At 45.5% G+C, this 139,513-nt stretch overlaps 7 protein-coding genes and 1 non-coding gene across 9 annotated transcripts; 3 read left to right on the forward strand and 5 right to left on the reverse strand.

Moving 5' to 3' along the window:
• The first annotated feature begins 447 nt into the window (after positions 1-447).
• On the forward strand, positions 448-12,642 carry LOC140309337 (ras-related protein Rab-14-like). Of its 2 annotated transcripts, none has more exons than XM_072387165.1 (8): positions 448-577; positions 976-1,034; positions 5,298-5,351; positions 5,498-5,675; positions 5,844-5,910; positions 9,340-9,427; positions 9,511-9,541; positions 9,633-12,642. In XM_072387165.1, exons 2-8 carry the CDS (start codon positions 983-985, stop codon positions 9,808-9,810), a joined length of 648 nt encoding a protein of 215 aa, XP_072243266.1. In that variant the 5' UTR covers positions 448-577; positions 976-982; the 3' UTR covers positions 9,811-12,642. The 2 variants fall into 2 exon arrangements, with proteins under 2 accessions (XP_072243266.1, XP_072243267.1); XM_072387166.1 differs by having other exon boundaries at positions 448-552.
• A 1,670-nt stretch (positions 12,643-14,312) lies between these two features.
• Positions 14,313-19,949, reverse strand: mak16 (MAK16 homolog (S. cerevisiae)). Its single transcript, XM_072387167.1, has 10 exons — positions 19,907-19,949; positions 19,103-19,152; positions 18,667-18,776; positions 17,820-17,884; positions 16,876-17,027; positions 16,743-16,797; positions 16,001-16,075; positions 15,823-15,927; positions 15,685-15,750; positions 14,313-14,874 (listed from the first exon to the last, which is right to left on the reverse strand). The coding sequence occupies exons 1-10, from the start codon at positions 19,919-19,921 to the stop codon at positions 14,674-14,676; spliced, it is 894 nt and encodes a 297-aa protein (XP_072243268.1). The 5' UTR covers positions 19,922-19,949; the 3' UTR covers positions 14,313-14,673.
• Positions 19,950-20,722: 773 nt separating this feature from the next.
• LOC140310854 (small nucleolar RNA U13) lies at positions 20,723-20,822 on the reverse strand. Its single transcript, XR_011916884.1, has one exon. It is a non-coding gene; the product is annotated as a small nucleolar RNA U13 (small nucleolar RNA).
• A 1,556-nt stretch (positions 20,823-22,378) lies between these two features.
• On the reverse strand, positions 22,379-40,235 carry spinb (spindlin b). The gene is given in 8 exon segments (XM_072387168.1): positions 22,379-26,447; positions 26,521-26,754; positions 27,779-27,934; positions 28,054-28,148; positions 34,326-34,374; positions 34,453-34,477; positions 34,479-34,727; positions 40,146-40,235. Coding segments are annotated over 7 exon segments (789 nt in total). The 5' UTR covers positions 34,509-34,727; positions 40,146-40,235; the 3' UTR covers positions 22,379-26,247.
• Positions 40,236-44,882: 4,647 nt separating this feature from the next.
• Positions 44,883-82,450, forward strand: mfsd14bb (major facilitator superfamily domain containing 14Bb). Its single transcript, XM_072387169.1, has 12 exons — positions 44,883-45,334; positions 67,806-67,898; positions 68,069-68,131; positions 69,920-70,047; positions 72,109-72,223; positions 72,314-72,532; positions 73,136-73,249; positions 73,481-73,552; positions 73,904-74,016; positions 74,101-74,198; positions 79,757-79,899; positions 80,318-82,450. The coding sequence occupies exons 1-12, from the start codon at positions 45,317-45,319 to the stop codon at positions 80,546-80,548; spliced, it is 1,407 nt and encodes a 468-aa protein (XP_072243270.1). The 5' UTR covers positions 44,883-45,316; the 3' UTR covers positions 80,549-82,450.
• Positions 82,451-85,586: 3,136 nt separating this feature from the next.
• On the reverse strand, positions 85,587-90,720 carry lrrc2 (leucine rich repeat containing 2). Its single transcript, XM_072387170.1, has 9 exons — positions 90,579-90,720; positions 89,798-89,936; positions 88,376-88,465; positions 88,156-88,312; positions 87,957-88,093; positions 87,738-87,883; positions 87,508-87,660; positions 87,263-87,429; positions 85,587-86,112 (listed from the first exon to the last, which is right to left on the reverse strand). The coding sequence occupies exons 1-9, from the start codon at positions 90,713-90,715 to the stop codon at positions 86,063-86,065; spliced, it is 1,176 nt and encodes a 391-aa protein (XP_072243271.1). The 5' UTR covers positions 90,716-90,720; the 3' UTR covers positions 85,587-86,062.
• Positions 90,721-106,097: 15,377 nt separating this feature from the next.
• On the reverse strand, positions 106,098-117,137 carry LOC140309343 (uncharacterized). Its single transcript, XM_072387171.1, has 12 exons — positions 116,422-117,137; positions 115,756-115,866; positions 115,555-115,671; positions 115,262-115,369; positions 114,675-114,753; positions 114,307-114,514; positions 112,377-114,159; positions 111,913-112,086; positions 110,309-110,482; positions 109,994-110,167; positions 106,793-106,839; positions 106,098-106,666 (listed from the first exon to the last, which is right to left on the reverse strand). The coding sequence occupies exons 2-12, from the start codon at positions 115,821-115,823 to the stop codon at positions 106,113-106,115; spliced, it is 3,486 nt and encodes a 1,161-aa protein (XP_072243272.1). The 5' UTR covers positions 115,824-115,866; positions 116,422-117,137; the 3' UTR covers positions 106,098-106,112.
• A 2,071-nt stretch (positions 117,138-119,208) lies between these two features.
• Positions 119,209-129,659, forward strand: LOC140309344 (NACHT, LRR and PYD domains-containing protein 3-like). The gene is made up of 11 exons (XM_072387172.1): positions 119,209-119,328; positions 121,475-121,585; positions 121,670-121,789; positions 122,450-122,528; positions 122,691-122,898; positions 123,046-124,849; positions 125,142-125,315; positions 126,745-126,918; positions 127,060-127,233; positions 128,429-128,475; positions 128,600-129,659. Exons 2-11 carry the CDS (start codon positions 121,518-121,520, stop codon positions 129,139-129,141), a joined length of 3,390 nt encoding a protein of 1,129 aa, XP_072243273.1. The 5' UTR covers positions 119,209-119,328; positions 121,475-121,517; the 3' UTR covers positions 129,142-129,659.
• The last annotated feature ends 9,854 nt before the right edge of the window (positions 129,660-139,513 follow it).

The following is a 139,513-nucleotide window of genomic DNA, read 5'->3' on the forward strand; positions in this document are numbered from 1 at the left end:
CCCAAAGGTCATAGACTGGCTCTAAGTTGGGTCATGGCAAGTGTTGTGAGGATCAGATGTAAGGAAAAAGCCCAAAGACAATAGAAATCTGGGCCGTGTTTGGTAGATATGTGGCGGAGTTTAGACAGAGTCAAGGCCAAATGTAGGCCGTGTTTCAGCCAAACAATCTTTACGATCCGGGGGCACAAAAATCAGACTGAAACTTAATAAATAAATAAATAATGAGCACCAGTTCGTAGTATAAAGTTATTTTGTTATTCAAACTGCAAAACTTCAGGAACAGTTTCTGTCAGCAACACAATAACCCGGTGAATTCTTTATCGGTACATGAAAATACTACATTTAAAAGGCTAATTTGGATGGTCTCCTTCACGTTTCTGCGCCTCTTCTCCACTCAGTGGCAGTAGAAACCTCCAAGTCTCGCGATGTTACGTCTGTTCTCGGAGAAGAGGAAGAATCGCGGAAGAGGGGCACGGTTTCCCAACGGCTCAGCAGGCTAACCAGCTAACAGCAATAACTATCGGCTTAACCAGCTGTTAAACAAGTTTGCAAGTTTGGACAGACCGTCAGACTGAAGGTAAAACAACATAATTTACCGCACAGCATCTCTATCTAGTATTTTATTTAGCAGTTTTTGTTGCGAGGTTAGAGAAGAGCGGCTTCCTGCTGTTAGCAAGGCGGAGACAGCAGCTGTTAGCCGGTTAGCTCCAGCGCTAAGCTAACAGGAGTATTTCAGGTTTCCTCGGTAAAGGAAGTCAGCTGATCCGGTTCACTACTTCTGCTAAACACGACTACTTTCCCTCGGCATGACTGTCATGGTGCTGTGTGCTAAAGCTCAGTTCCGAGCTCAGCCCAGCTCCGTGTTAGCCGGTCAGCTGCCTGCTTTGTGTCAGACGGTTCGGGTTAAGGTGCCGTGGGACGGACCGTCACACAGGGTGTGGACTCAGACTGTTTCCCTGTTTGTCTCCTCCACAGAATCACGATGACAGCCGCACCTTACAACTACTCCTACATCTTCAAGTACATCATCATCGGTGAGTTTATTGATCACACACCAGGCTGGGGCAGAACTAACCGAACTTTCTTATGTTCCGTGGTGCAGTTTACGGAACTTTACCTGAGTACAGGAGCTTTTCAAGCTCCGCATAACAAAGTGCTCCTCCTATAAGGAAATAACCAAACAGAAATTCCTGACGAATAGGAACCAATCACAAAACCAGATACAGGACAGTGACACGCCCTGAGCTGAGAGAAACAGCTGCCTGAGAGGTCCAAAGGTTCTGATGGTACCAGAACACCCTGAGCTGAGAGAAACAGCTGCCTGAGAGGTCCAGAGGTTCTGATGGTACCAGCTGAGCTGAGAGAAACAGCTGCCTGAGAGGTCCAGAGGTTCTGATGGTACCAGAACACCCTGAACTGGCCTGATGGACTGTCACCTGCTTTCTGCTCCGGGTCAGTACCGCTGGGCTTCAGTCAGTGTGAAGCATCATGGGAAACCAGAACTGAGGCAGGTCCAGAGCCACCGACCGCCAACACAACTGGACCAACAGGGAGCCAAGGAGCCGATCCATGGTTCCTGCCCCAGTTCAGGAAATCAGCCCAAAAAAAACTCCATTATTTTGTTTCTTTCTTTAAAAAAAAAAAAAACTGCAAAGAAATGATTAAAAATTTCAGCAATAAACTCATCAAATAAAAGTGAGTCTCAGGAGGAGGTTCTAAGTTCACCGATTTTCCCTTTAAGTTTAAGGAGTTTAAACCTTTAAATGAATGTAAAGCGTCCCACGATGGTGGAATGAGCTACCGAGCGCTACCAGAACAGGGGCGTCCCTGTCTATCTTCAAGAAGCTCCTGAAAACCCAGCTCTTCAGAGAGCATCTCCTATCCCAGCACTTACCTTGTACTTCCCTCCCCCCTCTATCTCTGCTCTTTATCTTTCTGCACTTCCTTCTATGCCTGCACCCTATCTCTACTCTGTCCCCTCTGACAGAGTCGGACTCCTGGGTTCCTTCTATGGAGCTTATTGTTAGCTTTTTATAAAGCTGTTATATCTTCATTTGTAAGTCACTTTGGATAAAAGCGTCTGATAAAAACAGAAACAAAAAAAGATGGAAATTTATGTGAAAATGATTTCTGTGCGAGATTCAATTGTTATAATCGTTATAAGTTCACACTTTCTTGTTCCTGGTTAAAGATAAGAGGCTTTATTTTGTACTTTTTTATACTAAATGACCAAGAAACGACTGAGTTAAAGTCTCTTTGGATAAAAGCGTCTGATAAATACAGAAACAGAAACTCTATGCTTGACCGAATAGTTCATAACACATTTTCTGCAGTTATTTCAGTTTTACTCTGACTTTAAGGTCAATATTGAGAATCCTGGCACCCAAAAGAAAAGTAGGACCCGAAAATTAGCCAAAATTCTACAAGAAAAGGTCACATTTTGTCTAAAAATGGATTTGTCAACCAACATTTCACAATGATGTGGTTGATGATGCGCCTTTGTGACAACATCTGCACTTAAATGAACCAAATAACTGCTAAAAGGTGAATAATAAAGTCTTTCTGCACTTCCTTCTATGCCTGCACCCTATCTCTACTCTGTCACCTCTGACAGAGTCGGACTCCTGGGTTCCTTCTATGGAGCTTATTGTTAGCTTTTTATAAAGCTGTTATATCTTCATTTGGATAAAAGCGTCTGATAAATACAGAAACATCTGTATGTGCTTTGCCGGGTTTCTGATGCTCTGATGCCAGGAAACACAGAAGAAGAAGAAGTCAGCATCAACTGTTTACCTTCTGTAGCTCCGGTTTCTGTGGCTCTGACTGGGATTTTAGGTTAAAAACATGGATTTCTCAGATGTTGGAAAAGCTGTGAATCGATTTCATGACTTTTATAAGTCTGTTATAGCGGAGCCAATCGGAGCAGAGCTCGCCGCTCTCTTCGGGTTTCTGTGAATATTGTGTTTGTGCAGGTTGGACTGTGCACGGTTTCCCTGAACCAATGGATCTCAGTTTCCTGTGAGACGCTTCAGTGGTTCTTCTGTGACAAAAACACGAGCATGTGGCTCATTTCAGCCGGAGCTGTGACGGAAACAGGACAAAACACACTCTGATTTTAACTTTTAACTTTGTTTTTGGTGCTTCAGAATCAAGAGGAAGCAGGAGGAGTGAGTGCTGCTGATCTCAGATCTGTAAATCTGAGGAATGAGACCTCTCACAGCTCATTGGAATAATATAATAATGGAATAATAATAATAATAACCAGAGGAAATGCTGCCCCAGGTCAGAGGCCAAGGAAACCACCCAAAACCTTTCAGGCTGAGTTCATCCGTCACATTTTCAACAACAGCAGGGAGGACCCAGGAGGGCTCCGTTCTGACAGGAAAACACAAAAAGACAGACTTTAATTCACCAAAATGCACCTTGATAAGCCCCAAAGTTTCTGGGAGAAAGTCCTTCGGAAGACAAAACTGGAGCTTTGGCTGGTCCCAAAGAACAAGACTCCTCATGTGAAACATGGAGGGAGCCGCTTACCTGCACCCGGCAGAGGGAACCAACGAAGTCTGCAGGCTACGGAGGCGTCCTGGGGCGTCCTGGGGGCGTCCTGGAGCGTCCTGGGGCATCCTGGAGGCGTCCTGGAGCATCCTGGGGCATCCTGGAGGCGTCCTGGGGCGTCCTGGGGGCGTCCTGGAGCGTCCTGGGGCATCCTGGAGGCGTCCTGGAGCATCCTGGGGCATCCTGGAGGCGTCCTGGGGCGTCCTGGGGGCGTCCTGGAGCGTCCTGGGGCATCCTGGAGGCGTCCTGGAGCATCCTGGGGCATCCTGGAGGCGTCCTGGAGCATCCTGGAGGCGTCCTGGAGCATCCTGGAGTGTCCTGGAGCATCCTGGAGGCGTCCTGGGGCATCCTGGAGTGTCCTGGGTCATCCTGGAGTGTCCTGGGGCATCCTGGAGGCGTCCTGGGGCATCCTGGAGTGTCCTGGGGCATCCTGGAGGCGTCCTGGGGCATCCTGGAGCATCCTGGAGGCGTCCTGGAGCGTCCTGGGGCATCCTGGAGTGTCCTGGGGCATCCTGGAGTGTCCTGGGGCATCCTGGAGTGTCCTGGGGCATCCTGGAGTGTCCTGGGGCATCCTGGAGTGTCCTGGGGCATCCTGGAGCGTCCTGGGGCATCCTGGGGCATCCTGGAGCATCCTGGAGGCGTCCTGGGGCATCCTGGAGCATCCTGGGGCATCCTGGAGGCGTCCTGGAGCATCCTGGAGGCGTCCTGGAGCGTCCTGGGGCATCCTGGAGCATCCTGGAGGCGTCCTGGAGCGTCCTGGGGCATCCTGGAGCGTCCTGGGGCATCCTGGAGCGTCCTGGAGTGTCCTGGGGCATCCTGGAGCGTCCTGGAGGCGTCCTGGGGCGTCCTGGAGCGTCCTGGGGCATCCTGGAGCGTCCTGGGGCATCCTGGAGTGTCCTGGGGCATCCTGGAGGCGTCCTGGGGCATCCTGGAGTGTCCTGGGGCATCCTGGAGTGTCCTGGGGCATCCTGGAGGCGTCCTGGGGGCGTCCTGGAGGCGTCCTGGGGGCGTCCTGGAGGCGTCCTGGAGCGTCCTGGAGGCGTCCTGGAGCGTCCTGGGGCATCCTGGAGCGTCCTGGGGCATCCTGGAGCGTCCTGGAGTGTCCTGGGGCATCCTGGAGCGTCCTGGAGGCGTCCTGGGGCGTCCTGGAGCGTCCTGGGGCATCCTGGAGCGTCCTGGGGCATCCTGGAGTGTCCTGGGGCATCCTGGAGGCGTCCTGGGGCATCCTGGAGTGTCCTGGGGCATCCTGGAGTGTCCTGGGGCATCCTGGAGGCGTCCTGGGGGCGTCCTGGAGGCGTCCTGGGGGCGTCCTGGAGGCGTCCTGGAGCGTCCTGGAGGCGTCCTGGAGCGTCCTGGAGCGTCCTGGAGCATCCTGGAGCATCCTGGAGGCGTCCTGGGGCATCCTGGAGCATCCTGGAGCATCCTGGAGGCGTCCTGGAGTGTCCTGGGGCATCCTGGAGCGTCCTAAATGGCCCTTCATGAGCCCACATCAATGGAAAGACGGCAGCAGTTTGTTATAACGGCCATTTTGAATAGTTTAACTGTTAAATATTCGGCTGAATCAGGAATCAAAAAGTCTGATTTTTACAGAGCAGGAGGTAAATGTTGGTATTTAACGCTGCTTTAACTCCCTGTGAACACAGTGAAGGTGGATTTCTGCTGAATAATGAGTTCTTTTCCTCACTAAGAAGCAGGAGTCCTTCGGCAGCCTACAGAAAGCTCACCTGTGTCTCTGTCTGCAGGTGATATGGGCGTCGGGAAGTCCTGCCTGCTGCACCAGTTCACCGAGAAGAAATGTGAGTCTTTAGGCTCAGAGCTGCAGGGAATTTACTCTGGAAGCAAAACTGTAGCTTTGTCTGTTGCTTTATTGGTTCAATAATCACCTGAAAGACTAAACGCTTCCTGCATCTTTCTGTCCTTCCCTCCTGGCCTCTGTTTGCAGTCATGGCCGACTGTCCTCACACCATCGGGGTGGAGTTTGGGACCAGGATCATGGAGGTCCACGGCCAGAAGGTGAAGCTGCAGATCTGGGACACGGCTGGACAGGAGCGGTTCAGGGCCGTCACCAGGTCCTACTACAGGGGGGCCGCCGGGGCCCTCATGGTCTATGACATCACCAGGTACTGACGCTTAAAGCAGCCTTTTATGGTTTAGCTTTAAGCTAACGAAGAAACTCTGAAGCATCCTTTACTGTGGTTTATTACGGCTGCTTCCTGTGATGTAATGAAACCGGTTTAAACCTGCCAATCAGGACAACTCTGAGATGAGATCTCACCTTTTGTGTTCAGGAGAAGCACCTACAACCACCTGAGCAGCTGGCTAACGGACGCCAGGAACCTGACCAACCCCAACACGGTGAGTGCTGTTCCAGCTGGAGGCAAACTGAGTCACATTTTACCTGAGAAACGCTCTGTGGTTCAAAGACATAGGTCTGAATCTGCTTTCCTTAAAGCTCTGTTACCTGAGCGCCATCGGGTCGGATTAACGGCTAAATTACAGTAAAACTGAGTTATTCAGCTCATGTCGACGCCTTAATCTGAGAAGTGACAAAACTACGCTAACAAGAAGCTTCCAGAAGCTTGTTGAACAGCTTAAAATGAGACGATAATCTGCAGGACTGTGAGACACGGCTCATTACACTTGGTTTAAATGAATCTAAAAGGAAAACAGACTCCCCGGCTCACCCGTTATTCCCGTGGAACTCTCCGGTACTTTCCATTTCGGTGCTTGTTGTTTGTCTGTCATCACTTCAGACATAAAACCACAAACTCAGAGCGGCTATATGAGCGCCATCGGGTCGGATTAACGGCTAAATTACAGTAAAACTGAGTTATTCAGCTCATGGAGACGCCTTAATCGGACTAAAATCAGATCGGATCGGATTAAGACCTGAGATAACTGGATCCAAACGTGCACTAAACGTGCACGGAGGCGACAGCGGATCGGATCGAGCGTTCTGCTCCAGATCTTTTCACAAGATGTGAAGTTCTCCTTAAATCCATCCAGCAAACATGCATCAACCTGATGAAAAGTTAAGTTTAAAGCAGTAAACTTTTAGGTAACATATTTCATCTTAAGTTAATACAACAGTAACAGATGTGAGAAAACTATTTATTTATTTGGAACTTTTACTGCCTCAGTTACCTGCAGGAAATCAGGTCGGATTAAAGGCTAAATTACAATAAAACTGAGTTATTCAGCTCATGTAACAAGCTTAATCTGACAAGGGATCGGATCGGATCGGGTTTGAATCGAATTGCGATCAAATTAAGACCCGAGATCCTGGATCCAAAGTAGACGACAGCGGATCGGATCGAGCTCCAGATTTTTCCCCGGGGTCATCCCCCTGAAGTGGAAGGAGACGATATTCCTGCCGTCAGAAAGAAAGAAACAACATGATGGAGAATTTTACACTGATCAAAGTAGAATAACAGCTGATTTCAGGAAACCAGAGGATCTGTTCAAGCAGGTCCATTGCTTTAGACTAAAATATAAGTATGGATGGAGGTTTCAGTGTATGACTTAACTGTGGCTACGGTTTACCTTAACCAGGTATTCCCTCGCAAAATGTTACATTTAATTTAGAACAATCTTTTATAGGTGACAGATATGATGAAGAAATACATACATATACATATATTTTGATCAAATAGTACAGCCACAGACTGTATTTATGTAATTACAGTCGGATTAATGGCTAAATCATAATATAATTGAGTTATTCAGCTCATGTAACAAGCTTAATCCGACAAGAAAACGGATGGGATCGGGTTACTTTTGATTGAATTAAGACCCGAGATCCTGGATCCAAAGTAGACGACAGCGGATCGGATCGAGCGTTCTGCTCCAGTTTTTCACAAGATGTGAAGTTCTCCTTAAATCCATCCAGCAAACATGCATCAACCTGATGAAAAGTTAACTTTAAAGCAGTAAACTTTTAGGTAACATATTTAATCTTAAGTTATCTTAAGTTAATACAACAGTAACAGATGTGAGAAAACTATTTATTTATTTGGAACTTTTACTGCCTCAGTTACCTGCAGGAAATCAGGTCGGATTAAAGGCTAAATTACAATAAGACTGAGTTATTCAGCTCATGTAACAAGCTTAATCTGACTAAAGATCGGATCGGGTTTGAATCGAATTGCGATCGAATTAAGACCCGAGATCCTGGATCCAAAGTAGACGACAGTGGATCGGATCGAGCTCCAGATTTTTCCCCGCGATCGTCACCCGGAAGTGGAAGTAGACGATATTCCTGTCGTCAGAAAGAAAGAAACAAGCGATGGAGAATTTTACACTGATCAAAGTAGAATAACAGCTGATTTCAGGAAACCAGAGGATCTATTCAAGCAGGTCCATTGCTTTAGACTAAAATATAAGTATGGATGGAGGTTTCAGTGTATGACTAAACTGTGGCTACGGTTTACCTTAACCAGGTATTCCCTCGCAAAATGTTAGATTTTATTTAGAACAATCTTTTATGGGTGACAGATATGATGAAGAAATACATACATATATTTGTTTCGATCAAATAGTACAGCCACATGGTATTTATGCAATTACAGTTGGATTAATGGCTAAATCATAATAAAATGGAGTTATTCAGCTCATGTAACAAGCTTAATCCGACAAGAAAACGGATCGGATCGGGTTACTTTTGATTGGATTAAGACCAGAGATAACTCGATCCAAACGACAGCGGATCGGATCGAGCGTTCTGCGCCACATTTTTCCCGCGATCGTCCCCCTGAGGTGGAAGGAGACGATATTCCTGTCGTCAGAAAGAAAGAAACAACTCGATGGAGAATGCGCCGTTGTGCATCGTCTGTGCCATAACCAGCTCATCACAGATGGAGAGGGACGCAGCTTCATCTCGCTCTGCGTTCGCCATCTTTCTGAATGCCTGAGTTTGTTGTTGTTGGAGGTGAAGACGTCAACAGGAAGTGGCTCTATTAGCGATAGCTGAAATGGGGACAGCGCCACCTATGGTACCGGGGTATGACATGCTTTGTGCCAGTGATTCCATTCATTCACCGCCATATATCCAAGGATAATTACCCTCAGATAAGGAGCAGAACCCAACTGTAGCTGTAATCCAGTTAATCTCATCATGTAGACCCTCTGACTGAGTCATGAACATCTGTTGTGCTTCAGTTTATCAAATTAATATTTAAAACTCAGCTGTTTTAGATAAATTGATGCTTTCTGTGAGAGACTCTGACTTCATCCGAGTCAAACTTGACTTTCTTTGTCTTGATAAGAAAGTTATTTAGAAGTTTTTCGAGCTAAAGACGGGCTTCTGGTGAATTAACTAACTAACACTAATTAATTACATGAAATTAGTCTTTTTTTAATCTAATTTTAAGGTTTAATATGTTAAGCGGAACAGTCCGACATTGACTTCATTCAGTTTTTAGTCGCCATATTTAGATGTTTTCAACACAATCATCTTAAACGCAGAACATTTGGCCTTAAATTTAACTCGAATTTCTGCCTCTAAGCTTTTCACAGCAACCAGACGCGTTTCCAAACTGAAAAATATCCACCGATCAATATTTTTCAGAGGAGTTTTGGTTCATCTGAAGGCTGAACGCTTTAAGAGCCAGTAGCTGTGTTTCTAACTGAAACGAAGCTTTAAAAATGAGTTTATTAGCTGAAATTATTGTTTAATGATGCACTTCTACCATCTTTGCCATGAATCCAAGGATAATTCCCCTCAGATAAGGAGCAGAACCCAACTGTAGCTGTAATCCAGCTGATCTCGGCATGTTTCTGCTGCAGGTGATCATTCTGATCGGAAACAAGGCTGACCTGGAGGCTCAGAGAGACGTGACGTACGAGGAGGCTAAACAGTTTGCTGAGGAGAACGGTGAGAGGAAACGTCTGATTAAATGTGTCAGAAGTGCGGCGCCAGGCTGACGGTTTGTGTCTTTACTTCCTGTCTGTGAGCAGGTTTGCTGTTTCTGGAAGCCAGCGCCAAGACGTAAGTACTGTGCTCATCTCAGCTCATCGGGGGGGAGTGTTAGCTTTAATGTGTTCTTTCTGCATCTCTTTCTGCATCTGGCCTCCTGCAGAGGGGAAAATGTGGAGGAGGCCTTCCTGGAGGCAGCAAAGAGAATCTACCAGAACATCCAAGATGGCAGCCTGGACCTGAACGCGGCAGAATCCGGAGTCCAGCACAAACCGTCGGCGTCGCAGGGAGGCCGCCTCAACGCTGACAGCCAGCCGGCCAAAGAGGGCTGCAGCTGTTAACCCCGGACAGGAACCACAGATGGACCGAGACGGACCACCTTCACCGAGCTAAGCTGGATCACATCCAACACAGTCCAGACACCCAGATCATCCAATCAAGCGTTTACCACCTTAACGGCATCAGAACCTGCTCAAAATATAACTCAAACGTAGAGTCGTCCACTCCTGGGCCGGAGAACACAACTGTCCAGCCATCAGACCCATAACTAACCCGCCTGCATCCGATCTGAACCAATCTGAACCAATCTGACCCCAGAACAGGTCCAACGAGCTCGGCCAACTCTTCCAATTTGGGCAAAATATGAAACGATGAGACACGAATGAAGAAGTTCTACAAACCTCACATTCAGGTCCAATGAAAGCGAGACCAGCTCAGATCTGGAAGCTGATTGGACCGCAGTGAGAGTAGCTTCGGTTCAGAGCTTTTCTCAGCCTGATTTAGGAGAAGCTGCTCCACTTTTTCCACTTTTATCCCAAATCTAAAACCAATCTGGACGTTTCCTGCAGCTTTTACTGCTATAAATCCAGATAATTTACACGATGTGGACATTTAAAACTACCTTCATGTCTGCTGCGCCCTAATAAATCTCATTCCTTATCGTTCAGTCTTTAGAAACTTTCTTCAGTGATCATAAAAACTCGTTTTCTGCTCCTCGTCCAGAAGTATTCAAACCGATTTGGGCCCAAACGCGCTGCTCTTCCAGGCTCCTGCTGATGATTTATTTAGACTTAAGTGCAGTTCTGCTGCCATGGAAACGGTTGGTCCACTCTTGGTACCACCTGAGCGCTGAAAGGTGTTCGGAACAACTCATTCGTGCTCCCTGGTTGCTGCTGAAGGCTCAGGGACGTCAGTGTGGTGTTAGCTTCACTACTGTAGCATTTTCCAGCTTTTTCTTTGGGTTTTTTGGCCATGCGCCTCCATCCGGGTCCGAATGTGTTCGTTTTGTCGCGCTTTAGCGGCTAAAAAGTAGCAGCTGATTGTTCAAAGTGAGGCTTGAGAGAGTTTAGTGCATCCGAAAGATGAAAACCTTCCAAAGATGGAGCCAGAGCTCCAGCTGGAGCTGAAGATGCTTCTGGTACACTAAGGTCAGGTGTCTTTAAATTAAAGCTGACTGGCTTCGCTTTAGAAGAACAGTTACTGACATCTGGTGGTCAGGCAGGAGTTGGCAGCCATCCATCCGTGATCTGGCATCTTATTCCATCCATATCTGTGGGCTGTTCGCTGGAGACTTTCATCCTTTTCTGGTGATTTCCACCTGGAAAAAGACGGCGTTCATTCCTGTTTTCTGCTGTCATCTGTCCTCAGTTTGCTTCTTTGAGGTCGATTCACGAGCCGTCGCCTCTTCTTCTTCTTCTTCTACCGGCCCCTGAGCAGCATTCTTCTTCTGTTGTGCCTTCATGGTGGTCGATGGCTGCTTGAGATGCCATCAGAGCGGGAGCAGATCCCCGGAGTGTCGGTTTGACTCCAGGCAGAAACATCTGAAACAGTTTGGATCAGCGGTACAAAGCAGCGTTTCTGCTTCAGCTTTATTCTGTGGTTCTTTTAAATGAGGGCAGGTAGACCCTCCTCGGGTCAAACCTAAACTAACGGAGCCAGAATCTATCATTCTAAGACGGGTATTGATCTCTCTGTGGAGCGAGGAAGCAGCCAATCACAAGTTCAGGATTAATATTTGACTAAATTCTTCTGTTTTTCCCTTTTTAACCAGATCCAAGCTCACAGTCGCCCTTGTTTTCCTTCTGCTGGTTAAATCCATCGTAAAGGAGAAGAATTAATGCCTGTTTGGCTTTCTTTTCAACGCTAAGATGGAGATATTCTTTATTTTAAAGAGTGACTCTGGTTTCTGGAGCAGAACGGACACTACAGTGAATAGAATCTGGAGCCGTCCAAAAGTGCTTTAAAGCTGTTTCTGCTGGCACCAAATTTCATGAGAATGTAATCCCAGCACTACATGGGCCGGTTCTGTTGGGCCGACTGGTTCTGATGCAGATGTAGCTCCTTTAACGCTGCTAATATTCCACTTTTTAAATGTTTTACGGGGAGTTTTGTCTCTTTAAGGTAAAGAAGAACCAAACCGATTTAAGAAATGCATCTTTTGCACCCGATTCTTCTTCTTCTTCTTCTTCTCTGTAATCCGTCACATTTACACTAAATGAACCTTCTGTAGCCCTGCTTGAACACCAGGAAGACGGACGGGCTTTTGGCCTCCTTCTGGGCTCGATCTGGCGCTCCTCAGGTTCTGCTCTGAGGCCACATATCCAGTAAAAAGCGTCTCGAACAACCTCAGAATCTGCTTTGTGAGACTGATCGGTGTCTGTCCTCTGATTGGTGGACAGCGGCGCTCTTTAACTGCTCGGATCATTAACTTCCTCCGTTTCTTTGTAAAAACACAGAAAGAATCGACTCTTTCACAGCCCGACCGCTGACGGTCTGAAGGACCAAAGAGTCGGAGAGGTCAGCTCCTGCATTCCTTCCAGCTCTGCTGGGGCCGTCGCCTTAAGCTTCGCTCACCAAGGGAAAACAAAAGCATGTGATTCACACAAATGTTCCTTGGCTAGTTAAATGTGGAGTTGCTGCCTTCTCCCCGGGATGAACGGTGAGAGGAGCACCGACGCCACTCTGAGATACGGAGCGTTTCCTTTAAATCCAGTTTAATCCCTGCTCGCCGGCTGTAACATGCTCTGTTTTTCTCTACTTTACGCTAAAGCTTCAAGCTTTTTAAGATTCTTTGACTATTTATATTATGAAACTGTAATGATTTTCTTCAGCTGAAACTTTCATTGTACAACCATGAGAACTCAGTTATTTGTAAATAAAGTATATATACTGTACTACTTTGGTTCTGCATCAAGTTTGTTTGAAGAAAGCCTGGATTTAGTCTTAAAGCTTCTGTGAAATCTCTTCTTCCTGTTCCTGGGAGCAGATATCAGGGCAGATCAAACGTAAACTGAATGTAAAACATGCAGCTGCTCTTATAATAACCATCATTAGCTTTCAACTTGGACTGTTTAAGGTATATTCTAACTAAAAAAAAGACAGATTAATATCATAGTTCATTAACCCTTTGAAATATGCAGCTTGTTGCAACAAACAATTATTTAACTGTGCAGCAAACACACAAAAATAAATACTTATGGTTTTTTTTAGGTTTTTCTTCATTTGTCTCTGGCATCAATATATATATCAGCATATATATATATACATTCATTATAAACTAATATAGCTGCATTTAAATTAAATGAGGCACCTGAAACTCAGGAATTATTCAAATATAACACCAACATGTTCTGTTTGGACTCAGTCAGGACATTTGCTTGCTGAGGTGTGCTTGTAGCTTTGTAACAAAGCCGTTCATTGAAGATAAAGTACTTTTTTAGCTTTAGAAAACATTAGCGTTCCTATTCAAACTCATCACTGTTATAACGTTACAGAAAACACATGAAATATCTATGCTAAAGCTAATCCAACCGTCATCACTAATGTTAACGTTTACAGCTATCAGTATGAGTACGTAGCAAGCTAACTCTCTGTTTACGCTAATGTTAGCAGCTAACTAGCCAGTTAGCTTACCAAGATGAGGGTCCCTCTTCACAATCAGCCACAGCAACATGCTTCCTGTTCAGGGGCTCGTCGTTGTGCTGCTGTGGAAGGAAAGTTCTGCCTGACAGATAAAGCATCGCACTAATTTGTCTTCAGTTTTCTTAAAATGCTCCCACACCTTTGAGCCATGATACCAGAGCCCGTCTGGTTTAACTTCCTGTGACATCACGGCTGAGCCCCGGTAACCACGACAACGCATGTGTGTCGCGGACAGAAAGACAGAGCAGCAGCTTTAAGAGAAAAACAAAGTTTGAAAAACAAACAAAAAAAACAACGCATCGACTCTTAAATTAGTCGTCGATGGATTTAATTCGACTAATCATGGCAGCCCTAGTCCTTCCTGCTCCTGGGAGCAGATATCAGGGCGTCTGAGGTCACCAGCAGGTGTAAAACACAACCCTGGTGTTTATTTAGTTCCCTTTGTGTGATACGTCACTCCTTAAGTTGACTCCGCCTCCTCTGCTAAGCCCCGCCCCCTCACATTACATTATCGGCATGTTTCTGATAAAGATGTAGGTCTCCAGGTGCAACTGTTTAATGAGATTAATATATCCAGAAAGTTTAAACGCAGTAATTAACGGTTCACATGCATTACTACGAGTTATACTGTGCACATCTCCGGCTTGGTCCATCACTGCTGATGAGAAAGCATTGTTTGCTAGCATCTGCTGCTAACTTACAGCTAACAGCTAGCTCACAGCTAACTGCTAGCTTACAGCTAACTGCTAACTCACAGCTAACTGTTTCCCTCTGGGATCATCTCCATGAGACCTCAGATAAATTCTTCTGTATTTTACATCTTTTCCTGTGATTCTACATTTGCTGCCAGACTAGTTTTTTTTTTATTTTTAAGTTACCAGAAAACAGCTTTTAAATGAAAAAGTATTTTTTATTTGTGACATAAAACATGGATTTATTAATCTCATTCCTTTGTGTTGACGCAGTTTCATCAGAGCAGAAACAGACTTAAAGTCACTTTGGGTGGTGCATCATGGAGCTGGTTCCAGTTTGAACTGGTTCTCATTCTTCTGCGGCTGATCTTCCAGAACCAGAAGGTTCTGTGAGGTTCTGCCTGATGGCGCCAAGAGGTTCTAACTCAAGATTTCAGTTCAGATATTACACTGAAAAGTGTTGTTTTTGGACTTTTGGGAACCGAAGGGTGGAGCTTCGCTGCTGCTCGTCCTCAGCAGCGCCGTGGACAGCGCGTTGCCACGGTAACGCAGTGGGAGGGGACAGTCCTGGTTTGACTGACAGCTGTTGGGTCACTGCGTGGTTCTGCTTTTGGAGGCGGGCTCGGTCTCGTACTCGATCTCGACAAACGCTCGCTTCTTCTTCGCCACCGAGCCGTTGGCCGGAGATTTGCCTTTCGACCTCGAGGCCTTCGTCTCCGTCTCCATCTCCTCCTCCTCGCTGGACTCGTCCGGTTCCTCTTCATCGCTGCTCGTCTTCAGCTTGTTCATGTCCTGAGAGGAAAAACGTTATTTCTTCCAGTCATTCTAATTATTATTTAAATATTAATCGGTATGAGCTTCTCAGCTCGTTTGGTCAACAACACGATTAAAAAAAGGCAAGAAAGCAGAAAATTCAACCACCAAATCTACCGATTAACAGCTCCAAGGCTGCCGCCATGCAGTGATGTCATCAGTGATGTCATCACATGTAAATCAGGCGACTGAATTAACTCCCTTCGGTATTTTCCCCTTTTACAGTTTCACTTTTCCTCGGATGGTTTTTAATCTGCAGCCTGTTGGAAGCTGGAAGTTAAAATGTGGTTTTCTTTAGAAAAGGTTTAAGTCTGTTAACGGGTTGGCGTCTCTTTAGCCTCCCGGGCTCAACGCCGCCGTCTCAGAAGGTCGCTGAGGTCAGGTTCACTGCGAGGACCTCATTCACACTTTTCAGAACCCGTTTCAAAGCTAATTTTTCATGTTTTTATACCAAAAAAAGCAGCGAATTACTGAAAATACTTAAGATGTGTGGAAAAGTGAAGCAGCTGCAGGTCTACGGCGTTTATTTTCTGCTGTTTTTAATCATTTCAGCTGCAAAGAACAAATAAAACCGACTGGATTTGACATCGTTTCTATGATCTGTGCTCGTTTGTTGACCAATCAGAGTAAAGTCCGATTAAACTGGTGTTTTATGAGCGTTGGAGCCGCTCTTTGGGCTCTTTGACCGGTCGGTTCTGTCCAGTTAAACCACAGAAACGAAGACGTTTCCCTCCACATGGACCTGGAGGCGTTTGCTTTGTCTGTAAATCTGCTTCCTGTCTGATTTACCTCAAAGTCGCTCAGGTCGCTCTCTTCCACCTCTTCTTCTGCGACGAACTCTCGCCGCCCGGCGTCCTGCACAAACACAGATGCTGTCAGAATCAAACGTGCACACAGTGGAAGAGTCACAGCGGCGTCCTTCGTCACCTCGTCCTCCTCCTCTTCCTCCTCAGACTCAGACTCGCTCTCCTCGTCCTGCTTCTCCAGCGCTCTGTCGAAGGCGTGGACGGGGAAGTTGTAGATGTCTCCGTACTGAAAGCAGAACAAATCGAATGAGCCCAACACGCCGCTGGAATAAAACTCAGGCAGCAGGCGAGCGTCCTACCGTTCCCTGCTTCAGGCGCTCCAGCAGCTCCTTCTCGATGGCGTTTTCCAGCTGAGCGGCGATCAGAGCTTTCTCCTGCAAACAACAGCAGCAACAGTCAGAACTCCTTCACAGCCGCTGTGGCAGCCTTCAGCCTGCAGGAACCACAGCCTGCAGGAAGCACAGCCTGCAGCCTGCAGGAACCACAGCCTGCAGGAAGCACAGCCAGCAGCCTGCAGGAAGCACAGCCAGCAGCCTGCAGGAACCACAGCCTGCAGCCTTCAGCTGGAAGCCTTCAGCCTTCAGCCGTCAGCCGTCAGCCGTCAGCCTTCAGCCTTCAGCCGTCAGCCGTCAGCCTGCAGCCTACAGCCTGCAGCTGGAAGCCTTCAGCCTGCAGCCTTCAGCCTACAGCTGGAAGCCTGCAGCCGGAAGCCTGCAGCCTTCAGCCTGCAGCCTTCAGCCTGCAGCCTTCAGCCTGCAGCCTTCAGCCTGCAGCCTTCAGCCTGCAGCCTTCAGCCTGCAGCCTTCAGCCTGCAGCCTTCAGCCTGCAGCCTTCAGCCTGCAGCCTTCAGCCTGCAGCCTTCAGCCTGCAGCCTTCAGCCTGCAGGAAGCACAGCCTGCAGCCTTCAGCCTACAGCTGGAAGCCTTCAGCCTGCAGCCTTCAGCCTTCAGCCTGCAGGAAGCTCAGCCTTCAGCCTGCAGGAAGCACAGCCTGCAGCCTTCAGCCTGCAGCCTTCAGCCTACAGCTGGAAGCACAGCTCACCTCTTTCCTCTTCTCTCTGCTCTCCACCTTCCTGCTGAGAGGAACCAACTTCCTCCTGGAAAACAACGACACAAAGGTCAAACCGGACCGAGGAGGCAGGAGCACAAACCTCTGCTGTGTCTGCAGCTCTCACCGTCTCTTCAGCACCAGTTTGCGCATGCGGATCAGGTACTGCGTGATCTTGGTGAAGCGTTGTTTGCATTTGTGTCGAATGAATCGAGGCCAGTAGATCAAGTTCTCGTCAATCTGTTCCAGAGCTTTCTCGTAGTTCTTACTGAGCTTCACCTGCACACAAACCAGCACTTTAACGGGAGGAAAAGCTTCGACATCGTGCTTTAAAATGACAGAAAAACATTTAAAATGACAGAAAAACATTTAAAATGACAGGAAAAAACCTTTAAAATGACAGGAAAAAACCTTTAAAATGACAGGAAAAAACCTTTAAAATGACAGGAAAAAACCTTTAAAATGACAGAAAAAACCTTTAAAATGACAGAAAAAACCTTTAGAATGACAGAAAAAACCTTTAGAATGACAGAAAAACATTTAAAATGACAGAAAAACATTTAAAATGACAGAAAAACATTTAAAATGACAGGAAAAAACCTTTAAAATGACAGGAAAAAACCTTTAAAATGACAGGAAAAAACCTTTAAAATGACAGGAAAAAACCTTTAAAATGACAGAAAAAACCTTTAGAATGACAGAAAAAAACATTTAAAATTAACCTTCAAAATGACAGAAAAACATTTAAAATTAACCTTTAAAATGACAGAAAAACATTTAAAATTAACCTTTAAAATGACAGAAAAACATTTAAAATTAACCTTTAAAATGACAGAAAAATATGTAAAATGACAGAAAAATATGTAAAATTACAGAAAAACATTTAAAATGACATGAAAATATCAGTAAGACATTAAATTAAATAAATCCCAACAGCAACACAGAGTACATTTCAGAAAAAAAAACCATCTAATGTTCTTACTTTAGCATTAAAGGATCCAGAGTTTAGTTTTCTGACTCCGAATATCTACGGGCTGCTGCTGCAGAGTGAAATAAACCATGACAGCTCACCTTCTCCCACATCCTGGCTGGGAAAGCCGCCCTCTCAATCACCTTCATGTAGAGGAAACACTGGCCTGAAAAATAAGAGATGGACATCAAAGCCACTCTGGCCTGAAACATTAAAGCCACTCTGGCCTGAAACATTAAAGCCACTCTGGCCTGAAACATTAAAGCCACTCTGGCCTGAAACATCAAAGCCACTCTGGCCTGAAACATCAAAGCCACTCTGGCCTGAAACATTAAAGCCACTCTGGCCTGAAACATTAAAGCCACTCTGGCCTGAAACATCAAAGCCACTCTGGCCTGAAACATTAAAGCCACTCTGGCCTGAAACATTAAAGCCACTCTGGCCTGAAACATTAAAGCCACTCTGGCCTGAAACATCAAAGCCACTCTGGCCTGAAACATTAAAGCCACTCTGGCCTGAAACATTAAAGCCACTCTGGCCTGAAACATCAAAGCCACTCTGGCCTGAAACATCAAAGCCACTCTGGCCTGAAACATTAAAGCCACTCTGGCCTGAAACATTAAAGCCACTCTGGCCTGAAACATTAAAGCCACTCTGGCCTGAAACATTAAAGCCACTCTGGCCTGAAACATCAAAGCCACTCTGGCCTGAAACATCAAAGCCACTCTGGCCTGAAACATTAAAGCCACTCTGGCCTGAAACATCAAAGCCACTCTGGCCTGAAACATTAAAGCCACTCTGGCCTGAAACATTAAAGCCACTCTGGCCTGAAACATCAAAGCCACTCTGGCCTGAAACATCAAAGCCACTCTGGCCTGAAACATCAAAGCCACTCTGGCCTGAAACATCAAAGCCACTCTGGCCTCAGGATGGCGGAGGCGGCCTCACCTTTCTCCTCCCTGATGGTGGCGTACTGACTGTTGGACAGAGGACACGCCGAGCGGTTACACAACCCCGTGATGTTGTACTCATTTCTGCAGAAGTTCTGACTCTTCGTCCTGGACAGAAAAGATGAAGAAATCCAGTTAGTTTTGGTTTGTTCCTAAGCAACCTGTGAGCCATAAAATAAGCTTTAAAACCTGAAACATTCGGTTAGATTTAAGCTTTTAAGTGTTTTCTGTGAAATTTATCACCACAACAGAATCTAATCCAACAGAAACGGGTCGGAACCTCCCGCCGTTAAAGTACCGAAGCAAACGATCAGTTAGTTAATCGAGTATTCAATCGATTTATTCCATCAATTCATCGGATAAGAAACCAGTTAAAACCATTAGATGCAGAAAAAGGTTGATGAAAATAAGACAAAGTTCAGTTTCAGACTTACTTGACTTTGAAAGAACAGAACTGTTTGTTTCCTATAATGTCCCAGATGACCTGCAGGAAGCAGAATTTACACGTTACAGAGGAAGACTGCAACAGCAAACCAACAGTAATCATCACACACAACCCAAAGGTGTTGCATTAATTCTTTAATACAACCATCTGATTTAAGGGCCATTTTTAACATTTATCTTTAAAGGTTTGGAGGATTTTCAGGAAACACGGCTGCCCACAGCCGTATGAAACAGACATTTTCTCTTTTTTAAACGTATATTTTACGTTACAGACACTTTTAAATAAAAAAGGTCTGAGAAACTTTTAAGCTGGAAAGTCATTTAAAAGTAACACTTCTGTTAGAACCGTTTACAGTCTCCTGTCTAATAAGCAAATCTAAAAAACAAATGTAAATAAATCAGAGCTAATAACAATGATTGATGGGCAGTAATTAATCCCGAAATGAAGTTCAAACAGTCCTCTAACAGTCCGAGCTTTGTCCCGTGTTCCAACTATTGTTTACATCTGCGTTGAGTTCATTTAACCCCAAATAATACAATTTTTCAATGAAATTTGGTGACATGTGACTAAGTAAGCAGAGTGTAGCTAGCTTGACGAAACTCACGCGCTGTTTCAAAACGAATCATCTTTCCATACATAATAATTGAATGTAACCAGATTAACTTACCAGTTAACGGTTTTGGTTATCAAACAGACAAACTAATAGACTAAAACTCACAGTTTAACCTGTTAGCGGCGCGTTAGCTAACGTTAGCATGGGGACGGAGCAGTTAGGAGAATTTATCGGACTCACGTCATCGTGTTGCATTTTTAGATTCTCTCGCAGCTGCTCGCAGCTTCACTGCAGGGTCCGCCGGCTGTGTCAAGATATAGTTAACAAGTAAACTTAAAGATGAACGAGTTGTTTCAGTCTGCGGAGCCACATGGACGGTCAGGGAGACACCATCTTTGTTTAGGTGGAACTCTCGTTCAAGATCTGAGGTTCGCGAGATGAAGTATCGCGATACTTGTCAAGCATCGTCACAATGTTGTGCTTTTTCTGTCATTTTGGGCTCGAGGGTAAAAGTAAGATGCACAAAATTAAATTCAGATTAATTACACTGATTCAAATTAAGTTAGAAATTAAATTACATTTTTTTAAATACCATTAATTCATGTTTTACATTGAACTGTGATTTTTAACCTCTTATTTATAGTTTTATCTGAAGGTTTCTTTGTGCCATATAAAGTAAAACTGACGTGACACGAGGTCAAGCTCAAGGATAGATGATAAAAGAACATAATAACTTGATAAAGTCTCATCATCACACCAAGCAGAGGAAATATTGATAATATTTGTGGAAATATTAACTAGTTGAACAACTTAAGTGTCCCCGAATGTCCAATTTAATCAAATATGCGACAAAACAGCCGAGAAAAACAAAGATAAATCTCTTTTTAACAGGACAAAGTTGGGAAATTCTGAATTTGTTCCTCTACACAAACTCGATCAAATAGGTTTCGCGCAAACCTGAGGCTCGCTGTCACCTTTTTGCATTTTCATTCGTTATAATAACATTTTTTGTGTTATTTTTCTTATTCGACATTTTTAAAGTTGTTTCCGGTTCGGGATCAGATGGGCTGAGGCGCACTGCGTAACAAGAAAAAGGCAGCACCCATCACGGACAAACCGTGAAAGCTCCAATCATCATTTGGTTGAACCGAAGGATCAGAATAAACAACGATGCGCTGAATAGTTTTGTAGCTCCGCTTCCGGTTTGTAACTGACGGTTTCTCTGAGTCCACTTATTGCGGACTTGTTTTTCTCGATCACATAAAACTGACCCGTAAACCATGTAAAATCAAGTATTTTAGCTTTAAAAAAACCTGAACAATGAAGTTAGGAGAGCTGAGTTTTAAGCCAGCAGGAGAGGTGCATTGTGGGAGTTTGTATGATTGAAACAGCGCCACAGGGACGCCTGCGCTGAGTAGGGGAAATGCAGGGGAAGTTTTTTAGTGGCGTATTTCATGAAGAGTTTTCATAAAGTGTGTAAAGTACACTGCAAAAGTCCTCATTTCTTTATTTATTCCCATAAAATCAGGAAACAGCTGCAGAGATTCACTGAAACATGTTCAAACCTGAACATAAACCCAGAATCTGAGGCAGAAACAGAGTTTTTATCAGTTCTCAGCAGCTTTAAAGTGAATCTCTGGTCTGAGCTCCTTTATTCTCCAACACAGCCTGAACCCTCTGAGACAAGCTTTCTGTCATTTCTTTAAGGAGTCTTCAGGAATAGTTCTCCAGGCTTCTTGAAGGACATCCCAAAGCTCTTCTTTGGATGTGGGCTGCCTTTTGTTCCGTTCTCTGTCAGATGATCCCACACTGCTTCAATAATGTTGAGGTCCGGGCTCTGGGGAGGATTCATCCCTCCATAAGACCTGTTGCCACTGATTTTCAGTCCACTTCTTGTGTCATTTGGCACAGCTCAGCCTTTTCTCCCTGTTTCCCTTCCTTAAGAACGGCTTCTTGACAGCTGGGACGTCCATCACACTTTTTTATTTCTTATCATTTCAATCATCAATTTTTAAACATTTTTTCTGATCAAAATGTTTTTGTATTATTTTATTTTAGTATTAATGTAATTAACATTCTTTTTATGGGGAAACTGCTCTGACTCAAAGACTCTGACCTTGCAGAAGGGAGGAGTCCTTGTGCTCAGATAGCGTTAAGCTAAACTCATATCTGAAGCTGTGCTTTGTCTATTATGCACACAAGGACAGTTTATAAGGTGATCTGCTCATTCGTGGAAGCTTCCTGCTTTGTACGTCTCTGGAATAAAGAAACTTGGACCAAGAGCTCACTCACTGATTTATTCCATATAACTGATCCTCAGGCTGCTTTAGGACCAGGACATTATATATATATATATATATATATTATATATATATTTATAGGACTAGGTCCTAAAGCAGCTGTTCTATCAATTTTATATCCAGGTACATTATTTAAACTTCAATATTATCTTAAATATCCAACTTTTTTTGGAATGTGTTGCAAGCCTGAAATATAAAACTGGACGTGAAAAGAAGTTTAAATGAAATATCTCAGGTTTTCCTCTCATTCTCAATACGTTCTGTCATTCTTCTGTGGCCTTCATGACCTTCCTCCTGAACATCCTGATGAAGATCCAGTTTCCTGCTTCAGTTTATGTGAGAACTCGAGCAAAGAGGAACATCTGAAGCACAGAAATGAGTCCAGGCTGAAAACAAGTAAACGACTCGTGGATAAAAAAACAGACAAATTGTTTATTTTAGTAAATAGTGTGAGCTTTTCACTGCTGTACAACACTGGCATCTGTAGTTGGCACTCTGTAAATGAACAATCCATCCAAAAAACAGAATTCACCTCCAACATTAAGTTCCCCTGCGTCAGGATCATTTCTTCTTCTTCTTTTTTTATCTTTTTAAAGTTTTATTAGATCAAGAACTCAAAAGATTAGCGGCCTTTGGGACACAATGTACAAAGAAAACCAAAAAGTAAAACAAAAAGCACAAAGCAAAGCCACAACGGACAGCCGAACAACTGAAAACTACAGGAACATGCAACACACGGCGATTTACACGGAGTCTGCATGCAAAACAGCACTGAGCAGAGGCTCACATACACCCACAGACACAACACATCCACAGTTTCTGGAATAACAGCGCCTCCCGAACACCGGTCCGGGCAGGCGCCGCTTCACCCCCCTATCAGTGCAACCCAACTGATTCTAGAGCAGCCATGGGTGTGATTAAATGTCTCTAGAACCAGAGTGAGCCATTTCAATTTGGATCAAGGTTTTAGAAATTACAGCACGGACGCATACATGGAAAACAAGTGTTTTCTAGAGTAAAAACCACCATTTTCTAGACCTCGGTCCTTCACCAACATCCCTGGCGACGTATGTTCGAACAGAGCAACAGAATCTGGAGAATTTTCCACAATATTAGAGAAGAGATTCTAGACTCGGGACACTTTCTATAAAAACCTTGAAAGACAAAGAACAGAAAATGCATACATCCATACCGACGTTTTTCTAGGAATCTAAATTTTTTTGAGAGCGCGCTCTAGAGTCGGAGTGAGATAAAAACGCTCGTTCTAGAATGTGAAGCTTTAAATTTCTTAAATTTTGACAAAATCATTGTCAACATTATGGAATATTCTGGAATATTTAAGTCAGCATCTTCTGTATTTTGGAGCTGTTTTTTTTTATCTAAAAAAGAAAGGAATGTACTGGTATTGGATCCCGGCACTCAACGTGTCCAACTTCTAGAACCGTGTACAATTTGTTCAGGTTTCCAGAAGATTTTTCAAGAATCTGAACGTGATAAAGAAAAAAAAAAGAAAAGAAATATGCATATTTATTTGTAACACTCCAGAACACTCTTTCTAGAGGATTCTAGAGCTTATCCAAGAAATAAATGTGAGTCAGAGTCAGTTTCTAGAATCAGAGCTTAAAGTGAAATGTTCCCGTTAATTGAAAACGATCTCGAGTCTGAACAAGATGTTCCACATGTTCCGCTGTCTGGAATATTCTCAGATTCTAGAATGAGAAACACCTTCTCCAGCTATAGGAAAGCTGAAAGACACTCAAATGTGAAGTTCTATTCTCTTTCTAGAATTTCTTGCTAATCTTGTCAATCGGAAATTAGTTCTAGAATAAAAAGTAAAATTATGAAGTAATTGATAGAGTTTATGACCAGACTAGATTTGTTCTAAAATCCAAATGTTTGAGATCTAAGATCCCCAAACAGCTGGTTCTCATGTTCTCAAGAGACAAAGAACATGAGAATATTCCAGTTTTTATAACCTTAAATTAATTTTTGTGTCAATTTAGTCAATTGAAAAAAAAAAAGTATAATTTAGTCGTAACGAATTCAGTGAACTGGAACTTATAAAAACACAAATGAAAGCCAAATATGTTCTAGAATATGGATTCCACAGTAATCTTTGGTTCTAAAAACACATTCTGGAACATGGATTTAATACCAATAATATTCTGCATCATTAAATCCCAGCTTCTAGATTCAGAAATATGTGTAAAATGATCTAAAACTGACATTCGAACGAGCAGAGTGGAAACAAACAAAATAAACTCCGTTCTAGAGTTCGAGCGCCTGGATGCCAACACCAGTCCACAATCTGTCATTTAGGAGATCGTTTTGGGAAATCAAATCTAGAAAAAGAGAAAAGAAGAACACTTAGGCACTATACAGACAACTCTAGACTGATAACACAGAACAATGTTCACAAGGATTAGAAACAAAACACATCTGGAGAAGAGATGAAGATCCAGAATATCAACTGATTCCCGACAAATGAATTGGGTTCCAGAATAATAATAAGAATGAGGCGTAAACTCTGTCCACTGAAATCTTATTCTAGAACAGTAATGAAATAAATGGGCAGTTCTAGAGTCCCAGAATCAGTTCTAATGATCTAGAACATAAAATAAATTCAGATTTAGAAAATCTTTAATGAAACAAGCAACAAAATTCAACAAAATGTCTGAAACCGTCGCACCTGATCTGACCCTGAAAATCCAGAAAAACATTCCTGAAGAGCAGGTGATGAACAAAAGGACCCCCCCCCCCCTACACATTTCTTTGCCCCAGTCCAGATTTGCGCTCTAATAAAATTATGTTGGGTTCCCACTTCAGGAGTATTCAAGTCTAAAGTTCGTCTTCTGTATTTTGGGAACCTAAAAAGTTGGTTGTGGAACCGAGAGAAATCGCAGAACTAGACTCAGAAATCACACAAATGCAGCCCAGGTTTGTTCTAGAACTAGAAAGCATGGACTCAGACTCAGAGAAATCAGGTTTTTCACATGCAGCGCATCTTTTGATGGTAAAACTAACTCTGGGCGACACAGACTTCAGATTCTGGAATCAGCACAAAAACGACCTCGAAAACAAAGTGAGACGAAGGAGCAGAACGCTCTTGAACCCTCCCACCGGACTCAGAACGACAATGAAAACCTCGGTCTGTGATCCAGAATCAGGACGTGAAGGACTCTAATGCTCTAGATTTGATCCCTTAGAACGAAAATACTCATCTTTAAAAGATTCTGCTCCAGATCCGGTCACTCCAGACATGTGACTGGATCCGGAGCAGGACCTTAAGCTTCTCCAAACACCCTCAGACTGGACTCCATTTGACCGCGAAATGTTAAGATTGGCAGAAAACGGCCAGCAAACATAAATCCTCCCACACGCCTTCCAGGTCTGAAACAGCCAAGAGGGTCAGAAGCAGTTTCCAGAAAGCAAAGAACAGAACAAAGCGGATATCAACATATAGACAGAAAGGCGCCTGTACAGTGCAGAGATGTGAGGGCAGGAACACTGTACACCCGAACAGCAGCAGAGGGGCGGATCTCTATAAAAACAGGGCCTATGACATGTGAGGTGAAATATTCAGGCTGTCGTTTTACTTCCTCTGAGGGAAACCCAAAAAGAAAAGCTCTGATTTTGACCTCCCACAGTTAAATATCAGGGTTTCTAACACACTGCCGTGCAGCTGGAGGTGGAGTTAAAGACATTAGAGTCACATCCGTGAGCAGAAGCTGCCGTGGAAACGATATACGAGTGAAACAGCAGCAATAAATGTCACTTTATAGAAGCGAACGGATAAAAATGACCTTAGATGTGCTTACAACTACATTCTAACGTGTTTTAAAAGCTGAAGAAGTGGAATATCGTCAGCATCTCTTTTTTTGGCACAGATACGAACATGTTGAGTTTAGTCTGAACCACAAAGTGTTTGGATGCAGAGAAGCAGCTGAAGGTGGAGGGTCGGCACACCGAATGGCTCCCGTCCCGTCATTAACCCCGACGGACCCCGGCGGCGCCGCCCCGCCGGCTGCAGATCACGCAGGATCCGTCAGGGTTTCAGGAACCGTTTGTATTCCATCTACAGGATGCTTTCCAACCGTGAGAATCAGACGAAAACGATGGGCGATGGGTGAGCTGGAGCTGGTCTGTGGGGCTCTGTCTGGATATTTTCCCGTTTTAAGGCGTCTCATGAAGAAGAACGACTCTCCTCAGTCGGGCTGTTGAACCCTGGTTGTGTTTTGGGGTTTCGTGGTGGGTCAGTGCGTCTCTAAGTCTTCTCCGGCCTTAGGAGGTCTTCACCAGGTCGTAGACGTAGATGTGGAAGTCGTCGTCGAATTTGATGAAGTAGACGGAGGGCTTGGCTTCCACCTGGTGGATCACCATTCCCGAGCGCTTCCCGCCATCCTCCTTGGCGTACTCCACCTGTTTGCCCACCAGGCTGTCCACCACCTCGCCGGGCTCCCGCTCGGCCGCCACGTTGTCGTCTGCAAGCACAAGAAGAGAGAAACGGTCACGGCGTGGCTTCACACCTTCGGGCGGCGGTCCGGCGCCACTCACTGGAGTCGGGCATGATGCGCAGGTCTCCCTCCTTGTAGTCGTCCAGCAGCTGGTACATGTACAGAACCGGGTCCTTCTCGTAGGTGATGTAGAACCAGGACGTCATGATGGGCGCCCGGGCCAGCACCATCCCCCGCCACTCCTCCTTCGGCCCGTCCTCCGTCTCAAACATGTGCTCCACCGCCTTCCCGATCATCGTCTCCGCCAGCAGCGAGTCGCTCAAACGGGCCGGAGCTGGACCAATCAGAGAGAGAGGGGGGTTACATCATCAGACCGATTTCTGACCCACCCAGCTGTTTTTTGGCTGAAATAATCTAACTAACACAGCTGGAAATGACCCAACCATGAAGGTTGGTAACAAAGTGCCTAAAGATCCAGTTTAAAATGGCTTCTTTGCTAAGTTGTCTGTTCTGTGTCGACACAACACTGGTTCATCCCTTGAGTTAGGAGCCTTTTTTCTGCCTGAATGGGTCAAAGGTCAGAGTTAAGTGGCTGAACAAAGAAAAAACACTGAAAATGCTCAGGAACAAGGACTGAAGATGAGGGAAAAAGCAGAAAATGTCCAAAGAAAAACCGAAAGAGCTTCAGAAAGCTGCAGAACTATTGATCAGGACACTTTAAAGGTTTCAGAAAGCTGCAGAACTATTGATCAGGACACTTTAAAGGGTTCAGAAAGCTGCAGAACTGTTGATCAGGACACTTTAAAGGTTACTGAAAGCTGCAGAACTGTTGATCAGGACACTTTAAAGGTTTCAGAAAGCTGCAGAACTGTTGATCAGGACACTTTAAAGGTTCCAGAAAGCTGCAGAACTATTGATCAGGACACTTTAAAGGTTTCAGAAAGCTGCAGAACTGTTGATCAGGACACTTTAAAGGTTTCAGAAAGCTGCAGAACTATTGATCAGGACACTTTAAAGGTTTCAGAAAGCTGCAGAACTGTTGATCAGGACACTTTAAAGGTTACAGAAAGCTGCAGAACTGTTGATCAGGACACTTTAAAGGTTTCAGAAAGCTGCAGAACTGTTGATCAGGACACTTTAAAGGTTTCAGAAAGCTGCAGAACTATTGATCAGGACACTTTAAAGGTTTCAGAAAGCTGCAGAACTATTGATCAGGACACTTTAAAGGTTACAAAAAGCTGCAGAACTGTTGATCAGGACACTTTAAAGGTTATAAACTCGCTACAGCTAAACAACACGTAAATGATGCAGGACTCTTAAACGGAGCTCTGTGGTCAGGTCAGATGGCGGCTCCTCACCCACTTTGTCGGGCAGCACCTCCAACCCCACCACCCGCTCGTCGGTGTACAGCTCCAGGCCGTAGATGCAGTCGAAGCCGTCGTATTTGATCAGGTAGAGGGAGGGGTTAACAGGCACCTGGTCCAGGACCGTCCCCTTCCACTGAGATGACTTACCTGAGGAGGCAGAGACGCATTAACATCACAAACCCACTGAAGCATGCTCTGATAATCACTTAGTCAAAAAGGGGAGAAATAACCCCAAAACACCCCTGAAAAAAGAATCTCCAACTTACTGCCCTCCTTCCAGATGTGCTGAATCCTGCAGCCAACGATGTTTCTTCTGGGCTGAGCCAGAGTCTTACTGGGACCAACACTGGTCCTCTGTTTCCTGCAGGGATGGAGGGAAGAGAGGGAGTAAAAACTTTAATCTGACCAGATGTTTGGAAAGTGTTGAAGTGAATCTTTCCGAAGAGTCTTTGCTGCTAAACAGCGACACAAACAGAGCACTTTGCTCTCAGGCTGCAGGTTTCCTTGTGGTTCCCAGAGTTTCTAAAAGCAGAATGGGAGGCAGAGCCTTCAGTTATCAGGCCCCTAAAAGCAGAATGGGAGGCAGAGCCTTCAGTTATCAGGCCCCTAAAAGCAGAATGGGAGGCAGAGCCTTCAGTTATCAGGCCCCTAAAAGCAGAATGGGAGGCAGAGCCTTCAGTTATCAGGCCCCTAAAAGCAGAATGGGAGGCAGAGCCTTCAGTTATCAGGCCCCTAAAAGCAGAATGGGAGGCAGAGCCTTCAGTTATCAGGCCCCTAAAAGCAGAATGGGAGGCAGAGCCTTCAGTTATCAGGCCCCTAAAAGCAGAATGGGAGGCAGAGCCTTCAGTTATCAGGCCCCTAAAAGCAGAATGGGAGGCAGAGCCTTCAGTTATCAGGCCCCTCTCTGTGGAACCAGCTGCCAGTTTGGCTTCAGGAAGCAGACACCCTCTCTACCTTTAAGATCAGGATGGGAATTGGATCAGAGAGAAGTTTCAGTGCAACATATCGGTTTCCTTAGCGAGGAAACGCTTAATTGGCTCTGAATGAACTGAATATCTGGAAAATAATGTATTCGATTTGATTGTATTACAATGAACTGGACTCTATAATCTGCTTGAATCCGACCCTACGAGCGGCTTGAATCCGACCCTAAAAGCGGCTTGAATCCGACCCTACGAGCGGCTTGAATCCGACCCTAAGAGCGGCTTGAATCCGACTCTAAAAGCGGCTTGAATCCGACCCTAAAAGCGGATTGAATCCGACCCTAAGAGCGGCTTGAATCCGACCCTAAGAGCGGCTTGAATCCGACTCTAAAAGCGGATTGAATCCGACCCTAAAAGCGGATTGAATCCGACCCTAAGAGCGGCTTGAATCCGACCCTAAAAGCGGATTGAATCCGACCCTAAAAGCGGATTGAATCCGACCCTAAAAGCGGATTGAATCCGACCCTAAAAGCGGATTGAATCCGACTCTAAAAACGGATTGAATCCGACTCTAACAGCGGATTGAATCCGACTCTAACAGCGGATTGAATCCGACTCTAACAGCGGATTGAATCCGACTCTAACAGCGGATTGAATCCGACTCTAACAGCGGATTGAATCCGACTCTAACAGCGGATTGAATCCGACTCTAAAAGCGGATTGAATCCGACCCTAAAAGCGGATTGAATCCGACCCTAAAAGCGGATTGAATCCGACTCTAAGAGCGGCTTGAATCCGACCCTAAGAGCGGCTTGAATCCGACCCTAAGAGCGGCTTGAATCCGACCCTAAGAGCGGCTTGAATCCGACCCTAAGAGCGGCTTGAATCCGACCCTACGAGCGGCTTGAATCCGACCCTAAGAGCGGCTTGAATCCGACTCTAAAAGCGGCTTGAATCCGACCCTAAAAGCAGAATGGGAGGCAGAGCCTTCAGTTATCAGGCCCCTAAAAGCAGAATGGGAGGCAGAGCCTTCAGTTATCAGGCCCCTAAAAGCAGAATGGGAGGCAGAGCCTTCAGTTATCAGGCCCCTAAAAGCAGAATGGGAGGCAGAGCCTTCAGTTATCAGGCCCCTAAAAGCAGAATGGGAGGCAGAGCCTTCAGTTATCAGGCCCCTAAAAGCAGAATGGGAGGCAGAGCCTTCAGTTATCAGGCCCCTAAAAGCAGAATGGGAGGCAGAGCCTTCAGTTATCAGGCCCCTAAAAGCAGAATGGGAGGCAGAGCCTTCAGTTATCAGGCCCCTCTCTGTGGAACCAGCTGCCAGTTTGGCTTCAGGAAGCAGACACCCTCTCTACCTTTAAGATCAGGATGGGAATTGGATCAGAGAGAAGTTTCAGTGCAACATATCGGTTTCCTTAGCGAGGAAACGCTTAATTGGCTCTGAATGAACTGAATATCTGGAAAATAATGTATTCGATTTGATTGTATTACAATGAACTGGACTCTATAATCTGCTTGAATCCGACCCTACGAGCGGCTTGAATCCGACCCTAAAAGCGGCTTGAATCCGACCCTACGAGCGGCTTGAATCCGACCCTAAGAGCGGCTTGAATCCGACTCTAAAAGCGGCTTGAATCCGACCCTAAAAGCGGATTGAATCCGACCCTAAGAGCGGCTTGAATCCGACCCTAAAAGCGGATTGAATCCGACCCTAAAAGCGGATTGAATCCGACCCTAAAAGCGGATTGAATCCGACTCTAAAAACGGATTGAATCCGACTCTAACAGCGGATTGAATCCGACTCTAACAGCGGATTGAATCCGACTCTAACAGCGGATTGAATCCGACTCTAACAGCGGATTGAATCCGACTCTAACAGCGGATTGAATCCGACTCTAACAGCGGATTGAATCCGACTCTAACAGCGGATTGAATCCGACTCTAAAAGCGGATTGAATCCGACCCTAAAAGCGGATTGAATCCGACCCTAAAAGCGGATTGAATCCGACTCTAAGAGCGGCTTGAATCCGACCCTAAGAGCGGCTTGAATCCGACCCTAAGAGCGGCTTGAATCCGACCCTAAGAGCGGCTTGAATCCGACCCTAAGAGCGGCTTGAATCCGACCCTAAGAGCGGCTTGAATCCGACCCTACGAGCGGCTTGAATCCGACCCTAAGAGCGGCTTGAATCCGACTCTAAAAGCGGCTTGAATCCGACCCTAAAAGCAGAATGGGAGGCAGAGCCTTCAGTTATCAGGCCCCTAAAAGCAGAATGGGAGGCAGAGCCTTCAGTTATCAGGCCCCTAAAAGCAGAATGGGAGGCAGAGCCTTCAGTTATCAGGCCCCTAAAAGCAGAATGGGAGGCAGAGCCTTCAGTTATCAGGCCCCTAAAAGCAGAATGGGAGGCAGAGCCTTCAGTTATCAGGCCCCTAAAAGCAGAATGGGAGGCAGAGCCTTCAGTTATCAGGCCCCTAAAAGCAGAATGGGAGGCAGAGCCTTCAGTTATCAGGCCCCTAAAAGCAGAATGGGAGGCAGAGCCTTCAGTTATCAGGCCCCTAAAAGCAGAATGGGAGGCAGAGCCTTCAGTTATCAGGCCCCTCTCTGTGGAACCAGCTGCCAGTTTGGCTTCAGGAAGCAGACACCCTCTCTACCTTTAAGATCAGGATGGGAATTGGATCAGAGAGAAGTTTCAGTGCAACATATCGGTTTCCTTAGCGAGGAAACGCTTAATTGGCTCTGAATGAACTGAATATCTGGAAAATAATGTATTCGATTTGATTGTATTACAATGAACTGGACTCTATAATCTGCTTGAATCCGACCCTACGAGCGGCTTGAATCCGACCCTAAAAGCGGCTTGAATCCGACCCTACGAGCGGCTTGAATCCGACCCTAAGAGCGGCTTGAATCCGACTCTAAAAGCGGCTTGAATCCGACCCTAAAAGCGGATTGAATCCGACCCTAAGAGCGGCTTGAATCCGACCCTAAAAGCGGATTGAATCCGACCCTAAAAGCGGATTGAATCCGACTCTAAAAACGGATTGAATCCGACTCTAACAGCGGATTGAATCCGACTCTAACAGCGGATTGAATCCGACTCTAACAGCGGATTGAATCCGACTCTAACAGCGGATTGAATCCGACTCTAACAGCGGATTGAATCCGACTCTAACAGCGGATTGAATCCGACTCTAACAGCGGATTGAATCCGACTCTAAAAGCGGATTGAATCCGACCCTAAAAGCGGATTGAATCCGACCCTAAAAGCGGATTGAATCCGACCCTAAGAGCGGCTTGAATCCGACCCTAAGAGCGGCTTGAATCCGACCCTAAGAGCGGCTTGAATCCGACCCTAAGAGCGGCTTGAATCCGACCCTAAGAGCGGCTTGAATCCGACCCTAAGAGCGGCTTGAATCCGACCCTAAGAGCGGCTTGAATCCGACCCTAAGAGCGGCTTGAATCCGACCCTAAGAGCGGCTTGAATCCGACCCTAAGAGCGGCTTGAATCCGACCCTAAGAGCGGCTTGAATCCGACCCTACGAGCGGCTTGAATCCGACTCTAAGAGCGGCTTGAATCCGACCCTAAGAGCGGCTTGAATCCGACCCTAAGAGCGGCTTGAATCCGACCCTAAGAGCGGCTTGAATCCGACCCTAAGAGCGGATTGAATCCGACCCTAAGAGCGGATTGAATCCGACCCTAAGAGCGGATTGAATCCGACCCTAAGAGCGGATTGAATCCGACCCTAACAGCGGATTGAATCCGACTCTAAAAGCGGATTGAATCCGACCCTAAAAGCGGATTGAATCCGACCCTAAGAGCGGCTTGAATCCGACCCTAAAAGCGGATTGAATCCGACCCTAAAAGCGGATTGAATCCGACTCTAAAAGCGGATTGAATCCGACCCTAAAAGCGGATTGAATCCGACTCTAACAGCGGATTGAATCCGACTCTAACAGCGGATTGAATCCGACTCTAACAGCGGATTGAATCCGACTCTAACAGCGGATTGAATCCGACTCTAACAGCGGATTGAATCCGACTCTAACAGCGGATTGAATCCGACTCTAAAAGCGGATTGAATCCGACCCTAAAAGCGGATTGAATCCGACCCTAAAAGCGGATTGAATCCGACTCTAAGAGCGGCTTGAATCCGACCCTAAGAGCGGCTTGAATCCGACCCTAAGAGCGGCTTGAATCCGACCCTAAGAGCGGCTTGAATCCGACCCTAAGAGCGGCTTGAATCCGACCCTAAGAGCGGCTTGAATCCGACTCTAAGAGCGGCTTGAATCCGACCCTAAGAGCGGCTTGAATCCGACCCTAAGAGCGGCTTGAATCCGACCCTAAGAGCGGCTTGAATCCGACCCTAAGAGCGGCTTGAATCCGACCCTAAGAGCGGCTTGAATCCGACTCTAAAAGCGGATTGAATCCGACTCTAAAAGCGGATTGAATCCGACTCTAAAAGCGGCCTGAATCCGACTCTAAAAGCGGCCTGAATCCGACTCTAAAAGCGGCCTGAATCCGACTCTAAAAGCGGCCTGAATCCGACTCTAAAAGCCGCTTGAATCCGACTCTAAAAGCGGATTGAATCCGACCCTAAGAGCGGCTTGAATCCGACCCTAAGAGCGGCTTGAATCCGACTCTAAAAGCGGCTTGAATCCGACTCTAAAAGCGGCTTGAATCCGACTCTAGAAGCGGCTTGAATCTGATTCTAAGCGGCTTGAATCCGACTCTAAAAGCGGATTGAATCCGACTCTAAAAGCGGATTGAATCCGACTCTAAAAGCGGATTGAATCCGACTCTAAAAGCGGCTTGAATCCGACTCTAAAAGCGGCTTGAATCCGACTCTAAAAGCGGCTTGAATCCGACTCTAAAAGCGGCTTGAATCCGACTCTAAAAGCGGCTTGAATCCGACTCTAAAAGCGGCTTGAATCCGACTCTAAAAGCGGCTTGAATCCGACTCTAAAAGCGGCTTGAATCCGACTCTAAAAGCGGCTTGAATCCGACTCTAAAAGCGGCTTGAATCCGACTCTAAAAGCGGCTTGAATCCGACTCTAAAAGCGGCTTGAATCCGACTCTAGAAGCGGATTGAATCCGACTCTAAAAGCGGATTGAATCCGACTCTAAAAGCGGCTTGAATCCGACTCTAAAAGCGGCTTGAATCCGACTCTAAAAGCGGCTTGAATCCGACTCTAAGCGGCTTGAATCCTTTGAAGTGTCTTCAGAGGACATTTCTTGTGATTTGTTTTATGAATAAAACTAAAAGATAAAATTTCTTGGTGAGAAATGTTGGAGAAACTGAGCGGGGACGGCGCAGATGGCGTTGTTTCCAACCCGAGTCACTCGGTGCGCCCCCTGGTGGAATCCCCCGGTAACAGACACAGGAAGCAACATGGGACTAAGGAGCAGATGTGTCCGGGTCTGACCCACCTCCAGATGTTGGGACGGTTCATCTTCTGGAGACTTTTTACACAAAGCAAGTCATTCACACCTGACTGAGCCCGACTTCTGGGCCGGTTCTGCTTAGTTTCTGACTGGACTGAAGCTGGAAGTTGGTCCTCATTTGTGTCACTTTGGCTAAAATGGGTCAAATGTAAGAACAGAAAAGTGAGAAGAACTTACTTGTGCGAGTTCTTCTTCTTCATCATGTTTGCAGACACACCCGAATGTCCTGAAAGACACACAGCGGACCGGTTACATCCCGCCACACCTTCAGACTCCGTTTCAGCGCTCCTCGGCGGTAACTCACCCCCGTCTGCTCGGGGCCGCGGGGCCGCTGGGCTCTTGAATGGGGTCTTCATTCATCCACCTGTGGGGGGGCAGCCAGTGAGGCTGCCGGCCTGGTGAGGACGGAGGGGGGGGCAGGAGGGGGGAGGGTGGGGAAAGGAGGGAGGAGGAGGTGGGAGTGAAGGAACACCAGGAATTAGACTGGGTCCTGGAGGCGGCGCATGCAGGCCCGGGACAGACTAACGCCTGGAGCAGCGGCGGCAGCTTCTGACTCGATGAGGAAGCGGCGACTCGACTCTGGGGAGAGAAACAGCTTCATTGGTCATCGGCTCTTTTATCGCGATGATGTCATCACACATTTTCAGCTCTGAAACAGTCTAATTCCTGGCACCTGGAAACCTGAACCTCCTTCAGATACATCTGGAACACAAAAAGCTTTTCACACATCAGGGACAGAGCAAACTGCTGGGCTCCACATGCAGCCGCGTGACCTTTGACCCGCAGTAATCAGGCTGGTCTCACACTTCAGACTGAAGAATGACATCACAAAGGATGGATCACATGACCCGGCAGCGTCTGTCTCAGATTAGCTGCTTCTTTTACCACCTGTGCGACTGGTTTGGGTTCTTTTAGTTCTTTTAGTGCACGTGACCAAACACGCCCACGACCTTCATGCTCGTCTTCCATAAACATTTACCTGAGCCGAGGTCAGCCGGACCCAGATATGGCTTTTCAGTCCACTTCTTGTGTCATTTGGCACAGCTCAGCCTTTTCTCCCTGTTTCCCTTCCTTAAGAACGGCTTCTTGACAGCCACCCTTCCATGGAGCCCATTTCTGATGAGGCTTGGGCCAACAGTAGATGGATCAGCTGAAGGTCCAGATGCATCTCTCAGGTCCTGTCAGGTCACAGCTGGATTTTTTCCTCTTTCTTAAGGACATCACTTTCAGATCCTGTTCATCTGCTGGAGATAGTTTTTTAGGCCTGACACTTCTTCTTTTGTCCTCCACTTGTCCAGTTTCCTCAAATGTTTTAAGGACACACTGCACACCATGCTGAGATATGCCAAGTTTTCAGCTAATAGCTCTTTGGGAATCACCTTGTTGCTGCAGAAATCCTATTTTCTGTCTGTCAAACTGTGTTTTCTTTGCTGTTTTTCATAGATGCAGCTAAAGAAATGGGAACAAATGATGTGTCTTTGTGACAAAGTGCCTAAAGATCCAGTTTAAAATGGCTTCTTTGCTAAGTTGTCTGTTCTGTGTCGACACAACACTGGTTCATCCCTTGAGTTAGGAGCCTTTTTTCTGCCTGAATGGGTCAAAGGTCAGAGTTAAGTGGCTGAACAAAGAAAAAACACTGAAAAAGCTCAGGAACAAGGACTGAAGATGAGGGAAAAAGCAGAAAATGTCCAAAGAAAAACTGAAAGAGCTTCAGAAAGCTGCAGAACTGTTGATCAGGACACTTTAAAGGGTTCAGAAAGCTGCAGAACTATTGATCAGGACACTTTAAAGGTTACAGAAAGCTGCAGAACTGTTGATCAGGACACTTTAAAGGTTTCAGAAAGCTGCAGAACTGTTGATCAGGACACTTTAAAGGTTTCAGAAAGCTGCAGAACTGTTGATCAGGACACTTTAAAGGTCTCAGAAAGCTGCAGAACTATTGATCAGGACACTTTAAAGGTTTCAGAAAGCTGCAGAACTATTGATCAGGACACTTTAAAGGTTTCAGAAAGCTGCAGAACTGTTGATCAGGACACTTTAAAGGTTCCAGGAAGCTGCAGAACTATTGATCAGGACACTTTAAAGGTTACAGAAAGCTGCAGAACTGTTGATCAGGACACTTTAAAGGTTTCAGAAAGCCACAAAAGGATGAAATGTTCTTCTAATGTTCTTCTTCAGGTCCCAGCGGGCAGCAGAAAGAGGCTCATTTGAATAATAACTCAGGCGGCAGGAAGCAGAAGTTCTGTTTTAACCAGGCGGCAGTTGGCTGCAGAGACAGTTCCACTCCAGATGTTTGCAGCTGGAAGACAACAACCACAACTGCAACAGACCGCAGAGCTGCTGCAGCGCCGGGTCCGACCCGGTACCGCCACACACTTCCTGTTCAGGTGTCTGCTCTCTTTACCGTTCTGGAGAGACGGGAGGATGGATCTGATGGATCTGATGGATCTGATGGATCTGATGGATCTGATGGATCTGCAGGTGATCGGGTCAGACAGCCAGAGTTATGAGTAGAAAACTCCACGTTTTCAGCCTGAACTCAGCATCGATTGAACCCAAAGATGGATTTACAGCCACAGTCTGCAGATTCAACACATTCACATCATAACGTTCGGTTTCTTTGAGAAAGGAAACCGAAAGCAGATGAAAAATGTTTCCCTCTCACAGTAAACTGAGTCATTCCTCTGTCAGACACATTCAGCAGCACCACAGAAGTTTGTGAACCTTGAAACCATCTGTTTCTGCCTTCTTTTAAGGGACAATGACATTTTTTTTTTTACTTTTCAAGGCCTGCAGGGCTGAGATAGTCTTTGGTTTCCAGCCCTGCACGACATCCTTTTAAATCAAAGGCAACATATCATGTAAACTCCTTCTTCCTGCTCCTGGGAGCAGATATATCAGATATATATATTATATATAGATATATTAAACATATATCAGGGCGTCTGAGGTCACCAGCAGCTGTAAAACTCCCCAAAAACACAACCCTGGGATTTATTTAGTTCCTCTTTGTGTGAAAGTTCCTCATTTAATGAGCCGTTCTGATTTTAATTCCTAAAGTACGTCGCTCCTTAAGTTGGCTCCGCCTCCTCTGCTAAGCCCCGCCCCCTCACCTCCACCCTGCTGGACGGATGAAGCCAGCTTCTGGTGGAAATGTTCTGCTGTCAGCTGCACTGAGGAGCATGCATCTTCCATCCAGCAGCAGCCTCAGAGGATATAAGAGCCCAGTGGATAAACTATATCTGAGGCTAATGTTCCAGCAGAGTTAGCTAAAGACTGTGAATGTGCAGCAGACACTTTTCATCCCACTGTTTTAACAACTTGGTCCAGTTCAACGCTGGACTGAAGGAACTGAGCCACAAAGAGGATCAGTTCCAACTCTCAGAGCCTGAACTTCAGAGCAGGGAAATGGAAGCATCTGAGAAATAACTCCTCATGGTTTATTTACCGATTTATTTCTTCCTTTAGCAGCAGCTAATGCTAACAGCTCAGCTAATGAAATAACTCCTCATGGTTTATTTACTGATTTATTTCCTCCTTTAGCAGCAGCTAACGCTAACAGCTTAGCTAATGAAATAACTCCTCATGGTTTATTTACTGATTTATTTCTTCCTTTAGCAGCAGCTAACGCTAACAGCTAACGCTAACAGCTAAGCTAATGAAGATGACGTACACCAACTTCTAAGGAGTTACTGCTGTTCCTTTCTGAAAGATGAACATTATTGTTCCCACATTACTTTGTTAGCTGAAGCTTTCTAGCTGAACGGTTCCGTTCTGTAACTCAGACAACCTGCAGCTGTGTTTAAGGTGTGTTTCCAACCTGCAGCTGTGTCGACATTTGTTCTTATTTTCTAGCAGAAAGAAGCTGAAAAACAGTGAAAGTTTTTACTTTCTGTAATAAAACTTCTCTGACATTTTGAATCATTTCTTTAAAGTTTCACAAACCTGCGACAAACTCTATCAATTAATATGAAAATCAAACTGTGTGCACGTTTAACCCAGTTAGTTAATAATTAACCTCTTGAATCATCTGATCCTCTTTAGCATGAAAACCTTCCATCTGAATAAAGTGGAAACATTTTTGTCTCGGCCTTCAACTAAAGTATTTTTCTTGCTTTTTAAATGTTTTGGAGGTTTCATTTGGTGGTTTAATGTGGTTTAAACAAACATTTCTGTTGATTTTGACTTTATTTTGGTGAAACAACCCTGATAATTATTTCTAGAAAAGAGCTAATTCTGCTAATGGGGGAAGTTTTAAGGCTGCTGAGGTTAAATTCTGCAGGAAACTGCATCATCCAGGTGACCTTCACAGCTCAGCGAACAGATTTGTATCCAAGCACACCTAAAAACTGCTATTTTCCTCATGTTCACAGGCTGCTGCATGAGCCAGCTGAGGCAGGAAGGACCAAAACACGTCATTTTACCATGAAACTAAACAGAAAATACACGATTGAGAGGTCAAAGGCAACCAAGCAGAAGCCTGTTTAATTCGACTCTGAGAAGCTTCGTCTCACACAGGAACCCTGAAATCATGTCTAACTGGATCTTTGGACCCTTTAAACTTCAATTTAACCTTTTCAGGGAATCAGAGTAATTACCAGAAAGGAAAAACTATGTTTTTGTTGTCTCAGAACGGAGAATTTAAACCTCCAGAAGGAGCAGATCCTCTGAAAGAGGTGACCAGTGTTTCTACAGCAGCCCAGAAGGGACAAACCACACAGAGGCTCCAGAGGGTTTATGGTCAGTCTAAGAGATGCTTCAGATGCCAAATGTCTGACAATCGTGTTAAATTATCGTAAATACCAACAGATCAGGTAGTTACTCGTCCATGATGGACAGAAGAAGAAGTGTCAGGCCTAAAAAACTATCTCCAGCAGATGAACAGGATCTGAAAGTGATGTCCTTAAGAAAGAGGAAAAAATCCAGCTGTGACCTGACAGGACCTGAGAGATGCATCTGGACCTTCAGCTGATCCATCTACTGTTGGCCCAAGCCTCATCAGAAATGGTCTCCATGGAAGGGTGGCTGTCAAGAAGCCGTTCTTAAGGAAGGGAAACAGGGAGAAAAGGCTGAGCTGTGCCAAATGACACAAGAAGTGGACTGAAAATCAGTGGCAACAGGTCTTATGGAGGGATGAATCCTCCCCAGAGCCCGGACCTCAACATTATTGAAGCAGTGTGGGATCATCTGACAGAGAACGGAACAAAAGGCAGCCCACATCCAAAGAAGAGCTTTGGGATGTCCTTCAAGAAGCCTGGAGAACTATTCCTGAAGACTCCTTAAAGAAATGACAGAAAGCTTGTCTCAGAGGGTTCAGGCTGTGTTGGAGAATAAAGGAGCTCAGACCAGAGATTCACTTTAAAGCTGCTGAGAACTGATAAAAAACTCTGTTTCTGCCTCAGATTCTGGGTTTAAAGCTCAACTCCTCACCTTTCTGCTGCTGTATTTACTTCTCTGTTTGGATCAGGACCTTCGAACCATTTCATATTAAAACCAACTGAGGAGCGACACCAGTCAAAACTTTTAAGGCCCTTAAAGCTGCTTTAAGACTCTGGGGCCCAGAGGGTCTGGCCCCAGGGCCCAGTGTGAGGTGGAGCCGGCCCTGCTGCCCCCCCCAGCTGCATGTTTCCATTGTGCAGCCCAGCTGAGCAGGACTTGCTGCTTGTTTTGGTTGATGATGGTGATGATGAAGCTGCGCAGCCAGAGGTCACGCTCCTCTCCAGCCAGCCGTTACACAACCGGCCGCCGCTCACGCCAAATATGCAAATATGCGCACAGCTAATTGGTTTCCACCCGCAACGCGGCGGCCATGTTGCGCCAGTATTTACAAAAAGCCGCAGCGGTGCAAGAAAAGGCGCAAGCGAACAAAGGGAGAGGGGAGGTCTGCTGGGGGAGAAAACGCGGCGCACAGCCCGCTGCTCTGCGGGAAAACCTCGGCACGGACACACGGCCGGCAGCGGCCGCGCTTTGGGGGCCCCAGGGGCCGCACTTACTTACCGATACAGCGATCAGCGGCGCCGCATAATCCCGATCAGCCGCCGAAGCTCCAAATTGATCTGCTCTGCCTCCGTTTGGGTTTCCGCTGCGTCAAGTTAGCTGCGCAAATATGGAGGGAGGCGGGAAAGTGGGCGCGCCCTTCACAACAAGAGCTCCGCGCAAAACGCGACCTTTTCCTGGCTTTTTCTGCAAAAAGGAGGACTTTACTGGTTAAATACTGACTGGGAGACACGGGCCGTCGGGCTCAGACAGAAACCTCCAACTCCCCGTCGTGCAAACTCCCAGAAACACCGGTCAGTCAGAAATGTTTCATCCTGGTGGTCTTTTTCAGAGGCGGAAATGTGCAGGGGGGAGTGGGGGTGAAGGCTCCCCTCCTTTTGGAAGTACAACAGTGGTTCCCCTCATTAAATCATCGTTAACTTGACTATTTCACCTTATATAAGTGGGGAAAAGTGGGTGATTTTTAACCCTCAGCAGGAGTAAACAGGGCTGAGTTGGTTTGAACTGTTTCAACAATGTTCAAAGCATCTCTAAATGTCGGAATTAACACGTATTAACAATTAAAACCAAAAGGTTTGAGCGCTGAGATGTGCCCAGACTGGTGTTGGGGACATAAATGTCTCATTGTGGGGAAAAACCCAGCCAAGAGTTTTCAAAGAAAACCTTTAACAGCGAGATTTCAAACGCCTGCAGATTAAAGACAGTCAGAGATGAACTGAAACTGTAAATGGGACAAATGCTGAGTGTGGCCCAAAGTTCATGAAAGTAGTAAATTCAGTCGCCTGGTTTACATGCTGTGACGTCACTGATGACATCACTGGTGGCGCCTTGGATTCCACAAAATCTGCTGAACATTGGTTTCTGAACACATTTCCAGTTTTTTTTCTCTCATTTTTCCCTTTTTGATCCTTTTCTGAGTTCATGAACCCAACTATGAACAAATCTGCTCCAACTTCTGATCTTTTTCATGTTTTCCTGTCATTTTATCCACATAAAAACAACAGAAAATCAGTGAAATGAACGTCAGGAAGAATCAGTAAAAAGTCTTTAATCAGATCCGGATTCTTCAGTGTCTGATTGGCCAAGAACTGGTGTTTAAATCTGTCAGTTCATCTGTTCATATCTGTTAGTTCATCTGTTCATATCTGTTAGTTCATCTGTTCATATCTGTTAGTTCATCTGTTCATATCTGTTAGTTCATCTGTTCATATCTGTTAGTTCATCTGTTCATATCTGTCAGTTTCATCTTCTCTTGTTCAATATTTTTATTCATTTTCTTTGAATTTCTTCCAACTAAACACTTTCTATTTAAAACCAACAGCACTTTATAAAGAAATGAATAATAACAGAAAACAGAAAAGAGCTAATTCTCTCTCTGATTAAATAAAAGTTCATGTCAGAATGATTCTTTTGATTTTATCCACACTGTTTGGTGCCATAAATCCAGTCAGGGCTTCCTGGGCTTTACCTCTGAGAAGACGAGCCTTTTACACCATTTACTGTGTTTGTGAGTGTTTATCAAACCAGGTTCACACAACAGGATCTGAGGCCAGATTTTCACAGTGAAATGGTCCAGATCTGAGTCACCAAACACCGCTTCTCTCTTTTAACTCCATGTTCATCCTCCTTGTAATTCAGCCTCCAAAGGGAGGAGGCTCAGCGTCTCATCACTGCCGCCATCATGGGCGAATCTTTCACAACAGAAAGATTAATTACAAGCTAAACACACTGATTCACCTGGAGGCAGCGCTGCAGCTGAGCCCAGATCATTTAATTTATGGCCTTACTCTCCTTTCAGCAGCCTGTCTGGCAAAGGATGAACATCTTGTGTTATAAACAGTGATATGTGAGGGTTTGGGACATATTTATTGCTCTAAAAAAGGGCCCGTGGTCGTGGGTTGTCACATATATTCTTCTTCTTCGCATCAGGAAAGAAGAATCGGTTTGAAAATGATTCGTAAATCTAATCAATCCGTCAAATGAAGGCAACAAGATGGAATGAGGGGGAGCTCCCATGATGCACCTCTCCTCTCACTGACATTATCATCAGGTGAGCCTGAAACATCCCATAGTTCTGCTGCTATAGGCCCAGCCTGCTGGGGGAGCTCCCATGATGCACCTCTCCTCCCTCCATGTACAGATGACATCATTGCTGTCATTAACTTGTGTTTCTCTCTCTCAGCAGGTGTCTCTGGCCTGGTGTTACGCTGCTTGTTGTCCCCTCTTTCCTGTCCTCTCAGCAGGTATCTCTGGCCTGGTGTTACGCTGCTTGTTGTCCCCTCTTTCCTGTCCTCTCAGCCCCAGCTGGTCCAGGCAGATGGACCCTTCCTGGTTCTGGTTCTGATGGAGGTTTCTTCCTGGTTCTGGTTCTGATGGAGGTTTCTTCCTGTTAAAAGGGAGTTTTTTCTCTCCACAGTCGCCTCGTGCAGCTCCGGATCAGAGAGAAGATTCAGTTTCAGGTTCTGTATGAACTGGACTAATTTGGAATTTAATTTATTGGATTAATTGGATTCTAATTGGCTTCTTTTTTCACTTTTTATGACCTCGGAAAAAAACTAATTGTTTTGTTTATTGTTTATTGTTCATCACTGAAAGGATCCACATTAGCTGTAACTAAAAGTGGGACGAGCAAGTCTTCCTGGGGTCTACAAAACAAACAAAAAATATTTAAAAAATGACTTGACAATGATAATATAAAAGCAATAAAACATTATAAACATAATCCGAAATTATTCCAAAATAAGTCAATACATTCATGCAGTCTGTTCCCTACTCACAAAGTTAAATAGAGGATTCTCAAATGGTACTTTAAAGATATTTTGCTATTCAGTTACGTAACTGTTCTGGTGACATCATCGGCACCAAGTCAAATGAACCTGATCACATCCGAACATTTAATTTTAGAAGAAAACGAGTTGAGAAGAAAAGAGAAAAGAAGAAAATGTAGTCGTGTTGAAAGCCAGCCTGTTCCACAATCAACCACAGCCATCTTCTTCACTACGGTATCAATGTGTTGCCCATGACAACCGACTATCAATTATTGTGCCCAATAATTTCACTTTGTCTACCTGTTCTACAGGTTCAAGCTCATCTTTGGTGTCGATGACAGTTTGTGACTCGATCCCAAGATAATTGATTTGGTTTTCAAGATATTCAGTAAATTGGTACTAAATTTTGTTTTATCCAATCAAAAACCATATTTAACTCAGCTGATAAAACATAAAACATCGTCCAGTTCAATCACAGTTTTTGCAGCATTATACAATGTGGAATCATCAGCATACATTTGTACAGTTGCTTTGCACAAAACTGATGGTAAATCGTGAAGAAGGGATATAAGAGTGGTCCCAGGACGCTCCCCTGCGGTACCCCACGATCCAAGACCTTAGAATAAGACCAGCTGCCAGTGTAATAAACCTGTTGTGTCCTTTTTGTGAGACAACTCTTCATATATTGGATGGCGGTTGGACTAAACCCAAAGTATTCCAGTTTATCAATGAGTAGATCGTGATCTATGACATCGAGTGCCGCAGAAAAAGCACCAATCATCTCAGAGTTATCCATTTCCTTGAGCCGATCATCTGTCGTTACTGTAAGGGCGGAACAAGTTTAATGGTTATGTCTGAAAGCACTTTGGAAATCTGTGTTCAAGCCGTTACAGTCAAAGTATTCCTGTGTTTGTAGCTTTAGATGATTAGAATCAGTTGTTAAACTTTTAAAACACAAATCTGGGTTTGAATCCTCCTTCATGGAAACACTCAGCTGGACTCAGATGGTCCCGGCTGCTCTGTTCATGCCCCCAAAATCCCACCTTTTAGTAAAAACAGTAAAGTGTATATTGATCCAGCTGAATTCCCCATAAAGCTGCTCTCATTCACATGTTTTTCTGTTTCTTTTGTCAGAAACTCTCTCTCACAGCACAGCGTTGCAGCACCAGACAGTTCGAGCTGTAATCATTGTTTCATGGGGACATATTCACTGAAACTTCTGCTCATAATCATAAATAATTAGTGTGGTTTTCTGTATTTTTGTGGTAAATGTTGAGTTTGAGTCGTCTTTTCCATGAGGAAGTTAAATATTATGATGCCCACATGAATAAAAAAGAAGAAATTCACTCTTTTTATCTCACTATTGGGACCTGATACGGCTGTTAGCTTCTTTTTTTCTTCATTTGTGCGGCTTTAACTGACAAATGAAGCACAGATCCACGCGTGCGTCATCATTCATATAAATATCTGTCATCATGGTTATATGGTTAATTAAAACTGTAGTTCGCCCTTTACTTTGAAAAATAATAACAGGAAGCGCAGTTTTTACGTCAATTGCCTTGACACGTGCATATCGTGCAGGTTTTGCATTGGGAGCCAAAAAATTCTTCTTCCGAAGAGTCCCGCCTTTCTTCCTGTTGCTAAATAGTGATCAAAGAGAATCTCAGCGGCACGGCTCGGCGCCTGGTCTTCCTGCCAAATACTGAGTCCATGTTGACCTGCTTTTTCCCGCAGGTGGCGCGTTCACGGCGGGCGCGTTCACGGCGGGAGCGTTCACGCATAAACGCTGTTTGCTCGTGTTTTTTCACAGAAGGACACCATCTGTTTCAGACACTGCGAAGTTAATAAAACGGTGTCTGCAGCGTGTGGCGCGCACGGAGCCGCGGCAGGCGGCGCTGTTTCTCTGCTTAAAGACTGACTGGGAGTCAGTGTCAGCTGATCCAGAGTCAGATTAGTTGCGTTTGACTATAAGATGGAGAAGGCTCAGCTGATCCAGGACAGATTTGGTCGTGATAGAAAAGCGTTCGTTTTGAAATTTTAAACAGCTCAGCGGGGCGGCGATTGTCAGTCTTAGGAAAAACACAGTGAGGAAGCGGTGCCGCCCATCCGGCATACTCCGGTGATAAAACCAATGTGACAAACGATAAAGTTACAATCAGAGCAGAGAAAATTTTGGTAAAACCGAAACCCGACTGCTTCCTCTTCACTTTACACAACTCTTACCGAGCGGACCGAGGTGCATGTTAGCGCAGCGAAGACGGAGCTTCATCCACACGGCGGGACACCCTGGAAAAGACGGAGAACCCTCAGGAGGATGTCCAGCGCCGGGGACTGGAACTGACTATCGTTACGGAAAGATGTGAGACGAACCGGGAGAAACAAGCGACCGAGGCCAACGACATCATGTTGGTCCGGAGCTCGGTGAGTGTTGGCTGGGTCAGCACTGCTGGCTAATGTCGGTGTTGGCTTGTGTGTTGAATAAACTGTGGAACTGCAGGCTTCCTCTGTGAGTTGGGTCCGGTTAAACGCTCGTGGCTAACTCGGATGTTAGCTTACCGGTAAGTCGCCCACTAAGCTAGCAGCTAGCTGTTAGCTGTTAGCTGCTAGCTGCTAGCTCTCTGCACTTCAGGGAAACGTTGCTCCAAACAGCAGCTTTATGCCGGTTTATGCTCTGAAAATGTTACCTGGAGAGTCTCAGGACCTGAATGTGCATTTCTGAGATTATAACTAATATAACTGTGTCCCAACCTGGAGTTCAGTAACTCCAATAAACCGCGTCACTTATTGATAAGTGTCAAACTCACATTCTGCCTTCTGTTTGCTCAGTGTTAGACCAGGCCTCTGTTATTCATTTAAAAGGAAAAAGTGAACTGAAAGACAGTCTAATTTCTTCTATTTAACCAGTAAATATATAAGTTTAAATGCGAGCATCTTAATTCCTCCTTTTTATTAGATTTCACAGCTGAAAAAGGACCCAAAATGCATTAAAAGTACTTTAAGTCATTGCTGTTTTCTACTATAAAACCTCCCAGTTTTCTTGTTTAAACTTCTTTTTTCTTTCAACTTTACTGTTAAAAACTGTACTTGGACATGGCTAGTAATGGATGATCTAAAATAGTGATAATTGTTCCGAATAATCTGTAAAGTTGTCAGTAGGTCGTAGAAACCAAAAGGTAATATTCCCGCTAATTTGTGTGTTTGGTGCTATTTGCTTACTGAAAAATGTAAATTAAGTGTCTTTTCTGCAGCTTATTCAGCTTTGAACACTGTAGTTTGAGTTATTTCATTATTAAATAAGCCGATAAATGCAAAACGCAGAAGTATAAAGTTAAATGTTCACAGGAGATATTCAGATATTCAAATTCACAGGAGATAACGGAGCTGTTTGCTTCCTCTTTGTGGAGAAGCTTTGGTTTGTAATTTATTTGCATGTAAAACTACAATATTTGAGTAAATATCTGGCAGCACATGCATGGTCAGAATATCACATCTGTGGCTCATCTGCTTTTACACTTTAACGCCTTAATTAAGATTAATTAATTACACAAAAATTAACGAATTTTAATCCTAAACTTAATTCTGCACCGCGGAGCGTTTCTCACTGGATGAGTTTCATACCGATTATACTGGATAATCAACAACAAACCACAGCTTTGGCTGGGAAATGTTTTAAAGAACAGCCGGATGGTCGGTAAAGAGGCTGCAGTCCTGGTTCTGTCTCTTTTTATCTGTCCTGTCCATTAAAAGGCATAAAAAACCTTTAAAAACGGACGATAGATGGAAGATAAAAGCACGGTTGGTTAATGTTTTGTTGCTTAAGCTTTTGTATTCAGTCATTATTCAATGTTACTCTAAAATCCATGTTTAAAAAAAAATGCTTCTCACCGTTTTCAGGTCAAATATTTATGTGCGATTAATTTTGATTAATTACAAAACCTCTAATTAATTAGATTAATTGTTTCATCTTGTGTCCGACTTTACACACATATATGAACTTAAGTTCATCCCATTCTTAATCCAGAGGGTTTAATATGACCTCGGCCCATCCTGTGCAGCTGGAACAGCTTCAGCTCTTCTGGGGAAGCTTTCCACAAGGTTTACGACTGTTTTGAGGGAGTTTTTGACCTTTCTTCCAGAGGCTCATTTGTGAGGTCAGACACTGATGTTGGACAGAAGGCTCTCAGTCTCTGCTCTAATTCATCCCAAAGGTGTTCCATCGGGCTGAGGTCAGGTTCTTCCACACCAGACTGGCTCATCCATGTCTTTATGGACCTTGCTTTGTGCAGCCATGTTGGAGCAGGAAGGGTCCATCCCCAAACTGTTTCCACAGAGTTGGGAGCATGAAATGGTCCAAAATCTCTTGGTATCTGAAGCATTCAGAGTTCCTTTCACTGGAACTAAGGGGCCAAGCCCAGCTCCTGAAGAACAGCCCCACACCATAATCCCCCCTCCACCAAACTTTACACCTGGCCCAATGCAGTCAGATGAGTACCGTTCCCCTGGCAACCGCCAAACCCAGACTCCTCCATCAGGTTGTCAGGTGGAGAAGCGTGATTCGTCCCTCCAGAGGAGGCGTCTCCACTGCTGTAGAGTCCAGCGGCGGCAGCTTTACTCCACTGCATCCGACGCTTTGCATTGCCCCTGGTGATGTGTGGCTTGGATGCAGTTACCATGGAAACCCACTCCATGAAGCTCTCTACGCTCTGTTCTTGAGCTGATCTGAAGCCACGTGAAGGTTGGAGGTCTGAAGCGATCGACTCTGCAGAAAGTCGGCGACCTTTGACCCCGCTCTGTCATCTTACCTGTCCGACCACTTCCTGGCTGAGCTGCTGTCGTTCCCCATCTCTTCCACTCTGTTATAACACCACTGACAGCTGACTGGAATATTTAGCTGCGAGGAAAGTTCACGGCTGGACTTGTTGCACAGGTGGCATCCTGTCAGGGAACCAGGCTGGAGTTCACTGAGCTCCTGAGAGCCGTTCTTTCAGATGTTTGTGGAAGCGGTCTGCAGCTGAGGGGCTTTAATTTATACACCTGTGGAAGTGATGGAACACCTGAGTTCAATTATCTCACTGAGTGGATACTGGTTTCAGAACTAAATGTTTTTGTTGACCGATGTCCTCTGGACCTGTGATCAGACAACAAGACAAAATAAGATGATATTTCAGATCATGGAAAGCAGATTTAGGATGTTTGAACATCTTTAAAGAACTAAAACACCAGTAAATATCCGACTCTTCGAATATTTTTCCCCATAAAAGATGTATCTGGAGTCACTTTCTGAGCAACTGGAGACTGATTTAAAACTATAAAGGACTAAATTATTTAATTTATTATAAGAACAATGATCGATTTATCCTCAAAAAGCAGTAAATTCCCTTTGAAAAGCCCTCAGAAGCTGTTTAAAAGCAACTCGACTCAGGATTTGGTCGTTCCTGCTGTTGATGCCGGTTTTAAAGATGTTTTTGGATCTGACTGCAAACTGCTGCTGATTAACGGTAATAATTTAGCCTCATTATGCAGATGTCAAAGCACTAAATAGAGTTCAGACAGGATCATAAAACCTGGTTCTGAATGTGCTCCAAAACGTCCAAATTCACCCTTTTTCTTCTTCTTCGTCAGTTAGAAAATGTTCTGTGAAACATTTCTGTTAATAATGTGCTTTTTAAGGAGCTAAATAAAGACCCATAAAGGTGATAGTTTGACTTTAAGCAGCAGAAAGTCTCTCTGGGCCTGAAACTCTGCCTTTATGGGAACTTTACAGCAGAAAAATGTGCATGTGACCCATTTATAAACGTCTCTTTTTATGCTAGCTTTCGTAATGCAGCTGCGGAGATGAAAGGAAACCGTTGTTTCACTACTTTTCTCATCGGTTCGTTGGGCCTTACCTCTGAGGAGGAAACTGAGGATTCTGGGAAGTGATATAATCGCATCAGGATTTACTTTGTGGTTCTGACGCAGCAGCTGAGACTGGGCTGAGTTTCACCGGGTCACTGTTGATGAAACGCTCCGTCAGACTCGTGCACGGCTCTGCTGGCTCAGAGGTCCTAAACCCCCCCCCAGCAGCACATACCTGCAGCTGTAATCTGTTCCCAGGGCCTCCTGCTGCCGTACGGACCCTCTGAAAACTGCTCTTCAGCATCCGGCTGTGAGCCTCATTTCTGCTGCACCCAAAACTTTGTTGTTGCATAACTTTGGTGAACAAACTGCTCTAAAGTTGAACTGGATTTGTTTCATGTTGCTTTACTTTTGATCATCCATCGCAGCAGCAGCAGCAGCTGGATCTTATTCAGCGCCTCAGACTGTTCCTCCTCTTCAGATCAGAGTTTATTAGTAAAGTGACACTCAGTTGGTTTCTCCTCAGACTCCTAACTCTAAATAAGTCTCTTCAGCTGACGTCGTGTTGTTAGCTGTGGATAATAAACAGTCTGAGTGTTTCAGGCGTTTATCTGATGAAACGGACCCATCTGACGTGGTGCAGAAGCTTCATCTGACCCGGTTCTGCCATCTTAAAGCCTTGGACCAGAGTATGGACCACTTGTGATGCAGAGTATGAATGGATGCTGTCTGAGAACAAAGCATTAATCTGTTTTACTGATGCTTTGGGATAACAACGTGAGATCGGCTCCTTCTCTGCTCGCTGTTCTTCCTCAGTCTGCTGACGGGTCGCTGTGTTTAACGGCTGAGATGTGCTTTACTGCCACCTGGTGGCCTGGAGTGTCCATCCAGCCGACTCTGGATGGATCAGCTGGACAGCCAGATCGTCCTGAATCTAATCTTCTGAAAGTCTTGCCGCCTGCAGGCTCACTGGCTTCCTGTCGGGTCGATGCTGCTTAAAGCCGCTCTGTTTCAGACAGGAAGCTGACGCTGATGAATGCTCATCATCAGCATGTTTGCTGTTGATAGAAACGTCTCTGAAACCAGCCGGAGCTCAGAGCGACGGGGCCTTCCTCTGCGTCTGCCACCGAGGACACAGTCGTACTGTTTGAATAACCTTTATTGAACCGTCCGTGGACTTGTTTCTGTTGGGTGTGAGCTCAGCCAAGAGGCTCTTTGTGAGAGCTGAAAAGTCCTCTGAACCCAGAAGGAAGTCCTGCAGCTCTCTGGCACAGATCTGTGATGCACCCGCCGGCTTTTATTGTCTTATTGTAGAGATTTACTCTGGTCCGGCTGGGTTTTTGTCAGCAGCAGTTTCCACCGTGGCCCGGACACATAAAGTTGTAGAGATGGAGCAGGTTTGTGAGGAAACATGAGAAGAACGACTCGGTTTCCGTTTAAAAACAGCGGGTCGGAAGACAAAGAATAAAACCCGATTATCTGCTAAATATGCTGTAAACAGCAGCTGAATAAGTGTGTTTTCACCCCCTGAAAGACCACAAAACAAAGAGCCTCGAACTTTCCGAATAAAAGGTCAAACGAAGCCAAACGGCTTTCCCAAAGACGACCTGCTTACTGCTTATTCTTTATTCTCAGGATATTTTCACTGGAGCCATTTCTGCGTCGTGGGGTCAAACTTCCACATAACGTTTTTCTCTGAGCTGCAGCTTCTTTCCTCCGATGTTCCCGGCGTCTCACTCAAAGCTCGCCGCCTCGGTTCGAGCTTCCTGTTGAAACCTTCGGCTCAGACTCTGAAAGGAGTCCCGCTGAGAACCGTCCCCGTTTAACCTGGAACGCCCTGCAACAGCAGCCTGATCACATGCTGCACATCTGTCTGACTCACAGCCGCCTGTGGCGCTGTTCTCCATGATATGAAGCGATGGTCGGGCAACAGATGGCTGACTGAAAAGCAAAGGGAGTCATTTTTATGGTGAAACGGAGGATGAAGTAGCTTCAGAGCGCCTTTTATTTTTAAAGAGCAGCAGATGTTGGAGGAGTTAAAGGAAGCATCTCATGCAGCCAGTTAATGTTTGTTTCTGCTGCTGCAGCAGATGTTGGAGGAGTTAAAGGAAGCATCTCATGCAGCCGGTTAATGTTTGTTTCTGCAGCTGCAGCAGATGTTGGAGGAGTTAAAGGAAGCATCTCATGCAGCCGGTTAATGTTTGTTTCTGCTCTCTGCAGCAGATGTTGGAGGAGTTAAAGGAAGCATCTCATGCAGCCGGTTAATGTTTGTTTCTGCTGCTGCAGCAGATGTTGGAGGAGTTAAAGGAAGCATCTCATGCAGCAGGTTAATGTTTGTTTCTGCTGCTGCAGCAGATGTTGGAGGAGTTAAAGGAAGCATCTCATGCAGCAGGTTAATGTTTGTTTCTGCTGCTGCAGCAGATGTTGGAGGAGTTAAAGGAAGCATCTCATGCAGCCGGTTAATGTTTGTTTCTGCTGCTGCAGCAGATGTTGGAGGAGTTAAAGGAAGCATCTCATGCAGCAGGTTAATGTTTGTTTCTGCTCTCTGCAGCAGATGTTGGAGGAGTTAAAGGAAGCATCTCATGCAGCCGGTTAATGTTTGTTTCTGCTGCTGCAGCAGATGTTGGAGGAGTTAAAGGAAGCATCTCATGCAGCCGGTTAATGTTTGTTTCTGCAGCTGCAGCAGATGTTGGAGGAGTTAAAGGAAGCATCTCATGCAGCAGGTTAATGTTTGTTTCTGCTCTGCAGCAGATGTTGGAGGAGTTAAAGGAAGCATCTCATGCAGCCGGTTAATGTTTGTTTCTGCTGCTGCAGCAGATGTTGGAGGAGTTAAAGGAAGCATCTCATGCAGCAGGTTAATGTTTGTTTCTGCAGCTGCAGCAGATGTTGGAGGAGTTAAAGGAAGCATCTCATGCAGCCGGTTAATGTTTGTTTCTGCTCTCTGCAGCAGATGTTGGAGGAGTTAAAGGAAGCATCTCATGCAGCAGGTTAATGTTTGTTTCTGCAGCTGCAGCAGATGTTGGAGGAGTTAAAGGAAGCATCTCATGCAGCCGGTTAATGTTTGTTTCTGCTGCTGCAGCAGATGTTGGAGGAGTTAAAGGAAGCATCTCATGCAGCCGGTTAATGTTTGTTTCTGCTCTCTGCAGCAGATGTTGGAGGAGTTAAAGGAAGCATCTCATGCAGCCGGTTAATGTTTGTTTCTGCTGCTGCAGCAGATGTTGGAGGAGTTAAAGGAAGCATCTCATGCAGCCGGTTAATGTTTGTTTCTGCAGCTGCAGCAGATGTTGGAGGAGTTAAAGGAAGCATCTCATGCAGCAGGTTAATGTTTGTTTCTGCTCTGCAGCAGATGTTGGAGGAGTTAAAGGAAGCATCTCATGCAGCCGGTTAATGTTTGTTTCTGCTGCTGCAGCAGATGTTGGAGGAGTTAAAGGAAGCATCTCATGCAGCAGGTTAATGTTTGTTTCTGCAGCTGCAGCAGATGTTGGAGGAGTTAAAGGAAGCATCTCATGCAGCCGGTTAATGTTTGTTTCTGCTGCTGCAGCAGATGTTGGAGGAGTTAAAGGAAGCATCTCATGCAGCCGGTTAATGTTTGTTTCTGCTCTCTGCAGCAGATGTTGGAGGAGTTAAAGGAAGCATCTCATGCAGCCGGTTAATGTTTGTTTCTGCTCTCTGCAGCAGATGTTGGAGGAGTTAAAGGAAGCATCTCATGCAGCAGGTTAATGTTTGTTTCTGCTCTCTGCAGCAGATGTTGGAGGAGTTAAAGGAAGCATCTCATGCAGCCGGTTAATGTTTGTTTCTGCTGCTGCAGCAGATGTTGGAGGAGTTAAAGGAAGCATCTCATGCAGCCGGTTAATGTTTGTTTCTGCAGCTGCAGCAGATGTTGGAGGAGTTAAAGGAAGCATCTCATGCAGCCGGTTAATGTTTGTTTCTGCTGCTGCAGCAGATGTTGGAGGAGTTAAAGGAAGCATCTCATGCAGCCGGTTAATGTTTGTTTCTGCTCTCTGCAGCAGATGTTGGAGGAGTTAAAGGAAGCATCTCATGCAGCCGGTTAATGTTTGTTTCTGCAGCTGCAGCAGATGTTGGAGGAGTTAAAGGAAGCATCTCATGCAGCCGGTTAATGTTTGTTTCTGCTCTCTGCAGCAGATGTTGGAGGAGTTAAAGGAAGCATCTCATGCAGCCGGTTAATGTTTGTTTCTGCTGCTGCAGCAGATGTTGGAGGAGTTAAAGGAAGCATCTCATGCAGCAGGTTAATGTTTGTTTCTGCTCTGCAGCAGATGTTGGAGGAGTTAAAGGAAGCATCTCATGCAGCCGGTTAATGTTTGTTTCTGCTGCTGCAGCAGATGTTGGAGGAGTTAAAGGAAGCATCTCATGCAGCAGGTTAATGTTTGTTTCTGCTCTGCAGCAGATGTTGGAGGAGTTAAAGGAAGCATCTCATGCAGCCGGTTAATGTTTGTTTCTGCTGCTGCAGCAGATGTTGGAGGAGTTAAAGGAAGCATCTCATGCAGCAGGTTAATGTTTGTTTCTGCTCTCTGCAGCAGATGTTGGAGGAGTTAAAGGAAGCATCTCATGCAGCCGGTTAATGTTTGTTTCTGCTCTCTGCAGCAGATGTTGGAGGAGTTAAAGGAAGCATCTCATGCAGTCGGTTAATGTTTGTTTCTGCAGCTGCAGCAGATGTTGGAGGAGTTAAAGGAAGCATCTCATGCAGCCGGTTAATGTTTGTTTCTGCTCTCTGCAGCAGATGTTGGAGGAGTTAAAGGAAGCATCTCATGCAGCCGGTTAATGTTTGTTTCTGCTGCTGCAGCAGATGTTGGAGGAGTTAAAGGAAGCATCTCATGCAGCCGGTTAATGTTTGTTTCTGCAGCTGCAGCAGATGTTGGAGGAGTTAAAGGAAGCATCTCATGCAGCAGGTTAATGTTTGTTTCTGCTCTGCAGCAGATGTTGGAGGAGTTAAAGGAAGCATCTCATGCAGCCGGTTAATGTTTGTTTCTGCTCTCTGCAGCAGATGTTGGAGGAGTTAAAGGAAGCATCTCATGCAGCCGGTTAATGTTTGTTTCTGCTGCTGCAGCAGATGTTGGAGGAGTTAAAGGAAGCATCTCATGCAGCCGGTTAATGTTTGTTTCTGCTCTCTGCAGCAGATGTTGGAGGAGTTAAAGGAAGCATCTCATGCAGCAGGTTAATGTTTGTTTCTGCTGCTGCAGCAGATGTTGGAGGAGTTAAAGGAAGCATCTCATGCAGCAGGTTAATGTTTGTTTCTGCTCTGCAGCAGATGTTGGAGGAGTTAAAGGAAGCATCTCATGCAGCCGGTTAATGTTTGTTTCTGCAGCTGCAGCAGATGTTGGAGGAGTTAAAGGAAGCATCTCATGCAGCCGGTTAATGTTTGTTTCTGCTGCTGCAGCAGATGTTGGAGGAGTTAAAGGAAGCATCTCATGCAGCAGGTTAATGTTTGTTTCTGCTCTGCAGCAGATGTTGGAGGAGTTAAAGGAAGCATCTCATGCAGCAGGTTAATGTTTGTTTCTGCAGCTGCAGCAGATGTTGGAGGAGTTAAAGGAAGCATCTCATGCAGCAGGTTAATGTTTGTTTCTGCAGCTGCAGCAGATGTCGGAGGAGTTAAAGGAAGCATCTCATGCAGCCGGTTAATGTTTGTTTCTGCTCTCTGCAGCAGATGTTGGAGGAGTTAAAGGAAGCATCTCATGCAGCCGGTTAATGTTTGTTTCTGCTCTCTGCAGCAGATGTTGGAGGAGTTAAAGGAAGCATCTCATGCAGCCGGTTAATGTTTGTTTCTGCTGCTGCAGCAGATGTTGGAGGAGTTAAAGGAAGCATCTCATGCAGTCGGTTAATGTTTGTTTCTGCTCTCTGCAGCAGATGTTGGAGGAGTTAAAGGAAGCATCTCATGCAGCCGGTTAATGTTTGTTTCTGCTCTCTGCAGCAGATGTTGGAGGAGTTAAAGGAAGCATCTCATGCAGCAGGTTAATGTTTGTTTCTGCAGCTGCAGCAGATGTTGGAGGAGTTAAAGGAAGCATCTCATGCAGCCGGTTAATGTTTGTTTCTGCTCTCTGCAGCAGATGTTGGAGGAGTTAAAGGAAGCATCTCATGCAGCCGGTTAATGTTTGTTTCTGCAGCTGCAGCAGATGTTGGAGGAGTTAAAGGAAGCATCTCATGCAGCCGGTTAATGTTTGTTTCTGCAGCTGCAGCAGATGTTGGAGGAGTTAAAGGAAGCATCTCATGCAGCCGGTTAATGTTTGTTTCTGCAGCTGCAGCAGATGTTGGAGGAGTTAAAGGAAGCATCTCATGCAGCCGGTTAATGTTTGTTTCTGCAGCTGCAGCAGATGTTGGAGGAGTTAAAGGAAGCATCTCATGCAGCCGGTTAATGTTTGTTTCTGCAGCTGCAGCAGATGTTGGAGGAGTTAAAGGAAGCATCTCATGCAGCCGGTTAATGTTTGTTTCTGCTGCTGCAGCAGATGTTGGAGGAGTTAAAGGAAGCATCTCATGCAGCAGGTTAATGTTTGTTTCTGCTCTCTGCAGCAGATGTTGGAGGAGTTAAAGGAAGCATCTCATGCAGCCGGTTAATGTTTGTTTCTGCTCTCTGCAGCAGATGTTGGAGGAGTTAAAGGAAGCATCTCATGCAGCCGGTTAATGTTTGTTTCTGCAGCTGCAGCAGATGTTGGAGGAGTTAAAGGAAGCATCTCATGCAGCCGGTTAATGTTTGTTTCTGCTGCTGCAGCAGATGTTGGAGGAGTTAAAGGAAGCATCTCATGCAGCCGGTTAATGTTTGTTTCTGCTGCTGCAGCAGATGTTGGAGGAGTTAAAGGAAGCATCTCATGCAGCCGGTTAATGTTTGTTTCTGTAGCTGCAGCAGATGTTGGAGGAGTTAAAGGAAGCATCTCATGCAGCCGGTTAATGTTTGTTTCTGCTCTCTGCAGCAGATGTTGGAGGAGTTAAAGGAAGCATCTCATGCAGCCGGTTAATGTTTGTTTCTGCAGCTGCAGCAGATGTTGGAGGAGTTAAAGGAAGCATCTCATGCAGCCGGTTAATGTTTGTTTCTGCTGCTGCAGCAGATGTTGGAGGAGTTAAAGGAAGCATCTCATGCAGCCGGTTAATGTTTGTTTCTGCTCTCTGCAGCAGATGTTGGAGGAGTTAAAGGAAGCATCTCATGCAGCCGGTTAATGTTTGTTTCTGCTGCTGCAGCAGATGTTGGAGGAGTTAAAGGAAGCATCTCATGCAGCCGGTTAATGTTTGTTTCTGCTGCTGCAGCAGATGTTGGAGGAGTTAAAGGAAGCATCTCATGCAGCCAGTTAATGTTTGTTTCTGCTCTCTGCAGCAGATGTTGGAGGAGTTAAAGGAAGCATCTCATGCAGCCGGTTAATGTTTGTTTCTGCAGCTGCAGCAGATGTTGGAGGAGTTAAAGGAAGCATCTCATGCAGCCGGTTAATGTTTGTTTCTGCTGCTGCAGCAGATGTTGGAGGAGTTAAAGGAAGCATCTCATGCAGCCGGTTAATGTTTGTTTCTGCAGCTGCAGCAGATGTTGGAGGAGTTAAAGGAAGCATCTCATGCAGCCGGTTAATGTTTGTTTCTGCTCTCTGCAGCAGATGTTGGAGGAGTTAAAGGAAGCATCTCATGCAGCCGGTTAATGTTTGTTTCTGCAGCTGCAGCAGATGTTGGAGGAGTTAAAGGAAGCATCTCATGCAGCCGGTTAATGTTTGTTTCTGCAGCTGCAGCAGATGTTGGAGGAGTTAAAGGAAGCATCTCATGCAGCCGGTTAATGTTTGTTTCTGCTGCTGCAGCAGATGTTGGAGGAGTTAAAGGAAGCATCTCATGCAGCCGGTTAATGTTTGTTTCTGCAGCTGCAGCAGATGTTGGAGGAGTTAAAGGAAGCATCTCATGCAGTCGGTTAATGTTTGTTTCTGCAGCTGCAGCAGATGTTGGAGGAGTTAAAGGAAGCATCTCATGCAGTCGGTTAATGTTTGTTTCTGCAGCTGCAGCAGATGTTGGAGGAGTTAAAGGAAGCATCTCATGCAGCCGGTTAATGTTTGTTTCTGCTCTCTGCAGCAGATGTTGGAGGAGTTAAAGGAAGCATCTCATGCAGCCGGTTAATGTTTGTTTCTGCAGCTGCAGCAGATGTTGGAGGAGTTAAAGGAAGCATCTCATGCAGCCGGTTAATGTTTGTTTCTGCAGCTGCAGCAGATGTTGGAGGAGTTAAAGGAAGCATCTCATGCAGCTGGTTAATGTTTGTTTCTGCTCTCTGCAGCAGATGTTGGAGGAGTTAAAGGAAGCATCTCATGCAGCCGGTTAATGTTTGTTTCTGCTCTGCAGCAGATGTTGGAGGAGTTAAAGGAAGCATCTCATGCAGCCGGTTAATGTTTGTTTCTGCTCTCTGCAGCAGATGTTGGAGGAGTTAAAGGAAGCATCTCATGCAGCCGGTTAATGTTTGTTTCTGCTGCTGCAGCAGATGTTGGAGGAGTTAAAGGAAGCATCTCATGCAGCCGGTTAATGTTTGTTTCTGCTCTCTGCAGCAGATGTTGGAGGAGTTAAAGGAAGCATCTCATGCAGCCGGTTAATGTTTGTTTCTGCTCTCTGCAGCAGATGTTGGAGGAGTTAAAGGAAGCATCTCATGCAGCCGGTTAATGTTTGTTTCTGCTGCTGCAGCAGATGTTGGAGGAGTTAAAGGAAGCATCTCATGCAGCCGGTTAATGTTTGTTTCTGCTCTCTGCAGCAGATGTTGGAGGAGTTAAAGGAAGCATCTCATGCAGCCGGTTAATGTTTGTTTCTGCTGCTGCAGCAGATGTTGGAGGAGTTAAAGGAAGCATCTCATGCAGCCGGTTAATGTTTGTTTCTGCTGCTGCAGCAGATGTTGGAGGAGTTAAAGGAAGCATCTCATGCAGCCGGTTAATGTTTGTTTCTGCAGCTGCAGCAGATGTTGGAGGAGTTAAAGGAAGCATCTCATGCAGCCGGTTAATGTTTGTTTCTGCTCTCTGCAGCAGATGTTGGAGGAGTTAAAGGAAGCATCTCATGCAGCCGGTTAATGTTTGTTTCTGCTCTCTGCAGCAGATGTTGGAGGAGTTAAAGGAAGCATCTCATGCAGCCGGTTAATGTTTGTTTCTGCAGCTGCAGCAGATGTTGGAGGAGTTAAAGGAAGCATCTCATGCAGCAGGTTAATGTTTGTTTCTGCAGCTGCAGCAGATGTTGGAGGAGTTAAAGGAAGCATCTCATGCAGCCGGTTAATGTTTGTTTCTGCTCTCTGCAGCAGATGTTGGAGGAGTTAAAGGAAGCATCTCATGCAGCCGGTTAATGTTTGTTTCTGCTGCTGCAGCAGATGTTGGAGGAGTTAAAGGAAGCATCTCATGCAGCCGGTTAATGTTTGTTTCTGCTCTCTGCAGCAGATGTTGGAGGAGTTAAAGGAAGCATCTCATGCAGCCGGTTAATGTTTGTTTCTGCTCTCTGCAGCAGATGTTGGAGGAGTTAAAGGGAGCATCTCATGCAGCCGGTTAATGTTTGTTTCTGCTGCTGCAGCAGATGTTGGAGGAGTTAAAGGAAGCATCTCATGCAGCCGGTTAATGTTTGTTTCTGCTGCTGCAGCAGATGTTGGAGGAGTTAAAGGAAGCATCTCATGCAGCCGGTTAATGTTTGTTTCTGCTGCTGCAGCAGATGTTGGAGGAGTTAAAGGAAGCATCTCATGCAGCCGGTTAATGTTTGTTTCTGCAGCTGCAGCAGATGTTGGAGGAGTTAAAGGAAGCATCTCATGCAGCCGGTTAATGTTTGTTTCTGCTCTCTGCAGCAGATGTTGGAGGAGTTAAAGGAAGCATCTCATGCAGCCGGTTAATGTTTGTTTCTGCAGCTGCAGCAGATGTTGGAGGAGTTAAAGGAAGCATCTCATGCAGCCGGTTAATGTTTGTTTCTGCTCTCTGCAGCAGATGTTGGAGGAGTTAAAGGAAGCATCTCATGCAGCCGGTTAATGTTTGTTTCTGCAGCTGCAGCAGATGTTGGAGGAGTTAAAGGAAGCATCTCATGCAGCCGGTTAATGTTTGTTTCTGCAGCTGCAGCAGATGTTGGAGGAGTTAAAGGAAGCATCTCATGCAGCAGGTTAATGTTTGTTTCTGCAGCTGCAGCAGATGTTGGAGGAGTTAAAGGAAGCATCTCATGCAGCCGGTTAATGTTTGTTTCTGCTCTCTGCAGCAGATGTTGGAGGAGTTAAAGGAAGCATCTCATGCAGCAGGTTAATGTTTGTTTCTGCTCTCTGCAGCAGATGTTGGAGGAGTTAAAGGAAGCATCTCATGCAGCCGGTTAATGTTTGTTTCTGCTGCTGCAGCAGATGTTGGAGGAGTTAAAGGAAGCATCTCATGCAGCCGGTTAATGTTTGTTTCTGCTGCTGCAGCAGATGTTGGAGGAGTTAAAGGAAGCATCTCATGCAGCCGGTTAATGTTTGTTTCTGCAGCTGCAGCAGATGTTGGAGGAGTTAAAGGAAGCATCTCATGCAGCCGGTTAATGTTTGTTTCTGCTGCTGCAGCAGATGTTGGAGGAGTTAAAGGAAGCATCTCATGCAGCCGGTTAATGTTTGTTTCTGCAGCTGCAGCAGATGTTGGAGGAGTTAAAGGAAGCATCTCATGCAGCCGGTTAATGTTTGTTTCTGCAGCTGCAGCAGATGTTGGAGGAGTTAAAGGAAGCATCTCATGCAGCTGGTTAATGTTTGTTTCTGCTCTCTGCAGCAGATGTTGGAGGAGTTAAAGGAAGCATCTCATGCAGCCGGTTAATGTTTGTTTCTGCAGCTGCAGCAGATGTTGGAGGAGTTAAAGGAAGCATCTCATGCAGCCGGTTAATGTTTGTTTCTGCTGCTGCAGCAGATGTTGGAGGAGTTAAAGGAAGCATCTCATGCAGCAGGTTAATGTTTGTTTCTGCTCTCTGCAGCAGATGTTGGAGGAGTTAAAGGAAGCATCTCATGCAGCCGGTTAATGTTTGTTTCTGCAGCTGCAGCAGATGTTGGAGGAGTTAAAGGAAGCATCTCATGCAGCCGGTTAATGTTTGTTTCTGCTCTCTGCAGCAGATGTTGGAGGAGTTAAAGGAAGCATCTCATGCAGCCGGTTAATGTTTGTTTCTGCTGCTGCAGCAGATGTTGGAGGAGTTAAAGGAAGCATCTCATGCAGCAGGTTAATGTTTGTTTCTGCTCTCTGCAGCAGATGTTGGAGGAGTTAAAGGAAGCATCTCATGCAGCCGGTTAATGTTTGTTTCTGCTGCTGCAGCAGATGTTGGAGGAGTTAAAGGAAGCATCTCATGCAGCCGGTTAATGTTTGTTTCTGCAGCTGCAGCAGATGTTGGAGGAGTTAAAGGAAGCATCTCATGCAGCCGGTTAATGTTTGTTTCTGCTCTCTGCAGCAGATGTTGGAGGAGTTAAAGGAAGCATCTCATGCAGCCGGTTAATGTTTGTTTGTTGCTGCTGCAGCAGATGTTGGAGGAGTTAAAGGAAGCATCTCATGCAGCCGGTTAATGTTTGTTTCTGCAGCTGCAGCAGATGTTGGAGGAGTTAAAGGAAGCATCTCATGCAGCCGGTTAATGTTTGTTTCTGCTCTCTGCAGCAGATGTTGGAGGAGTTAAAGGAAGCATCTCATGCAGCAGGTTAATGTTTGTTTCTGCTCTCTGCAGCAGATGTTGGAGGAGTTAAAGGAAGCATCTCATGCAGCCGGTTAATGTTTGTTTCTGCTGCTGCAGCAGATGTTGGAGGAGTTAAAGGAAGCATCTCATGCAGCAGGTTAATGTTTGTTTCTGCTGCTGCAGCAGATGTTGGAGGAGTTAAAGGAAGCATCTCATGCAGCAGGTTAATGTTTGTTTCTGCAGCTGCAGCAGATGTTGGAGGAGTTAAAGGAAGCATCTCATGCAGCCGGTTAATGTTTGTTTCTGCTCTCTGCAGCAGATGTTGGAGGAGTTAAAGGAAGCATCTCATGCAGCCGGTTAATGTTTGTTTCTGCAGCTGCAGCAGATGTTGGAGGAGTTAAAGGAAGCATCTCATGCAGCCGGTTAATGTTTGTTTCTGCTCTCTGCAGCAGATGTTGGAGGAGTTAAAGGAAGCATCTCATGCAGCCGGTTAATGTTTGTTTCTGCAGCTGCAGCAGATGTTGGAGGAGTTAAAGGAAGCATCTCATGCAGCCGGTTAATGTTTGTTTCTGCAGCTGCAGCAGATGTTGGAGGAGTTAAAGGAAGCATCTCATGCAGCCGGTTAATGTTTGTTTCTGCTGCTGCAGCAGATGTTGGAGGAGTTAAAGGAAGCATCTCATGCAGCCGGTTAATGTTTGTTTCTGCTGCTGCAGCAGATGTTGGAGGAGTTAAAGGAAGCATCTCATGCAGCCGGTTAATGTTTGTTTCTGCTGCTGCAGCAGATGTTGGAGGAGTTAAAGGAAGCATCTCATGCAGCCGGTTAATGTTTGTTTCTGCTCTCTGCAGCAGATGTTGGAGGAGTTAAAGGAAGCATCTCATGCAGCCGGTTAATGTTTGTTTCTGCAGCTGCAGCAGATGTTGGAGGAGTTAAAGGAAGCATCTCATGCAGCAGGTTAATGTTTGTTTCTGCTGCTGCAGCAGATGTTGGAGGAGTTAAAGGAAGCATCTCATGCAGCCGGTTAATGTTTGTTTCTGCTGCTGCAGCAGATGTTGGAGGAGTTAAAGGAAGCATCTCATGCAGCAGGTTAATGTTTGTTTCTGCAGCTGCAGCAGATGTTGGAGGAGTTAAAGGAAGCATCTCATGCAGCCGGTTAATGTTTGTTTCTGCTCTCTGCAGCAGATGTTGGAGGAGTTAAAGGAAGCATCTCATGCAGCCGGTTAATGTTTGTTTCTGCTCTCTGCAGCAGATGTTGGAGGAGTTAAAGGAAGCATCTCATGCAGCCGGTTAATGTTTGTTTCTGCAGCTGCAGCAGATGTTGGAGGAGTTAAAGGAAGCATCTCATGCAGCTGGTTAATGTTTGTTTCTGCTCTCTGCAGCAGATGTTGGAGGAGTTAAAGGAAGCATCTCATGCAGCCGGTTAATGTTTGTTTCTGCTCTCTGCAGCAGATGTTGGAGGAGTTAAAGGAAGCATCTCATGCTGCAGGTTAATGTTTGTTTCTGCTCTCTGCAGCAGATGTTGGAGGAGTTAAAGGAAGCATCTCATGCAGTCGGTTAATGTTTGTTTCTGCTGCTGCAGCAGATGTTGGAGGAGTTAAAGGAAGCATCTCATGCAGCCGGTTAATGTTTGTTTCTGCAGCTGCAGCAGATGTTGGAGGAGTTAAAGGAAGCATCTCATGCAGCCGGTTAATGTTTGTTTCTGCTGCTGCAGCAGATGTTGGAGGAGTTAAAGGAAGCATCTCATGCAGCCGGTTAATGTTTGTTTCTGCTCTCTGCAGCAGATGTTGGAGGAGTTAAAGGAAGCATCTCATGCAGCCGGTTAATGTTTGTTTCTGCAGCTGCAGCAGATGTTGGAGGAGTTAAAGGAAGCATCTCATGCAGCCGGTTAATGTTTGTTTCTGCTCTCTGCAGCAGATGTTGGAGGAGTTAAAGGAAGCATCTCATGCAGCCGGTTAATGTTTGTTTCTGCTGCTGCAGCAGATGTTGGAGGAGTTAAAGGAAGCATCTCATGCAGCAGGTTAATGTTTGTTTCTGCTCTGCAGCAGATGTTGGAGGAGTTAAAGGAAGCATCTCATGCAGCCGGTTAATGTTTGTTTCTGCTGCTGCAGCAGATGTTGGAGGAGTTAAAGGAAGCATCTCATGCAGCAGGTTAATGTTTGTTTCTGCTCTGCAGCAGATGTTGGAGGAGTTAAAGGAAGCATCTCATGCAGTCGGTTAATGTTTGTTTCTGCAGCTGCAGCAGATGTTGGAGGAGTTAAAGGAAGCATCTCATGCAGCCGGTTAATGTTTGTTTCTGCTCTCTGCAGCAGATGTTGGAGGAGTTAAAGGAAGCATCTCATGCAGCCGGTTAATGTTTGTTTCTGCTCTCTGCAGCAGATGTTGGAGGAGTTAAAGGAAGCATCTCATGCAGTCGGTTAATGTTTGTTTCTGCAGCTGCAGCAGATGTTGGAGGAGTTAAAGGAAGCATCTCATGCAGCCGGTTAATGTTTGTTTCTGCTCTCTGCAGCAGATGTTGGAGGAGTTAAAGGAAGCATCTCATGCAGCCGGTTAATGTTTGTTTCTGCTGCTGCAGCAGATGTTGGAGGAGTTAAAGGAAGCATCTCATGCAGCCGGTTAATGTTTGTTTCTGCAGCTGCAGCAGATGTTGGAGGAGTTAAAGGAAGCATCTCATGCAGCCGGTTAATGTTTGTTTCTGCTGCTGCAGCAGATGTTGGAGGAGTTAAAGGAAGCATCTCATGCAGCAGGTTAATGTTTGTTTCTGCTCTGCAGCAGATGTTGGAGGAGTTAAAGGAAGCATCTCATGCAGCAGGTTAATGTTTGTTTCTGCAGCTGCAGCAGATGTTGGAGGAGTTAAAGGAAGCATCTCATGCAGCAGGTTAATGTTTGTTTCTGCAGCTGCAGCAGATGTTGGAGGAGTTAAAGGAAGCATCTCATGCAGCCGGTTAATGTTTGTTTCTGCTCTCTGCAGCAGATGTTGGAGGAGTTAAAGGAAGCATCTCATGCAGCCGGTTAATGTTTGTTTCTGCTCTCTGCAGCAGATGTTGGAGGAGTTAAAGGAAGCATCTCATGCAGCCGGTTAATGTTTGTTTCTGCTGCTGCAGCAGATGTTGGAGGAGTTAAAGGAAGCATCTCATGCAGTCGGTTAATGTTTGTTTCTGCTCTCTGCAGCAGATGTTGGAGGAGTTAAAGGAAGCATCTCATGCAGCCGGTTAATGTTTGTTTCTGCTCTCTGCAGCAGATGTTGGAGGAGTTAAAGGAAGCATCTCATGCAGCAGGTTAATGTTTGTTTCTGCAGCTGCAGCAGATGTTGGAGGAGTTAAAGGAAGCATCTCATGCAGCCGGTTAATGTTTGTTTCTGCAGCTGCAGCAGATGTTGGAGGAGTTAAAGGAAGCATCTCATGCAGCCGGTTAATGTTTGTTTCTGCAGCTGCAGCAGATGTTGGAGGAGTTAAAGGAAGCATCTCATGCAGCCGGTTAATGTTTGTTTCTGCAGCTGCAGCAGATGTTGGAGGAGTTAAAGGAAGCATCTCATGCAGCCGGTTAATGTTTGTTTCTGCAGCTGCAGCAGATGTTGGAGGAGTTAAAGGAAGCATCTCATGCAGCCGGTTAATGTTTGTTTCTGCAGCTGCAGCAGATGTTGGAGGAGTTAAAGGAAGCATCTCATGCAGCCGGTTAATGTTTGTTTCTGCAGCTGCAGCAGATGTTGGAGGAGTTAAAGGAAGCATCTCATGCAGCCGGTTAATGTTTGTTTCTGCTGCTGCAGCAGATGTTGGAGGAGTTAAAGGAAGCATCTCATGCAGCAGGTTAATGTTTGTTTCTGCTCTCTGCAGCAGATGTTGGAGGAGTTAAAGGAAGCATCTCATGCAGCCGGTTAATGTTTGTTTCTGCTCTCTGCAGCAGATGTTGGAGGAGTTAAAGGAAGCATCTCATGCAGCCGGTTAATGTTTGTTTCTGCAGCTGCAGCAGATGTTGGAGGAGTTAAAGGAAGCATCTCATGCAGCCGGTTAATGTTTGTTTCTGCTGCTGCAGCAGATGTTGGAGGAGTTAAAGGAAGCATCTCATGCAGCCGGTTAATGTTTGTTTCTGCTGCTGCAGCAGATGTTGGAGGAGTTAAAGGAAGCATCTCATGCAGCCGGTTAATGTTTGTTTCTGTAGCTGCAGCAGATGTTGGAGGAGTTAAAGGAAGCATCTCATGCAGCCGGTTAATGTTTGTTTCTGCTCTCTGCAGCAGATGTTGGAGGAGTTAAAGGAAGCATCTCATGCAGCCGGTTAATGTTTGTTTCTGCAGCTGCAGCAGATGTTGGAGGAGTTAAAGGAAGCATCTCATGCAGCCGGTTAATGTTTGTTTCTGCTGCTGCAGCAGATGTTGGAGGAGTTAAAGGAAGCATCTCATGCAGCCGGTTAATGTTTGTTTCTGCTCTCTGCAGCAGATGTTGGAGGAGTTAAAGGAAGCATCTCATGCAGCCGGTTAATGTTTGTTTCTGCTGCTGCAGCAGATGTTGGAGGAGTTAAAGGAAGCATCTCATGCAGCCGGTTAATGTTTGTTTCTGCTGCTGCAGCAGATGTTGGAGGAGTTAAAGGAAGCATCTCATGCAGCCGGTTAATGTTTGTTTCTGCTGCTGCAGCAGATGTTGGAGGAGTTAAAGGAAGCATCTCATGCAGCCGGTTAATGTTTGTTTCTGCAGCTGCAGCAGATGTTGGAGGAGTTAAAGGAAGCATCTCATGCAGCTGGTTAATGTTTGTTTCTGCAGCTGCAGCAGATGTTGGAGGAGTTAAAGGAAGCATCTCATGCAGCAGGTTAATGTTTGTTTCTGCAGCTGCAGCAGATGTTGGAGGAGTTAAAGGAAGCATCTCATGCAGCCGGTTAATGTTTGTTTCTGCTCTCTGCAGCAGATGTTGGAGGAGTTAAAGGAAGCATCTCATGCAGCTGGTTAATGTTTGTTTCTGCTCTCTGCAGCAGATGTTGGAGGAGTTAAAGGAAGCATCTCATGCAGCTGGTTAATGTTTGTTTCTGCAGCTGCAGCAGATGTTGGAGGAGTTAAAGGAAGCATCTCATGCAGCCGGTTAATGTTTGTTTCTGCTCTCTGCAGCAGATGTTGGAGGAGTTAAAGGAAGCATCTCATGCAGCCGGTTAATGTTTGTTTCTGCAGCTGCAGCAGATGTTGGAGGAGTTAAAGGAAGCATCTCATGCAGCCGGTTAATGTTTGTTTCTGCAGCTGCAGCAGATGTTGGAGGAGTTAAAGGAAGCATCTCATGCAGCCGGTTAATGTTTGTTTCTGCTCTCTGCAGCAGATGTTGGAGGAGTTAAAGGAAGCATCTCATGCAGCTGGTTAATGTTTGTTTCTGCTCTCTGCAGCAGATGTTGGAGGAGTTAAAGGAAGCATCTCATGCAGCCGGTTAATGTTTGTTTCTGCTCTCTGCAGCAGATGTTGGAGGAGTTAAAGGAAGCATCTCATGCAGCCGGTTAATGTTTGTTTCTGCAGCTGCAGCAGATGTTGGAGGAGTTAAAGGAAGCATCTCATGCAGCCGGTTAATGTTTGTTTCTGCAGCTGCAGCAGATGTTGGAGGAGTTAAAGGAAGCATCTCATTCAGCCGGTTAATGTTTGTTTCTGCTGCTGCAGCAGATGTTGGAGGAGTTAAAGGAAGCATCTCATGCAGCCGGTTAATGTTTGTTTCTGCAGCTGCAGCAGATGTTGGAGGAGTTAAAGGAAGCATCTCATGCAGTCGGTTAATGTTTGTTTCTGCAGCTGCAGCAGATGTTGGAGGAGTTAAAGGAAGCATCTCATGCAGTCGGTTAATGTTTGTTTCTGCAGCTGCAGCAGATGTTGGAGGAGTTAAAGGAAGCATCTCATGCAGCCGGTTAATGTTTGTTTCTGCTCTCTGCAGCAGATGTTGGAGGAGTTAAAGGAAGCATCTCATGCAGCTGGTTAATGTTTGTTTCTGCTGCTGCAGCAGATGTTGGAGGAGTTAAAGGAAGCATCTCATGCAGCCGGTTAATGTTTGTTTCTGCTCTCTGCAGCAGATGTTGGAGGAGTTAAAGGAAGCATCTCATGCAGCCGGTTAATGTTTGTTTCTGCAGCTGCAGCAGATGTTGGAGGAGTTAAAGGAAGCATCTCATGCAGCCGGTTAATGTTTGTTTCTGCTCTCTGCAGCAGATGTTGGAGGAGTTAAAGGAAGCATCTCATGCAGCCGGTTAATGTTTGTTTCTGCAGCTGCAGCAGATGTTGGAGGAGTTAAAGGAAGCATCTCATGCAGCAGGTTAATGTTTGTTTCTGCTGCTGCAGCAGATGTTGGAGGAGTTAAAGGAAGCATCTCATGCAGCCGGTTAATGTTTGTTTCTGCTCTCTGCAGCAGATGTTGGAGGAGTTAAAGGAAGCATCTCATGCAGCCGGTTAATGTTTGTTTCTGCAGCTGCAGCAGATGTTGGAGGAGTTAAAGGAAGCATCTCATGCAGCCGGTTAATGTTTGTTTCTGCAGCTGCAGCAGATGTTGGAGGAGTTAAAGGAAGCATCTCATGCAGCAGGTTAATGTTTGTTTCTGCAGCTGCAGCAGATGTTGGAGGAGTTAAAGGAAGCATCTCATGCAGCCGGTTAATGTTTGTTTCTGCTGCTGCAGCAGATGTTGGAGGAGTTAAAGGAAGCATCTCATGCAGCCGGTTAATGTTTGTTTCTGCTGCTGCAGCAGATGTTGGAGGAGTTAAAGGAAGCATCTCATGCAGCCGGTTAATGTTTGTTTCTGCTGCTGCAGCAGATGTTGGAGGAGTTAAAGGAAGCATCTCATGCAGCCGGTTAATGTTTGTTTCTGCTCTGCAGCAGATGTTGGAGGAGTTAAAGGAAGCATCTCATGCAGCCGGTTAATGTTTGTTTCTGCTCTCTGCAGCAGATGTTGGAGGAGTTAAAGGAAGCATCTCATGCAGCAGGTTAATGTTTGTTTCTGCTGCTGCAGCAGATGTTGGAGGAGTTAAAGGAAGCATCTCATGCAGCCGGTTAATGTTTGTTTCTGCAGCTGCAGCAGATGTTGGAGGAGTTAAAGGAAGCATCTCATGCAGCCGGTTAATGTTTGTTTCTGCTGCTGCAGCAGATGTTGGAGGAGTTAAAGGAAGCATCTCATGCAGCCGGTTAATGTTTGTTTCTGCAGCTGCAGCAGATGTTGGAGGAGTTAAAGGAAGCATCTCATGCAGCCGGTTAATGTTTGTTTCTGCTCTCTGCAGCAGATGTTGGAGGAGTTAAAGGAAGCATCTCATGCAGCCGGTTAATGTTTGTTTCTGCAGCTGCAGCAGATGTTGGAGGAGTTAAAGGAAGCATCTCATGCAGCCGGTTAATGTTTGTTTCTGCTGCTGCAGCAGATGTTGGAGGAGTTAAAGGAAGCATCTCATGCAGCCGGTTAATGTTTGTTTCTGCTCTCTGCAGCAGATGTTGGAGGAGTTAAAGGAAGCATCTCATGCAGCCGGTTAATGTTTGTTTCTGCTCTCTGCAGCACGGTCGAGGCCGGGCCACAGTGACTCATGCGGTGGTCGTGATCTTCCTGGAGTTCTTCGCCTGGGGGCTGCTGACCACGCCCATGCTGACCGTGAGTAAACACTTCATACATCATAAGACGACCTGGAAGGGACTGAAAGTCTCTCAGCAGGAGCTGCTTTGCCACAGACTGTTTTTACTCTGAAACAGCGCCGCAGAGCTTCATCTGTTAAATGAAACTGATGCTGAGTGTGTTGCTTTTGTCCTGATTTAAACTTTCAGGTCCTGCACGAGATGTTCCCTCTGCACACCTTCCTGATGAACGGCCTGGTTCAGGGCGTCAAGGTGAGACCTCAGAGCAGGAAACTGCACAACCACGGCAGGAGGAGCTGAAATGCTTTCTGGGTAACAGGCGAGGAGCGGGAAACCGGCTTCATTAGATCTGCAGGGACTTCGTGCACGTCAGGCTACTTGGTGTCTCCAGTGAGCGTTTATCGCCTCTGTGTGGCGCTGGTGACCGGCCTTCAGGCTGGTTATCACAGCCGTGTTATGATGTCTTCACGCAGCCGATATTTTAGAGCTTCCACTCTGAGAAAAGCAACGAGCTGCTCGTCTTCTTTAGGGAAGTGTCGTCCGTGCACAAAGCACCAGCGTCGTGTCACGCCTGCGAAGCTCAAATCCGGTGCAGCTTGTGGGTAATAAAGAAAACTCAGCCCTGCTTTGTGGATTATTATTATTCAGGGTTGAGATGTGACAGATGAGCAGGATTCAACCTCATCTTTAAAGTCTAACCGGGGCTCACAACCCGCTGCTTCTTCTGCCGCTGGAAGCAGCCAAAGGGGCGGGGCTTATATGTATAGCAACTAGCATATATATATATATATATATCGTACTCTGGGCAGCCTTCTTTGTGTTTGCGCTCTGCCACCTTTTTTTTTTTTTTTTTTTCCCCTTTTTTCCGCCTTCAGAATCCAGGTCGGCCCTAATTGGCTGTCATCGCGTAGCGTCACTGCTCATTTGCATAAAGTTGAGCCTTTCTCAACTCATGAAGCTCACAACCCGCCACTTGTACTTCTTCTGCTGCCGGAAGCGGCCAAAGGGGCGGGGCTTATATGTATAGCAACTAGCATATATATATAATCACCATGGATCGTACTCTGGGCCTTCTTTGTATTTCTTTGTTTGCGCTCTGCCATTTTCAGCTTTTTTCCACCTTTTTTCTGCCTTTTTTTCCGCCTTCAGAATCCAGATCGGCCCTGATTGGCTGTCGTTGCTCATTTGCATAAAGTTGAGCCTTTCTCAACTCATGAAGCTCACGAAACCCGCAACGCTTTTGGTGTGAGGCCCCGGTTAGGAACATTAACTTTAGTTTGACCTCCTTTGAAAAAGACACTGGATATGAGATATTTTCCGTGGTATAAAAGCTACAAATCCTCCTAAAAAGATCCAGAGGAGGCAGCTCCCTCGGTTCAGGGTCCGGCTGCTTGAAGCTGAAGTATCGCCTCATATCAGAGGTAACTTTTCCTTTTGGGCCCAGTTCTGTGTCCATGTGACCCTAAACGCCAGACTTCACTCCAGGATAAGATCCGAGAGGAAAGGTTAAAGTAAAATAAGGAGGCTGGGCCTGTTTTTCCAGGCAGTGCATCGTTTTCTCCTGTGTTTCTGAACCCGGCTGCATTACAGCTGGAGGAAAAACCCTTAAAGCTGCTTAAATATAAAAGCAAACAGGCGGTGAAGCTCCAGCTTTGCTGCTGAGTGACACATCGGGCCGGCTGCTGGTAGGAGATAACGTTGTGTGAATAATAATAAGAGGCTGTAACGGTGCAATAAAAGCTCCTCTTTGTCTTCCTGTCGTCTTTAACTCTGATTTAAGTTCATCTCAGGAGCTCATAAAAGCCCAAAGACGTTAAAAACAGTGGAAAGTCGTGCTGTGTTGCATTAAAGGGCCGCTTCAAGTGTTTTTCTTGGTCTGAAAACAGTTAAATTTACAACAACACGCTGAGAAAAATGCTTATTTTTTGTTTTTCCGAACTGTTTCCAGTTTGATCAGTTAATGGAGTCTGAACAGCTGATTGATCAGTGATGGCTGATCAGTTCCTTTGTAACGATCGTTTTTCCGTCTCTGCGACTCAGGGTTTCCTGTCGTTTCTGTCGGCTCCTCTGATTGGTGCTCTGTCAGACATCTGGGGCAGGAAGTCCTTCCTCCTCATGACGGTGTTTTTCACCTGCGCGCCCATCCCCTTCATGAGGATCAGCCCCTGGTGAGTCCAACGCCTGCAGCTGGGAACCGTTGGGTGGTTTTAACCCTTTAAACACATTTTAGCAGATTTAACAGGCTGCAGATTAAAAACCGTCTGAGATAAAGTGAGAAATACTGAGTGTGACCCAAAGTTTATGAAGGAAGTTCATTTAATCACCTGATTTACATCTGGTGACATCACTGATGACATCACATTGGATTCTAAACACATTTTTATTTAATTTTTTCCTTTTTGATCCTTTTCTGAGTTCATGAACACAACTATGAACAAATCTGCTCCAACTTCTGATCTTTTTCATGTTTTTCTGTCATTTTATCCACATAAAAACAACAGAAAATCAGTAAAATAAACTCCCCAAACCTCCTCCTGGCTGCTCTCCTCTCTGTTCTAACCCAGTGAAGCGCAGATGTGTGCAGGTTCAGGCTCATGTTGGGGTGGATTTGTTAGTTTGCTGCTGGAGTTTGAACAGTCACATGCTGTTCATGTGAGCGTCTGAGGAGCAGAGCGCAGCCGGAGAGGCACCAAAGTGGGCCGGAGCCTCCAGAACAGGCTCCCCCTGCTGGTCTGAGCAGGAACAGCAGCGGGGGGATGGCTCTGAAACACAGATGATGAGCAGAAAAATCAAACTTTCTGTCTTTACTCTGGAAGCTGGAAGTCTTCAGCTGATGTTCACATATTTTTAGATGAATCTGATCTAAATGTTTCAGACTCTGAACAACCTGCAGATGGAGGAATTAAAACGTCACGTTCTGCTGCCCCTGTTTAACAGATGAGATGCAACTTTATTTACCTTTTAAATCAGAGATGAGCTCAAACTTCCTGAATGAGAATAAATCTGGGTCCATTTTCCTGAAATATTCACCCTTGTGTGAAGGATCTCGGTCTATATTTTGACCGTGTTGGAAGATGAAGAGTTTCAGGTTTAGTTGAAGCTGAAGTAAAGCCCTGAACATTTGAAGAGGATGACCCCTCATAACTGTTAGCTGTGAGCTAACGGCCAAACACTTCCTGTTAGCTGCATGAGCTAACGGCCAAACACTTCCTGTTAGCTGCATGAGCTAACGGCCAACACACTTCCTGTTAGCTGCATGAGCTAACGGCCAACACACTTCCTGTTAGCTGCATGAGCTAACGGCCAACACACTTCCTGTTAGCTGCATGAGCTAACGGCCAACACACTTCCTGTTAGCTGCATGAGCTAACGGCCAACACACTTCCTGTTAGCTGCATGAGCTAACGGCCAACACACTTCCTGTTAGCTGCATGAGCTAACGGCCAACACACTTCCTGTTAGCTGCATGAGCTAACGGCCAACACACTTCCTGTTAGCTGCATGAGCTAACGGCCAACACACTTCCTGTTAGCTGCATGAGCTAACGGCCAACACACTTCCTGTTAGCTGCATGAGCTAACGGCCAACACACTTCCTGTTAGCTGCATGAGCTAACGGCCAACACACTTCCCGTTAGCTGCATGAGCTAACGGACAACACACTTCCCGTTAGCTGCATGAGCTAACGGACAACACACTTCCCGTTAGCTGCATGAGCTAACGGACAACACACTTCCCGTTAGCTGCATGAGCTAACGGACAACACACTTCCCGTTAGCTGCATGAGCTAACGGACAACACACTTCCCGTTAGCTGCATGAGCTAACGGACAACACACTTCCCGTTAGCTGCATGAGCTTAAAAACCAAACACTTCCTGTTAGCTGCATGAGCTTAAAAACCAAACACTTCCTGTTAGCTGTGAGCTAACGGCCAAACACTTCCTGTTAGCTGCACGAGCTAAGGGCCAAACACTTCCTGTTAGCTGTGAGCTAACGACCAAACACTTCCTGTTAGCTGTGAGCTAACGGCTTCACTGATACAGCGTTTTTATTCCTTTCATCAGTTTACTGGAACATTTGGAACACCCTTGTGTGAAGGATCTCGGTGGATTACTGTAGTTCTTTGTATTTTTGTGGGTTGGACCCGTTCAGAACCAGGCCTGTTACATGTGCTCAGAACCAGGCTCTCCTCTGTCCAATGGTTCAGTCTCTTTCATGTTTGTCTGCAGGTGGTACTTCGCTCTAATCTCGGTCTCGGGAGTTTTCTCCGTGACCTTTTCTGTGATCTTCGCTTACGTGGCCGACATCACGGAGGAGCAGGAGAGGAGCACGGCGTACGGACTGGTAACTGCTCCGCCCACAGCGCTTCACGTCTCCATGGCGATAAAACGCAGAAGTTTTTCTGAGCTTCCTCCCCTCTCTACCTGTCTGCAGGTGTCTGCGACCTTCGCAGCCAGCCTGGTGACGAGCCCGGCCATCGGGGCCTACCTGTCGGCGCAGTACGGAGACAGCCTGGTGGTGCTTATCGCCACGGTGATTGCTGTGACGGACATCGCCTTCGTGTTCTTCGTGGTCCCCGAGTCGCTGCCGGACAAAATGAGGCTGACGACGTGGGGCTTCCCCATCTCCTGGGAGCAGGCCGACCCCTTCGCTGTGAGTCTGTGCAACGATTCTGTCACTTTCAGGAGGAACAAGATCAGCTGATCGACTCCTGACAGATGGATCCGCTGATAGATGGATCAGCTGATCGATGGATCCTCTGATTGATGGATCAGCTGATCGATGGATCCTCTGACAGATGGATCAGCTGACCGATGGATCCTCTGACCGATGGATCCTCTGACCGATGGATCCTCTGATCGATGGATCCTCTGATCGATGGATCCTCTGATCGATGGATCCTCTGATCGATGGATCAGCTGATCGATGGATCAGCTGATCGATGGATCCTCTGATCGATGGATCAGCTGACGGATGGATCCTCTGACAGATGGATCAGCTGATCGATGGATCCTCTGATCGATGGATCCTCTGATCGATGGATCAGCTGATCGATGGATCCTCTGATCGATGGATCCCCTGATCGATGGATCCTCTGACAGATGGATCAGCTGATTGATGGATCAGCTGACTGATGGATCAGCTGATCGACTCCTGATCGATGGATCAGCTGACCGATGGATCCTCTGATCGATGGATCCTCTGATCGATGGATCAGCTCCACTGATGGTTGCTCTGTTTTTGCTCTGTTTTCAGTCTCTGCGTCGGGTCGGGAAGGACAGCACCGTGCTGCTGATCTGCGTCACCGTGTTCCTGTCCTACCTGCCTGAAGCTGGGCAGTACTCCAGCTTCTTCCTGTACCTGAGACAGGTAACGTGCACGCACACATGCACACGCACATGCACAGTAACCCGAGTCTCGCTTTGATTATCCTGCAAACTGGTTGTTTCTGTCAAAGAAACCTTCAGAAAAGTGTCATATTCAGTAAAAACTCCTCCTTCCTGCTCCTGGGAGCCGATAAACGACCTCTGAGATGGTTTCTGTCCCCCAGAATGAAGACTTCAGCCGCTGATCTCACCAGTGCGTCTTCTTCTGTTTCAGGTGATCGAGTTTTCTCCCGCAGCCATCGCCGCCTTCATCGCCATGGTGGGGATCCTCTCCATCATCGCTCAGGTACCAACCAGCCAAGTTACTGCAGCTTTCGCACTGATTTCAGGAGCTTTAGCAGGTTTAGCTGCTCAGGAAAGTCTCCATAAGACACACAAACGGTTATAAAACCGTTATTACACATGGCTGAGATGTGTAATAAGGGATTAAATGTTGCCATGACAACTGAAGCCTCGTTATTTCCAGCTGACGTGAACAGAACCCGTCCCTCCTCCTGATAACCGGACCACAGAACAGCAGCTGTTAGCTGTGCCGCTAACATCCAGCTGTGAAACATCTGTTAGCTGCTCTCCGGCCTCCATAAAGTCTGTTTTTAACGCAGTTTCTCTCTCTCCCCACGCTCTGGTTCTCCGGCAGACCCTCTTCCTCGGGGTTCTGATGAGGACCATCGGCAATAAGAACACGGTTCTGCTGGGCCTGGGCTTCCAGGTCTTCCAGCTGGCCTGGTACGGCTTCGGTTCTGAGCCGTGGTGAGTCCACGCCGCTGATGACGAGCCTTTCAGCTGCTGCTGTTCTGCTGCTCTCAGCTCCTTGTTGTGCTCGCTTCCCTGCAGGATGATGTGGGCGGCGGGGACGGTGGCGGCCATGTCCTCCATCACCTTCCCAGCAGTCTCTGCTCTGGTGTCACACAGCGCCTCGCCGGACCAGCAAGGTGAGATACTGGAGGTTCCGATCCGTTTCAGCTGCTGTGACCTCAAACACAGGTTCTCGGTTCTCGGTGGGGTTTTTCATCATCACTTCTTCTTCTTCACTTCTTCATAATCTCTTCTTCTTCACTTCTTCATCTCTTCTTCACTTGTTCTTCTTCACTTCTTCATCATCTCTTCTTCTTCACTTCTTCATCATCACTTCTTCATCTCTTCTTCACTTGTTCTTCTTCACTTCTTCATCATCTCTTCTTCACTTCTTCATAATCTCTTCTTCTTCACTTCTTCATCTCTTCTTCACTTGTTCTTCTTCGCTTCTTCATCATCTCTTCTTCACTTCTTCATCACTTTTTCTTCTTCACTTCTTCTTCTTAACTTCATCTTCACTTCTTCTTCTTCGCTTCTTCATCATCTCTTCTTCACTTCTTCATCACTTTTTCTTCTTCACTTCTTCTTCACTTCATCTTCACTTCTTCTTCGCTTCTTCACTTCTTCTTCACTTGTTCTTCTTCACTTCATCTTCGCTTCTTCTTCTTCGCTTCTTCATCATCTCTTCTTCACTTCTTCTTCACTTCATCTTCACTTCTTCTTCGCTTCTTCACTTCTTCATCACTTTTTCTTCTTCACTTCTTCTTCTTCACTTCATCTTCGCTTCTTCTTCTTCGCTTCTTCATCATCTCTTCTTCACTTCTTCTTCTTCATCACTTCTTCACTTCTTCTCTTCACTTCTTCATCATCACTTCTTCACTTCTTCTTCACTTCATCATCACTTTTTCTTCTTCACTTCTTTTTCACTTCTTCTTCTTCACTTCTTCTTCTTCACTTCTTCATCATCACTTCTTCACTTCTTCTTCACTTCTTCATCATCACTTCTTCACTTCTTCTTCACTTCTTCATCATCACTTTTTCTTCTTCACTTCTTCTTCTTCACTTCTTCATCATCACTTCTTCACTTCTTCATCATCACTTCTTCACTTCTTCATCATCTCTTCTTCACTTCTTCATCTCTTCTTCACTTCTTCTTCTTCACTTTTTCCTCTTCACTTCTTCTTCTTAACTTCATCTTCACTTCTTCTTCTTCGCTTCTTCATCATCTCTTCTTCACTTCTTCATCACTTTTTCTTCTTCACTTCTTCTTCACTTCATCTTCACTTCTTCTTCGCTTCTTCACTTCTTCTTCACTTGTTCTTCTTCACTTCATCTTCGCTTCTTCTTCTTCGCTTCTTCATCATCTCTTCTTCACTTCTTCTTCACTTCTTCTTCGCTTCTTCACTTCTTCATCACTTTTTCTTCTTCACTTCTTCTTCTTCACTTCATCTTCGCTTCTTCTTCTTCGCTTCTTCATCATCTCTTCTTCACTTCTTCTTCTTCATCACTTCTTCACTTCTTCTCTTCACTTCTTCATCATCACTACTTCACTTCTTCTTCACTTCATCATCACTTTTTCTTCTTCACTTCTTTTTCACTTCTTCTTCTTCACTTCTTCTTCTTCACTTCTTCATCATCACTTCTTCACTTCTTCTTCACTTCTTCATCATCACTTCTTCACTTCTTCACTTCTTCATCATCACTTTTTCTTCTTCACTTCTTCTTCTTCACTTCTTCATCATCACTTCTTCACTTCTTCATCATCACTTCTTCACTTCTTCATCATCACTTCTTCACTTCTTCATCATCTCTTCTTCACTTCTTCATCTCTTCTTCACTTCTTCTTCTTCACTTTTTCCTCTTCACTTCTTTTTCACTTCTTCTTCTTCACTTCATCATCACTTCTTTTTCTTCACTTTTTCTTCTTCACTTCTTCATCTTCACTTCTTCATCATCACTTCTTCATCTTCACTTCTTCTTCACTTTGTTTACAAACAAGTGTTGCAATTCAAAATGAGGGGGGGGGGGGGGGGCAAAGTTAACAGTGTAATATTAGTTCACAGTAGAGGCTTCTGGTGTTTTTAGTCGGGTTCAGCATTCTCATGTGAAAAAGCTGTAAAAATAATCCTTTACTTTGAGAGGATTATTACGTAATTCCAGCCTCTGAGTTTCCTTCAGAACTTTTGTACGGTTCTGAAATGGGTCTTAAATTGTATTCATTATGGACTTAAAAGGTCCTAAATTAGACTCTTTGAGACCCTGAAACAGCAGAAATTACTGGGTCCCAGGAATGATTCTCCTGATGGCCTCAGAGCGGCGCCGGGACCAGGAAACAAACCGTTATTCTGATTGTTTCCGGTCCTGATCAGCGGATCGTATGAGGCAGCTGCTGTTGCTGCTGGGCTGAACCGGGAGAACTGGTCGGGCTTTCTGGACTCTGACAGCAGCAGAGTTTTATGTGTCTGCAGCTGTAACTCGCTTTAATCGGACCCGCTGAACACGGCTCGCTTTAATCGGACTTTTGGGGCTCAGGAATTTGCTCGTGAGCCTCTGAGCTGTTAATTCTGTGCAGATAAGTGGCTCCGGATCAGCACTCGAGGCCCGTTTTTATTCTGCAGGGATCAGGCGGCTCGTTTCAAACAGACATCCTAACGATGACTGATGGTTATTACGCCTGTCGGTACCAGAACCAGACGCTGACGGGTCCAAACTACTTAATCTCACCTGAGCTCTGAGTGACGGTGAAACCAAAACCTCATGAAACCGCAGTCATTAAAGCCCAAATGGGACAGAACTGGCCCAACAGAACCTTCACAACCCAACATTTTTGCTTCTAATAGATCTAATAGGGTAATAAGTTCTGTTTCCTGTGGTTCTGGTGTGGTCCAGGTGTGGTTCTGGTTACTAAGTTCCGTTTCCTGTGGTCCAGGTGTGGTCCAGGTGTGGTTCTGGTTACTAAGTTCTGTTTCCTGTGGTCCAGGTGTGGTTCTGGTTACTAAGTTCCGTTTCCTGTGGTCCAGGTGTGGTCCAGGTGTGGTTCTGGTTACTAAGTTCTGTTTCCTGTGGTCCAGGTGTGGTCCAGGTGTGGTTCTGGTTACTAAGTTCTGTTTCCTGTGGTCCAGGTGTGGTTCTGGTTACTAAGTTCTGTTTCCTGTGGTTCTGGTGTGGTTCTGGTGTGGTTCTGGTTACTAAGTTCTGTTTCCTGTGGTCCAGGTGTGGTTCTGGTGTGGTTCTGGTTACTAAGTTCTGTTTCCTGTGGTTCTGGGGTGGTTCTGGGGTGGTTCTGGTTACTAAGTTCTGTTTCCTGTGGTCCAGGTGTGGTTCTGGGGTGGTTCTGGTGTGGTTCTGGTTACTAAGTTCTGTTTCCTGTGGTCCAGGTGTGGTTCTGGGGTGGTTCTGGTTACTAAGTTCTGTTTCCTGTGGTTCTGGTGTGGTTCTGGGGTGGTTCTGGTGTGGTTCTGGTTACTAAGTTCTGTTTCCTGTGGTCCAGGTGTGGTCCAGGTGTGGTTCTGGTTACTAAGTTCTGTTTCCTGTGGTCCAGGTGTGGTTCTGGCGTGGTTCTGGTTACTAAGTTCTGTTTCCTGTGGTCCAGGTGTGGTCCTGGTGTGGTTCTGGTGTGGTTCTGGTTACTAAGTTCTGTTTCCTGTGGTCCAGGTGTGGTTCTGGGGTGGTTCTGGTTACTAAGTTCTGTTTCCTGTGGTCCAGGTGTGGTCCTGGTGTGGTTCTGGTGTGGTTCTGGTTACTAAGTTCTGTTTCCTGTGGTCCAGGTGTGGTTCTGGTGTGGTTCTGGTTACTAAGTTCTGTTTCCTGTGGTCCAGGTGTGGTTCTGGTGTGGTTCTGGTTACTAAGTTCTGTTTCCTGTGGTCCAGGTGTGGTTCTGGGGTGGTTCTGGTTACTAAGTTCTGTTTCCTGTGGTCCAGGTGTGGTCCTGGTGTGGTTCTGGTTACTAAGTTCTGTTTCCTGTGGTCCAGGTGTGGTCCTGGTGTGGTTCTGGTGTGGTTCTGGTTACTAAGTTCTGTTTCCTGTGGTCCAGGTGTGGTCCAGGTGTGGTTCTGGTTACTAAGTTCTGTTTCCTGTGGTCCAGGTGTGGTCCTGGTGTGGTTCTGGTGTGGTTCTGGTTACTAAGTTCTGTTTCCTGTGGTCCAGGTGTGGTTCTGGTGTGGTTCTGGTTACTAAGTTCTGTTTCCTGTGGTCCAGGTGTGGTTCTGGTGTGGTTCTGGTTACTAAGTTCTGTTTCCTGTGGTCCAGGTGTGGTTCTGGGGTGGTTCTGGTTACTAAGTTCTGTTTCCTGTGGTCCAGGTGTGGTCCTGGTGTGGTTCTGGTTACTAAGTTCTGTTTCCTGTGGTCCAGGTGTGGTCCTGGGGTGGTTCTGGTGTGGTTCTGGTTACTAAGTTCTGTTTCCTGTGGTCCAGGTGTGGTCCAGGTGTGGTTCTGGTTACTAAGTTCTGTTTCCTGTGGTCCAGGTGTGGTTCTGGCGTGGTTCTGGTTACTAAGTTCTGTTTCCTGTGGTCCAGGTGTGGTCCTGGTGTGGTTCTGGTGTGGTTCTGGTTACTAAGTTCTGTTTCCTGTGGTCCAGGTGTGGTTCTGGGGTGGTTCTGGTTACTAAGTTCTGTTTCCTGTGGTCCAGGTGTGGTCCTGGTGTGGTTCTGGTGTGGTTCTGGTTACTAAGTTCTGTTTCCTGTGGTCCAGGTGTGGTTCTGGTGTGGTTCTGGTTACTAAGTTCTGTTTCCTGTGGTCCAGGTGTGGTCCAGGTGTGGTTCTGGTTACTAAGTTCTGTTTCCTGTGGTCCAGGTGTGGTTCTGGTGTGGTTCTGGTTACTAAGTTCTGTTTCCTGTGGTCCAGGTGTGGTCCAGGTGTGGTTCTGGTGTGGTTCTGGTTACTAAGTTCTGTTTCCTGTGGTCCAGGTGTGGTCCTGGTGTGGTTCTGGTGTGGTTCTGGTTACTAAGTTCTGTTTCCTGTGGTCCAGGTGTGGTCCTGGTGTGGTTCTGGTGTGGTTCTGGTTACTAAGTTCTGTTTCCTGTGGTCCAGGTGTGGTTCTGGGGTGGTTCTGGTTACTAAGTTCTGTTTCCTGTGGTCCAGGTGTGGTCCTGGTGTGGTTCTGGTGTGGTTCTGGTTACTAAGTTCTGTTTCCTGTGGTCCAGGTGTGGTTCTGGTGTGGTTCTGGTTACTAAGTTCTGTTTCCTGTGGTCCAGGTGTGGTTCTGGGGTGGTTCTGGTTACTAAGTTCTGTTTCCTGTGGTCCAGGTGTGGTCCTGGTGTGGTTCTGGTTACTAAGTTCTGTTTCCTGTGGTCCAGGTGTGGTCCAGGTGTGGTTCTGGTGTGGTTCTGGTTACTAAGTTCTGTTTCCTGTGGTCCAGGTGTGGTTCTGGGGTGGTTCTGGTTACTAAGTTCTGTTTCCTGTGGTCCAGGTGTGGTTCTGGGGTGGTTCTGGTTACTAAGTTCTGTTTCCTGTGGTCCAGGTGTGGTCCAGGTGTGGTTCTGGTGTGGTTCTGGTTACTAAGTTCTGTTTCCTGTGGTCCAGGTGTGGTCCAGGTGTGGTCCAGGTGTGGTCCTGGTGTGGTTCTGGTTACTAAGTTCTGTTTCCTGTGGTCCAGGTGTGGTTCTGGGGTGGTTCTGGTTACTAAGTTCTGTTTCCTGTGGTCCAGGTGTGGTTCTGGTGTGGTTCTGGTTACTAAGTTCTGTTTCCTGTGGTCCAGGTGTGGTCCAGGGGATGATCACAGGTATCAGAGGCCTGTGTAACGGTTTGGGTCCGGCTCTCTACGGCTTCATCTTCTACCTGTTCAACGTGGAGCTGATCGACCTGCAGCCGGCGGCAGGAAGACCGCCACCGACCACCGAGGTACGTGCACACGCACGTGCACGGGTCACTGAGGCACGTGCACGGGTCACCGAGGCACGTGCACGGGTCACTGAGGCACGTGCACGGGTCACTGAGGCACGTGCACGGGTCACCGAGGCACGTGCACGGGTCACTGAGGCACGTGCACGGGTCACTGAGGCACGTGCACGGGTCACAGAGGCACGGGTCACCGAGGCACGTGCACGGGTCACTGAGGCACGTGCACGGGTCACTGAGGCACGTGCACGGGTCACCGAGGCACGTGCACGGGTCACTGAGGCACGTGCACGGGTCACAGAGGCACGGGTCACCGAGGCACGTGCACGGGTCACCGAGGCACGGGTCACCGTGGGTCAGGTGTTCGCTCAGAGCTCTCAGGATGATTCGCCGGCTCTAACTAACCCGTCTCTCTCTGCAGAAGGCGGTCATCCCCGGCCCGCCCTTCCTGTTCGGGGCGTGCGCCGTCATCCTGGCGCTGCTCGTCGCCGTCTTCATCCCCGCCCGCCACCGGCTGTCCGACATCAAGGCCTGCTCGGCCAGCAAGTCCAGCGCCGGCTCGGCCGCGCACGCCCAGAGCGGCGGCCCGTTGACCACGCCCACCAGCGACGCCGAGGACATCGAGCCGCTGCTGCAGGACAGCAGCATGTGACCCACAGCCGGCCAATCGGCTGCCTCGGACTTCCCTTAACATGACTGTTGTTCGTTAGTTTCAGTTTTCATTTCAGCGTTCGGTCCGGTTCTGGTGCAGGTGGAACCGAAAGGCTTCGGATTCTCAGAGGGACGACCCTCGGTAAGTGTGGCCGTCACCGTGACAACGGCAGCCACAGGTGAACCGAAGCCCCCCCCCCCTCGCTTTTTAAAGCCCGCAGACATCCCCTTTAACCTTCACTCGACTCCACCCGTCAGGTCTGTGGGGGAGCAGAGATCAGGCGCTCCTCCTCTGTTTAATGGGACAAACCGCAGCACCACCCACCGTTTTAACTGGAGCTCGTGGTGATGACATCATCGTTACCTCGTCGCCACTGAGCATGTGCGAGCTCTGTGACATCACAGAGGAACCTGAGCGAAAATAAGAGTATATTTTGGTTTCCGTGGCGCTGTCGGGTGCTCAGTCTGACGCCTCGGGTTCCAGATGTTGGGGCTTTAATCTCAGTTTAATGAATTCAGGATTTTCTCCTTCTTTTGATACGGAGCTCCACGTCCAATCAGAGCTTTTGATATGAAAACTCTGGCTTTCGAGGTTTTAATCAGTTAAATATCTTAAATGCTCTCCAGGCTGTGCGCTTGATTTACCCACCTCCCCGTCTTCAGACCTCGGCCTCCTCGTGTTCCTCGTGTTTTGAATACTTGAAGTCCGTCTCAGTGTTGTCTCAGAGCTCCTCGCCGGCCGAAGGTCTGAAGAACCAAACGGTGCCATGATTTCATTTCCTTTCTTACGTCAGACTGAGACATTCCTGAAGCTACCGCAGAAACTACCCTCCAGTTTGGGATCGACCCGAGCTCTGAAAGGTGGTTTTAAACTTCGTTACTGAACCAAAACGTATTCCACCGCAGCGACACACATCAGCCCTGGTTTCTGTGTTGATTTATTAAGTTTAAACTCCTGTAAAGCCGCCTTGAAGCATCAGAAACCGCCGACTCGCTGGTTTAAACTGCTGATCCAGCACATTCATATCAGAGATGCTCAGTTCACTGAACCCGTGGCATCTGAGCAGGAGCTCCTCTGGGCATGAAGCTGGGTCCCTGAACTGTTACTGAGATCTTGGGACTGTTAATAAATAATAACACATAATAAATCTGGATTTCATGCTCGCAGTTTAGTAAATCTGGACCCCGACGTTCTTATTTGTGTCTCACAGCTCCTGGATTAATCTGATTGCTGTTTTCAGAGCTTTCCCCTTTATGGGCCGTATGCTGCGTTCAGGTTCCTCCTCCCGTGTTGGAAAACCTGTGACTGGGCTCGTGTCTGCCCCCTGGTGGTCACAGCGCAGAAGAAAGGAAAAGCTCGGGCGTAATTCCACCTCCTGGTGCTCATCTGAACCCAGAAAGTCTTAATCTTTGGACTGGAGTCCAGCTTTGAGGTTTCCTCCGTCTGGCTGCAGCTGTGAAGCTTCGACACTTTTCTGGAGGTTCAGCAGCATAAATTGGTCCAGTTTGTTTTGTTTCTGTCACTTTTTCACGGCTAACTGAGTCGTTTTGGGTCGTTGATCCGTTTCCGGCTGATATGAACCAGCAGCAAACGATCCTCAGGCCAAAGCCAGAGGTTTTCCACAGATTCTCCTCCAACTCGTTTAGTTGCTGATCTCTGAGGATGAAGTCGTGTTGCTGAAGCTTTCACAAACCTTTTGTACTGAGAAGAGCTTTATTTTAGCAGATGGTTAACTTATGCAGAGCGTTTCCTGATTGCTGCACTTTAATTTCTCTGAACGCGTGCCTCGAATCACTCTTCATGTTCATATCTGTTTTTATATTCAAGCAGAAGGACGTCGCTGTGCGTCTTTTATCTTAACATGTTTGGAATAATATCTATGATGAAAATAAAGAGAAATGTATGGACTTTGAAGTGTGGCTGCGGTCTGTTTTATTTCAAGCTTTAAAGAAGAAGTTTCTAAGCCTTTTGAGACGCTGAGTCTCCACTTAAGAGGCCAAAAAAAGATGAGAAACATGAAATATAAACAGAATTCAGGGATTTTTCAAACAGGAAACACAAGTCTTACTGTTTAATGATGGATATCAGCTCAGCTTCTGCTGGTAAATTTATGTCAGAGCAAAGAAACTCACCTGAACTGATCGTTTCAAACTATTCGTGTCTTAATTAAAAGATAATGACCCAGAAAAGATAATAAATAGATTTAACCTGTTTCTTAATCATCACCGGGTCAGGTTAGCAGCGCCGGTTAGCGGTTAGCAGACGACTCTCCTCAGATCTCGCAGCCAGAAGCTCGATGAAGGGTTGGTTCTTGGCTGCTGTTGCCCTGGCAACCGTATCCTGGCTGATGTTTGTTTGCTTTGAGCCTCGGTTGATCCACCCTGCTGGTCATTTCCATAAGAACCAATTAAATATCTACTTTTATTCAAAGATTCAAGGGGAACAAAAGCAGTACAACTGAAGAGTGACGTTTTACAGGATCATTTGGACCCGACTCGGATTAATTCACACGTCCCCCCTCTGTTCATTGAGCTCCTCTGGCTGTTTACCCTCAAATCTCAACCACACACTGAATGACACATTTTCACATATATGGGCCCAAAACAAAGTGACAGGGTTGGGTTTTCTTTCTTCTTGACTTGTAGTGACTTCAGACACCCAAACATGTGCTCTCAAGCACAGAAAAAGGGGATTTTTCCATGTCCCCTTTAAGAATCACCAATCAGTCTCTCTGACATATCAGCAGGGATGAAAGCTCATCACCTCCAACTTAGCCTCCCAAAAACTGAGCTGCTGGTCTTCCCAGCCAAACCAACCAGACACCACAGCATCTGCATCCAAACTGAATCCCTGGCTCCATCAAAGGTTGCTACAAACTTTTCGTGCCGCTTTGCATTACTAAACATAAGAAAGATCAGACCATACCTGACCCAACATGCCCCCCAGCTCCTGCTGCAGGCCATGGTCATCTCCCACCTTTACTACTGCAACGCTCTCCTAACTGGTCTCCTAACTGGTCTCCTAACTGGTCTCCTAACTGGTTTCCTAACTGGTCTCCTAACTGGTCTCCTAACTGGTTTCCTAACTGGTCTCCTAACTGGTCTCCTAACTGGTTTCCTAACTGCTCTCCTAACTGGTCTCCTAACTGGTCTCCTAACTGGTCTCCTAACTGGTTTCCTAACTGGTTTCCTAACTGATCTCCAGCCTGTGAAACCTCTGCAGATGGTCCAGAACGCGGCGGTGCGTCTGGTCTTGGATCAGCCTAAAAGAACACGTCCCCCCTCTGTTCATTGAGCTCCTCTGGCTGCCCTTAGCCGCCTGCATCAGATCCAAGTCCCTGATGTTAGCTACAAAGAGCTTAATGGAACGGCTCCTTCTACTTGAATGCTCTTGCAAAGGCTTCTGTCCCAACTGGGTCCCTCCGTTGGTCCCAGGATTGTCGTCTAGCAGCTCCTACACCACGCCTAAGACAATCCAAACTCTGTTCATGTGTCGTCCCACGATGGTGGAATGACCTACCGAGCGCTACCAGAACAGGGGCGTCCCTGTCTATCTTCAAGAAGCTCCTGAAAACCCAGCTCTTCAGAGAGCATCTCCTATCCCAGCACTTACCTTGTACTTCCCTCCCCCCTCTATCTCTGCACTTTATCTTTCTGCTCTTCCTTCTATACCTGCACCCTATCTCTACTCTGTCCCCTCTGACAGAGTCGGACTCCTGGGTTCCTTCTATGGAGCTTATTGTTAGCTTTTTATAAAGCTGTTATATCTTCATTTGTAAGTCTCTTTGGATAAAAGCGTCTGATAAATACAGAAACAGAAACAACATAAACAGAATCAGAGGAAACTCGTTTTGCGAAACATAACAAAAGAGAAAATGCAACAAAAGACAGTTTGCAAACTTTTAATTTCATGTAAACGGTAGAATTTCTGCAAATGTTATATAGATATCCGGTCACATGACTGCATTGTTCCAAAATGTTTGCTAAAATCTTTTGTGAAATGTTCAGTTTTTCCTCAGTTGTTGGTTTTGTTGTGACTGTATTTTTCAACTTCATAGTGTTGTAAATTTGATTTAATTAGTTGTGTTTTATATAAAAGTCAAAGTGGCTTTAATGTCACATACAAAGGAATCGAAAGGACGTCTCCGCCTCCCAAAGTGAAAACATATAAAGTCTAAACAGATAAGACGAGACATTTCTAGAACAAGTAAACATTCAACTACACACAGACACCCTCTGGGAGGCGCTACAGGAGCTGAATATTTAACTCAGTTCTGAATATTTCCTTCCCTGAACCGACAGAAACCTTTTGGGGTCCAGGAAAAGTTCATTTATTTTCTGATAAAGTCCCCAAAACGACTGGTTTTCAGCATCAGTCGAACTTTTTTGGTGTTGACTTATGGAAAAAAGTGTAAATTTCATCCATTCTGAATAAAATCTACGAGAACGACTGAAACCGGATCATCTGCAGGCGGCTGATACCAGACAGGAAAAGATGTTTTCACCCAAAGAATTTTATTCAAATGAGAAACAAAAACACACAAACATCTGGATGAATACAAACTTTGCTGCTAAATGTGGAAAAGCCACATTTCTGGAAAATGATGCTGACGGATTTATGAACAAATCAAGAAGTCGAACCTTCAGCTTTCGCTGGAAACGGTCGAATTCGGCCCTGAACAAGCAAAGCTTTCATTTGGTCGCAGCTTTCAGCAGAAAAGTCCCGTTTATCCCAAAATATTCTTTATTTACAACAAACCAAGAGGAACAGATTAAAACTGAAATGGATCTTTCATCATTTTTAGTTGTAAAAAACACGATAAACTCAAGAAAATCCTGCAGTTTGGTGCTGATTATTCATCATATTTCAGCTTTTAAGGATTAAATGAGACAGATCCTTAATTTGTCCTGATCTAACCCGTTTATCTCATCGTAATTAATCAATATATTGATGAAAAAGCTATTTTCTCTCATTTGTTTGGAACGTTTCTGTGTAATCTTCTGAAAAAGGTGAATGAAACTGTTTTGGTCTTCGAGTTATTTCCTTTAATGTAAATTAATCTGACATGTGGGAAGAATCCTGACTCTTTTCCTGCTGAGTTTGCTTTATTTTAGTCGGAACGTTTGACTTTAAAGGACTCATTTAACTCTTCATACAACCACAAACCCAAGGAGAAAAAACACTTCAACTCACTTCTTCTGATTTTGACTAATCTAATAATTCAGATTATTAGTATTATTCTCATTATCCTTAAGTGTTTTTATTAATGCTTCCATCCAACCCAGTAAAGACAAATATTTAAAACACATTTTCTCTCAAACCTGCTGGACAACTTTCTATTGTTAGCCTCCATTAGCATGTTAGCATGTTAGCATTTCCACTAAAGAAGCCGAACTTTCTGCCCCTTTGTTCTGGGTTTGTTTGCTGCAGGACTGCTGAGCAAAGTGCTGCATCCAGTCAAACCTGAGTCACTCACACAGTGTCGGACCCTCAGAACAAACTTGGGAGTCTTCGTCACAGCTGGCAGGAGATGGAGACCTTGGTGGTGGCGCAGGGGATGGAGTCTGGAACAAATAAAAGCGTCGGCTGGTTTAAATGAAAAGCCAAATGACCGAGCTCCATCACATCTTAAAGATCTCACAGTTGGATATTTCCCAAACAGAGCACTTTGCTCTCAGGCTGCAGGTTTCCTTGTGGTTCCCAGAGTTTCTAAAAGCAGAACGGGAGGCAGAGCCTTCAGTTATCAGGCCCCTAAAAGCAGAATGGGAGGCAGAGCCTTCAGTTATCAGGCCCCTAAAAGCAGAATGGGAGGCAGAGCCTTCAGTTATCAGGCCCCTAAAAGCAGAATGGGAGGCAGAGCCTTCAGTTATCAGGCTCCTAAAAGCAGAATGGGAGGCAGAGCCTTCAGTTATCAGGCCCCTAAAAGCAGAATGGGAGGCAGAGCCTTCAGTTATCAGGCCCCTAAAAGCAGAACGGGAGGCAGAGCCTTCAGTTATCAGGCCCCTAAAAGCAGAACGGGAGGCAGAGCCTTCAGTTATCAGGCCCCTAAAAGCAGAACGGGAGGCAGAGCCTTCAGTTATCAGGCCCCTAAAAGCAGAACGGGAGGCAGAGCCTTCAGTTATCAGGCCCCTAAAAGCAGAACGGGAGGCAGAGCCTTCAGTTATCAGGCCCCTAAAAGCAGAACGGGAGGCAGAGCCTTCAGTTATCAGGCCCCTAAAAGCAGAATGGGAGGCAGAGCCTTCAGTTATCAGGCCCCTAAAAGCAGAATGGGAGGCAGAGCCTTCAGTTATCAGGCCCCTAAAAGCAGAATGGGAGGCAGAGCCTTCAGTTATCAGGCCCCTAAAAGCAGAATGGGAGGCAGAGCCTTCAGTTATCAGGCCCCTAAAAGCAGAATGGGAGGCAGAGCCTTCAGTTATCAGGCCCCTAAAAGCAGAATGGGAGGCAGAGCCTTCAGTTATCAGGCCCCTCTCTGTGGAACCAGCTGCCAGTTTGGCTTCAGGAAGCAGACACCCTCTCTACCTTTAAGATCAGGCTGAAACTTTCCTTTCTGATAAAGCTTATAGTTAGGGATGGCTCAGGTGAGCCTGAAACATCCCATAGTTCTGCTGCTATAGGCCCAGCCTGCTGGGGGAGCTCCCATGATGCACCTCTCCTCTGCTCACTCATTAGCTGCAGGTTTCTGAACATAAAAAACATTAAACAGCTGATTCTGACCTCTGTTCTCCAGAGAGCTGAGATATGCCTCCATGAACTCTTTCTCTCTGCTGTCCTTCACCTCCACCTTCTGCTCCGTCCACCTCCTCCTCTTCTCCTTCTTCTCCTCCTCCTCCTTCTTCTTCATCCTCTCCTCACTGGCCAGGTTGTCATAGAGACGTATAAACCTGTGGGGGTGCAGATGAAACAGTGAACCCCGGCGGCTGCCTGTCAGGCTGATAAAGCTGTCGGCGGGGTTTCTGTACTTGATGCCGGGGTTGCTGCACAGTTTGGACGGGATGCAGGTGAGTTCGTCGCCGCTGACGACGATCATCTTGAGGGTGGAGATGTTGGTGAGACAGTGAGGGAGGTAGGTCAGGTTGTTCTTATGGACGAACAGCGTCTCGAGCTGCTCCAACCTGCGGAGAACGGTGACATATGAGCACAGCGGCGTCTTACAGGTGAGCTGAGGCGTGGTGATGACATCATCAGTTACCTGTCCATGTCCTGCGGCAGGTCGGTCAGCCGGTTGTTGCTCAGGTCCAGCAGCTGCAGGCTGAACATCCTCAGGGCGCAGATGGGGATCGAGACGAACCTGTTCTCCGCTATGTCCAGGTGAACCAGCTGCTTCAGGCTGCTGAGCTGCAGGTGCAGAGTGACATCATCAGCAAGGTGACAACAGCCGGTGGAAACGACCCGCCGGGCCCCGCCTCACCTCGAACGGCAGCTCAGACAGGCCGTGGTTCCCGGACAGCTCGAGGCGCTCCAGCTTCTCGCAGTCGGCCAGCTCCGGAGGAACCCTGGACAGCCGGTTGTAGCTGGCGTTCAGCCTCCTCAGCGCCGCCAGTTTACCTGAGAGCACAGACGCGTTGAGCTGACATCAGGGCACCTGAAAGCTGGCGCTGCGTTCTCACCGATCTCCGGCGGCAGCTCTGAGATGGCGTTCTTGGGGATCTCGAGCACGGTGAGCTGGGTGAACAGAGCCAGGAAGTCGGGCAGCCGGCGGATCCTGGTGCCGCGGACGTGCCACTCCTGCAGGTAGCTGCTCCACTGCAGCTCCCGGGGGAAGTCCTGCGGAGCGCCGCGCTTAGGGTCGGGCACCAAGGAATGCGTCACTCACAGCTGGTCACTTACCGTCCACTGGGCGCCGTCCAGCTGGAAGATCAGTTTGTTCTGCTCCGGATCCTGCTGGTTCCGGTCCGGATCCTGCTGGTTCTGCTGGTTCTGCTGGACTCCCTGATCCGGCTGCTGCTTTCCTGCCACCAACAGAAACACAGGACAGCTGAAACATTCCTAAACCTCGCTATGTGCACATCTGTGAGCGTTTATCCTCCCTGTGGAACCAGCTGCCGAGTAAGGCTGAATATCGATCATCTTTACCAGTTTACAGCTGAATATCGATCATCTTTACCAGTTTACAGCTGAATATCGATCATCTTTACCAGTTTACAGCTGAATATCGATCATCTTTACCAGTTTACAGCCGAATATTGATAGTCTTTACCTGTTTACAGCTGAATATTGATAATCTTTACCAGTTTACAGCAGAATATTGAGCATCTTTACCTTTTTACAGCTGAATATTGATAATCTTTACCAGTTTACAGCCGAATATTGATAGTCTTTACCTGTTTACAGCTGAATATTGATAATCTTTACCAGTTTACAGCAGAATATTGAGCATCTTTACCAGTTTACAGCTGAATATTAATAATCTTTACCTTTTTACAGCTGAATATTGATAATCTTTACCGGTTTACAGCTGAATATTGATAATCTTTACCAGTTTACAGCTGAATATTGATAATCTTTACCAGTTTACAGCTGAATATTGATAATCTTTACCAGTTAACGGCCGAATATTGATAATCTTTACCAGTTTACAGCTGAATATTGATAATCTTTACCTTTTTACAGCTGAATATTGATAATCTTTACCAGTTTACAGCTGAATATTGATAATCTTTACTAGTTTACAGCTGAATATTGATAATTTTTACCTTTTTACAGCTGAATATTGATAATCTTTACCAGTTTACAGCTGAATATTGATAATCTTTACTAGTTTACAGCTGAATACTGATCGCCTTTACCAGTTTACAGCTGAATATTGCTCGTCTTTACCTTTTTACAGCTGAATATTGATAATATTTACCTTTTTACAGCTGAATATCGATCATCTTTACCAGTTTACAGCCGAATATTGATAATCTTTACCAGTTTACAGCTGAATATTGATAATCTTTACCAGTTAACGGCCGAATATTGATAATCTTTACCAGTTTACAGCTGAATATTGATAATCTTTACCTTTTTACAGCTGAATATTGATAGCCTTTACCAGTTAACAGCTGAATATTGAGCATCTTTACCAGTTTACAGCTGAATATTAATAATCTTTACCAGTTTACGGCCGAATATTGATAGTCTTTACCAGTTTACGGCCGAATATTGATAGTCTTTACCAGTTAACAGCTGAATATTTCTCGCCTTTACCTGCTTGTGGCATCGGGACTGTTTGTCCCATTGACTCTCTCTACCTGAGTCAGTGTTAACTCCTTCCAGCTGGAAGCTTTTACCTGCATGCGGCTGAATGTCAGTCAGCGTCGATCTCTCCAGGTAATGATGCAGCACATTCAGCTCTGTGCTCTTCATCGTCTTACAGTAGATGCGGTACTGCCACTGCTGGTCGATCCTGCAGACAGGCGTGTTAATGAACTATCAGCGTATTAGATTCCAGCAGACAGGATGTTCCCGTTCATTTTCCAGAACCGTGACCTTTCTGCCAGACTGACTCCGACCAGCTCCACCTACGCTGGGTTAAAAATAGCCCCACGTGTGTTCATACTTCTAAAATCAGCCTCCACTGTCATAGTTCATGAGTTACATCAGTCAGCTGCGCCTGAGTCATATCAAACACTTTGTAAACACGAGTGCAAAGCCTGGCTCAGGTTGAAGCCTTTAACTTAAAGCTGTACTCTTCAGTGGATTTAAGGAAACATGGCAGGTAAACATGAGGTTTTGGTTTGGATAAACCATCTGAAAGTGATGCATGGAACCATCTAACAGCTGGAGAATGATTCAGGAGACCAAACACAGACCTAAAGATGGCACAAACCTACCAGAAGGAACATATTTGGTCTCCAAGCTAAATGAAAACACCTGAACCTCCCACTTCCTGCTAAACGGAGGCCCTCAGAGAAGCTGCCCCCCAGCAGATCGCTGCCAGCTCAGGTGTTTAGTCTCAGTCAATAAGGAGGTGACGTGAGCCTGGAAGATTTTACGCTCGGCTTCCGGTTCGGTTCATGCAGATTCGAACATGTGACGTTTTGCTGACCTGGCGAGGGCACTGTTCTCGACCCGCTCCTTCTCCTTCTTCTGTTTTTGTCGGTGTTTCTTCATCCGGACCTCCCAGAGTCCTCTGATCAGAGACAGATCGTACACCGGCACGTCCACCTTCCTGTCCGGACCCATTTCTGCAGCTGCAGGAGGAAGAAGAGAAGTTCACAAGGTTCATTCTCTGAAGATACAGTCTGCAGAGGCCCTGCAAGCACCTCCCTGCCAGCCCATCAATCTGGGAAGGGTTATAAGGCCATTTCCAGACTATCTGGAGTCCATCATTCTACAGAGAGAAAGATTATTCACAAGTGGAAAACATTCAGGACAGCTGTCAATCTTCCCAGGAGTGGACGTCCCAGCAAGTTCACCCCAAGGTGAAGAAGCCCAGAGCTACATCTCAGACTCTACAGGCCTCAGTTAGCATGTTAAAGGTTAAAGGTCACCCCAAGGTGAAAAAGCCCAGAGCTACATCTCAGACTCTACGGGGCTCAGTTAGCATGTTAAAGGTTAAAGTTCACCCCAAGGTGAAAAAGCCAAGAGCTACATCTCAGACTCTACAGGCCTCAGTTAGTATGTTAAAGGTTAAAGGTCACCCCAAGGTGAAAAAGCCCAGAGCTACATCTCAGACTCTCCAGGCCTCAGTTAGCATGTTAAAGGTTAAAGGTCACCCCAAGGTGAAAAAGCCCAGAGCTACATCTCAGACTCTCCAGGCCTCAGTTAGCATGTTAAAGGTTAAAGGTCACCCCAAGGTGAAAAAGCCCAGAGCTACATCTCAGACTCTCCAGGCCTCAGTTAGCATGTTAAAGGTTAAAGGTCACCCCAAGGTGAAAAAGCCCAGAGCTACATCTCAGACTCTCCAGGCCTCAGTTAGCATGTTAAAGGTTAAAGGTCACCCCAAGGTGAAAAAGCCCAGAGCTACATCTCAGACTCTCCAGGCCTCAGTTAGCATGTTAAAGGTTAAAGGTCACCCCAAGGTGAAAAAGCCCAGAGCTACATCTCAGACTCTACAGGCCTCAGTTAGCATGTTAAAGGTCAAAGGTCACCCCAAGGTGAAAAAGCCCAGAGCTACATCTCATACTCTACAGGCCTCAGTTAGCATGTTAAAGGTTAAAGGTCACCCCAAGGTGAAAAAGCCCAGAGCTACATCTCAGACTCTACAGGCCTCAGTTAGCATGCTAAAGGTTAAAGGTCATGACAGCACAGTCAGAAAAAGACTGAACAAGGATGGCTTGTTTGGAAGGGCTGCAGGAGAAAGCCTCTTCTCTCTAAAAAGAACATGGCAGCACAGCTTAGGTTTGCAAAGCTGCATCTGAACAAAGCTCAAGACTTCTGGAACAATGTCCTTTGGACAGACCAGAGCAAAGTGGAGATGTTTGGTCCTAATGCACAGCAGCACGTTTGGAGGAAACCAAACACAGCATATCAGCACAAACACCTCATACCAGCTGTCAAGCACGGTGGTGGAGGGCTGATGATCTGGGCTGGTTCTGCAGCCACAGGACCTGGGCACCTTGCAGGCATTGAGTCCACCATGAACTCCTCTGGATACCAAAGTATTCTAGAGTCAAATGTGAGGCCATCTGTCCCACAGCTAAAGCTGGGCTGAAACTGGCTCATCAACAGGACAAAGATCCCAAACACAGCAGCAGATCTACAGCAGAATGTGGGAAAAAGAACAGAATCAAGGTGCTGCAATGGTCCAGTCAGAGTCCAGACCTCAGCCTGACTGAAATGCTGTGGTGGGACCTTAAGAGAGCTGTGCAGAAACCAAAGCTGCAAACCTCAATGAGCTGAAGCAGCGCTGGAGAGAAGAGGGCCGAGATTCCTCCAGAACCAGGAGAGAGACTGATAACGTCCCACAGGAAACCATCACTGCAGCTCACTGCTGCTGAAGCTGCTGGATCAGGGGTTCACTTAGTTTTACACTCACTGCTGCTGAAGCTGCTGGATCAGGGGTTCACTTAGTTTTACACTCACTGCTGCTGAAGCTGCTGGATCAGGGGTTCACTTAGTTTTACACTCACTGCTGCTGAAGCTGCTGGATCAGGGGTTCACTTAGTTTTACACTCACTGCTGCTGAAGCTGCTGGATCAGGGGTTCACTTAGTTTTACACTCACTGCTGCTGGATCAGGGGTTCACTTAGTTTTACACTCACTGCTGCTGGATCAGGGGTTCACTTACTTTTACACTCACTGCTGCTGAAGCTGCTGGATCAGGGGTTCACTTAGTTTCACACTCACTGCTGCTGAAGCTGCTGGATCAGGGGTTCACTTAGTTTTACACTCACTGCTGCTGGATCAGGGGTTCACTTACTTTTACACTCACTGCTGCTGAAGCTGCTGCTGAAGCTGCTGGATCAGGGGTTCACTTAGTTTTACACTCACTGCTGCTGAAGCTGCTGGATCAGGGGTTCACTTAGTTTTACACTCACTGCTGCTGGATCAGGGGTTCACTTAGTTTTACACTCACTGCTGCTGGAGCTGCTGGATCAGGGGTTCACTTAGTTTTACCCTCACTGCTGCAGGTGGTAACAGGTTAAAGTGGGAGGAGTTCAGTGAAACCTTTGGTCAGATGGAGCTCCAGGTCAAGGAGCACCAGAGCAGCCTGAATATAAGCCTGCAGACTCGGTTTATCTGTGGGCTGCATGTTAGATTTAAGGAGCTCATTCATCTTCGTGTTTTACTTTTTGTCTTTCAATGAGATTACAGAAGAACAACCAGGCAGAGAGAGCTGCTTTTCATGCGATTATCTGAGACAAACGGACCAAAAGGTTCCGACTTCAGTCAAACATCTAAATTCAGCTGCCGCACAAACTTATTCAGACATGATTAACAGCATTTTGCACTGAATTCTGGGTAAATTCAAGCTTTTTCCAGCACAGAAACATCCTGATTTACTCCTTTAAAAATGTAACAGTAAAAATGATACTTTATTAGAACTGATTCATTCTAAAATCACTTTTATTACTGCTTTAAAGTGCAATTAAAAAGGTAAAAAAGCTGTAAATCCTTTAATTTCTCCTGTTCTTAAGAGCCTGAATCGTTTGATGTGTAATTCCCATAAAACATGCGACCCGGTTTACAATAACTGGTCCGGATGCTGTGTAAAAAAGTTGAGAAAGACTCTCAGAATAAATGGAGTTACAGCTCAGTTCATAATTTCATGAACACAAGGATGAAAATGAGCACAGAATCGAGTGATTTCCAAGCAGCTTTGCTTGGAAATCACTCGATTCTGTGGTGAAAACCAAATAATCGACCCAACATCCTCCTGAAAAACACATGAGTTCATTGCTAAAGCTTTGTTTTTACGATTTTTTTTAACAAAGACCAGAATTACTGTCAGTGGACAGTTAATTAATGCTTTTATTGGCCTATTTTACCTGAACGACTCCTAAAGCTTCTAAACTTTATCAGCTAAAACCAACATTTATTAAAGTGTTTAATCTTAGGATAAAAAAAGGCCGTTTTGACCTGTCTGTGAACGCATCCTGAGTGATAAAGAGCCTCATCAGTTCTTACCCGTTTCCCCGTCCGGCCGTCCTGCTTCTCACCAGCTTGTTTACCGACTCGTGCACACGGCCTGAAGCCGTGGGTGTGTGACCCAACAGGCTATTTTTACCAGCTGGTGTCATATGACACGGGCCCTCCTCACACTCAGGTTTATCTGGATCTCTGACATCAGGATGTTTCAGCTCCTTTAAAGCCACGGATGGACCGAAAGGTTCAGAACGGCATCGAACCTGTGCACCACATCAGAACCCCAACATGTGAGAAGATGACAAAAAGCTTTATTTCTAACCATCAGTGAAGCATCTGAAGTGTTTACTCATTATTTCTAAGTTTCTTTTAGCTTCTGGAAGCTGTCGAAACCACTCAGAAATGGGATCGGACTGAACCGTTCATCCTCCACATGACTGAGGTTTGATCCTGGAGCCAGAAGGTCCAGAAGGGAATCCCAGACACGCCTCTCCCCAGCAGCTCCTCCTGGGGCATCCAATGGGGCATCCCATGGGGCATCCCATGGGGGATACTATGGGGCATCCAATGGGGCATCCCATGGGGCATCCCATGGGGGATACTATGGGGCATCCCATGGGGGATACTATGGGGGATACTATGGGGCATCCCATGGGGCATCCCATGGGGGATACTATGGGGCATCCAATGGGGCATCCCATGGGGCATCCCATGGGGGATACTATGGGGCATCCAATGGGGCATCCCATGGGGCATCCCATGGGGGATACTATGGGGCATCCAATGGGGCATCCCATGGGGCATCCCATGGGGGATACTATGGGGCATCCAATGGGGCATCCCATGGGGCATCCAATGGGGCATCCCATGGGGGATACTATGGGGCATCCAATGGGGCATCCCATGGAGCATCCCATGGGGCATCCCATGGGGGATACTATGGGGCATCCCATGGGGGATACTATGGGGCATCCAATGGGGCATCCCATGGGGCATCCAATGGGGCATCCCATGGGGGATACTATGGGGCATCCAATGGGGCATCCCATGGGGGATACTACGGGGCATCCCATGGGGCATCCCATGGGGCATCCCATGGAGCATCCCATGGGGCATCCCATGGGGCATCCAATGGGGCATCCCATGGGGGATACTATGGGGCATCCAATGGGGCATCCCATGGGGCATCCCATGGGGGATACTATGGGGCATCCCATGGGGGATACTATGGGGCATCCCATGGGGCATCCCATGGGGGATACTATGGGGCATCCCATGGGGCATCCCATGGGGGATACTATGGGGCATCCCATGGGGCATCCCATAGGGCATCTAAAGACAAACTCACCGATGACTGTCTTTCAGTTCCAGGTGCTGGAACCCAGTTTTGCCGTTTACTCCCTGCTCCTCCACATCTGCATCATATTTAGGATTTTCCTGCTCATTTTCTCATGATTTTCATTAGTTTGTTAACTTTTTTAAACGCTCTTACATTTCACTTTATTTTTTTCAGTTTTGAGGAAGACGGAAGAGTATTTAGGAGATGACTAACTCCTGCAGTGGGTATTTAAAAGAAAACAGGAATAAATACAGCTTTTGTGTGTTGCTTGTTTTCATGAAACTTGTTCCTGTTATATTTTGTATCTTTGTGAAAGTACCTGTTGTTTTTGCATGTGTCAGATTAATAAAAGTTCTGTCATTTTGTGCCACAATAATCTGAGCTGTGGGTTTATTTTGATTTATTAAATCACATTAAATATTCCCCTTCCTAATATCAGTTCATTTTCAACAAAGAAATAAAGTCGATGAGTTAAATCTCTTCCCAGTATACACACAATGAACATGGATTCAGTACAGATATATTATAAATATGCATGGAAGTGGATTATTATCTTATCCAACAGGTACTGTTCAGATCTAGAACTGTTCAGCCACTGATTCAGCTGCAGCAGGGCAGTTATTTTGCTCTGTGCACGAACAGAGGAGGTAAAACCAAACTGTTGGGCAGATTATTCCAGTTTGTGGACATCAGCAGCAACAGATTCCAGAGTTCTACAGCAAAAACCTGCAAGCATCCCCAAACAGAACACCAGCAGAACCCAAAGTATGGCTGTGATGAAAGCTTTCTTCTTTGATTTGAACTCGCTGTCTGCCTCCGACGAATCAGAACACAGAGAACAGAAAGAAATAACCACCGAGGAGACGACCAGCAGGAAGAAATACGGGATAATTAATATATATAATAATATATATTAATATCAGGGACAAACTGGGAAGTTCCACCAAGCGCTCCACAGACCAAACGCACCCAATGCTGGTGTTTCTGATCCTGACGCCACCTGACTGTCATGGGCCCAGGTCGGTGCTCAGGTAGCCCCCCCCCACACCTGTCAGGATGGAATGAACATCTCAGGCAAAGTTTGATCCTTGGTCTATTATTTCCTGAAAGGATTTACCTGTTATAGAGTCCAGTGATTGAAGCCAGTTGGTCGTAGGTTGGGATCATTGTAAAAAGATCTTGATTTTGGGTGAGGGGGGGTGTTTATTCCTCAGTATTTGACTGGTATTGGACTGGAGGTGCAATAAAATGTTCTCTGCTCAGAAGCTAATGTTGTCATGGTAACTGGAAACATGGATGTCTTGGATATTGTGATTCTGGCGCATTGGAACTGCTGAAGGTGCCATGAATAAAGCAGATAGTGGAGCAGAGATTGGGCATCCCTGTCTCACTCCTCTGTAAAGCGAATGGTTTTGATATTATTCCATTCCTTATAATATTATTTTTATTATAGACAGGAAACATCTCAGGGGTTTAACACTTTAAGGTGTAAAGTGTTGATCTAACTCCTCTAACAGAAAACACGGAAAGCAAAGAGAAATCGGATGAGGCGTGAATGAAACTGATTAGAGCAAGTGTGCGTGCATGTGAGCGCGCAGGTGAGCGCGCAATCAGCGGGAATCTATATCAGCTGCGGCTCACTGCATCCTGGACAAACTGCGACGCCGGAGTCCGAACTGAGTTGTGTTCGGCTCCTGAGGACTGGAGACGCATCCCAACAGGTAAGAAATAGTTTTATTTGGACACTTTGGCGCTTCTGGTGGTGTTTCTGTGCGTGTTTATCACGTAAAGCTGCGAGTTAACAGAGCTTTAAAGCAGCTCACCTGCAGGTTTGAGAGAGACTCTCAATCCGCCTCTAATCCAAGGCGGATCATAGCAGAACAGCCGCTTTAAGTCCGCAAAATGCGTAAATTCGCCTGTTTGTTACAGATAAGCCGATAGGTTAATTGTTTGAGGAACTAATTGTTGCAGGTTACAAAGAGAAATGTTTTCATTCACAAAGGAAACCGCGGACAGGAAGTAACACCTTTTCCCTCCAAAAGCTTGTATTTCCCGCGTGTTCCCGCAGCTTGTTTCCTGTTTCCAATGAGCCGGCAGGTGCGCCTCATCTTATCTTAACTCCAGTTTACATGTTAACCTGCTTAAAACGGCCATTTTAAAAATGCAGCCTGACTTAACTTCAGACATCCTGCATGAGACTTGAAGAGCTTCCATGTTGACACAACTGCGCTGTAAGCGCGTGCGCGATAAGATCTGATCAGCTGTTTGCATCTGATCAGTTTCATTGATTATTATCAGCGTCACTCCAACTGCTTTCATTCATATTGATCAGTGTGAACGACTGTAATGCGTTATCAGCAGGATCATCCAAACAATCAGCGGGATGGCTTCAACTCCTTCCGAGTTCCCACACAAACTCGGGCATTTGAACGCATCACTAAAGTTCCTCTTCTGGCTGCCTGTAAAATACAGAATAAAGTAGCTCAGAAAGAATTAAACTGCTTGGGCCCTCGGAACATCAATTTAATCCACTTTTATTAATAAATTGCCAAATTACAACAAATGTCACCTCAAAACGCTTCAAAGTTTCAGCCCAATTCATTAAGTTTGAATTGGTCCAATTCATACAGAGATTTTTAAAAAAGTAGCCAACAGATTGCACTGAAACTGTACTTTGGTCCAATGTGTCTGAACTTGATGTAACATCTTGGTTAGATGTGGTTTTGATGTTCTGATTCTCATCAACAGAACTGTGCTGGACTGACTGCACCTGAACGCATCGCACAGTGGGCGGAGACAAAAGGCAGAGAAAGAAGAACCAGAGGTACTTATATCCTGTTTGATTTCATAAAACATTCCGACTGGTTATCGGCCTTTTGTTGGGACCAGATAACCCATAAAGGTTCTGTTCGTGGCTCAGCCGACATTTTACATGAATTCTGAGAATCTGCCTGAAGACAAGATGGCTGACGTTTAAAGAGGGCATCGAACACACCTCAAATGGATCAATTGTTGGTCCCAAAGTTAACGAAGTGCTTTAACTATCCGTTCAGATATTAAGTCAAAGTCAAATTTATTTGAAGCACATTTCATGTACAAAACAATTAAAGTGCTTTACATAAAATAAAAGCTATGGAAGCGAATCAAGGTCGGCCATCTTGTCTGCAGCCAGGTGCTTCCTGAGTTCTGATGTAAGTCTGTTTCATATAACTGAATAAAAGCATTTGAGCAGATCTGTTCCCCTCAAATACACTGAAACCAATGGGTTAAATTTAGTGGAAATTAAAGGGGAGAAGTTTAACAGTTTATGCTGGATGATCCCAATTATCAGATGTTTGTTTTAAATTGCTCTTAAACCGTTGAATTGGTCTGATACAGCAGCAGAATCAGCTGTGATGTATTTCAGGTTTACGGCTGTAACGCATCCAGATTCTGTAGCTTAATGCTCACAAACTACACTTCTGATCAAAATGTAGCTTCAAAGCCAATGAAAAGATTAAAAACTCCTAAATGTCTCAGTTTGAATTAACCTCTGAACGCAGTTGAGCCAAAAACTGCTTCTGTAAAACTCAACCTTTCTTTATCCTTCTTCCACAGGCAGAACATCTGAAGATCTTCAACCAGTAAGCACCATTTTTCTGTGGTTTTGGGAGCTGCGCCTCGTCTTGGCCGAATTTAATTTGATGTCCCAATGAGGTCTGAACTTATTGCCACAGTTAAAGCAACACCAGAGAAGTTTGTGAACCTTTAAAACCTCTGGCTCTGCGCCACACTGTCCAGTTTAACTTAGCTTGACCAAATTCTCTCGTGTTACTTTAACTGTATCATCAGTTATTTTGTGCCATTATCCCCCCCCCACCTTCCTCCCGCAGGTAGATGAGCGAACTGTAAGTCTTACTTTTCTGTTACATTTCAATGCGTGCTTCGTCTCCTCCTTTTTCCAAATAAAGTTTTTGTGCTCCAACATCACATCGTCTTTTCTTCAATTCTCTATTAACAACACCAATTTACATTAACTGTAAATTTGTGCTGTTAATTTACATTTAACTGACTGTTGAAGCGTTTATTCAATAACAGTTCAGCACTACATCTAGAGTTCATACCACAAAGTTTCTGTTTGTGTTGGTCTGGAGTCTTTATTTGACTTTTTTTTACAGGTTTTCTGTGACGACTGGACCTCATTAAAATTTATTATCAGTCCAAAAGTACCAAACGGTCGTGTTAGTTGCCGGTTAGTCCATAAAATAGGTTTCGGTCAAATGGAGCAGAATTTAATTTTGATTTGGATCTGGGATAAAAGGTGCGGCTGGATCTCTAAGGTTAGTGGGCTAACCTGACTTTTCTTTCAGGTTGGATCTCAGGTTAGTGGTTTAACCAGATTTTTTTTTACAGGGTCACTGAGTGACGACCGCACCTCATCCAAGAGGAACCATCCGTCATATCAAAACCGTTTAGTTGCTAATTTGTCTGTAAAATCGGTTTAGATAAATTGCTATTGGGACCATCAAAAGGTTTGCCACACTATTGCCTCTGTGTCCTCTTAGCCTCAGGCCCTCCACTCTTTTTGGCCGCCGCGCCCTTCATCCCTCTTGGCCGCGGGCCTCTGTCCTCTCCCCTCTCGGCCACTGCGAACCTTCGCCCCCCTTTTGGGCACTGAGCCCCTTTCTTTTTTTATTTTTCATACTCACAAAGCTGGTGTTTATAGTCGGGTGCTCGCTGGTGTCCGTAGTCTCGTGATTTTTTTTAAGACTCATTGTAAGCCTGTTTGTCGCGCTGCTGTTTACGACACAAACATCATTATCGCGCTCTGCGAACTGTACTGTGCTTCATTCTAATGAACCTGTTGCAATAAGTTCAGCCCTCATTTGCCCCGCCCCCTCCCTTCTGTCCATTTGCCCCGCCCCCTCCCTTCTGTCCATTTGCCCCGCCCCCTCCCTTCTGTCCATTTGCCCCGCCCCCTCCCTTCTGTCCATTTGCCCCGCCCCCTCCATCAGAAACAGTAATTTATTTCTATTTTTAATTATTTTGTTTTGTATGGTGACCTTGAGTGCCATGAAAGGTGTCTGTAAATAAGCTGTATTATTAGTATTGTTGTAAGTTTTTCTTCCCATTACTTTTTCATTTGGCCTGTTTTAGAGGAAGGTGCCTTGTTTTAGCAGCTGTCCCAAAATCGGAGTGATTGTTGTGGATTTTTGTGTTTGGAATAGATTAAGGAAGAATTTAGGCACTAAACTATCTAAAGACAACTTATCATATCTCTTATCTGAACAAAGCAACTGTTATCGTCTTTAACTCTTATCCAGGATGTTGCCGTGAGGCTGTTTGGCTCGTTAAAGACCTACGGCCCGACGAGACAAGGCAGCTGACATCGTCTTAACGAGCAAGTGAACGTAACCCATCCGTGGGTAAAACCTGTTGTCTAGTAGCCTCGGTTGGGCCATCGGAAATCAATCAGGGGCTGTGAATGGGCGGTCACTCCCCTCTCTGAAACCACTTCTTGGTGGGCGGTCCTCTCACCAAAGCAAGAGCTTTAAAAACTCACTACAGCACACTGAAAGTATCGGAACTGCATGGAAAGAGCCTTGTGTGTCTGCTAGTGTACGTTTTTCTAAGCTTCTTTGCTAAGATCAATACTTTTAAGCAAGTGACTGAAACCCATCCGTGGGTAAATCCTGTTGTCTAGTAGCCTCTGTTGGGCCATCGGAAATCAGAGGAATTGAGGGCTCTGTACGGGCCATTATCGGACCCCCACCAGTGGATCATTGGACCCCCACCTGCAGATCATCACCCCCCACCTGTGGATCATCGGACCCTACCTCTCAGGGTTCTCAGGAAGTCGCTGCTGTTTGGTGTAAGTTTTAAAACGTTCTCATATAAGCTCAATTTCTGTTGATAAACACATATTTTCTTTTTTTTTTTAATTTGAACTGTTCTGATTTATAACTTCTAGTTTGGAGCAATGGACCTGACGGGACCTGCATTTCTAAAGAAGCTTTGGAGGAAGGATTCCACAACTTTCTGAATTTGTGTTTAACTGAGAATAAATTGTTACTTTATATTTCTGTGTTTTCGCTTTCTTTTAAATACAAACTCTCTGCTTGATCACATCAGACATGTTCTCTCCAGCTTTCCAGTTTGAGGCCAAAAGATAGCAGATTGTACAGGTTATGAACAGTGTCTATATCCCAGAACTACATGGTGAATTATGGGCTGGAGGAATGTTCTGAGCAGCCACTGTATTTAAACATGTTGGACCTGTATCTTTATCACAAACATGCTGATACAGAGATGGACTCATGGGAGGAGATCTGTGACTTTGTGCCTCAGAATGCTCATCAGAGCATGTGCCATCATGAAACATACATGTATTCATTTGGGTTTGGATTTTCCTTCTGAAGAGTGAACAAAGGACATGTGTTCCAGAAGAAACCTCAGATCCATTTCACTGGGAGTTCAGCTTTAAATGATGCTTATGGTGACCTTTGTGATGACCCCGTGGGTCCTGTTGTAGTTGGTTGTGGTATTGACGAGTGTCTGTTTGTTCTGCTGGGAGGTGATTTGTGTAATTTAGGACACCTGTGGCTCCTTCCATCTTATTTTGAAAGGAGCTGGATGAAGGCAGAAAACTACAGAAAAGAGGAGAAAAATGCAAAAAGGACTGGCAGCTGGAAGGCACTACTCTGATTCAGGTTTTAATTAAAAAAAGTAAAGTTCTGAAAGCTAAAGTCACATTGGCTGAAAGAGGACAAATTGTCCTAAGTTTTAATGCTAAAATTATTTCGGTCTTAAAGAAGTTAGAAACAGTGAAATGTTAAAAACAGTTTTTCTACGGCGGAGCTACTTAGTACCGACGTCGTCGAAATTACGTTAAAGCATAAACGACGACTAAATGGGCTGTTGCTGAGGATTCAGCCTCAGTTCATGGCATTCACAGTCTGCCTTAATGGTGTCTTATTTTGACATGCAACATGGTTACAACACAGTAGAATTCTTACTTTGACAAAGTCTTGTGGAGACTGTCAACCTAAAGATGGCTCCACCCCATGGCAAGCACAGAAGCTCTCTGAGAAATTATGCAAAAAATTTTTTTAAAATAAATTTTGTCTTGATGCCATTTTCAAGCATACATTTTGCTTTAACCAACCTGACTTGGTCATGTATTTTTTCCACCCTACCTCACCTATTCCAGAACAGACAATAAGATTGAGACATTTGTATTACAGTCATGCTTTTACACACCAAACCTATTTGGTTAAGTTCGTGGTCTGTCAGCCAGAAGAAACTCTGGTGGAGGCCCCTGGCGGTCCTGACATGCAAATCGGTCGTCTGATCTGGGTATAAGGGCGAAAGACTAATCAAACCATGCAGTAGCTGGTTTCCTGCGGAGTGGGAGCCCCTTGTGCAATTTGGCCACCTTTACTTTTGATCAACACCAGGTGGCGTTTAAGTTGAGTGAGTTTTCACTTTCGGTCACCCTTGCCATACAAAAAGTATGCCAAATTGGACTTTCCACTAAAATGATCAAATTCGGGACACTTTTTCAATGACCAAAGTGTGCCAAATTGGATAATTCGTTTATATGCTGCTTAAAAATTAAAAAATGCTTAAAAACGTAAAAATTTTAAAAAGTGGCCCATTCTTACTTGATTCAGTTTGAGACACTTTTAACTGATGAAAAGTGTTCCATATTTAATTATTTCACTTTGGGAAACTTTAATCACTTAAAAGTGCCCCATTTTTACTTACTTCACTTTGGTGTACTTTCATCATTTCAAAAGTGCCCCATATTGACTTGCTTCACTTTGGGGGACTTATCAGTTAAAAGTGCCCCATTTTTACTTGCTTCAGTTTGGGAACTGGTGTCCCTGGCCTGGAAAACTCAGCCACACTTAAGCACTCCTGCTCATGCACACTGACCATCAGAGCCCATGGTACTTTGTAAACCAACCAGGCTCCCTGACCTGGCAACCTTACCCACATTTGAGCAGTCCTCCTTGGGTACACACTCCCGTCCGAGCCCCCTGATACTTCATGGTACTTTGGAAAAGAACCAGGCTCCAAGCCCCCTATCCTGGCAACCTCACCCGCAATTGAGCACTCTTCCTCGTGTACACACTCCTGTCCAAGTCCCCTGGTACAAAATGGTACTTAGGAAAAGAACCAGGATCCAGGCCCCCTGATCTTGCAACCTCACCCACACATATGCACTCTCTGTTGGGCAAACACTCCCGTTCGCACCTGATGGACCTCCGGTTCCCATCCAATGCTTTTCCCCATATCCAGGAGCCAGGTTCCAATTTATATTAGCTCCATAGAAATTCGGCGAAATTCGACAGTCCGATATTACACTAAGTGTCTAAAATTGAATGCAAAATCGGTCAGTTTTGGTCAAAGTGTCCGAATATGATTGGCCCCGAAAGAGTTGGGGCTACTTGGAGCGTGAAGTATACCCAAAATGTAGCCATAGCATTGGGCAAGTTGAATAATTCCCTCAGTAGTGGGAGCCCCCAGTGTACTTTGAGCCACCTTTACCTTTGATCAACACCAGGTGGCGTTTAAGTTTAGCGAGTATTCACTTTCGGCCACCCGTGCCATACGAAAAGTGGGCCAAATTGGACAATCCGCTAAAATGAGTTCAATTTGGGACACTTTTTCAATGACGAAAGTGTGCCAAATTGGATCATTCGTTTATATGCTGAAATTTTGACACTTAAAAAAGTGGCCCATTCTTACTTGATTCAGTTTGAGACACTTTCATCATTTCAAAAGTGCCCAATATTGACTTGCTTCACTTTGGGGGACTTATCAGTTAAAAGTGCCCCATTTTTACTTGCTTCAGTTTGGGAACTGGTGTCCCTTGCCTGGAAAACTCAGCCACACCTAAGCACTCCTGCTCATGCACACTGACCATCAGAGCCCATGGTACTTTGTAAACCAACCAGGCTCCCTGACCTGGCAACCAGGGACAGTGGCCGAGGACAACAGGTCTCTTAATATCTGAAGAAGTTGGTTTGAATGAACAAAACATACATGATGTGTTTCACTAAAACAAAACAGTGATTTTCTGCACGGCTTCGTCACTGCATATACATCAGACATGGGGGCACTATAGTACACTATGATACAGTTGTAGTAGTAGTACAATATTCAGATGCCTATATCTTACATTTTAAAAGAAACTAACTGACCGCATTCAGCTTACTAAGACACGCTGAAAAGCTGAATGTAAGTTCGGTTCAGCTTTTTTAATTCTATGTGTGAGATGTTTTAGCTTTGTTTCTCTGAAACTACCTAAACCTGATGTATGGCATTGCACCTCTTCAGCTAAGGTTGGCATCTGTGATGTCACAGCGGTGTGATGTCAGTGGTTTTAACACTGATATGTGAATGAGTGACCGTCCTCATGAAGATAGAAGCAGAAATGTGTAAATCAGGCGGGTGACGACACACGTTTGACATTTCGACCCTCTCTGCGTTGCTGTCACAGGGTGTAAAACACACATTCTGTGCTTCTATCTTTGTGAGGACTCTGACAGGAGGCATTCCCTGGCATCTTATGTCATGTTTATGTTTGTTCGAGCCACTGTGGCTACAACCGCACACAGAGGCTTTCACGCACTGAGTTTTCTCTGTAATACCACCTTAATAATCAGAGGAGATGGACAATAAGCAGCTCCGTCAAGACTGAAGAAGCTTCATTCTGTTTAAGGCTACTAAACAAGCTGTTTTTATTTATCTCGGGTCGTTAAAATGTTGTCACATGTTCAACATGTTTACCTTGAAACGTTCCACCTTTAAATAAAGTAGCAGGAGCTGCGATGACAGCACACTCGTCCTCACACTTTGCCTCCATGTGGAGTGTGATCTCAGAGGAAAACCTTTATACAAACTGACATCTTTCAGGCGTAAAGTTCCCGTTACTCAGATCACATTATTATTATTGTAAAGAGCAGATATGTTTGTAAAATGTGTAACATGCGGCTCCAGGTTCAGGTGTCTTTTTTCCCTTTTGTCATTTCCCCTTTTTCTTCTATATGTGTGTCTCCTTCAAATGAATGATTGTGTCTTATTATGCATTTTAATACAAAATCATATACAAAATACATGCCTGACATCATCCTACATACATGTTGAAGGAACATGAAGAATGCAGAACAGAAAATGTGAAAATAAAATCTTTATAAAATAAATAAAATAACATTTGTATAAATAAATAAAATAATGTAAAAAATCAATAATTCAGTCTATAACTGCACATCATCAGGATGAACCCTGGCTGCTCAGCAACCTTCTGCTCATTGAAGCAGAATCAGTGAAGATCTGTCAGCAGGTTGGAAATTCATCTGGGCTGACTGCAGCTCAGTGATTCCTCTCTGGTGTCACAGTTTGTCACATGTGCAGCAAACTAACTGCAGCTGACAGCAACTGAATGGTCTCAGCTGCAGTGAGCTGCAGAGAAACACAACATACAGATATTCAGTGTGAAGCATTGACTGGAAACACGGAAAAACAACATCCTGGAAGAATGGCAGCTTCCATCTTTAAAGGACTGGAAGAGGAAGAAGTTTCCAAGGAATCATTCAGAAGAGTTTCAACCAGAAACTGACTGGATCCATGAATCTGAAAAGGTGTTTCTGAGTGAAAGAGACAGACGTGTACAGACTGAACTATCGGGTCAACAGTGATTCTCTGACAGGGGGAAACTCTTTGTGCTCAACACAGAGACACTGAGGAACCAGATGAACTGAACCAGAACCCAAACCCAGGAAGCAGAGGTTCTTCTTCAGTGAATGTGGTGTTGAAGGTGTGGAGGTGGATCAGTGTGTCAGAGGAGACTCTGTAGAAGGACAGAGTGCCAGCAGGACGGTCCACATACACTGCTGCTCTGTTAGAGACAGAGGAGGAGGAGGAGGAGGAGGAGGGGATGGATGTTTCTCTGTTATTGTGACAGACAGAGTAACTAGAACGATCAGAGCAGCTCAGACACCAGGACTGATCATTGTATCCAAACACACAGTCTCTGCCTCTTCCTCTCCTGCTGATTCTTCTGTAACTCACTGATATATAAACTGTTCCGCTCCACTCGACCTCCCAGTAACAGCGACCAGTCAGAACATTTCTACACAGCAGCTGAGGCCAGTCATCAAATCTGTCTGGATGATCAGGATATGACTGAACCTTCTCCACACATGTCACCTTCCTGTTGTTGTCAGACAGTTTCAGTCCTCTGTTCACTGTGTTTCTGTCGATGGTGAGTCGACAGGAATCTGATGGAGAGAACAAACACAATCCAGCTGCAGTTATTGATCTATCATCTGTTCACTTTGATCAGTGAGGGATGTGACAGTGTGAAGATGGCTGGATGTCATGAATCAGATGAAGAACACACTTACACTTCCTCAGACCTGGTGTCAGCCATCGTTCTCCAGCAGGCTCCACCCTGAAAGGAGGAGGGGGGTCAGAGCAGCACCGTCTCTTTCAGCATGCACACATGGACATTACATGGCTCTCACACACACATTGTTCTACACTGAGGAAGATGCTGACTGCTCATGAGTCCTTCACACAGCCACACTTGAAAAACACAGAAATATCCCTTTAACTGGATGAATAAAGTCTCTGAATCTGCTGAATATGTTTCCTTACAGACTGTGCATTAACCAGCAGATGATTGCTGGTATGTATGTTTTCTTTGTGGCCCATTTATCTCAGAAATGACCTGATAAACCTCCATCATTCTGACAGATCCACGCTGTTTTAAGGGGACACCGGCTAATGCTGGCAGACATTTCCTCCTCCTCCTGACAGAGGTTTGCTCCTCCCTCGCTGCTCCTCATCACTTCTAACCAGCTCATGAGCCGGTGAAAGGAAAAGGAGCCGACTGGGTCTGAAGTTATGGAAATAAGTTATGAAAGTATGAGGACAATATGGGATGTTTCAGAAGTTTCATCTCCACTTCGGATCAGACTTAAATTACACTGAAAACATCTGTACGCACGGTCTGAGGAATGTGTGAAGTGTGCAGATTCTCTTTATTTAATGCAGGAACATCTGTATGAGCGGTTTTTGTGTTTGTGTGTGAGATGGACTCTAGACCCACCCAGGGTGGACCTGCCTCTCACCCTGTGGCTGCTGGGATCGGCTCCAGTTCCTGCCACCATGAACTGAATTAAGCAGGTAGAGAAAATGGATGAATGGATTTATGCATCTGGTCCCTGGACTTTGCATCATTTTTGATGGATGTAAAACTGAATTATTTGGACACTGTAACAGGGAACTTGTTTGGTGTAAACTAAAGGTAATATTTGAGCAGAAGAACTTTAAAGCAACAGTGAAGCCTGGAGCTGTAAATGTAATGGTTTGGGTCTGAGGCAGGGCCCGGTCAACTCTCCATCACAGAATCCAACAGGAATTCTGAACTCCATTTCAGAGGCTGTTTGAGGAAAATGTGAGACCATCTGTCTAGAAACTGCAGCTGAAGCAGAGGTGGACCATGCTACATGACAATGAGCAAAAACATTCCAGTAAATCCACCAAGAAACTTCTCCAAAGGAAACAGAAACACGGGGTTCTGGAACAGCTCAGTCAAAGCCCAAAGAGAAAGAAGATTGGGAAGACAATGACGAGGAAGATTTCTCTGAATCTGAAAATCACATTTACGTCCATTCAGAGTATGACAGTGAGTTTAAAACAGGATGAATTTGATGCTGAACCGATGCCAAAGTGAGCAGGTCAACAGCAGCAGCACCAGTTCATCAGCAGCCAGTCAGCAGAGGCCCATCAGGGCCAGAAATGTGGACGTCATTAAGTGGTGAAACTGCACGGATCACCTGATGCAGCTGGACTGAGAGGTCAAATGTGTGATCTGTGACCATTTCTAATTTAAAACCCTGACTGTGTGTTTTTAACTCCTAACTGTGATCATTGGTGAGTGAGAACGAACTAACAAAGTGAACGGACTGTGGACAACATGTCAGGTTGGTCTGAACTCTGACCTGGGAGTCAGCTGACTGACATTTAACATGAACATCATCACATAGTGAGATGTAAGCTGTATCTCTGTAAGAGGGAAGAGTCAGGAAACCCTTTATGTAGAAACTGTGATGTTTTTGAGCTGCAGACCAACATAAAGCTGTTAAATGTTCTGTGTAAAGATCTGCTTGAGTGAACAAAGGAAAAAGGCTCCTACATGTAGGTTCATATAAAACTCAGCATGAAGCAAAAAGACAGGGCTGAGTGAAGGACAGAGAACATGTCCCCCAAGGTTCAGTACTGGGACCTCTTCTCTTTGCCATATATCAACTCAGTGGGACAGATCATTCGATCACATGGCTTCTCATACCAGTGTTATGCTGATGATACCCAGCTCTATCTCTCATTCCCACCTGACGACCACACGGTCTCAGCACAAATCTCAGACTGTCTCTCTGACATATCAACATGAATGAAAGCCCATCACCTCCAACTTAACCTCCCCAAAACTGAACTGCTGGTCTTCCCAGCCAAACCAACCATACACCACAAAATCTGCATCCAAACTGAATCCCTATCTCTTGCTCCATCAAAGGTTGCTACAAACTTGGGTGTCATGATTGATGACCAACTAACCTTCAAAGATCACGTTACCTCGGTTGCTCGTTCGTGCCGCTTTGCATTACTAAACATAAGAAAGACCGGACCATACCTAACCCAACATGCCCCCCAGCTCCTGGTGCAGGCCATGGTCATCTCCTGCCTTGACTACAGCAACGCTCTCCTAACTGGTCTCCTAACTGGTCTCCCAGCCTGTGCTGTGAAACCTCTGCAGATGGTCCAGAACGCGGTGGCGCGTCTGGTCTTCGATCAGCCTAAAAGAACACATAAACATGTTTCCAGCTCTTCCTCCTCCATCAGACATTGTGTGATGCTGCAGCAGACCTCTCCATACCTGAGAGTGTCCAGCCTCCACTGTGGATCCTCCAGTCCAGCTGATAGCTGCTTCACTCTTGAGTACTCTGTTCATTGAACTCCACAAGCTGCCCTTAGCCGCCCGCATTAAATTCAAGTCCCTGATGTTAGCTACAAAGAGCTTAATGGAACGGCTCCATCTACTTGAATGCTCTTGCAAAGGCTTATGTCACAACTCGGTCCCTCCGTTCGTCCCAGGATTGTTGTCTAGCAGCTCCTACACCACGCCTAAGACAATCCAAACTCTGTTCATGTGTCGTCCCACGATGGTGGAATGACCTACCGAGCGCTACCAGAACAGGGGCGTCCCTGTCTATCTTCAAGAAGCTCTTGAAAACCCAGCTCTTCAGAGAGCACCTCCTATCTTAGCACTTACCTTGTACTTTCCTACCCCCTCTATCTCTGCACTTTATCTTTCTACACTTCCTTCTATGCCTGCACCCTATCTCTACTCTGTCCCCTCTGACAGAGTCGGACTCCTGGGTTCCTTCTATGTAGTTTATTGTTAGCTTTTTATATAGCTGTTATATCTTCATTTGTAAGTCGCTTTGGATAAAAGCGTCTGCTAAATACATAAACATAAACATGTTTCCAGCTCTTCCTCCTCCGTCAGATATTGTGTGATGCTGCAGCAGACCTCTCCATACCTGAGAGTGTCCAGCCTCCACCGTGGATCCTCCAGTCCAGCTGATAGCTGCTTCACTCCTGAGTCTCCTGGATGGTTGTAGCTCAGGTCCAGCTCTCTCAGATGGGAGGGGTTGGAGGTCAGAGCTGAGATCAGAGAAGCACAGCCTTCCTCTGTGATCAGACAGCCTGACAGGCTGCAGAAAACAACACAAATGGCAGATTCTGAGAGAAAAGACACCAACAGCAGACACCATCCTGAACAGGTCAGCTGTTCATCCATGACTGTAAAACAGAATTAAAATGATCAGCAGTTGAACAGCTGAATGAATCCTGACCTGAGAGCTTCCAGGTTACAGTTTGGACTCTGCAGTCCAACAGACAGCTGCTTCACCCCTGAATCCTGCAGGTTGTTGTTACTCAGGTCCAGTTCTGTCAGACTGGAGGACTGGGAGCTGAGAGCTGAGGACAGAGCTACACAGCTTCTCTCTGAGAGGTTACAGACACTCAGTCTGAGGAGGAATAACAGGAAAAGAGTTAAGTTATAAAATGATTAATTATTCACATTAAAGATGGTTAAACTGGTTGCTTTTGGAATGATCTGAGTGACCATTGTGCCATTGCAGTGGTCAGAAGTGCCAAACTCTCCAAAACTAAACCACAAATTCTCCTCAAAAGAGATTTCAAACATTCTCATGAGCAGGCTTTCTTGCACCATCTGTCTAATTTTGATTGGAAACGAATCTCCCTCCTTGATCATGTTGAGCTGGCCTGGAAATTCTTTCATGATGAACTCTTGAAGCTTATCAATAAACATGCTCCCTTGCGTAAATTTAGGATAAAAGAGAGAAATAATCCCTGATTTTCCACTGAAACTGGAAACCTCCTTTAAGAAAGAGATCCTGCCTGGACCAAGGCACGAAAACCCAAATTAGAGGCTGTTTGGATCATTTTGGTCCTCTGCAACAAGTGTTCCTCCTTAATTAAGAAGAAGAAATCTGAATTTTATTAATCTGAAACCACCAAAAATCTAAATGATCCCGAGAAATGTTGGAATGTGGTGAGATCTGCTTCTGGTGCTTCTGGTGAACTTTGGTCACAGATTCTGTGAACTTGGCTGATAAATGTGCTGTGAAACTATTTTAATGAACGTTTCATCACAGCAGGGCACTTGTTTGACTCCTTTAACAGTAACTTTAAAAACTCTCTTTAAATAATGAGCCTGCTGCTGTAAACTGTCCCCTGTTGACTGTTATTTTCATGTTGAACCTGAGTCTGTTTCTGAGGTCCGTAGTGCGCTAAAATAGTTGGACTCCAAAGAATCAGCTGGTCCTGATAGTTTGGACCCATTTTTCCTGAAGCTGGCTGCTGACTTAATTGCTGAGCCTTTAGCTTGTATCTTTAATCTAAGCCTCAGCACAAACAAACTTCCCAAAGTTTGGAACTCCACATTTGTCCTTCTGCTGCTGAAAGGAGGCGAAAGCTCAATGGTGAATAATTACAGGCCGATCTCAAAATGATGCTCTCTGGTGAAAGTATTTGAAAAACCGGTCTGTGACCAACTGAAGGAGTTTTTATAATCAAACAACAATCTAAAGCCATTTCAGTCAGGTTTTAGGAAGCAGCACAGCACTGCTACTGCTGCCCTAAAAGCTTTAATGATGTGTTTGAGGCATTGGATTAAAAACAGGTTTATATCTTTAATGTCTGTGGATGTAATTGTTGTCCATCTGTCTTGTCCACCATGACGTGTGCTGCTGCCTTTCTTGGCCAGGTCACCCTTGTTAAACAGGTCTTGATCTCAATGCTTCTTTTATCTGGTTAAATAAAGGTTTAATAAATATATAAATAATAAAACCATCCTGAACAGGTCAGCTGTTCATCCATGACTGTAAAGCAGAATTAAAATGATCAGTAGTTGAACAGCTGAATGAATCCTGACCTGAGAGCTTCCAGGTTACAGTTTGGACTCTGCAGTCCATCAGACAGCTGCTTCACCCCTGAATCCTGCAGGTTGTTGTTACTCAGGTCCAGTTGTGTCAGACTGGAGGACTGGGAGCTGAGAGCTGAGGACAGAGCTGCACAGCTTCTCTCTGAGAGGTTACAGTCACTCAGTCTGAGGAGGGATAACAGGAAAAGAGTTCAGTTATGTAATTATTAATTATTCACATTAAAGATGGTTGAATTAATAAATAATGATGACATTTATCCTAATTCTATATTATAAAGTGTTGCCACATTCTTGCAGCGTGTCTCTTTCCTCTTTATGTGAACTGATCTGATGTAACTGTTTGCTGTGAATCTGTGTTATTTACAAACTGAAATTATCTGAGAAATAACTCAGTTATTTTCTCTCCTTTTAACAAGCAAACAGAGTATTTAAAACATATTTATCTCTGTACTTACACAGCTTTGTTGGAGGCTTTGACCACTGGCAGCAGCCTCAGAAGAGCCTCCTCTGAAGCAGAGTATTTCTTCAGGTCAAACACATCCAGATGTTTTCCTGATGACAGTAAGATGAAGCCCAGAGCTGACCACTGAGCAGGAGACAGTTTATCTGTGGAGAGACTTCCTGAACTCAGGGCCTGTTGGATCTCCTTCACCAGAGAACGATCATTCAGTTCATTCAGACAGTGGAACAGATTGATGCTTCTCTCTGCAGACAGATCCTCACTGATCTTCTTCTTGATGTAATCGACTGTTTCCTGATTGGTCTGTGTGCTACTTCCTGTCTGTGTCAGCAGGCCTCGTAGGAGCCTCTGATTGGTCTGCAGGGAAAGACCCAGGAGGAAGCGGAGGAACAGGTCTAGGTGTCCATTTGGACTCTGTAAGGCCTTGTCCACAGCACTCTGATGGAGATATTTTAGTTTTTTTTTGTCTGTGAATGATTTAAACCTCTTTTTTTGTTCTCCCATCAGGTTGACTCCAGAGCTGATGAAGGTCAGATGGACATGAAGAGCAGCCAGAAACTCCTGAACACTCAGATGGATGAAGCAGAACACCTTCTCCTGGTACAGCCCTCTCTCCTCTTTAAAGATCTGTGTGAACACTCCTGAGTACACTGAGGCTGCTGAGATATCGATGCCACACTCTGTCAGGTCTGATTCATAGAAGATCAGGTTTCCTTTCTGCAGCTGCTCAAAAGCCAGTTTTCCCAGAGACTCAATCATCTTCCTGCTCTCTGGACTCCAGTGTGGATCTGTCTCAGCTCCTCCATCATACTTGACCTTCTTCACTTTGGCCTGAACCACCAGGAAGTGGATGTACATCTCAGTCAGGGTCTTGGGCAGCTCTCCTCCCTCTCTGGTTTCCAACACATCCTCCAGAACTGTAGCAGTGATCCAGCAGAAGACTGGGATGTGGCACATGATGTGGAGGCTTCGTGATGTCTGGATGTGGGAGATGATGCTGCTGGCCTGCTCCTCATCTCTGAATCTCTTCCTGAAGTACTCCTCCTTCTGTGGGTCAGTGAACCCTCTGACCTCTGTCACCATGCCAACACAGCCAGGAGGGATCTGATTGGCTGCTGCAGGCCGTGTGGTTATCCAGAGGCGAGCAGAGGGAAGCAGGTTCCCCCTGATGAGGTTTGTCAGCAGCACATCCACTGAGGTGGACTCTGTAGCATCAGTCAGGGGCTCCTTGCTGTGGAAGTCCAGAGGAAGTCGACACTCATCCAGACCGTCAAAGATGAACACAACCTGGAACTGTTCAAAGCTGCAGATTCCTGCTGCTTTGGTTTCAGTAAAGAAGTGATGAACAAGTTCCACCAAGCTGAACTTTTTCTCTTTCAGCACATTCAGCTCTCTGAAAGTGAATGGAAACATGAAGTGGATGTCCTGGTTGGCTTTGCCTTCAGCCCAGTCCAGAGTGAACTTCTGAGTTAAGACTGTTTTCCCAATGCCAGCCACTCCCTTTGTCATCACTGCTCTGATTGGTTCATCTCTTCCAGGTGGGAGTTTAAAGATGTCTTCTTGTCTGATGGATGTTTCTGCTCTGCCTGCTTTCCTGGATGCTGCTTCAATCTGTCTGACCTCATGTTCATCATTGACCTCTCCAGTCCCCCCCTCTGTGATGTAGAGCTCTGTGTAGATCTGATTCAGCAGGGTTGGGTTTCCTGCTTTAGGAATCCCCTCAAACACACACTGGAACTTCTTCTTCAGAGCAGATTTAACTTTACGTCCACAAAGTTCTGAATGAAGACAAGAAATAACATCAGTAAACAGACATTTCCACCCTGTAAAGAATGAGTATTTGAACATGTGTTGTTCTGTGAGCTGAGACATCAGTAAATGTGTCATTTATCCAGCAGGTTAAATCTTTAGAGAAATCCTCTTACTGCTCTGCAGACGCTCAGCCAGCTCCTCCTGCTTCATTCTCCTCAGGAAGTGAACTGTGATCTTCCCTAATGCCTCTCTGCTGCTCCTCTGCTCTTCATCCTCACCCTCCCTCTGACTCTCTAAGCATTCTGGGTAATCTGGACTCAGAACCTTCTGGATCTTCTTCAGCTCCTCCTTCACAAAAGTGAGCATGTTGTCCTCCAGCAGCTGGAACAGAACACTATATGAATGAGCCAATCAGGCTGAAATCATGGAGCCAAACATCAGATCCATGTTGGACACACTGACAATCCGCTGGTCTGCAAAGTGCAGCCTGGAGATGACTGAACACAATAGATGGAAAAGTAGCTGTTGTACATGTACAGACCATAAATATGGAGTCCAGCTGTGTCTGATGCTGCTGGGCAGACTGACCACTGGGAACCTCTGACCTCTGCTGGTCCACTCTGTGGAGGAATGATGAAGAATGAGCTCACATTGTGTCTGTCCACACAGACAAACACAAGGTAAAGGTCCATGAAGGGATGTGTGGATGTGAACAGTGAACGCAGCCATAAAGCAGCTGATTAACTCTGAAGCTGCACATCAGCAGCATCTGTGTTCCAGAAGATAAGAGCTCAGTGTGTCTCATCTGTTCAAAATCTGTTCAGACATTTTACCATCAAAGTTATTATTGATCCATGTGACTTTGTTCATGTTGGACTGTTTGTAAAGCAGCTGACATTGTTCAGAACATTTATTTCAGAAACAGCTCCTCTATAATAAATATCATTCTTAATATTTTCCTCAGTGAAAGAGACCTGTTTTAACATCCATTCTTTCCACTCTGACAGTTTCACATGTGAACATGAAATGATGTGAATAAGAGCTCACATTAAACACAAGTTGGAATAAGAACTGTTCAGACTGACTCTGGAACATTTTACAGTGTTACACCATTTACACTCAGCTCACCTCAGAGACCGTGAACGTTGGACTGATTTAAATTCAATAAAATGACCCATTGACCTGTCGCTCCTCATGGACACACAGCTGGGTTCAGGTTCAGGTCTCTGAAAGCTGCTGATAGGAAAAAAACACGTGTTTAATTTAGATTTACATGTTCAGTAAAATTCAGTTTGGATTAAAAAGTAAAAATGTGACAGAAAATGATTCATTTTGAATAAATCAACGAAAAACTTAATTCTTAAAAACCTAATTCATCTGAACCATGATGCAGCCTCCACTGAATACTGACAGCTACTCACTGTTTGTCTGATGGAACATCATGTTGGAAAACAATGAACCCATCCTTGGACCTGTTGCTCTTAAAGGACACACAGCTGGGTTCAGGTCCAGGTTCAGCTGCAGATCCAGCTTGGTTCCTGTGAATAAAGGTGGTTTGGTGATGTGAGCGCTGAGCTCTGACATGGAGAAGAGTCATGGACAGTTAGAGATGGTGGTCTCACCTCTGAGCTTTGCTCTGGCTCTCATGTTCCCCACACAGAGTGGTTTTAGTGTCCTCACACTGATCCATGCTGCTGGATTCACATCAGCTCACACACACTTTCTACCTTCATCTGCAGAGGAAACACAGATCATTCATCTGCACATCAACTCAAATCCTCTTTTCCATCATCTGAGCTGTAAACAGATCAGCTGCTCCTCCACTGATTGGCTCTGATTCTCTGTTTCATATCAGTGTCTCTGAATGCAGTCAGACAGGAGTGTTGAGGCAGAGGAAGCTGCCATCAGCTGCTGTACTTCCACTACCTGTCCACTAGGTGGAGGCATGGAGCTGCAGCCCAGCACACACCTCATGATGAAGGATTCTTAGGAAGAGCTTCTTTCCTGAGGCTGTGACCCTGCTGAATTCTGCACCGTCACTTTAACTTATACCATCGTGCTGTCACTGCACTGCTTATGTGTCTGAATTAATTTTTAACTTAAATCAAATAAAAACATGAAGAAAACAAAAAAAAACCATCAGCTGATCATCATTTTGATTCCAGTTAATTAATAATCTGATCATCATGTAGATTTGTCTTCAAACACAAAGTGATCAAAGTTTGTTCTGAAACAAGAAGCGAACATGTTCTCCAACATTACAGAGCAGAAACAAACAGGAAACTCACAGATAGTTCAGAGCAGCAGAAGAAGAAGACTCTCCACTCGACAGACTGAGACACAGGTGAGCTGCTTCCTGGAACCAGTCAGAGCAGAGTCCACCTGTGATGGAGGCGGGACAGATAGAACCTGTCTGACCAGTGGAGTTCATGTTAAAACACGCCTCCAAGTTCCTGAACAACAAACTCTGATCTGAAAATATTTATTCAACTGTTCTCTCTGAATGTTCTCTGAGATTCTCCAGAATCGCCGTCAGAAACATTAAAACCAGGCTTTAAACTGGGATCTGTTCAGTGCAGCAGCTCTGTAGTTTTAGTGCTGCTGCAGATGCACCAGATGTGTGCAGGTAGTCTGAAAACATCTGTCATCATGTGACAAACTGTGAACACATCAAGGTGACATCTCTCTGGTCTGCAGACCAATCAGAGCCATCCTGGATCCAGCTGTCTTTGTGTAAAACTGATGCTAATAAAATGTTAAAGTCCTCTCTCCTGTGTATCTGCATCAGCTCCAACAGCGGTGCTGTAATGCTGATGATGGGATGAGACACGAATACCACAGTTTTTCAGATTTACAGTAAACTGGAGCTGATTTATCTCCTACAAACTGGATCAGACCTTTCCAGGACTTTTCAGTTTCCTTTTCTTTGTTCAGATATTTCACCTGCAGCTCTGAACCTTCAACATTTAAAGGAAAACATCCTGTGTGTTCATTAGAAAATAAGAGTAAAGAGATGAAGAAACTAACAGAGTGAAGTTTGGTTTCAGTGTGAGACAGAAAGCAGGCTGATTCATTTTCATTAGTTAATGTTACAGCTGGAGTTGATCTGATCAGCATCACATCATTACATGATGTCATGCTGAGAGCTTTCAGCTAATCTGCCTTATAGGTTAGTTTGAGCTGGAATTCAGCAGCTAGTTTCATTTAACAGTAAATAGAGGAAAGCTACAGAATAACTGAAGTTACAGGATGATTTTGTAAAGTCTAAACATTGTTTATCCAACTGTGAGATCTTTCAGACAGCCACACCTTCGCCTCTTCAGCGTGAAAATATGTCGTCGGACCGGTCAGACTCGGTTAAAGTCAGATGCTGACGTCTGAAGACATTAACCCTTCTCATGATGCTCAGAGGGAACAAACAAACACCCTGTTACTGTTTCCGTGTTTCACTGTTTGGCTGTTGAAGCTCTGATGAACAAAGTGGACTCTTCATTGATCTGCATTTATCTCCCTCTGGTGGTGAAAAGATGAACCTCATGATGTCGTTTAAATGAACAGATTAAATTATGTGTTTTTAAACACTTAAATACTTCAGTGTAGCTATTAAAGTTGTAATAATGACTGTTGAAAAGCACATGGAAACCAACAGTGTTCGACACAAACAGTACAACATCTACATATACCATAAAAACTATATGAAACTGAAACCAAAGATGCTTCAGAGCTGGAAAACTCTCCAAAACAAAAACCAGAGGAGGCTCGCAGCTCAGGCCGTGAGCTTTACAGCACCTCCTCGCCTGGACTTCGTCGCTTCCTGGGGCCATGGACGTAGTGCTCGCTGTGCCCTCTCTCCTCCGGGAGGGACGGGGCCCCCTCTCTCCCAGTGCGACTAACAACCGGGGCGGACTGTCCTCAATGTGCTCCAACCACGTCACGACGCCAGGGCAGGGATCGGCCCGCGTAAAAGGCACAAGGGGTCTGGGTGATGTCGACAACCCACCCGACCCGTCTTGAAACACGGACCAAGGAGTCTGACGCGCACAAGAGTCAGAGGGCACATACGAAACCCTGTGGCGCAATGAATGGGAAGGCCGGCGTGCGCCCGCAGAAGTGGGGTCCCAGGCCCTCCACGGCGCACCACCGGCCCGTCTTGCCCGCACCGTCGGGGAGGTGGAGCTTGAGCGCGCGTGACAGGACCCGAAAGATGGTGAACTATGTCTGGGCAGGGCAAAGCCAGAAGAAACTCTGGTGGAGGCCCCTCGCGGTCCTGAGGTGCAAATCGGTCGTCCGATGTGGGTATAAGGACGAAAGACTAATCAAACCATGCAGTAGCTGGTTCCCTCTGAAGTTTCCTAGGGAGTGGGAGCCCCTTGTGCAATTTGGCCACCTTTACTTTTGATCAACACCAGGTGGCGTTTAAGTTCAGCGAGTTTTCACTTTCGGTCACCCTTGCCATACAAAAAGTGTGCCAAATCGGACTTTCCGCTCAAATGATCCAATTCGGGACACTTTTTCAATGACGAAAGTGTGCCAAATTGGATCATTCATTTATATGCTGAAAATTTGTAACTTAAAAATGTCAAAAAGTGGCCCATTCTTACTTGATTCAGTTTGAGACACTTTTAACTGATGAAAAATGTGCCATTTTTACTTACTTAACTTTGGGGTACTTTCATCATTTAAAAAGTGCCCCATATTTACTTGCTTCAGTTTGGGGGACTTATCAGTTAAAAGTGCCCCATTTTTACTTGCTTCAGTTTGTGAACTGGTGTCCCTGGCCTGGAAAACTCAGCCACACTTAAGCACACCTTGATGTGTTCACAGTTTGTCACATGATGACAGATGTTTTCAGACTAGCTGCACACATCTGGTGCATCTGCAGCAGCACTAAAACTACAGAGCTGCTGCACAGAACAGATCCCAGTTCAAAGCCTGGTTTTAATGTTTCTGACGGCGATTCTGGAGAATCTCAGAGAACATTCAGAGAGAACGGCTGAATAAATGTTTTCAGATCAGAGTTTGTTGCTCAGGAACTTGGAGGCGTGTTTTAACATGAACTCCACTGGTCAGACAGCTTCTATCTGTCCCGCCTCCATCACAGGTGGACTCTGCTCTGACTGGTTCCAGGAAGCAGCTCACCTGTGTCTCAGTCTGTCGAGTGGAGAGTCTTCTTCTTCTGCAGCTCTGAACAATCTGTGAGTTTCCTGTTTGTTTCTGCTCTGTAATGTTGGAGAACATGTTCGCTTCTTATTTCAGAAAAAAACTTTGATCACTTTGTGTTTGAAGACAAATCTACATGATTATCAGATTATTGATTAACTGGAATCAATCAACATGATGATCAGCTGATGTTTCTGTTTGTTTCCTTCTCAAACAAACTGCTTCATGTTTTATTTCTGGAATCAAAGTGTCGTCTCCAGCTTTAAAGTCAGAAAGAGCAGCTTCTCTGAAAAAAACCACCGTAACAGATATTTTACAGTTTTCCATTTTACAGACGCCTTGTCCTCCCCCAGCAGGCGAGTATCACATGTAATAAATGAGATTCTGCTTCCTCCAGAGATAACACAGGAATAAAGGCGACCTATGACCTCTGACAGTGTTTAGTTTATCTGACTGTGGGACTTAGATCAGATTAGATTCAACTTTATTGTCATTGTGCAGAGTACAGGTACAGAGCCAAAGAAATGCAGTTAGCATCTAACCAGAAGTGCAAAATACAGAATTATTTACAGAAAGTGCAGTGGAAATCTTCTAGGAATAAATATCTATTATAAATATATGTACATTGTGAAGAGAGTGCATACAGATGAGGTGTGCACATTCAGTGAGTGGAGAGGGCAGCTTACTGTGCTAAGAGCTGCATGCAGACAGTGTTGTAGAATGAATAATATGTACAAAGGCGTGAGGCCTGAGTGAGACACATAAGCTGTGCAGAAGGTGCAAGGCTGCAGTGAAGTGACGATGGTAGAAGTTAAAGTGACGGTGCAGAACTCAGCAGGGTCACAGCCTCAGAAAGAAGCTCTTCCTGAGGCTCCTGTAACGTCTGCCAGATGGGAGAAGGGTGGAAAGACTTGATGATGTTCCTCACCCTGCCCAGGCAGCATCTGTGCTAAATGTCCTGGATGGAGGGTAACTGGGCGCCTGTGATGCGTTGGGCGGTCTTTACCACCCGCTGGAGTGCTCTGCGGTGTTATGAAATGCATCCCCTGCTGGTCCTGCTTTAAAGAGAGTCTGGGATGGAATGATGTGACTTCATCATAATCTGTTTACCTGAAGAAGCATTGAAATAATCAGGTTTCACAGTTTTAGGTTCATTTTTAGATGATTTCATTGGGCTACACTGAGTAAAGATTGTTCATAGAAAATGTCTCCAGCCGTGTTTCGGGCTGACTGCAGAAGTGTTGCTCAGGGCCTTACTTTGGAGGATTTCTACAATAATATAATAACAGGTGAAACAGATGCTCTAAACTGTACAACTGTCGGGTTAACATGAGTGTGCATGTATTATTCATCCATGAAGAAATGAGAAAAAAGATGAACGAATGAAACACCGTTGTCAGCTCAGTGTTATCACTGTAACTTTATTGGATAAATGTAATAATCCACACCTGAAACGGCTCCCGCGCGCTCCCGCGCATATGGATGCATTTCTGTGCATAACAGCTGTCAGCTGCAGAGGAACTGCGGTCCCTGGAATAAAAGTGTCGTCTCCAGCTTTAAAGTCAGAAAGAGCAGCTTCCTGTCAGACCTTTCAGAATAAAATGAGCTGAATGTCAGTGATGAAGCTGTGATGCAGCATATATTTAACTTGTTTAGTCTGGTGATGATGAGGATGTTCAGAGTTCATTGTGCTTCAGTCAGACTTTACATTCAGACTAAAATAATTCTTTAACATTATCCTTTAGTTTCTGCTGTTGGCCTGTTTCCTGTTTTCAAATGTTTCATTTGATCTAATTTCAGCTCCTTTTTCTCAGTATTTAGACTTTTGATCAGCTTTATTAAAGCCTCCTAAAGCTAAGATCTAAGATCTGTCTCTGTTTGTATTTGCTGTTAAAAAGTCCTCTGAAAACTAAACTAAAGAATCCTTCATCATCCGGATCATGAGGTGTGTGCTGGGCTGTAGCTCCATGCCTCCACCTAGTGGACAGGTAGTGGAAGTACAGCAGCTGATGGCAGCTTCCTCTGCCTCAACACTCCTGTCTGACTGCATTCAGAGACACTGATATGAAACAGAGAATCAGAGCCAATCAGTGGAGGAGCAGCTGATCTGTTTACAGCTCAGATGATGGAAAAGAGGATTTGAGTTGATGTGCAGATGAATGATCTGTGTTTCCTCTGCAGATGAAGGTAGAAAGTGTGTGTGAGCTGATGTGAATCCAGCAGCATGGATCAGTGTGAGGACACTAAAACCACTCTGTGTGGGGAACATGAGAGCCAGAGCAAAGCTCAGAGGTGAGACCACCATCTCTAACTGTCCACGACTCTTCTCCATGTCAGAGCTCAGCGCTCACATCACCAAACCACCTTTATTCACAGGAACCAAGCTGGATCTGCAGCTGAATCTGGACCTGAACCCAGCTGTGTGTCCATGAGGAGCGACAGGTCATTGGGTCGTATAATTAACTTTAAATCAGTCCAACGTTCACGGTCTCTGAGGTGAGCTGAGTGTAAATGGTGCAACACTGTAAAATGTTCCAGAGTCAGTCTGAACAGTTCTTATTCCAACTTGTGTTTAATGTGAGCTCTTATTCACATCATTTCATGTTCACATGTGAAACTGTCAGAGTGGAAAGAATGGATGTTAAAACAGGTCTCTTTCACTGAGTAAAATTAACATTTTAATGAACAAAGCCACATGGATCAATAATATGAAGCTGAACCTCAGTATATATCACACAGTTCTGTGTTAATCATGGAGCTAGTTTAATGTAACACAGGATATTTACAGTCCCAGATGTTCTGTTCAGATGGTAAACATGGTTCTCAAATTCTGCTGTTTCAGCCCTGCTCAGAGCTGATCTTTGGCTTCCTCCTTGTGTGATACAGCTTCAAATCTTCTGTCTGTTCACACAGTTCTGTGTCCCTTCCTCCTCAAACTGCTTCATCTGACATCAGCTTCCTCCCACTGTTAGAGACACACTGAGCTCTTATCTTCTGGGACACAGATGTTGCTGATGTGCAGCTTCAGAGTTAATCAGCTGCTTTATGGCTGCGTTCACTGTTCACATCCACACATCCCTCCATGGACCTTTACCTTGTGTTTGTCTCTGTGTGGACAGACACAATGTGAGCTCATTCTTCATCATTCCTCCACAGAGTGGACCAGCAGAGCTCAGAGGTTCCCAGTGGGCAGTCTGCCCAGCAGCATCAGACACAGCTGGACTCCATATTTATGGTCTGTACATGTACAACAGCTACTTTTCCATCTATTGTGTTCACAGTCATCTCCAGGCTGCACTTTGCAGACCAGTGGATTGTCAGTGTGTCCAACATGGATCTGATGTTTGGCTCCATGATTTCAGCCTGATTGGCTCATTCATATAGTATTCTGTTCCAGCTGCTGGAGGACAACATGCTCACTTTTGTGAAGGAGGAGCTGAAGAAGATCCAGAAGGTTCTGAGCCCAGATTACCCAGAATGCTTAGAGAGTCAGAGGGAGGGTGAGGATGAAGAGCAGAGGTGGAGCAGAGAGGCATTAGTGAAGATCACAGTTCACTTCCTGAGGAGAATGAAGCAGGAGGAGCTGGCTGAGCGTCTGCAGAGCAGTAAGAGGATTTCTCTAAAGATTTAACCTGCTGGATAAATGACACATTTACTGATGTCTCAACACACAGAACAACAGATGTTCAAATACTCATTCTTTACAGGGTGGAAATGTCTGTTTACTGATGTTATTTCTTGTCTTCATTTAGAACTTTGTGGAGGTAAAGTTAAATCTGCTCTGAAGAAGAAGTTCCAGTGTGTGTTTGAGGGGATTCCTAAAGCAGGAAACCCAACCCTTCTGAATCAGATCTACACAGAGCTCTACATCACAGAGGGGGGGACTGGAGAGGTCAATGATGAACATGAGGTCAGACAGATTGAAGCAGCATCCAGGAAAGCAGGCAGAGCAGAAACATCCATCAGACAAGAAGACATCTTTAAGCTCCCACCTGGAAGAGACGAACCAATCAGAGCAGTGATGACAAAGGGAGTGGCTGGCATTGGGAAAACAGTCTTAACTCAGAAGTTCACTCTGGACTGGGCTGAAGGCAAAGCCAACCAGGACATCCACTTCATGTTTCCATTCACTTTCAGAGAGCTGAATGTGCTGAAAGAGAAAAAGTTCAGCTTGGTGGAACTTGTTCATCACTTCTTTACTGAAACCAAAGCAGCAGGAATCTGCAGCTTTGAACAGTTCCAGGTTGTGTTCATCTTTGACGGTCTGGATGAGTGTCGACTTCCTCTGGACTTCCACAGCAAGGAGCCCCTGACTGATGCTACAGAGTCCACCTCAGTGGATGTGCTGCTGACAAACCTCATCAGGGGGAACCTGCTTCCCTCTGCTCGCCTCTGGATAACCACACGGCCTGCAGCAGCCAATCAGATCCCTCCTGGCTGTGTTGGCATGGTGACAGAGGTCAGAGGGTTCACTGATCCACAGAAGGAGGAGTACTTCAGGAAGAGATTCAGAGATGAGGAGCAGGCCAGCAGCATCATCTCCCACATCCAGACATCACGAAGCCTCCACATCATGTGCCACATCCCAGTCTTCTGCTGGATCACTGCTACAGTTCTGGAGGATGTGTTGAAAACCAGAGAGGGAGGAGAGCTGCCCAAGACCCTGACTGAGATGTACATCCACTTCCTGGTGGTTCAGGCCAAAGTGAAGAAGGTCAAGTATGATGGAGGAGCTGAGACAGATCCACACTGGAGTCCAGAGAGCAGGAAGATGATTGAGTCTCTGGGAAAACTGGCTTTTGAGCAGCTGCAGAAAGGAAACCTGATCTTCTATGAATCAGACCTGACAGAGTGTGGCATCGATATCTCAGCAGCCTCAGTGTACTCAGGAGTGTTCACACAGATCTTTAAAGAGGAGAGAGGGCTGTACCAGGAGAAGGTGTTCTGCTTCATCCATCTGAGTGTTCAGGAGTTTCTGGCTGCTCTTCGTGTCCATCTGACCTTCATCAAGTCTGGAGTTAATCTGATGGAACAACAAACAACCTCTGTGTGGTCAAAAATATTTAAGAAACCTAATCTAAAATATCTCCATCAGAGTTCTGTGGACAAGGCCTTACAGAGTCCAAATGGACACCTGGACCTGTTCCTCCGCTTCCTCCTGGGTCTTTTCCTGCAGACCAATCAGAGGCTCCTACAAGGCCTGCTGACACAGACAGGAAGTAGCTCACAGACAGGAAGTAGCTCACAGACCAATCAGGAAACAGTCGATTACATCAAGAAGAAGATCAGTGAGGATCTGTCTGCAGAGAGAAGCATCAATCTGTTCCACTGTCTGAATGAACTGAATGATCATTCTCTGGTGGAGGAGATCCAACAGGCCCTGAGTTCAGGAAGTCTCTCCACAGATAAACTGTCTCCTGCTCAGTGGTCAGCTCTGGTCTTCATCTTACTGTCATCAGGAAAACATCTGGATGTGTTTGACCTGAAGAAATACTCTGCTTCAGAGGAGGCTCTTCTGAGGCTGCTGCCAGTGGTCAAAGCCTCCAACAAAGCTGTGTAAGTACAGAGATAAATATGTTTTAAATACTCTGTTTGCTTGTTAAAAGGAGAGAAAATAACTGAGTTATTTCTCATATAATTTCAGTTTTTAGATAACACAGATTCACAGCAAACAGTTACATCAGATCAGTTCACATAAAGAGGAAAGAGACACGCTGCAAGAATGTGGCAACACTTTATATATTCTATAATTAGGATAAATGTCATCATTATTTATTAATTCAATCATCTTTAATGTGAATAGTTAATAATTACATAACTTAACTCTTTTCCTGTTATTCCTCCTCAGACTGAGTGGCTGTAACCTCTCAGAGAGAGGCTGTGCAGCTCTGTCCTCAGCTCTCAGCTCCCAGTCCTCCAGTCTGACAGAACTGGACCTGAGTAACAACAACCTGCAGGATTCAGGGGTGAAGCAGCTGTCTGTTGGACTGCAGAGTCCAAACTGTAACCTGGAAGCTCTCAGGTCAGGATTCATTCAGCTGTTCAGCTGCTGATCATTTTAATTCTGCTTTACAGTCATGGATGAACAGCTGACCTGTTCAGGATGGTTTTATTATTTCTATTTTTATTAAACCTTTATTTAACTAGATAAAAGAAGCATTGAGATCAAGACCTGTTTAACAAGGGTGACCTGGCCAAGAAAGGCAGCAGCACACGTCATGGTGGACAAGACAGATGGACAACAATTACATCCACAGACATTAAAGATATAAACCTGTTTTTAATCCAATGCCTCAAACACACTGAAGCTTTTAGGGCAGCAGTAACAGTGCTGTGCTGCTTCCTAAAACCTGACTGAAAGGGCTTTAGATCGTTGTTTGATTCTAAAAACTCCTTCAGTTGGTCACAGACCAGTTTTTCAAATACTTTCACCAGAGAGCATCATTTTGAGATCGGCCTGTAATCATTCACCGTTGAGCTTTCGCCTCCTTTCAGCAGCAGAAGGACAAATGTGGAGTTCCAAACTTTGGGAAGTTTGTTTGTGCTGAGGCTTAGATTAAAGATACAAGCTAAAGGCTCAGCAATTAAGTCAGCAGCCAGCTTCAGGAGAAATGGGTCCAAACTATCATGACCAGCTGATTCTTTGGAGTCCAACTTTTTTAGCTCAGAATGGACCTCAGAAACAGACTCAGGTTCAACATGAAAAGAACAGTCAACAGAGGACAGTTTACAGCAGCTGGCTCATTATTTAAAGAGAGTTTTTAAAGTTACTGTTAAAGGAGTCAAACAAGTGCCCTGCTGTGATGAAACGTTCATCAGAATAGTTTAACAGCACATTTATCAGCCAAGTTCACAGAATCTATGACCAAAGTTCACCAGAAGCACCAGAAGCAGATCTCACCACATTCCAACATTTCTCGGGATCATTTAGATTTTTGGTGGTTTCAGATTAATAAAATTCAGATTTCTTCTTCTTAATTAAGGAGGAACACTTGTTGCAGAGGACAAAAATGATCCAATCAGCCTCTAATTTGGGTTTTCGTGCCTTGGTCCAGGCAGGATCTCTTTCTTTAAGGAAGTTTCAAGTTTCAGTGGAAAATCAGGGATTATTTCTCTCTTTTATCCTAAATTTACGCAAGGGAGCGTGTTTATTGATAAGCTTCAAGAGTTCATCATGAAGGAATTTCCAGGCCAGCTCAACATCATCAAGGAGGGAGATTCGTTTCCACTCAAAATTAGACAGATGGTGCGAGAAAGCCTGCTCATGAGAATGTTTGAAATCTCTTTTGAGTAGAATTTTTTAGTTTAGTTTAGGGGAGTTTTGCACTTCTGACCTCTGCAATGGCACAATGGTCACTCAGATCGTTCCCAAAAACAACCAGTTTAACCATCTTTAATGTGAATAATTAATAATTACATAACTTAACTCTTTTCCTGTTATTCCTCCTCAGACTGAGTGGCTGTAACCTCTCAGAGAGAAGCTGTGAAGCTCTGTCCTCAGCTCTCAGCTCCCAGTCCTCCAGTCTGACAGAACTGGACCTGAGTAACAACAACCTGCAGGATTCAGGGGTGAAGCAGCTGTCTGTTGGACTGCAGAGTCCAAACTGTAACCTGGAAGCTCTCAGGTCAGGATTCATTCAGCTGTTCAACTGCTGATCATTTTAATTCTGCTTTACAGTCATGGATGAACAGCTGACCTGTTCAGGATGGTGTCTGCTGTTGGTGTCTTTTCTCTCAGAATCTGCCATTTGTGTTGTTTTCTGCAGCCTGTCAGGCTGTCTGATCACAGAGGAAGGCTGTGCTTCTCTGATCTCAGCTCTGCCCTCCAACCCCTCCCATCTGAGAGAGCTGGACCTGAGCTACAACCATCCAGGAGACTCAGGAGTGAAGCAGCTATCAGCTGGACTGGATGATCCACAGTGGAGGCTGGACACTCTCAGGTATGGAGAGGTCTGCTGCAGCATCACACAATGTCTGATGGAGGAGGAAGAGCTGGAAACATGTTCTCTGTCATCCTTCACTCAGCCCTGGAGAAGTTTCTTGGTGGATTTACTGGAATGTTTTCTCTCATTGTCATGTAGCATGGTCCACCTCTGCTTCAGCTGCAGTTTCTGGACAGATGGTCTCACATTTTCCTCAAACAGCCTCTGAAATGGTGAAGAATTCATGTTGGATTCTGTGATGGAGAGTTGACCGGGCCCTGCCTCAGACCCAAACCATTACATTTACAGCTTCAGGCTTCACTGTTGGTTTAAAGTTCTTCTGCTCAAATATTGCCTTTAGTTTACACCAAACAAGTTCCCTGTTACAGTGTACAAATAATTCAGTTTTACATCCATCAAAAATGATCCAAAGTCCAGGGACCAGATGCATAAATCCATTCATCCATTTTCTCTACCTGCTTAATTCACTTCATGGTGGCAGGAACTGGAGCCTATCCCAGCAGCCACAGGGTGAGAGGCAGGTCCACCCTGGGTGGGTCTAGAGTCCATCTCACACACAAACACAAAAACCGCTCATACAGATGTTCCTGCATTAAACAAAGAGAATCTACACACTTCACACATTCCTCAGACCGTGCGTACAGATGTTTTCAGTGTAATTTAAGTCTGATCCGAAGTGGAGATGAAACTTCTGAAACATCCCATATTGTCCTCATACTTTCATAACTTATTTCCATAGCTTCAGACCCAGTCCGCTCCTTTTCCTTTCACCGGCTCATGAGCTGGTTAGAAGTGATGAGGAGCAGCGAGGGAGGAGCAAACCTCTGTCAGGAGGAGGAGGAAATGTCTGCCAGCATTAGCCGGTGTCCCCTTAAAACAGCGTGGATCTGTCAGAATGATGGAGGTTTATCAGGTCATTTCTGAGATAAATGGGCCACAAAGAAAACATACATACCAGCAATCATCTGCTGGTTAATGCACAGCCTGTAAGGAAACATATTCAGCAGATTCAGAGACTTTATTCATCCAGTTAAAGGGATATTTCTGTGTTTTCCAAGTGGGGCTGTGTGAAGGACTCAGGAGCAGTCAGCATCTTCCTCAGTGTAGAACAATGTGTGTGTGAGAGCCATGTAATGTCCATGTGTGCATGCTGAAAGAGACGGTGCTGCTCTGACCCCCCTCCTCCTTTCAGGGTGGAGCCTGCTGGAGAACGATGGCTGACACCAGGTCTGAGGAAGTGTAAGTGTGTTCTTCATCTGATTCATGACATCCAGCCATCTTCACTGTCACATCACTCACTGATCAAAGTGAACAGATGATAGATCAATAACTGCAGCTGGATTGTGTTTGTTCTCTCCATCAGATTCCTGTCGACTCACCATCGACAGAAACACAGTGAACAGAGAACTGAAACTGTCTGACAACAACAGGAAGGTGACATGTGTGGAGAAGGTTCAGTCATATCCTGATCATCCAGACAGATTTGATGACTGGCCTCAGCTGCTGTGCAGAAATGTTCTGACTGGTCGCTGTTACTGGGAGGTCGAGTGGAAAGGAACAGTTTATATATCAGTGAGTTACAGAAGAATCAGCAGGAGAGGAAGAGGCAGAGACTGTGTGTTTGGAGAGAATGATCAGTCCTGGAGTCTGTTCTGCTCTGATCAATTTGGTTACTCTGTTGTCTGTCACAATGACAAAGAAACAGACATCTCCTCCTCCTCTGTCTCTAACAGAGCAGCAGTGTATGTGGACCGTCCTGCTGGCACTCTGTCCTTCTACAGAGTCTCCTCTGACACACTGATCCACCTCCACACCTTCAACACCACATTCACTGAAGAAGAACCTCTGCTTCCTGGGTTTGGGTTCTGGTTCAGGTCCTCTGGTTCCTCAGTGTCTCTGTGTTGAGCATAAAGAGTTTCTTCCTGTCAGAGAATCACTGTTGAACAGATAGTTCAGTCTCTACATGTCTGTCTCTTTCACTCAGAAACACCTTTTCAGATTCATGGATTCAGTCAGTTTCTGGTTGAAACTCTTCTGAATGATTCCTTGGAAACTTCTTCCTCTTCCAGTCCTTTAAAGATGGAAGCTGCCATTCTTCCAGGATGTTGTTTTTCTGTGTTTCCAGTCAAAGCTTCACACTGAATATCAGTATGTTGTGTTTCTCTGCAGCTCACTGCAGCTGAGACCATTCAGTTGCTGTCAGCTGCAGTTAGTTTGCTGCACATGTGACAAACTGTGACATCAGAGAGGAATCACTGAGCTGCAATCAGCCCAGATGAATTTCCAACCTGCTGACAGATCTTCACTGATTCTGCTCCAATGAGCAGAAGTTTGCTGAGCAGCCAGGGTTCATCCTGATGATGTGCAGTTATAGACTGAATTATTGATTTCTGATCGCAGACATTTGATATTTTACATCATCTTACATCATCTCTTTTACATTAAATTCAAATTTTATTTTCACATTTTCTGTTCTGCATTCTTCACGTGTTCTTTTAAAAAGTTCAGGGCATCAATGCCAGAGCTCTTGAACTGCAAATTGGCTGCAGAAACTGTTATAAATTGTTATAAAACTTCCGACGACCGTTGAGAACTCAGTTTCTCTGTCCTGCGTGTGACTCCAAGGTTCACCAAAAATATGTCTTTCATGACAGAGAAGCCATGATTTATGGTTTTTTCAAACCTATTCCTCCTACATTCTCAGTGATGATTAGTACCAGGGGGCTCGGACGGGAGTGTGTACCCAAGGAGGAGTGCTCAATTGCAGGTGAGGTTGCCAGGTTAGGGGGCTTGGAGCCTGGTTGTTTTAAAAAGTACCATGAAGTACCAGGGGGCTCGGACGGGAGTGTGTGCTCGAGCAGGAGTGCTTAAGTGTGGCTGAGTTTTCCAGGCCAGGGACACCAGTTCCAAAACTGAAGCAAGTAAAATTGGGGCACTTTTAACTGATAAGTCCCCCAAAGTGAAGCAAGTAAAAATGGGGTACTTTTAAGTGATTAAAGTGCCCCAAACTGAAATAATTAAATAAGGCACACTTTTCATCAGTTAAAAGTCGAAAAGAGGTCGAGTGGAGCGGAACAGTTTATATATCAGTGAGTTACAGAAGAATCAGCAGGAGAGGAGACAGTGACTGTGTGTTTGGATGCAATGATCAGTCCTGGAGTCTGAGCTGCTCTGATCGATTTGGTTACTCTGTCTGTCACAATGACAAAGAAACAGACATCTCCTCCTCCTCCTCCTCCTCCTCCTCCTCCTCCTCCTCCTCTCACAGAGCAGCAGTGTATTTGGACCGTCCTGCTGGCACTCTGTCCTTCTACAGAGTCTCCTCTGACACACTGATCCACCTCCACACCTTCAACACCACATTCACTGAAGAAGAACCTCTGCTTCCTGGGTTTACAGTCTGGTTCATTTCACCTGGTTCCTGGTTGTCTCTGTGTTGAGCACAAAGAGTTTCTTCCTGTCAGAGAATCACTGTTGAACAGATAGTTCAGTCTGTACACGTCTGTCTTTTTCACTCAGAAACACCTTTTCAGATTCATGGATTCAGTCAGTTTCTGGTTGAAACTCTTCTGAATGATTCCTTGGAAACTTCACTGGTTCTGCTCCAATGAGCAGAAGGTTGCTGAGCAGCCAGGGTTCATCCTGATGATGTGCAGTTATAGACTGAATTATTGATTTCTGATCACAGACATTTGATATTTGATCATTTTACATCATTATTTTTAACATTCAGTCTCACAATGTTTGACTTTGTGTTTGAAATGTTGAATTTTTAAAATCTTCAATAAATATTTTCAAAAATCATTTTGATATTTTCTCTTTTACATTAAATTTGTATTTAGTATCTGAACATTTAGACTTTTTAATGATTTTAGACTTTTTGATAAAACGTTTAATTATTTATCTAAAAACTTTACTTCATTGATGAAAATGTATTTAATGTATTTAAATGTATATAATGTAAACGCAGAGAGGGTCGAAATGTCAAAAATTTGGCAAATATAAGAATAAAAATGTCTTGCTTTTGCTTTGGCTTCCAACTCTTCTGTCAAGGTTTTTTCTCCAACCACTCGTTGAATGACTCCATGACAAGGATGGGAGGGACGAAGGAAGGAAGTCAAGGAATGTCATGTAATGTATGCAAAGCCGGAGAGGGACCATGTGTGGTTTGATATGTTCCAAATTTGCGCGGGCTTTAGAAACCCGACCGTTAAGATTTGAATCGGCCAACGCTGCTTTAATTGGCTGAGGCAGCACTAACAACCCTCTGGGCCTGTGTTTATACTGCTGCTTGCAGAAGAAACTAACATGGTAACTTATTCAGACCCACAGAAAAGTTGAAGATAAGTTCGGTTCAGCTTATTTAATTTCATGTGTGAGATGTTTTCGCCAGAACAGGGCAGGACACAGATGCAGGATCTTTCAGTATAAGACAGTTTATTAAATAAACCTCTTATTGGTCTCCTGACAGAGAAAACAAGGGGCTATTAAATCCTAATACACTATCCTATATAATTAGGCTTGAGGCTAGTGTAGTGTCTATAAAACTATAAAAACTATAAAATCAAACTCACTCCACGCCAGGAGGAAAACAAAAGACTATAAAAGATTATCTTTAAACACTCGTCTAACGAGGCGGAGCAAACAAATGATGCTCTCCTGAAAACGGAGGCACTATGAAACTTTACAGAAAACAAAACACTCTCCGTCTAATGGAGGCTCTATGAAATTACAAATCACTAAACGCAGCCGCTCCTTTAACGGAGGGGCTATGAAACATGAACAAAAGATCACTCCCAAATGGAGGAAACCAAAACAGACTATGAACTTTAAACGACTGTAAACTATGACTATGGTTCAAAACTTTACAAACAAAAGATCTCTCTGAAGGAGGAACGCTCAACTTCATAGGACAAGCGACACACTGGCGCAAGACAAGGGAGACGCAGACTATTTGAACACATGAGGGGAACAGGTGGAAACACTTTGGGAATCAGGGAAGACAATCAGACATTTGACACGGGAGGAAGGGCAAAATACCTGAAATGAGAGGGAAGTTAATATTTCAAAATAAAACCGGAAATTACGATAAAACATCTATTTCAAAACATAAAGTGTCAATGAATCCTGACAGTTTTTGCTTTGTTTCTCTGAAACTACCTAAACCTGTTGTGAAAATGGCACCTCTTCAGCTAAGGTCTATCTGTGATGTCACAGCGGCGTGATGTCAGTGGTTTTAACGCTGATATGTGAATGAGTGACCGTCCTCATAAAGATAGAAGCAGAAATGTGTAAATCAGGCGGGTGACGACACACGTTTGACATTTCGACCCTCTCTGCGTCGCTGTCACAGGGTGTAAAACACACATTCTGTGCTTCTATCTTTGTGAGGACTCTGACAGGAGGCATTCCCTGGCATCTTATGTCATGTTTATGTTTGTTCGAGCCACCGTGGCTACAACCGCACACAGAGGCTTTCACGCACTGAGTTTTCTCTGTAATACCACCTTAATAATCAGAGGAGATGGACAATAAGCAGCTCCGTCAAGACTGAAGAAGCTTCATTCTGTTTAAGGCTACTAAACAAGCTGTTTTTATTTATCTCGGGTCGTGAAAATGTTGTCCCATGTTCAGCATGTTTACCTTGAAACGTTCCACCTTTAAATAAAGTAGCAGGAGCTGCGATGACAGCACACTCGTCCTCACACTTTGCCTCCATGTGGAGTGTGATCTCAGAGGAAAACCTTCATACAAACTGACATCTTTCAGGCGTAAAGTTCCCGTTACTCAGATCACATTATTATTAAATTCAAAAGAAAAGAAGTTTATTAAATCGCAGACATTATCAAGCCAACATCGTGTTATTCTGATCAAATGAAGTAATTTTTTAATGTAACAATTAATTTCAAACCTGCAACACATCCCATAAAAGTCAGGACAGTGAATGTTTTCCCACTTTGTAAAGTTTCCTTCTGCCAACACTTAAAGACATTCTGACTCCAAGTGATGAAGAGTTTCAGCTGTTATTTTGTCCCATTCTTCCTGCAAACACATCTTAAGGTGTGCAGCAGTACGGGGCGGTGGTTGTTTCAAAGTCTCATTGGTGGACTTAAAAAACCCTAAAACATCTTGCACTTCAGGGGATTTTGCAGGTAAAGTAGTCAAAATCTAAATCAGCTGAAGCCCAGAGAATTAGTTTCTTCAAATGATGGAAACACCACCTCCTGATGCCAAAGGTGTACTTACTTTTTGAGCAGAAATTACTTGAACAAAGTATTCAGTGGGTTATCTTTCAAAGAGCATCAGGTGTGAGCAGTGACGGCTTGTGGTGACATTGAATGGGGGGGCTAATGTATTATAAAAGCCAAGTAGTTGTATTTCAACATAAAAGGTGTCCAACACAACAGCACGGGCCTTTTCAACAAACCACCAAAACATTATTTAGAAGAATGCACTGATGGAAAATATACCATCTACCATCTGTATGGAAATACAAATACTTTCACACCATAAAAGGTTTTTAAAAAAAAGGGTCAACCCAGACTTGTGCTAATAAATTGGTTTCAGCTATAGCCTATTTCAATTTGCTTTGGAACACAATAATCCAAACATCAGCACAAAACTAAAATAGTAACGTTAGACGTTAAGAGAGCCTTAAAAGAAATACTCCACAAAATGTGCCATCTGTGTGACATGAATCTACCTTATTTAAAGAGAAGCTTCAAGAGGCCGTTAGCCTTTTTAACGTTAGCCGTTAGCCTTTAGCCTTTTTAACGTTAGCCGTTAGCCTTTCTAACGTTAGCCGTTAGCCTTTCTCTCAAACCAAGTTACACAAAAGCTGTGTAACTTGGCGCTTTTCTTTCTGTGTAATTTGGATATCCTTTGGATGATGTGCCCCTACTTTTTTATCCTGAGGACATTGAAGAAAACGGATTCGAAAGTAAATAATCCACTTCGTTAACGCCGATGCCTGCCATTGTCAAAGTTTCGCCCAACACACGCAATCAAGTAGAGTCGTCTGTGATTGGCCTAAATCTGCTGGCTTCGGGCTGTACAGATTTAGCCCAAATGAGCCACAAATGGAGGGGGCGGGACTTTCAACCTGTCACTCAAATGTTGAAGAAAAGTCAAGTGTAACCGAGTTGCTTCGCTTGGGCTGTAAATAATTAGCCCGTTTTCACCGATTTCATGGGTTTCAGTCCAGATTTTGCTCCGCCTCTGCTCAAAAATTAAAAACAATTTGTTTAAAGTTTTTATTGAAATATTTATATATTATTTTCTAATTTTTATTGAATAACGTAGGGAGGGCTGAGCCCTGTTAGCCCAATTATACCAGCCGTTCCTGGGTGTGAGGTGTACTGAAGGCTTTTCGACTGGTATCGAATAAAACAACAGCTTCTTTTTCAGTGTCAGATTTCCTCCAGTTTACTTCAACGTGAGGCTCTATACTCTACCCACTAATCATCAGGCAGTGAGGCACACCTTACAAACACAAAGTCGGGTCCAGTATAAATCCTGGAAGGAGACGAAGCTTGTTAAACTTTACAGAAACCACAAAACGAGCTGAAGACACAACACCGACTGCTGACCTCTCATCACTTGTCAGTCCAGGACCACAGTGCTATTTTTATGTGTTTCCAGTCAGTTAATGGATTTAATCACCCCAGTTTATTACAATTAGGTTTGGCTTAAGGCTGCGATCATGTTTGATTGGGTAGTTCATGTGGATATGATTAGAATAAGGTCCCAGGAAATGAATGAAAGTCAATGTGATGTCCTCTGAAGTGCTGGAAACACGACTGAGTGTGTTGGAACATCAGCTGAACCCAACAGGGAAACTGATCTGTGTTCATGGTGATGTCATGCACAATCTACGTCTGTGTGTGTGTGTTGCAGACACCCTGTAGCCCATGAAGGTATGCTGTGTGTGGAAATAGAAAGCAATCCCTGTTTTAAAATGATGCCATGAACATGATAACACATTTTACGAGTGTGTGTGTGTGTGTCAGCCTGCTGTGCATCTCTGTGAGGACCAATGTGACTTTCAGACCTTGTGAGGACACATCTGCCAGAAGGTTCAGGCCCAGCAGTTTTTGTTGATAACTGGACTAATTTACTCTTTGTTTGCTATTCTTGCTATTCTTACATAAAGTAGAATGAACACAGTCCACCTAAAGTAAACATATCACTCGTTAGCTTTATGCTCCTCCTCTTTAATAGAAACGATGAAGCAAAAACCACCCAAACAAACCTGAGCTGCAGCCAACCGGCTGTTCATGCTGACAAATCAGAGAAGACAAAAGAAGGACAAAAAGGTGAAAGAACAGATTTCATGTGTGGACGGATGACGGAATAAGAGCCGCTTCACTCAAAATTGATCATTTTGTAGTTTCTATGAATGCAAGTTCATAGAAAGTTGCAAAAATGAGGACTGAATTTAATCTGTTTTGACTCCCGGTGACACCTTAAGATCACCTTATGGTTTAATTCCAGCATCGTGTTCTGGAGAGTCTGGTCTCTGAGGAACGTCTCCCACAGAAGATCCCAAAGGTTCTCAGAGAGAGTCGGGTCTCTGAGGAATGTCTCCCACAGAAGATCCCAAAGGTTCTCAGAGAGAGTTGGGCTTCTGTGGAACGTCTCCCACAGAAGATATCCCAAAGGATCTCAGAGAGAGTCGGGTCTCTGTGGAACGTCTCCCACAGAAGATCCCAAAGGATCTCAGAGAGAGTCTGGTCTCTGTGGAACGTCTCCCACAGAAGATCCCAAAGGTTCTCAGAGAGTCGGGTCTCTGTGGAACATCTCCCACAGAAGATATCCCAAAGGTTCTCAGAGAGTCGGGTCTCTGAGGAACGTCTCCCGCAGAAGATCCCAAAGGTTCTCAGAGAGAGTCGGGTCTCTGAGGAACGTCTCCCACAGAAGATCCCAAAGGTTCTCAGAGAGTCTGGTCTCTGAGGAACGTCTCCCACAGAAGATCCCAAAGGTTCTCAGAGAGAGTCGGGTCTCTGTGGAACGTCTCCCACAGAAGATATCCCAAAGGTTCTCAGAGTGTCTGATCTCTGTGAAACGTCTCTCACAGAAGATCCCAATGGTTCTCAGAGAGTCTGGTCTCTGAGGAACGTCTCCCACAGAAGATCCCAAAGGTTCTGAGAGAGTAGGGTCTCTGTGGAACGTCTCCCACAGAAGATCCCAAAGGTTCTCAGAGAGAGTCGGGTCTCCGAGGAACGTCTCCCACAGAAGATCCCAAAGGTTCTCAGAGAGAGTCGGGCCTCTGAGGAACGTCTCCCACAGAAGATATCCCAAAGGTTCTCAGAGAGTCGGGCCTCTGTGGAACGTCTCCCACAGAAGATCCCAAAGGTTCTCAGAGAGTCGGGTCTCTGTGGAACGTCTCCCACAGAAGATCCCAAAGGTTCTCAGAGAGTCGGGCCTCTGTGGAACGTCTCCCACAGAAGATCCCAAAGGTTCTCAGAGAGTCGGGTCTCTGTGGAACGTCTCCCACAGAAGATCCCAAAGGTTCTCAGAGAGTCGGGCCTCTGTGGAACGTCTCCCACAGAAGATCCCAAAGGTTCTCAGAGAGAGTCGAGCCTCTGATGAACGTCTCCCACAGAAGATCCCAAAGGTTCTCAGAGAGAGTCGGGTCTCTGTGGAACGTCTCCCCCAGAAGATCCCAAAGGTTCTCAGAGAGTTGGGCCTCTGTGGAACGTCTCCCACAGAAGAACCCAAAGGTTCTCAGAGAGAGTCTGGTCTCTGTGGAACGTCTCCCACAGAAGATATCCCAAAGGTTCTCAGAGAGTCGGGTCTCTGAGGAACGTCTCCCGCAGAAGATCCCAAAGGTTCTCAGAGAGAGTCGGGTCTCTGAGGAACGTCTCCCACAGAAGATCCCAAAGGTTCTCAGAGAGTCTGGTCTCTGTGGAACGTCTCCCACAGAAGATATCCCAAAGGTTCTCAGAGTGTCTGATCTCTGTGGAACGTCTCTCACAGAAGATCCCAATGGTTCTCAGAGAGTCTGGTCTCTGAGGAACGTCTGCCACAGAAGATCCCAAAGGTTCTGAGAGAGTAGGGTCTCTGTGGAACGTCTCCCACAGAAGATCCCAAAGGTTCTCAGAGAGAGTCGGGTCTCCGAGGAACGTCTCCCACAGAAGATCCCAAAGGTTCTCAGAGAGAGTCGGGCCTCTGAGGAACGTCTCCCACAGAAGATATCCCAAAGGTTCTCAGAGAGTCGGGCCTCTGTGGAACGTCTCCCACAGAAGATCCCAAAGGTTCTCAGAGAGTCGGGTCTCTGTGGAACGTCTCCCACAGAAGATCCCAAAGGTTCTCAGAGAGTCGGGCCTCTGTGGAACGTCTCCCACAGAAGATCCCAAAGGTTCTCAGAGAGAGTCGAGCCTCTGATGAACGTCTCCCACAGAAGATCCCAAAGGTTCTCAGAGAGAGTCGGGTCTCTGTGGAACGTCTCCCACAGAAGATCCCAAAGGTTCTCAGAGAGTCGGGCCTCTGTGGAACGTCTCCCACAGAAGAACCCAAAGGTTCTCAGAGAGAGTCTGGTCTCTGTGGAACGTCTCCCACAGAAGATATCCCAAAGGTTCTCAGAGAGTCTGGTCTCTGTGGAACGTCTCTCCCAGAAGATCCCAAAGGTTCTCAGAGAGTTGGGCCTCTGTGGAACGTCTCCCACAGAAGATATCCCAAAGGTTCTAAGAGAGTCGGGCCTCTGTGGAACGTCTCTCCCAGAAGATCCCAAAGGTTCTCAGAGAGTTGGGCCTCTGTGGAACGTCTCCCACAGACGATCCCAAAGGTTCTCAGAGAGTCTGGTCTCTGTGGAACGTCTCCCACAGAAGATATCCCAAAGGTTCTCAGAGAGTCTGGTCTCTGTGAAACGTCTCCCACAGAAGATCCCAAAGGTTCTCAGAGAGAGTCAAGCCTCTGATGAATGTCTCCCACAGAAGATCCCAAAGGTTCTGAGAGAGTCGGGTCTCTGTGGAACGTCTCCCACAGAAGATATCCCAAAGGTTCTGAGAGAGTCTGGTCTCTGTGGAACGTCTCCCACAGAAGATCCCAATGGTTCTAAGAGAGTCGGGTCTCTGTGGAACATCTCCCACAGAAGATATCCCAAAGGTTCTCAGAGAGTCTGGTCTCTGTGGAACGTCTCCCACAGAAGATCCCAAAGGTTCTCAGAGAGAGTCGGGTCTCTGTGGAACGTCTCCCACAGAACATATCCCAAAGGTTCTGAGAGAGTCGGGCCTCTGTGGAACGTCTCCCACAGAAGATACCAATGGTTCTCAGAGAGTCTGGTCTCTGTGGAACGTCTCCCACAGAAGATCCCAAAGGTTCTCAGAGAGAGTCGGGCCTATGTGGAACGTCTCCCACAGAAGATATCCCAAAGGTTCTCAGAGAGTCTGGTCTCTGGGGAACGTCTCTCACAGAAGATCCCAAAGGTTCTAAGAGAGTCGGGCCTCTGTGGAACGTCTCCCACAGAACATATCCCAAAGGTTCTGAGAGAGTCGGGCCTCTGTGGAACGTCTCCCACAGAAGATACCAATGGTTCTCAGAGAGTCGGGTCTCTGTGGAACGTCTCCCACAGACGATCCCAAAGGTTCTCAGAGAGAGTCGGGCCTATGTGGAACGTCTCCCACAGAAGATCCCAAAGGTTCTGAGAGAGTCGGGCCTCTGTGGAACGTCTCCCACAGAAGATCCCAAAGGTTCTCAGAGAGAGTCGGGCCTCTGAGGAACGTCTCCCACAGAAGATACCAATGGTTCTCAGAGAGTCGGGTCTCTGTGGAACGTCTCCCACAGAAGATCCCAAAGGTTCTGAGAGAGTCGGGTCTCTGAGGAACGTCTCCCACAGAAGATCCCAAAGGTTCTCAGAGAGTCGAGCCTCTGATGAACGTCTCCCACAGAAGATCCCAAAGGTTCTCAGAGAGTCTGGTCTCTGGGGAACGTCTCCCACAGAAGATCCCAAAGGTTCTGAGAGAGTCGGGCCTCTGTGGAACGTCTCCCACAGAAGATCCCAAAGGATCTCAGAGAGAGTCGGGCCTCTGAGGAACGTCTCCCACAGAAGATCCCAAAGGTTCTCAGAGAGTCTGGTCTCAGAGGAACGTCTCCCACAGAAGATCCCAAAGGTCCTCAGAGGGGTTCAGTTCTGGATTCTGTAGTGGCACCAAACACGTCTCACGCTCCCTGAGCTACTTTCTCAGTTTGAGCCGGATGAATCCTTCGTGTCCTCGGGGAAAGCTGATCTAAAACATGTGTTGATGGAAAACCTGCTCAGTATATTCAGGTAGTCAGC

This window comes from Leuresthes tenuis, unplaced genomic scaffold (genome assembly GCF_036924035.1).
Source record: "Leuresthes tenuis unplaced genomic scaffold, fLeuTen1.0.hap1 SCAF_6, whole genome shotgun sequence".
In the NCBI taxonomy this organism is placed as follows: Eukaryota; Metazoa; Chordata; class Actinopteri; order Atheriniformes; family Atherinopsidae; genus Leuresthes; species Leuresthes tenuis.

Bases quoted from the DNA above. Each gene is read 5' to 3' on its own strand.
- LOC140309344 (XM_072387172.1), top strand. From the start codon at position 121,518: ATGGATCAGTGTGAGGACACTAAAACCACTCTGTGTGGGGAACATGAG. The intron at 121,586-121,669 runs GTGAGACCACCA...CTTTATTCACAG, and splicing joins AGCCAGAGCAAAGCTCAGAG to GAACCAAGCTGGATCTGCAG. The intron at 124,850-125,141 runs GTAAGTACAGAG...ATTCCTCCTCAG, and splicing joins AAAGCCTCCAACAAAGCTGT to ACTGAGTGGCTGTAACCTCT.
- LOC140309343 (XM_072387171.1), bottom strand. From the start codon at position 115,823: ATGGATCAGTGTGAGGACACTAAAACCACTCTGTGTGGGGAACATGAG. The intron at 115,370-115,554 runs GTGAGTAGCTGT...TTTTCCTATCAG, and splicing joins GATGTTCCATCAGACAAACA to CAGCTTTCAGAGACCTGAAC. The intron at 114,160-114,306 runs GTAAGAGGATTT...GTCTTCATTCAG, and splicing joins GGCTGAGCGTCTGCAGAGCA to AACTTTGTGGACGTAAAGTT.
- mak16 (XM_072387167.1), bottom strand. The intron at 18,777-19,102 runs GTAAGTCTGAAA...TTTTCTGTCCAG, and splicing joins TTCTGTTCTTTCAAAGTCAA to GACGAAGAGTCAGAACTTCT. The intron at 15,751-15,822 runs GTGACGAAGGAC...GTGTTTGTGCAG, and splicing joins AGGAAGAGGAGGAGGACGAG to GACGCCGGGCGGCGAGAGTT.
- LOC140309337 (XM_072387165.1), top strand. From the start codon at position 983: ATGACAGCCGCACCTTACAACTACTCCTACATCTTCAAGTACATCATC. The intron at 5,352-5,497 runs GTGAGTCTTTAG...CTCTGTTTGCAG, and splicing joins CCAGTTCACCGAGAAGAAAT to TCATGGCCGACTGTCCTCAC. The intron at 5,676-5,843 runs GTACTGACGCTT...TTTTGTGTTCAG, and splicing joins ATGGTCTATGACATCACCAG to GAGAAGCACCTACAACCACC.
- lrrc2 (XM_072387170.1), bottom strand. From the start codon at position 90,715: ATGGGTCCGGACAGGAAGGTGGACGTGCCGGTGTACGATCTGTCTCTG. The intron at 88,313-88,375 runs GTAAGTGACCAG...GGCGCTCCGCAG, and splicing joins TGGACGGCGCCCAGTGGACG to GACTTCCCCCGGGAGCTGCA. The intron at 87,884-87,956 runs GTGAGGCGGGGC...CTGCACCTGCAG, and splicing joins TGTCTGAGCTGCCGTTCGAG to CTCAGCAGCCTGAAGCAGCT.
- mfsd14bb (XM_072387169.1), top strand. The intron at 67,899-68,068 runs GTGAGTAAACAC...TTAAACTTTCAG, and splicing joins TGACCACGCCCATGCTGACC to GTCCTGCACGAGATGTTCCC. The intron at 70,048-72,108 runs GTGAGTCCAACG...GTTTGTCTGCAG, and splicing joins TTCATGAGGATCAGCCCCTG to GTGGTACTTCGCTCTAATCT.